This window comes from Phoca vitulina, unplaced genomic scaffold (genome assembly GCF_004348235.1).
Source record: "Phoca vitulina isolate PV1807 unplaced genomic scaffold, GSC_HSeal_1.0 scaffold16, whole genome shotgun sequence".
NCBI classification, from domain to species: domain Eukaryota; kingdom Metazoa; phylum Chordata; class Mammalia; order Carnivora; family Phocidae; genus Phoca; species Phoca vitulina.
In genome coordinates this window covers 30560821-30694780 of record NW_022589719.1, presented here as the reverse complement: position 1 = coordinate 30694780, position 133960 = coordinate 30560821, and the positions used below count along the sequence as shown (strand labels likewise).

At 57.4% G+C, this 133960-nt stretch overlaps 10 protein-coding genes across 17 annotated transcripts; 2 read left to right on the top strand and 8 right to left on the bottom strand.

Moving 5' to 3' along the window:
• Positions 1–35191: 35191 nt before the first annotated feature.
• Positions 35192–46189, bottom strand: RPS6KA4 (ribosomal protein S6 kinase A4). Its single transcript, XM_032414785.1, has 17 exons — positions 46054–46189; positions 45875–45946; positions 44964–45182; positions 44756–44871; positions 44099–44206; positions 43791–43871; positions 43598–43701; positions 43351–43501; positions 40909–41073; positions 38625–38756; positions 38343–38476; positions 38154–38247; positions 37493–37666; positions 37218–37412; positions 36698–36857; positions 36332–36495; positions 35192–36067 (listed from the first exon to the last, which is right to left on the bottom strand). Exons 1-17 carry the CDS (start codon positions 46106–46108, stop codon positions 35873–35875), a joined length of 2319 nt encoding a protein of 772 aa, XP_032270676.1. The 5' UTR covers positions 46109–46189; the 3' UTR covers positions 35192–35872.
• Positions 46190–47964: 1775 nt separating this feature from the next.
• Positions 47965–62772, bottom strand: CCDC88B (coiled-coil domain containing 88B). Its single transcript, XM_032414784.1, has 27 exons — positions 62670–62772; positions 62230–62372; positions 61972–62083; positions 61818–61887; positions 61683–61741; positions 61505–61588; positions 61264–61407; positions 60916–61061; positions 60709–60790; positions 60398–60556; positions 59695–59841; positions 59404–59512; positions 59070–59206; positions 57856–58986; positions 54858–54985; positions 54662–54779; positions 53781–53876; positions 53551–53691; positions 52747–53003; positions 52276–52419; positions 51888–52074; positions 51613–51758; positions 51252–51350; positions 50915–51081; positions 50059–50265; positions 49838–49906; positions 47965–48449 (listed from the first exon to the last, which is right to left on the bottom strand). The coding sequence occupies exons 1-27, from the start codon at positions 62727–62729 to the stop codon at positions 48394–48396; spliced, it is 4398 nt and encodes a 1465-aa protein (XP_032270675.1). The 5' UTR covers positions 62730–62772; the 3' UTR covers positions 47965–48393.
• Positions 62773–71813: 9041 nt separating this feature from the next.
• Positions 71814–75702, bottom strand: PRDX5 (peroxiredoxin 5). Its single transcript, XM_032413970.1, has 6 exons — positions 75402–75702; positions 73949–74083; positions 73125–73256; positions 73014–73052; positions 72797–72858; positions 71814–72036 (listed from the first exon to the last, which is right to left on the bottom strand). The coding sequence occupies exons 1-6, from the start codon at positions 75585–75587 to the stop codon at positions 71931–71933; spliced, it is 660 nt and encodes a 219-aa protein (XP_032269861.1). The 5' UTR covers positions 75588–75702; the 3' UTR covers positions 71814–71930.
• Positions 75703–76254: 552 nt separating this feature from the next.
• Positions 76255–77162, top strand: TRMT112 (tRNA methyltransferase subunit 11-2). The gene is made up of 4 exons (XM_032414867.1): positions 76255–76377; positions 76467–76568; positions 76705–76794; positions 76886–77162. The coding sequence occupies exons 1-4, from the start codon at positions 76300–76302 to the stop codon at positions 76991–76993; spliced, it is 378 nt and encodes a 125-aa protein (XP_032270758.1). The 5' UTR covers positions 76255–76299; the 3' UTR covers positions 76994–77162.
• Positions 77163–77552: 390 nt separating this feature from the next.
• Positions 77553–84885, bottom strand: ESRRA (estrogen related receptor alpha). 3 transcript variants are annotated; one of them, XM_032414864.1, is made up of 7 exons: positions 84742–84885; positions 82912–83248; positions 79792–79908; positions 79521–79649; positions 78943–79113; positions 78579–78848; positions 77553–78152 (listed from the first exon to the last, which is right to left on the bottom strand). In XM_032414864.1, exons 2-7 carry the CDS (start codon positions 83234–83236, stop codon positions 77893–77895), a joined length of 1272 nt encoding a protein of 423 aa, XP_032270755.1. In that variant the 5' UTR covers positions 83237–83248; positions 84742–84885; the 3' UTR covers positions 77553–77892. The 3 variants fall into 3 exon arrangements, with proteins under 3 accessions (XP_032270755.1, XP_032270757.1, XP_032270756.1); XM_032414866.1 differs by having other exon boundaries at positions 78943–79110; XM_032414865.1 differs by lacking the exon at positions 84742–84885 and adding an exon at positions 84113–84131.
• A 506-nt stretch (positions 84886–85391) lies between these two features.
• CATSPERZ (catsper channel auxiliary subunit zeta) lies at positions 85392–88711 on the bottom strand. Its single transcript, XM_032414808.1, has 5 exons — positions 88702–88711; positions 87921–88460; positions 86958–87037; positions 86684–86750; positions 85392–85924 (listed from the first exon to the last, which is right to left on the bottom strand). Exons 1-5 carry the CDS (start codon positions 88709–88711, stop codon positions 85815–85817), a joined length of 807 nt encoding a protein of 268 aa, XP_032270699.1. The 3' UTR covers positions 85392–85814.
• Positions 88362–96838, bottom strand: KCNK4 (potassium two pore domain channel subfamily K member 4). Of its 5 annotated transcripts, none has more exons than XM_032414951.1 (7): positions 96671–96838; positions 94920–95185; positions 91608–91731; positions 91320–91480; positions 90934–91120; positions 90274–90413; positions 88362–89580 (listed from the first exon to the last, which is right to left on the bottom strand). In XM_032414951.1, the coding sequence occupies exons 2-7, from the start codon at positions 95106–95108 to the stop codon at positions 89188–89190; spliced, it is 1194 nt and encodes a 397-aa protein (XP_032270842.1). In that variant the 5' UTR covers positions 95109–95185; positions 96671–96838; the 3' UTR covers positions 88362–89187. The 5 variants fall into 5 exon arrangements, with proteins under 5 accessions (XP_032270842.1, XP_032270840.1, XP_032270843.1 ...); XM_032414949.1 differs by lacking the exon at positions 96671–96838 and adding an exon at positions 96428–96464; XM_032414952.1 differs by lacking the exon at positions 96671–96838 and adding an exon at positions 96218–96289.
• A 1241-nt stretch (positions 96839–98079) lies between these two features.
• Positions 98080–103259, bottom strand: GPR137 (G protein-coupled receptor 137). 2 transcript variants are annotated; one of them, XM_032414813.1, is made up of 8 exons: positions 102650–103259; positions 101142–101513; positions 101010–101059; positions 99863–100088; positions 99594–99743; positions 99336–99464; positions 99103–99221; positions 98080–98786 (listed from the first exon to the last, which is right to left on the bottom strand). In XM_032414813.1, the coding sequence occupies exons 2-8, from the start codon at positions 101496–101498 to the stop codon at positions 98627–98629; spliced, it is 1191 nt and encodes a 396-aa protein (XP_032270704.1). In that variant the 5' UTR covers positions 101499–101513; positions 102650–103259; the 3' UTR covers positions 98080–98626. The 2 variants fall into 2 exon arrangements, with proteins under 2 accessions (XP_032270704.1, XP_032270703.1); XM_032414812.1 differs by having other exon boundaries at positions 98081–98786; positions 101142–101540.
• A 95-nt stretch (positions 103260–103354) lies between these two features.
• On the top strand, positions 103355–113864 carry BAD (BCL2 associated agonist of cell death). The gene is made up of 4 exons (XM_032414811.1): positions 103355–103433; positions 103715–103909; positions 112591–112784; positions 113325–113864. The coding sequence occupies exons 2-4, from the start codon at positions 103723–103725 to the stop codon at positions 113448–113450; spliced, it is 507 nt and encodes a 168-aa protein (XP_032270702.1). The 5' UTR covers positions 103355–103433; positions 103715–103722; the 3' UTR covers positions 113451–113864.
• Positions 113865–115987: 2123 nt separating this feature from the next.
• Positions 115988–131532, bottom strand: PLCB3 (phospholipase C beta 3). The gene is made up of 31 exons (XM_032415005.1): positions 131317–131532; positions 128770–128847; positions 128438–128506; positions 128209–128349; positions 127886–127965; positions 127751–127804; positions 127587–127662; positions 127380–127480; positions 126694–126860; positions 126457–126603; positions 125296–125536; positions 125028–125112; positions 124759–124945; positions 123764–123969; positions 122827–122923; positions 122654–122738; positions 122235–122359; positions 121626–121780; positions 121363–121524; positions 120628–120727; positions 120434–120538; positions 120148–120239; positions 118730–118883; positions 118579–118614; positions 118292–118484; positions 117689–117830; positions 117521–117597; positions 117316–117405; positions 117134–117191; positions 116669–116755; positions 115988–116583 (listed from the first exon to the last, which is right to left on the bottom strand). The coding sequence occupies exons 1-31, from the start codon at positions 131413–131415 to the stop codon at positions 116380–116382; spliced, it is 3693 nt and encodes a 1230-aa protein (XP_032270896.1). The 5' UTR covers positions 131416–131532; the 3' UTR covers positions 115988–116379.
• Between the last annotated feature and the right edge of the window lie 2428 nt (positions 131533–133960).

The following is a 133960-nucleotide window of genomic DNA, read 5'->3' as shown; positions in this document are numbered from 1 at the left end:
AGTGACTCCCGTATGCCTCCTTTTTTTGAATGGGGAATGTCTATGATGGTTAAGCCTCTCACACTATTGTATGCTGTGTGGGCAGGCGGGTGGTGGGACAGATAACCGTCTCTTCAGTTCATGCATCTTCAGACCACGGGGAACTGTGCCCAAAGAGAAATGCTTGTGGAATCCCACCCAGGAAGCCTCATCTGTTCCTGATTTAGATCATGACATTCTAAATTATGAGACTAAATATGAGACTTTGGGAGACCCTGGGAGGAGGCAAGAATATTCCCATATAGGGGGGACATGACTGACTGGGGACCAGAGGGCAGATTGTGGTAGATGGCCCCATATGATCTCCTCTCTTGGTGTTCACACTTCCTCCCATGTTGCATAGGAAGTCCTGTGTAACCAATAGGATATTGTAGAAATGATGGTATATGACTTCTGAGACTAGGTCATTAAAGGCATGGTGGCTTCTGCCTAGCTCCTTCTTGGATCGTTCACTCTGGAGGAATCTAGCCACCATGTAAGGACATGCAAGCAGCCCTCTGGGTGAGTCCACATGGTGGGGAACCGAGGCCTCCTACCAAAGTCAACCCCAGCTCACCGTCGACGTTAGTGACCCGTCCTGGGAGCAGGGCCCCTAGCCCAGTCAAGCCTATAGAGGACAACAGCCCTCACCAATATCTTGGCTACAACATAATGAGAAACTTTATATCTAAACCATTCAGTGAAGTCACTCCAGAATTCTTGACCCACAAAACTACATGAGATAATAAATGTTTATTATTGCATGGAGGCACTAAGTTTGCGAGTAATTTGTTATGCAGTAGTAGATAACTAATACAAATGGGCGTCCATGCTTTGCTTAAATCCTTCAAGGATCAGAGAATTCATTTATTCATTCATTCAACAGTTACTGAGCCTCTATATCTCCCCACCCCCACTAGTGACAGACTTGGTCATGTGACTTGCTTTGACCAATGAAGTTTGAACAGAAGTGATTACATGCCATGCTAAGCAGAGGTTTTAGCGCCATTTCATGGTTCTACAACCACACTTTCCCCCCCACCCCTACCCACCCCCTCAAATACAGCACTTTCCTAACTGATCCTTCAGCCTAAATACTGGAATGAAGAGGATGTGAAGCAGAGAACCACAGGCAACATGTACCACTATCGAGAATAAACCTTTGTTATTACAACCACTAAGTTTTGGTGGTTGTTATGCAGCATAACCCAGCAAAAGCTGACTGATACAGTCATACGGTGTCAATGCCTCATGGGATGCTGTACTCTGGGACCTCTGAATCCTGGCTCTCCTCCTCAGAATGCTTCCTGGCTCATCACTACTCCTCCCAGTGTTCAACACAGTGGACTCTGAGCAGCCCAGAGCATAGTGGCTTGTCCCTCCCAGAACCGGGGTCACACAATCACTCCACAGCTGCCTGAAACATGGGAAACTTTGCTGTCTGGCAACCTTACAGTCTGGAGCACAGAAACCTCCCACTTAGCTACAGAAGAATGTCTCTGGAGACCAAAAAGATGTCATGAGTCCACATTCTGAGGCTTGAGAACTTGACCCCTAGGACAGCCTTCTAACCTCCTCAGAGCCTAATTGAAAAATCTTAACCTAAGCCTAACACGTTTGGTGATACGGTTACCAAGCCCACAGCAGATTCAAAGGTGAAAACTTGAGGTAAATTGACATGCTAGGCAATGAGGCGGAATCCAGGAAAGAAACGATGGAAGGCTGGATGCCTGACCGAACTCACAACCACTCTGCAGGATCGGTATTAAGGTGCCCATTTTATAGGAGAGCAAACTGAGGCTCGGATAGGTTGGTAAACTGCCAAGTCACAAGCTTGTCAGTCAGGATTCAAGCAGGCATACAGTGGATACTCCATGAACAGTAGCTCCTGGTGCTGCTTTTGACCTGAGGAGGGGCAGAGAAGTACCCCCAAGCATTCCTTCACCCCATCCCCTTCAGGGAGGTGCAGTGGGGTTCACATCTCCCCTCAGAAGAAGTGATGCATGGCTCAACACGGCAGGTGACCCCAGCCTCCAGAGGAGGAGGCTGGGATCAAGCAGCATGCTCAGTCAGGAGACTCTGGCTAAGACCAGAACCACCCCCAGAGTTTTGGAAGCCTTGATGAACTCCTTCCTAGGGTTGACTTAAATTTTTTTTTAATTTTATTGTGGTAAAATATACCTAACATAAAATTCACCATTTTAGCTATTTTGAAGTGTACATTTCCACAGCATTAAGTACATTCCCATCCCCACCACCCATCTCCAGAACTTTTTCATCTTCCCAAATGGAAACTTCGTACCCATGAGACATTAACCCCCCACTCTCCCTTCCCCAGCCCCTGGTGACCACCATTCCACGTTCTGCCTTCTTTGACTTCTCTGGGGACTTCCTGTAAGTGGAATTACATAGTTTTGCCTTGTCGTGACGGACTTATTTCACCTAGTAAAGTATCTTCAAGGTTCATCCACATTATAACCGGTGTCAGAATCTCCTTCTTCTGAAGGCTGAAATTGATATTCCTTTGGATATATATGCCACATTTTGTTTATCTGCTGATGGGCACTTGGGTTGTTCTTACATTTTGGCTGTTGTGAATAGCCAAACATGGGTGTATGCATATCTCTTCAAGACACCTGCTTTCAGTTCTTTTGAGTATATAAACAGAAGTGGAATTCCAAGCCCATATGGTAATTCTATGTTTAATTTTTTGAGGAGCTGTAAACCACTTTCCACAGCGGCTGCACCATTTTACATTCCCACCAGCAGCGCACAAGGGGTCCAATTTCTCCACGTCCTTGCCAACAGGTATTACTTTTTTTAATAGTAGACAACCCAATGGGTATAAAGTCATATCTAATTGTGGTTTTGATTTGCATTTTCCTAATGATCAGATATTGAGCATCTTCTCATGTGCCGATTAGCTGTTTGTGTATCTTCTTCAGAGAAATGTCTGGTCAAGTTCTTTGCCCATTTTTTAATTGGGTCATTTGTTTTTTTGTTGCTGAGTTGTAGGAATTCTTTATATATTGTGGATATTAACCCCTTATCAGATCTATGGTTTGCAAACATTTTCTCCTATCCAATGAGTTTCCTTTCCGCTCTGTGGATAATGTCCTTTGATGACAAAAGTTTTTTACTTTGATGAAGATCCAATTTATCTATTTTTCCTTTTGTTGTCTGTGCTTTTGGTGTCACATCCAAGAAATCATTGCCAAATCCAGTGATGTGTAACTTTTCCCCTATGTTTCATCCTACAGCTTTCATAGTTACAGCTCCTACCTTTAGGTCTTGGATCCATTTTGAGTTAATTTTGTGTACGTTGCGGGGTAAGGGTCAAATTTCACCCTTTTGCATGTGGAGATCCAGTTTTCCCAGCACCGCTTGTTGGACAAATTATTTTTTGCATGGACAAACACAAAAGCTATGTTCCTAGTTCTCACAGAACTGGAAGCCAAAATGAATATACAAATTAAACACAAACAAAACAAATGAGCAGTAAAATTCTAACAGCACTAAATGAACATAGAAGAGGATGTTATTTTGTTAAAACTAAATCACCTACTGCTCGGCGGTAGCAAAGCAGGTTCCATGGGTTGTGTTCCCACGGTTCTCCACCAGAACAACTGCCTGGATACACCTGCCCCTTATTAATCTCCCTTTGTTCTGTTCCCATCAGCCAAGACATTTAATACTCCACTGTGATCACACACACACACACACACACACAGTGAGCGTGAAAACGCATGACAATGTGCACATGTGGTCATCCAGGTGGGGCAGAATGGAGTGTTTAAGTTGTTATTGACATTTAAGAATTCTTGTAAAGATGGGCGCCTGGGTGGCTCAGTTGGTTAGGTGACTGCCTTCGGCTCAGGTCATGATCCTGGAGTCTCTGGATCTAGTCCCGCATCGGGCTCCCTGCTCAGCAAGGAGCCTGCTTCTCCCTCTGACCCTCCCCCTTCTCATGTGCTCTCTCTCTCTCTCTCCTTCTCTCTGTCTCAAATAAATAAATAAAATCTTTAAAAAAAAAAAAGAATTCTTGTAAAGAACTCGTGAATCTTGAAAATATGTCTGAGGACTCCAAGGAGTCATGGACACCAAGTCAGAGACCCTTAGTTTTGCAAAGACATGGAAGGAGCTAGAGAGTATTATGCTAAATGAAATAAGTTGGTCAGAGAAAGACAAATACCATAGGATTTCACTCATATGTAGAATTTAAGAAACAAAACAAGCAAAGGGGGAAAAAAGAGAGAAGGAGAAAGACAAGTCAAGAAACAGACTCTAAGGGACATCTGGGTGGCTCAGTCCTTAAACGTCTGCCTTCGGCTCAGGTCATAACCCCAGGGTCCTGGGACTGAGTCCCACATCGGGCTCCCTGCTCAGCAGGGAGCCTGCTTCTCCCTCTCCCTCTGCTGCTCCCTCTGCTTGTGCGCGCTCTCTCTCTCTGTCAAATAAATAAAATTTAAAAAAAAAAGAAAGAAAGAAAGAAAGACTCTTAACTATACAGAATAAACTGAGGGTTACCAGAGGGGAGGTGGGGGGTGGCAGGTGAAACAGGAGATGGGAACTAAGGAGGCCCCTTGTGATGATGAGCCCCCAGTGATGTATGGACTTGGTGAATCCCTATATTGTACACCTGAAACTAATATAACACTGAATGTTAACTCTACTGGAATTAAAATAAAAACTTTAAAAAGAGAGAGAGAGAGAAATGCTGAGTTTGGTAGATGTAGCACAAAAGCCTAGACTAGATTAGATGGGTTAACAGGGGCTTTAATAAGGAGTTAAAGGGTTCAGTTTGCAAATGTGAGCAATTGACTTCGTGGGGGCAGGGCTGCATGTCTGTAGTTGATGCTTGCTTAAGACAAATGTGTCTTTTCTAGCTCTGGATTCCTAGGCTAACCTCAAGCAGGCCTCACCCCCACCCTCATCCCACCCCACCCCACCCCTCACCGCCCCCGCGCCCCCCCCCCCCGGGGACACCTGCCCTTCTCCCCAGCCTCTACAACATCACACCCCTCCTTCCTCCTCCCTCTCAGCTGTTGTCCTCGTTCCCTTTTGTTCCAAGAACTTCCTCAACCCCCTAGCACACCTGCCCCGAGCCTTCTCTCCTGATCCTGGAGGATCTGTCCTGGCTTCTTCCAGAGCCGCCCCTCCAGGCCGCACAGAGCCCTGCCTCTCAGGCTCAAGGGCGTGTGTCCTTCTGGTAAGTCTCCCCTCCTCCTGCATCCTGGTGTTCTTCCTCTGTGCTCAGGCATTCCCATCAGCTCTTCATTCTCCTACCTGGAACTTCAGAAACTCAATCTTGATCTCTCTCCCCCCTTCAAATGCCACCTTATTTCTCTCTTTCCCTTTGGGGCAAAACCCTTCGCAGCCCCTCGGAAGGGTGGCCCCCACCCTCTCCGCTTTCACTCCCATTGGCTCAGAAACCCACTCCAGGCAGGCTTGCAAACGAAACTGCTCTTGTCAAAGGTCGCCTGGATCCAGGATGCGGGTTAGCAAGTCCACGGTCAGGTCAGCCCCGAGTGCTTCAACACCAGCCGCTCGGGACACAAGCCTCTCCCCCTTCCCGGAGCCCTCCCTCCACTGGGCCTGCCCAGCCTGGTTTTCCTCCTCCCTCACTGGCTGTCCCTCCCAAGTCTCCTTCCTGGTGGCCCCAGCCTCTGCCCCAAGCCGACCAGCACTCCTTGCACCTGGTGGGTTTAAATGTCACCTATGCTGATGACATCCAAGTGAACACCTTCGCCCAGGCCTCCCTCTGCACCCCTGACTCACAGCCAACTGCCAGTTCCATGTCTGTACCTGGGGGAGGGGGCCAAAAGTGTGTCAAACAAAGCCCCTCTCCCACCACCTTCCCCCAGTCATCTAAGGACAGCTCCAGCCTCTGGTTGCTCGGACCAAATGCCTAGAGGCTCACCCAGGGCAAACCAGCATATGAAAAGATGCTCAAACACCATTACTCATCAGGGAAATGCACATCAAGACCACGATGAGATACCACTCTACATCCACGAGGGTGGCTCTCGTTTAAAAAAAAAAAATACAGACATAACCAGGGTGGGCAAGGTTGTGGAGAAAGAGGACCCCCTCCCGCTTTGCTGCTGGGAACGCAGGGTGCGGTCACTGAGGAAAACCATTTTGGCAATTCCGCAAAAAGTTGAACATAGAACTAGCCTAAGACCCAGCAAATCCACTCCTAGGCATGTCCCCCGAAGAACTGAAAACAGGTGTCCAAAGACCTGTACATATGTATTCATAGCAGCCCTATTTACAATAGTGGAAACAGCCAAAATGCCCATCACCAGAAGAGGATACACAACATGTGGTCTGTCCAGACAATGGGGCAGATATGAAAAAACCCAACATATTGGTTCCATTTATATGAAACATCCAGAACAGGTCAATCCACAGAGGCAGAAAGTAGATTAGCAGTTGTTGGGGTCTGAGGGGAGGGGAGATGGAAAGTGAGAGCTTACTGCATATGAGGTTTTCCTTTTGGGGTGATGAAAATGTTTCAGAACTAGAGAGATCTGGGGGATGGTTGCTCAATAATGTGAATGTACTAAAGGCCACTGGTTTGTATGCTTTAAAATGGTTAATTTTAGGGACGCCTGGGTGGCTCAGTCATTAAGCGTCTGCCTTCGGCTCAGGTCATGATCCCGGGGTCCTGGGATCAAGCTCCGCATGGGGCTCCCTGCTCTGCGGGAAACCTGCTTCTCCCTCTCCCTCTCCCCTTGCTTGTGTTCCCTCTCTCGCTGTGTCTCTCTCTGTCAAATAAATTTAAAAAAAAAAAACTTTAAAAAAAATAAAATAAAATGGTTAATTTTATAGTATATGAAATCTACCTCAATAAATAAACCCACCAACCTTCCCTCCTTTCCTCCTCCTGCACCCCATATCCTGCTGATCAGCCGATCCAATCAGCTCTGCCATCAAAATCTGTCATTGACTACCCCCTCGCTGCCACCACCCTGGTCCTAACCACTGTCACCTCCGCCCAGAGCCTCCTAAAGGGTCTCCAGGCTTCTATCCTTGCCTGGCTAAGCCAGAGGGATCCTACTGAAACACAAGTCAGATCACATCTGCCTCTGCTCTAACCCCTCCCACGACCTGCATTGCGCTCAGAGTCAAAGCCAAAGTCCTTGCCAGGACCCACGTGGCCATTGTAGCTTCCTGCCCCCTTCCTGCCTCATCCCTGCTACTCCTCAGCCACACTAGCCTGCTGTGGTCCTCCAGCAGGCCAGCTGCCTCGGTCCCCAGCTCTCCGCTCTCCCCCTGGAAAACTCCTCCTGCTCTCTGCACAGCTCACCCCTCCCTTCCCTCAGGTCTTCAGGCTTTCCTTGGCGGTCCCTTCCTAAAATCTCAGCCCCTCGCCCAGCACCCCCGACTGCCTTCCCCAATGTAGTTTTATTTCTATCACTCACTATGGTTCACCTACTAGATAGTTGATCTCTTCACTTTGTATGCAGTCTGTCCCCCCCACTAAAACTGAAGCTCCGCGAGGGTAGGATTTTTCCCTCTTTAGTTCCCTGCTAGACCCTCAACACGAGGGACCGTGCTCGGCACAGAGAACACAATAAACATTTGTCAAATGAATGAATGGATTGGCTTGGAGTGTCAGGTACAGGGTGGTGCTCAGAAGCAAAGATCTCAGACTCAGGGAACATTCCATGCCAGTCACATTTGCTTCCAGCGTCTGCCTGGAAGGGAGGAGATGTTCTCACTGCCGTCAGAGACAGAGCTTGAGCAAGGAGGTGAGGGCCTCCATCTAGGGGGAGGCCCCATGGAGGTGAGGGACACCTCACTTGCCTCACCCCAGCCCCAGCCCTATGGTCCAAAGCTCCCTTTTGGCCAGTCCCCAGTGAGCCAGGCCTGTGAGCCAAGCTCAGGGGTCAATCTTGCATCAAAACCACAGCATGAGTCCCCAGAGAAGATGACTTTGGGGAGAGAAACATCACGGCAGCCATTTGAGAAGGCTCAGCTGGTCCCCCTCTCCCCCTGAAGCCCGCGGAGATCAGGGCATGAGTGGACCGGACAGTCTGAGCCTGTTTGAGGACATGCGCAACGGATCTCTTGTATCAAACCCCGTGGTCAGAGGGCGGTGTATCTGGCCCCATCCCACCTCACTCCAGATGGGATTTGAGTGGCTTAAAAAGGATATATAAAACACAACAAGATGACATTAGTTGGACAAAGGTGGGAGAGGGAGAGATAAATGGAAACTAAGTGGAATGATCAAGAGAAGGGGTGAGGGTATAAGAGCAGAGAGAGGGACATCAAACTAGCCTGGATGTGGAGAGGGCTTCCCAGAGGATGTGGTCAATGACCTATTTGGTCTTATCAATGAGCAGATAAAGAGGAACGGAGGGCTGTGTTGGGGGTCTGCAGGGCTCCCTTTGGGTTTGATGATTTGACGGAAGGACTCACAGAATTCAGAAATGCTGCTATACTCACAGTCATGGCAAATTCCAGGAAAAATAAAGATACAGATTAAAATCAGCAAAGGGAAAAGGTGCAGCAGGTGGGGTCGAAGAGAGACCAGGCGTGAGTTTCCAGTTGTCCTCTCGCCCTGGAGTCCGGTGGACGGTGTTTGTTCTCTCAGAGATAACACGAACACCCCCAAGCCTGGGTGTAGGGGGTTGTGCTGGGGGTCAGGCTTGAAGGCATGGGGCACTCACATGACTGATCTTAATGGCTCAGTCTCCAGCCTCCTTAGAGGCTCAGCCTCCAGCCTCCCTAGAGGTCAGACGGACTGAGGCAGAGAGGCCAGAGCCCCAGGTGAACAAAAACAGGTGTTCACCGTAAGTCCCACTGCTAGCGTACACCAGACTCCAGGTGCACCAAGACTCTACCAGGCAGGATATTCCGAGGGCCCAGAGGTTAGCTCCCAGGAGCCGGTCAAGGCCTGTGCAGAATTGGAGCAGCCCAGTTAACCCTCTCCTGCTGAGTTCACCCCGGACTGCACAGGGCCCCTGCGGTGTAGGTGGCTCCATGAAGTCACATTCCCAGTGTAAGGCTAAATCGCATGTAATTGGTTACCCTTGGAAATCCTTCTGGAAGATTCTATTTTGGAGCCCTCATCCCAGGGAGTCCAGCACAGCCAGCTTCCTTCCAGGGCTGTAGCTGGCTTACACGGAGGCCACGCTGTGTGGAAATGCGGGTCTGCAGCCCTAGACTGGCCCTTGGCTGGTGTGTCCCTGGCACCTGGGCAGCTGCGTCCGCCGGGGTGGGGGCCTCTCATTCCCACCCAGGGCTCGTGCCCATGGAGGGGATCTGCCTCCGATGGGACCCCAGCAATATGTAAATTCTTCTTTCTCTTTTTGCCAAGTACATTTAATACAATACGTATTTTATTATGTATTTACGTATACAAATACGTAAATGCGTATTTGATTCAACTCCCCTCCAAGGGCTGAAGTATAAAACAGTAATAACAGTTAACACTTGATGGGCGCTTACTCAGTGCCAGGCACCCTTCTTTGCCTTACACGTATTAGCCTTTTGGGTTCTCACACTACACCTCGGAGAACTGGGTAAGATGCTACCTGCATTTACAGATGGGGAAACTGAGTCACGGAGAACTTTGGTCGTGCCCAAGGTCACACGGCTAGCTGTGGAAGGGGCCGTGGCTTCAACCTGGGCTGTCCGGCTCCAAGGTCTGCCTCCTACCACTGCCCTCTACTGTCTCTCACAAGGCAAACTGATGGAATCCTTCTAAACCCCAAAGCCAAGAAGGCCAAGTAAGAGCCGCTCCCGCAGGATTCGGTTGCTAGCGGTGAGGACTCACTCAAGGAGAAAGGGAACGGGCTCAGAAACAGCTCTCACAGCCAGACCAGGGCTGGGACAGAGAGACAGGAAGATAGAGAAATGCACCCCAGCTGAACCAGAGGAGGAAGGGGTGTCCCCGGGAGAAAAGTGAAGGCTCCTACAAAAGGGGACGGTGCTCTCCACCGTTCCGAGTGCTCTGATGGGTGGGACAAGACGAGGCACGGCTTGTAGTGTCTCCAGATATGGGAGGGGACTTAGAGATTAGAAGCCCGACCAGGGCAAACTCCAAAGGCGATCAGAGTGGCCTGCCCGGGAGAGCCAGGGTGGGGCACCATGCAGTTTCTCTCTTCCCGAAGCTGCAGTTAGGAAGCCCGCCTGTCAGGAGCTGGAGGACCCATGGATGGTTGACAGGTCTCAGGGGAAGCCAGGAAAATGGGCACAGAAGGATGGGGCTGGACTTCTGAGGGTTGTTCCTGAGTTTCACGGTGACCCTGTCATGGCAGGTGAGGGGACAGGCATGGCCTGAGCCCCAGGGCAATGTCCTTGGAGGTGGGGTCCAGAGGCAAGCAGGGCCGCAGTGGATGGATTCACCACAGGCTCTGACGGTGGGCCAAGGCCAATGGGGGCTTGTTGGGACAGCTGACCCTGGTGATTTCAGATGGCTCACTGTGGGAAATCCACGAGGCACAGTCTACAGTGTCCCGGGTCTGTACCCGGCAGGGTCCCATCAGGAGACAGAACCCACATGTTGCTTTAGCAGAGGAGATTTCATATAAAGAATTATGAATCACAGACCTATACCTCTGAAACAAATAATACATTATATGTTTAAAAAAAAAAAGATAGTAGGAAGGGAAAAAGGAAGGGGGGAAATTGGAGGGGGAGACGAACCACGAGAGACTATGGACTCTGAGAAACAAACTGAGGGTTCCAGAGGGGAGGGGGGTGGGGGGATGGGTTAGCCTGGTGATGGGTATTAAGGAGGGCACGTTCTGCATGGAGCACTGGGTGTTATATGCAAACAATGAATCATGGAACACTACATCAAAAACTAATGATGTAATGTACGGTGATTAACATAACATAATTAAAAAAAGTGAAAAAAACTAATGATGTAATGTATGGTGACTAACATAACATAATAAAATAAAATTTAAAAAAAAAGAATCATGAACTAGGCATCGAAGAACTGGAAAGGCAGAAAGGAGAGCTCTAAGGTGTCAGGGAGTCCGCGGTTCAGGGAGCAGACCCAGCCCTCGGCTGAGGGACAATACGGGACTGGAACGATTAAACCCAGAAGCTGGGCGGAGGGCCCAGGGGGCCTGGAAAGCAGACCTCAGAAGAGCAGCCACTGCGGCTGGTGCTGGTGACTCCAAGGGGGCCCAGTGGGGCTAGTTCTGCCTGCTGAACTGGGCCCAGGGGCCACCGCCAGGATGATGGGGTTTTGTGGGCATGATGCTCACAGGGGCAGGAAGGGGCAAGACACCTTGTATTCCTCCAGCCTCGAAGTCGCCCCCTCTCACACCCCCTGTTGTCAGACCCCAGCAGGAAGCAGAAATACCCCGCCTCCGGCGTCACAACGTAGGATAGTGTGCAAGAATGGACTGGAAGCTGAAAGACAGTAATTGGATAACGGTCCACCCTTTGCCTACTCTGCATCCATCCACACCTTCTACACAGATTTGAACTTCTGCACAACCACAGAAAGAACTCCGCTAACATAACAAGATGAAACCATCCTTCGTACAAAGACTCTCACCTTCTCCCCAAAAGGAGAAGATACAAAGCCCCAATGGTCGTGGCATCCATCCTGGGAGGCAAGCAGCCCACCCATCCCCGGGATATGTGAGTGACTCCCCAAATTCAGTTACCACCCATCTGAAACTTCCGCTACCTAGGTTGTAAAGTTCACCTCCAGCTTGCATAAAATAATAAAATGATAAGATAGGGAAAGAGGGAGAGAGAAAATGGAAGAAAATGTGCATGCCAGAGCAGGAAGTCCATTTCCCTTGATAACTGGTATCAGTAACTCCAGCAATGAGTAACCCCCTTCTTTGCCTGTGGGAACTAAAACCTCCAAACCAGTGGAGTCCAAAGCTGCTGGGAGGAGAAGAAGAAACTCTGTGAGTTGGGTATCCTGTACCATAGACCTCCATCCTTTCAAGGTGCTGCCTCCCAACTAGCATCCTAAGTAAGCCTTCGGTAGACCGTTCCACCATTCTGTTGGGTCAGCTGCTTGTGGCTAGTGAGGTATTTAGTAAGACCAGAGAATGGCAATGAGCAAAGGTCACCACCATACTTCTTTTGCCGTGAAATGAATTCCTTGATCGGAAGCAATGTGGAACCTCGCCAGTGAATAAGGCACCCAGGGTCCACAGATAATGGTGCCTGGTCCCTGGCGGTACTCTGCTGATGGAAGGAAGAACACTCTGCTTCCTTTGCCCCTAGATAACCTCCATCTCAGCCACAATGGCCGCTTTAAACATGGACTCATTGAGCAAGCGCTGGGCTGGCTGGGCTTGCTGCAGAAAGAAGCCAGCTGACATTCACAGAGAAATTCCTTTCCTTCACACCCTTGTCATTTTGTCCACCTGACTATTAAGAGCCTCCTCCGCCGTGGGGTTGCCCTTTGGGGAGCACTCACATCAGAAACGAGCGTCTTCACAGTGTATGTCTGTTCTGAGAACGCCCACCACTGATGTCTTTACTCACACCGCTTTACCACCTCTGCCTCCCACTTACCAATACTGTTCTTTCCAAATCTCTGACCATTCAGCTAAGCGAGGGGTCAGCAGACTTTTTCTACCGAGTTTATAAATACGTTCGCCTTTGTGAGCCGTGTGTCCGCTGTCACACCTCTCTGTCACATCTCTCTGTCACGTGTGTCATTCAACATGAAAGCAGCATAGAGAGTAAGCAAACGGATGGGTATGGTTGTATTCCGAGAAAACTCAATTTACAAAATCAGACTGCGGCCAGATTTGACCTGGGGGCTCTCCTTTGCCGACCCCTGAGCAAAATCGTGAGGAACTGCCCGTGAATTACTGTCGATCCCGAGCTCTGGTCTTCCCGTCAGTCCAAACAAAGCAGAAAGCCCAATGGTGTGTTTGAACGTTTGCCCACCGAAGGGTTTCCCTACACCAGTGACCTCCCGGGCAGCCCTGGAAAGGGCCGGCAGGCTGCAGCCATCGCTTCCAGTCAAGGCCAGGAAACTGTGCCGAAGCACCTGTGGGTCAGGCCCACGATGTCTTCTCCCCCATCAGGTATGCACAGGGCTAGGTGTGCACCAGGGGAGACTGCCCGGGGGTCAGGGTCAAAGCGACTTGAGCCATCTGCTCATGCACCTCCTCGTGCCCCGGCACATTCCCATCAATGACAGATGCTACCTCCACTTCCGGGGGGCTCCGATAACACCCAATTTCTGATTGGATGCTATGGAGGACCCTGAGGTGTTCAGTGAGGTACCCGCCTGCAGGGCTGAAACCCTCCTTCCCGGGTGCTGGGAGGGGGCCTGTGATGGCTCACCGCGGAGGAGTCACTCTGGGACTGGCCCTCAGCAGGGAGCTGCCCCGCCCCCCAGGATGTAACCCCGCCCCCGCCAGACGAAGCCCGCAGCCAATTCGGGAGCTGTCCGGAGCCGCCCTGGGATTGGCGGAGGCCTCTGCAGTTGCAGTTCATCCCTCCACCCAGTTCCATCCCTTTCTCTCCCCTACAGAAGTGATCCCCACGGGCAGTCCCCCAAGAAAACTCCTGCCCACAAATCCCCACCCCAGAGTCTGTTTCCGGGCCACCCGGCCCTGAGACAGGAGCTCAGACTGCAGGGTCATTGGTGCCCAGGCTTCAGTCTCTACCAGGCCCACAGCCAGCCAGGGGCTGCTTCTCAGAGACGCTCCGCGCAGCATTTGATCTGCACACACCCCGGAGAATCATTGGTCGGCTGAGTCTCAAGGCCCAAAGGAGGAGCCCCTAGCAAGGCAGTCCGGGCTGGTTGGACCTGATCCGATCCCCACTCAAAACTGGCATCTTCCAGGGGCACCTGGGGGGTTCAGTCAGTTGAGCATCCGACTCTTGGTTTTGGCTCCGGTGGTGATCTCATGGGTCGTGGGCTCGGGACCCACATCGGGCTCCATGCTCAGCAGGGAGTCTGCTTGAGATTCTCTCCCTCTGCCCCTCCCCCAACTCTCTCTCTCTCTCTCCCTCTTTTTCTCATAAGTAAATAAATCTTAAGGAAAAAAAGCTGACACCTTCCTACTACTCAGTAAGTGGACTGGCATAACCGACTCAAATGTAGAGTATGTGGCTCCAGATTTAAGAAGGGAACTCACCATCCTTGTTGCGGTAGCTGGTCCAAGGTAGAGCGTCCTGTCTTTCACCTGGTGGAATACCCTGACGTGCTCCAGATCATTGGACCCCCAGAAATTTCACTGAGGCAACAGGACCCTGAATTTTTATGGGGTCAAATCCCTCCTCTCACTTGCACACACCTTACTAATGCACCAAAAAAGTACTCACTTGTAACTCAATCAGCACCCTGCCGTGTAGGCAGGAGGCCGGTAGGATATTCTGAGGTGGACAGAGGCTGTGACCACACTGTGGCAGAAAGCAGGAGGGCTGATATATGTGGTCCTGAGGCAAGACTGGGAAGGCGACAGGTAAAAGCAAACTGCTGCTAGTGGTCCTGGGAACTCGGTACCAGCAGAAGCATCGGGCAGTCTCTCTCCCAAAAAGAAATCCTAAGAAGCAGAGTAGGTGGCAATAGCTTTAAAAGGAAAGGTGGGTCTCCCAGGCTTGGGGGGTGGGGGAGGGATGGGGGGAACAGGGGGGCTGGCCAGGGCCTGAGTGGCACAGGACCGGGGGTGCACATGAGCCCTGGGACCCAACAGACCTGGCTTTGAGCCCCAGCCCTACCCCAGGCTGCAAGAGAAGAAGTCTCCCTGTTCCCAGTTTTCTCATCTGTAAATGCGGACTCCAGAGACCCACCACAGGCTCGAAGAGGACACCTGTGAGGTGCTTAACGCGTAGTAGGTGCTCCTATTGCTCTTTGCCCACAGGTCATCATGAGTTCCCAGAAGAAAGAGATGTAGGAAAATCTTGCCACAAAGAGCCTGTTTAGCTACTGCCTGGCTGGGAAAAAAACAGACTTTCTAAAGAATATCCACCCCTTTCTCCTCCTTGGGCTTCCCCAGTGAACTTCCAAGCCATTGCTGGCCTCCACATTTAATTCCCCACTGGGAGGGACCACCTCCGGCAAATTGCTGCCATGGATCGATTAGGCAGGCAGATACGGCTTTCCTGCAAATTAATGAATTGGCTCTCCAGCTCATAAATCACCTCCTGTAACAAGCCTGGCCCGTCTCCAAGAGAATGTCCAGCCTCAGAGTGGGCAGCGTCCGGTGCAGTTTCCCAAACCACATTCCAGGGAATCCTGGTACTCCGCAGGTATTCAAAGGCGTGCAGCGGGAAACCCTGAGTCAAACAGGCATTGTGCTGCAGGACTTCTCAGAGCCTTTAATGTACGAGTGGGCTTTATGACTTTCCAAAAGGCAGGAAAGAAGACAGCCGATCACAAAATCTTTTTACAAAGCATCTATTATACCTTACAAACACTTTCAGCTCCAAGGAACACAGTTTACAAAATGCTCATTTAGGGCAGTTCCCTACTACTCTCCAGTTGAGGACATTGAGTTCCCACCTCCTACTGCTAGAGCCGTAGGGAGCTAGCCTGTTCCCCCCAACCTGGGCTCTCAGCAGCGGCATGGACTTTCTGAGGCCTCTGAGCAAAACTCCGACCTGCCTTGTGAAGTGGCTGAGCCTCTAGCCTCCTCCCCAGGGGCCCCAGACCTTCACTCCCTTGCTGCAAGGCACAGAGCCCCAGGCTCCAGGGCCACCCACCAACATCCCTTCTCCTCCCAAGGAAGTCCACCCTCCCATCCTTGCCTTGCCCCCTGCAGGTCACAGGAAGGCCCTCCAGCAGCACCCACTGAAGGCTGGAAAATGAAGAACCTCAGTCCCCTCCCACGTCCCAGCACCTTCCTCCAGACCTGCTCCTCCCACCTAAGGAGGGCTGGGCACAATGGAAGTGCAGCCCGGCTCAGGCCGTCAGCGGTCTGCTGGAGCTCTCCGTCTGGGCCTCTAACCAGCTGGGGCCTGAATCCCGCCCCGCTGCTGGGCCAGGCTTCCTTGGAAACTGGGCCATCACTGAGCGCCCTCCCTCTGCCAGTGCCACGCACCGGCCCACACAGGGCTTGCTGTTAATTGATGTAACACTGCGGGCAATAGACAACAAGGGGATTATGTGGAAACAAGGCAGGGTGCACCCCACACATTCCAGCGACTTTGGCCAAGGTGTGCTAGAATGTGCTTGGGCTGTGGATCTGCACACCCCGGAGAATCATTGGTCGGCTGAGTCTTAAGGCCCAAAGGAGGAGCCCCTAGCAAGGCAGTCCGGGCTGGTTGGACCTGATCCGATCCCCACTCAAAACTGGCATCTTCCAGGGGCGCCTGGGGGGTTCAGTCAGTTGAGCATCCGACCCAGAGTGGATGCCTACCAAGAAAATCTGGGTGACTCAGTCGGTCTGCCTTGGGTTCAGGTCATGATCTCAAGGTCCTGGGATGGAGCCCTGCTCAGTGGGGGAGTCTGCTTCTCCCTCAGCCCCTCCCCCTGCTCATGCTCATCCGCTCTCTTGCTCTCTCTCAAACAAATCTTAAAAAAAAAAAAAAAGGAAAGCAAGAAAATCCAGTGTTTTTAAGAAGGTATAAGTGGGAGGGAAGGATGCTAGTTTGTGCACATTAAGTGAAATCACATAGGGAAGGCTCTTGGCTCTCGGCCAGGCTCAGAGTTGATAGTTGCATATCGGCTAGCACTTTTTTCCTTTTAAACAAATATTTTGGCTAATAAATGGGTCCATCTTCCTTCGATACTAATAGCTTGGAACGTGGTATGACAACATTAAAAGAACCTGGATCCTCCACCAATTACTGTCCACGTCACTGCAAATAAGACCTTCCTTCTGATTCTCCATCTGCAAAATGAAGGTTAAAAATCTCTCTCCACCGGGCGCCTGGGTGGCTCAGTTGGTTAAGCAACTGCCTTCGGCTCAGGTCATGATCCTGGAGTCCCTGGATCGAGTCCCGCATCGGGCTCCCTGCTCAGCGAGGAGCCTGCTTCTCCCTCTGACCCTCCCCCCTCTCATGTACTCTCTCTCATTCTCGCTCTCTCAAATAAATAAATAAATCTTTAAAAAAAAAAAAATCTCTCTCCACCTAATCCCGAGCAGCTATGCTTTACAAACTGCAGACACGTTGGCCATTATGCTTCTGATCCTTGCTACATGTTTCTGATCATTATTATGGGCATCAATTGGCAAAACGATGTTTCTTTTTCTTTTCTTTTCTTTTCTTTTTTTTTCCTTTGGCAAAGGAATATTTCTGAGAATGAAGTCTTTGGGCAGATGGTTGCAGACAGAGCTGTTTAGACAGAGGTAGTTTTTATTTTTTAAAAAAAGTTGTATATGCCTTCAAATCCATCTGGCTGAATTGCTGACTCAATAAGCAAATACTGAACAGACAGAAAATTTAGGGTGAGCTCCAGGACAGCAAAGAGGACGGTGAACTTCAAGATTGTTTATGGAGCAGTTGTTGAAACCAGGTCTGTGAAGGGGTAAGTCTCCACCAGGTCAGGAGAAGGCTACGGCGCTGGGAGCCCAGCAGGAGTTATGATGTTAATTAAGTTCATCAGATTCCACCTCCCTGGATAACCTGCTCGGCTTCCTGGGGCTACAGGTGAGGTCTCTCCACATCCACATCTACATTGCCAAGCTTCTCAGCGCCCAGTGACACACCCATAGGGCCTCGGCCCATCTCAGCACTCTCTGGAGTGTTGCACGCATGCTCAGGTACAAGCCCAAACCTGTCTTCCACCCCGGCCTTGTCTTATTTGCATCCCCTGCTTCTGCTGGCCTGCCCTTCAGGAAAACAGCACCCCACTCCCACCCCCATCTCACCTCCACCCCCAGCCATCAGGGCCGCCCCTGGTGGTCCCAGACTGCTGGTCCTACACAGTCACTATCAGGCCGGGATCGGAGCGGAAATGCAAGGCTCTGTGACCACCCATAGTTGTGCTGTCCTGTGTCACCTAGACCCCAAAGGGACACAGCCAGAGGCTCACCACCTCTCACAGAAACAGCTCACAAGTCTCAGCCCCAACACCCTCTCCTCTCCACTGTTCCTGCCTTCCCTTCCTCTCCCGGGGCACCTCCGCACCAAACACTTCCATCCTCGTCCTCCAGTCCTAAGAGATGAAATCACCGTGTGTGTCCATTCCTGCAAAGAGGACCAGGCCAACACAAGGCCCCTGGCCTGCAAACCGCAGGCCCCGCCTCCTCGTCTGGTTACGCAGCAACACCCTGGGACATCCACACCAAACTCTTCGTTACCCGTGAACAGAGGTGGGAAGGATGCGTTGGTTGTGCTCAAAGCCTTTGGTGTCAGTTAAGAACTGCACCTGACTACAAGTAACAAAGAACCAAAATCACGGTGGCTAGAGTAAGATGGAGGTTAAATTTTCCTCTCACGTAAAGAGAATTCTAGCCCGGGGTGAAAACAGAAGCTCAATAGCCATCAGTGACCCAGGCTCCTCTACCCTGTTCTCTGCCATCATTAACATGAGGCTTCCATCCTTGAGGTCACCTCATGATCCCAAAATGGTTACTTCAGCTCCAGATATCACATCCATATTCCAGGCAGCAGAAAGTAGAAAGGGGCAAGGGTGAAAGGACATGCCTCCCTGCTGAGTCAGCCTCCTTTGAAGAGCTTTCCCCAGAAACCCTACCCAGGAACTTTTGCTTCCATATTATTGATCTCTTTCTGAAAGCCAATGAATGTGGTATTATAAAAACCCCATTGACAGGCCTGGCCGTGGGGATCCTACACCGCCGGTGAGTGACAGCCTCGCGCGCTGCGGACGGGGCACAGACTCGCAGACCGGTAGCGTCGGGAAAGGACTTTAGGGCAGCCTCCGGGGCGGAAAACCAGACCGGCGGGGTCGCGCGCACGCGAACTGCAGCCTCCGAGACGGAAACCCGGTGCGCCGGGGTCGAGCCGGTGAACTGCAATCCCCGGGACGGAACCCCAAGCGGCGGAGTCGCGCGCACGGGAACTGGGAGCGGCTGGCGGTTTTAGAAGCACAAAGGGCAGAGACGTGCCCTGACCAGGAGGCAGGACTGGGAGCGCTGCGGAGGGGCGCACAACCCAGGCCGCTGCAGTTTATAGCAGCACGGACAGAAACGGAGATGGTGTGGCCTGGAGAGCTCACTGAAGAACAGACCGCGGTCTCTCTGCTCTGAGGCAGAGGGTTGGAAACGGTCTCTTCTGCTCTGACTCGCGGAAGAGACGCGGAAAGCCACCAGGGAAAGGCGCCAGAGAACAAAAGCCCCAAAGACTGATTCCCACTGAGCCCATCCCCCACCACAGGGGCGCAGGGCAACTCCGCCCAAACAGGGTTGCCTGAGTAACAGTGTGGCAGGCCCCTCCCGCAGAAGACAGGCTGGGAAAACAAGAGGCCAGCAACCCTAAGGTCCCAAGAAAACAGGTGCATCTTGCTTGGGTTCTGGTCAATAATTTGGACTCTATACATTCCCTCAAACACCCATCAACAGAATGACTAGGAGGAGGAGCCCCCAAAACAGAAAAGACTCAGAGATTATGACTTATGCTGCAGATTTACAAATGGATGCAGACATAACCAAGATGTCAGAGATGGAATTCAGGCTAGCAATTGTGAAGACAATGGCTAGAATGGAGAAATCAATTAATGGCAACATAGAGTCTCTAAGGGCAGAAATAAAAGGTGAATTGGCAGAACTTAAAAATGCTATCAATGAGATCCAATCCAATCTAGATAATCTAACAGCTAGGGTAACTGAGACAAAAGAGAGAATAAGCGATCTGGAAGACAGTATAATAGATAAAAAGGGAAAAGAGGAGGCCAGGGAAAAACAACTCAGAATCCATGAAAATAGAATCAGAGAAATAAGTGACACCATGAGGCGTTCCAATGTCAGAATCATTGGAATCCCGGATGGAGTGGAGAGAGAGAGAGAGGGCTAGAAGATGTATTTGAGCAAATCGTAGCTGAGAACTTCCCTAATCTGGGGAATGAAACAAACATTCGAGTCCTAGAGGCAGAGAGGACCCCTCCTAAGATCAAGGAAAACAGGCCAACACCCCGGCATGTAATAGTAAAACTTGCAAATCTTAGAACCAAGGAAACCATCTTAAGGGCAGTTAGGGGGAAGAGATTCCTTACATACAGAGGGAGGAACATCAGAATAACGTCAGACCTATCCACAGAGACCTGGCAAGCCAGAAAGGCCTGGCAAGACATATTCAGGGTACTAAATGAGAAGAACACACAGCCAAGAATACTTTATCCAGCAAGGCTCTCATTTAGAATGGATGGAGAGATGCAGAGCTTCCACGACCGGCAGAAGTTGAAAGAATATGTGACCACTAAGCCGGCCCTGCAAGAAATATTAAGGGGGGTTCTATAAAAGGAGAAAGACCCCAAAAGTGATCTACAACAGAAATTTACAGGGACAATCTATAAAAACAATGTCTTCACAGGCAACATGATGACAATTAATTCATATCTTTCAATAATCACTCTCAACGTGAATGGCCTAAACGCTCCCATAAAACGGCACAGGGTTGCAGATTGGATAAAAAGACAGGACCCATCCATATGCTGTCTACAAGAGACTCATTTTGAACCTAAAGATACATCCAGACTGAAAGTGAAGGGATGGAGATCCATCTTCCATGCCAGCGGACCTCAAAAGAAAGCTGGGGTAGCAATTATTATATCAGACAAATTAGATTTTAAACTAAAGTCTGTAATAAGAGACACAGAAGGACACTATATCATTCTTAAAGGGTCTATCCAACAAGAAGATCTAACAATTGTAAATATCTATGCCCCCAACATGGGAGCAACCATCTACATAAGCCAACTGTTAACCAAAATAAAGAGTCATATTGATAACAATATGTTAATTGTAGGAGACCTCAATACTCCACTCTCAGCAATGGACAGATCATCGAAGCAGAAAATCAACAAGGAAACAAGAGCTTTGAATGATACATTGGACCAGATGGACCTCATAGATATCTACAGAACATTCCACCCTAAAACAACAGAATACTCATTCTTCTCGAGCACACATGGAACTTTCTCCAGAATAGACCATATACTGGGTCACAAATCAGGTCTCAACCGATACCAAAAGATTGAGATTATTCCCTGCATATTCTCAGACCACAATGCTCTAAAACTGGAACTCAATCACAAGAAAAAAATTGGCAGAAATTCAAACACTTGGAAGCTAAAGACCACTCTGCTCAAGAATGTTTGGGTCAACCAAGAAATCAAAGAAGATCTTAAACAATTCATGGAAATCAATGAGAACGAAAACACATCGGTCCAAAACCTATGGGATACTGCAAAGGCGGTCCTAAGGGGGAAATATATAGCCATCCAAGCCTCACTCAAAAAAATAGAAAAATCCCGAATTCACCAACTAACTCTACACCTTAAAGAACTAGAGAAAAAGCAACAAACGACGCCTAAGCCACGCATTAGAAGAGAAATAATTAAAATTAGAGCAGAAATCAATGAATTAGAAACCAGAAACACAGTAGATCAGATCAATGAAACTAGAAGTTGGTTCTTTGAAAGAATTAATAAGATTGATAAACTACTGGCCAGACTTATCCAAAAGAAGAGAGAAAGGACCCAAATTAATAAAATAATGAATGAAAGGGGAGAGATCACGACTAACACCAAGGAAATAGAAACAATTATTAGAAATTATTATCAACAACTATATGCCAATAAACTGAGCAATCTGGATGAAATGGAGGCCTTCCTGGAAACCTATAAGCTGCCAAGACTGAAACAGGAAGAAATTGACAACCTGAATAGGCCAGTAACCAGTAACGAGATTGAAGCAGTGATCAAAAACCTCCCAAAAAACAAGAGTCCAGGGCCTGATGGATTCCCTGGGGAATTCTACCAAACATTCAAAGAAGAAATAATACCTATTCTACTGAAGCTGTTTCAAAAAATAGAAACAGAAGGAAAACTTCCAAACTCATTCTATGAGGCCAGCATTGCCTTAATCCCCAAACCAGGCAAAGACCCCATCAAAAAGGAGAATTTCAGACCGATATCCCTGATGAATATGGATTCCAAAATCCTCAACAAAATCCTAGCTAATAGGATCCAACAATACATTAAAAGGATCATCCACCACGACCAAGTGGGATTTATCCCTGGGATGCAAGGGTGGTTCAACATTCGCAAATCAATCAATGTGATAGAACACATTAATAAGAGGAGGGAGAAGAACCATATGGTCCTCTCAATTGATGCAGAAAAAGCATTTGACAAAATACAACATCCTTTCCTGATTAAAACTCTCCAGAGTATAGGGATAGAGGGAACATTCCTCAAGCTCATAAAATCCATCTATGAAAAACCCACAGCGAATATCATCCTCAATGGGGAAAAGCTGAGAGCCTTTCCCTTAAGATCAGGAACACGTCAAGGGTGCCCACTCTCACCACTGTTGTTCAACATAGTACTAGAAGTCCTAGCAACAGCAATCAGACAACAAAAAGAAATAAAAGGTATTCAAATTGGCAAAGAAGAAGTCAAACTCTCTCTTTTCGCAGACGACATGATACTTTATGTGGAAAACCCAAAAGACTCCACCCCCAAACTACTAGAACTCATCCAGCAATTCAGCAATGTGGCAGGATACAAAATCAATGCACAGAAATCAGTTGCTTTCTTATACACTAACAACGCAACTGTAGAAAGAGAAATTAAAGAAACGATTCCATTTACAATAGCACCAAAAACCATAAGATACCTCGGAATAAACCTAACCAAAGAGGTAAAGGATCTATACTCTGGGAACTACAAAACACTCATGAAAGAAATTGAAGAAGACACAAAAAGATGGAAAAATATTCCATGCTCATGGATCGGAAGAATAAACATTGTTAAAATGTCTATGCTACCCAGAGCAATCTATACCTTCAATGCCATCCCGATCAAAATTCCAATGACATTTTTCAAAGTGCTGGAACAAACAATCCTAAAATTTGTATGGAATCAGAAAAGACCCCGAATCGCCAAGGAGATGTTGAAAAAGAAAAACAAAGCTGGGGGCATCACGTTGCCCGATTTCAAGCTATATTACAAATCAGTGATCACCAAGACAGCATGGTACTGGCACAAAAACAGACATATAGACCAATGGAGCAGAATAGAGAACCCAGATATGGACCCTCAACTCGATGGTCAAATAATCTTTGACAAAGCAGGAAAAAACATGCAATGGAAAAAAGACAGTCTCTTCAATAAATGGTGCTGGGAAAATCGGACAGCCACATGCAGAAGAATGAAACTCGACCATTCTCTAACACCACTCACAAAGATAAACTCAAAGTGGATGAAAGACCTCAATGTGAGACAGGAATCCATCAAAATCCTAGAGGAGAACATAGGCAGTAACCTCTTTGACATCGGCCACAGCAACTTCTTTCAAGATACATCTCCAAAAGCTAGTGAAACAAAAGCAAAAATGAACTTTTGGGACTTCATCAAGATAAAAAGCTTCTGCACAGCAAAGGAAACAGTCAACAAAACAAAGAGGCAACCCACAGAATGGGAGAAGATATTTGCAAATGACACTACAGATAAAGGGCTGGTATCCAAGATCTATAAAGAACTTCTCAAACTCAACACCCAAAAAACAAATAAGTCAAAAAGTGGGCAGAAGAGATGAACAGACACTTCTCTGAAGACATACAAATGGCTAACAGACACATGAAAAAATGTTCATCATCATTAGCCATCAGGGAAATCCAAATCAAAACCACACTGAGATACCACCTTACACCAGTTAGAATGGCCAAAATGGACAGGGAAAGAAACAACAAATGTTGGAGAGGTTGTGGAGAAAGGGGAACCCTCTTACACTGTTGGTGGGAATGCAGGTTGGTACAGCCACTTTGGAAAACAGTGTGGAGGTTCCTCAAAAATTTAAAAATAGAGCTACCCTATGACCCAGCAATTGCACTACTGGGTATTTACCCCAAAGACACAGATGTAGTGAAAAGAAGGGCCAGATGCACCCCAATGTTCATAGCAGCAATGTCCGCAATAGCCAAACTGTGGAAAGAGCCGAGATGCCCTTCAACAGATGAATGGATAAAGAAGATGCGGGCCATATATACATTGGAATATTACTCAGCCATCAGAAAAGATGAATACCCAACTTTTACATCAACATGGATGGGACTGGAGGAGATTATGCTAAGTGAAATAAGTCAAGCAGAGAAAGTCAATTATCATATGGTTTCACTTATTTGTGGAACATAAGGAATAACATGGAGGACATTAGGAGAAGGAAGGGAAAAATGGGGGGGCGGAATTGGAGGGAGAGATGAACCATGAGAGACTATGGACCTGAGAAACAAACAGGGTTCTAGAGGGGAGGGGGGAGGGGGGATTGGTTAGCCTGCTGATGGGTATTAAGGAGGGCACGTACTGCATGGAGCACTGGGTGTTATACGAAAATAATGGATCGTGGATCACTACATCAAAAACTAATGATGTATTGTGTGGTGACTAACATAATATAATAAAATTAAAAACTACAAAAAAAAAAAACAACCCATTGACACTCCCAACACCATAGGCCTTCTGTTGCTGTTGTCAAAGGAAGACAGGGGTGTGGCTATGGGGTAAGCAAATACAGCCTTGGACGCACTTTCTTGTGAGCTGAAGAAAGTAAGGGAATACAGGGGCGCCTGGGCGTCTGCCTTCGGCTCAGATCATGGTCCCAGGGTCCTGGGATCAAGTCCCACATCGGGCTCCCTGCTCCGCGGGAAGCCTGCTTCTCCCTCTCCCTCTGATCCTTCTCCCCATTTGTGCTCTCTCTCTGTCTCAAATAAATAAATAAAATCTTAAAAAAGAAAGAAAGAAAGAGGGGCGCCTGGGTGGCTCAGTTGGTTAAGCGACTGCCTTCGGCTCGGGTCATGATCCTGGAGTCCCAGGATCGAGTCCCACATCGGGCTCCCTGCTCAGCGGGGAGTCTGCTTCTCCCTCTGACCCTCCCCCATCTCATGTGCTCTCTCTCATTCTCTCTCTCAAATAAATAAATAAAATCTTTAAAAAAAAAAAAAGAAAGAAAGAAGAAAGAAAGAAAGAAAGAAAGTAAGGGAATACAGCCTTAAACTAATTTCTCACCTGGTTTCTTGGGGGGTGGGGAGAGGGGACACAGATAAGAATGACACAGGTGCTTTAACAATGATTATGGCAGCAAAAAAAAAAAAAAAAAAAAAAGAGGCAGAGTGTCAAGTGTTCTCAGCCCATTCCGCCCCTGAGATGTGATACTGTGTTGTGGTGTTCCCCTTAACAAGACCACTATCATATGCCACTGCTAAGTGGTATTTAAAATAGCAGCCAATTGACTAATGCTCAGCTGGTGGTCTACTGGGACCTCAGGGTCTTTGTCTCCTGAGCCATGCAGACTTTGTTTCTCCTCATCCATCTTTTGTTCGTGTTGTTTGTTTTCCTCCTTGGAACAGTTTACTCTGTAACCCTGTTTTTAGTCTTTCTGGGTCAGAGTCTTCACGTTGTGGTACTAAGCTGTTGATCAGAATGGAGAGCCGAGCTGAGATGGGGGACACCGCAACGCCACATGATGACCGACAGAATTTATTTCCAAAAAGGCCACTGGCATGTCTGCCTCCCATAAAGAAAGCCCAGAGCCAGTATTTATGGTGCTTCGAGCTCTGCAAGCTGAGGCAAGCTCCGGACCCTCGGCGCAAAGAAAGCTAACACATACAGCAGAGGAAAGCAAGTAACCCACAGCTGCTAGGGAGAAATGTGTTAAAGGGGGGCCATAAGATGGTGATTAAGAGCCCAGGGTCTAGAGGGGAGAGACCTGGGTTCCTGGGCTGGCATCCCCGGATGCCATCGTGTGACCTTGGACCACTGACGTCTATGAGCCTCACTTTCCTTATCCATAAAATGGAACAATAATGGATAATAAAAATAATGTAGAACCTATTCGTGAAATGAAATCACCCACAGACAGTGCTTGGCCCGGCACCTGGCTCCTGGCACAGGGCAAGTGCCCAATAACACTAGCAATTACTAGTTTGATCAAGCGACAACAGTACTGAGCACGGGGCCTCGTGCATGAGACTGGATAGATGGGTGCGACATCATTATTATTATTATCATTATTATTCTTGTTGCTGTTGAGGGAAATCTCAACATAGGCAACTAAAGACACTTGCTCTGGATCTGGCTCCCTCCCATGAGAACCCTCTGCTGTGAGCCTCCAAGCCTCAGCCACGGGAGAAGCAGACAAGGGAGCCCCTGGAAAAGCAGAGTCGGCTTGGCACCCTTGACCGCCTGGGGCGGTGGCGGGGGGAATGTCTCCGCTCATGCTGACCCGTCAGTGCCCACCCGGGTTCCCTGGGCTCAGAGACACCTTCTCCGCCTTCTTGTCTGTGTCCAGCAATTTCCCGGCAGTCCACCTTGTGACAGGTCTGCAGAGACATCTGTTGGCAAGCGGTCCCTGCCAGGCACCTGTCGGCCCCCGCTGGGCAGGAAAGGAACATGCGGAGGATCTGGGCATGGGGCAGGGGGCACAGCAACCCCCCCATACCAAAGAATACCCTCCTTCCAGTAAAGTGGCGATATGGCCTGAATTTCTGGCAGAAGACGCCAATTTTTGAAATCTACCATAAAACTGGATCTGGGTCCCTGTAGAAAATTCCACATTATAGAAAGCGTGGCCCAATGAGGAGGAAAACTCCAGCTGGGAGCATCAGGAGGCCTGGCCTTACCATTCTGAAGCCCTGTGACTGTGGGTAAGTCCCTTCCCCTCTGTGAGCCTCAGCTTCCCCCCATCAGGAAAGTTTGGGAAGTCGATGGATCCATGGCTGTAAATGCTGAGCGTGCATCAGGGAAGTTTGCGACAAAGGCAGATTCCAAGCTCCACCCCAGAAATTCGGATTCAGCTAGACACACAGGGCCCAGGGAGCCACCCACACCTCCCCCCCAGGAAGAGGCGCCCCTGGGCTGCCACTTGGCCAGGGCTTTCGGCCATCCCACAGTCTCACTCGAAGCATGAGTGTCTCCTGGACCCCAGGGAGAGTCAGAGGGACGGGGGGTCCAAGAGGGGAGCAGGAGAGAGGCAGTGGGCCCCAGGGGCCCTGGCCTGGTGGCTGCACACCTCCCTCAGGGAAACCCACTCAGCCCAGCTGGGTACCAGCCGCCCACCTTCCCCATCAGCAGCAAGACAGCTGCCAAACGCAAGGCTGCTGGGACGTGGACCTTATGGAGTCAGTCTCCTCGTTTCTCCTGCTGAAAAGTCCTTTTACCTTGGAGGTTTTCAGAAATCTGAAAAGAATTGCTGTCTGGACTCCATACGCCCTATCAGCAAGGAAGGGAGGGTTTTCTTTCCATAAAGATGCGGTCATGTGGGAGCCGGCCTGGGTCCGCCCGTTAGATGGCAGTGACCCCCTGCCTCACCCCCAGGGACCCTTCCACCCCCTGCCACCTCCTCAACTGCCACTCTGCTCCATCACCAGCATTTGGTGACACCTGGCCCATGTTCCAAGTGCTCGGCATGTTTTACTCCATCTATCTCTCACAACAACCCCAGGAGGTAGCAAGTAGAATTCTCCCCATTTCACAGATAACGTTACTGAGGCACAGAGAGGCTCAGTAATTTGCCCGAGGTGACCCAGCTAAGAATTGGTGCAGAGGGCTTTGGACCCTGGCAGGCAGGCTCCCAGAGGCTGAGCTCTGAGCCCCACTTCATCTTCTCGCTCACGTCTGCAGCCCAAGGCGTGCCTGGCCCCACCGGGGCCCGGAGTCCATCCATCCTGGTCCCAATCTGAATCCCACAAATCCCCATGGTTAGTAAGGCGCAGCCCGCAGGGATAAACTGAAAGAATAAAGTATTTGCTGCAAAGCTTTTACCGTGGGCTCTGTGCCTCCCTCAGAGTGCCCAGTAAGAGCACGCACACATGCACACGCACACCCACATTCATACACGCATGCTCTCACTCACATACACTCACACTCAACGCATACTTTGCTCACACACTCAAACACACAAACTCACACACACCTGCACACTCACACATTCAGGACACACAACACACTCACATACACCCAAACATCTGTGCTGACACACTTATACACATCTGCAAGCTCAGTGCATACACATCCTCACACTCACACTTACACACTCATATATTCACACACACCCTCACACGTGTGCCCTCACACGTTCATGTGCTCTCACACGGTCACACACTCGTGTGCTCACACGCACACTCACACTCATATACTCGCGTGCTTACACATTTGTGCGCTCACATGCACGAGGGTGTGTTCCCACCACCGCCCACTCCCAGCTGGTTGGTTTGTTCTCAAGTTTCTGACACCACATCAAGTCAGGAGAGCTGACAGACGACTCCCAGCCCGATGCAGGGAGCTGCAGGGGAGGGGTGCCCGTGTGGGCCTCACACCACAGGGAGGGGACAACATCGTCAGCTGAGGCACAAGCTGGAGGGGGCCCCTGCGGGCTCCCAGGCAGGGAGTTACAGATCACTAGAGGATGGGCAGAACATTCCTGATGTCTTGCCTGGACATGGGTCCCTGTCGATGGCATGCCTGAGCCGATTCTGATTTTCTCTGGGTTCTCTTCATTTCCCTTTTTCAATTTAACCTGCGTTTGTGGAGAGCTCATGGTATGCCGGGCACCTTGCCACTACCCTACTGGACACCCTCCAGCTGTCCCAGGTGGGTACTGCTTTATCCCCATTTCACTGGAGAGGCAAAGCAGACCCAGGCCCCTTTGTTCCCAGGTGTTCCCACTGGTACTTCACCTGCTCTCACTGCATGCCAACTCCCTGGTGGGTGCTCCCTGGGGCTCACCCTTCACCTTCTCCATACAGACCCCCCAACCCATCCCCGCATAGAAGGGAGAGAGGAAGGGGCTTCCCATCACTCTGCTCATGGGCCACATTCCGCCCCCCAACCATCACAGCCCAGCCAGACTCCAGGCAGGGGAAAAAGGGGTCCCCGGGCAGCCTCCAGGACCTCTGCCAACACAAACATGGACGACCCGGCAAGGACACACAGGGCTGGGGAGATGCGTCGTTTCATTTTCAAGGAGACAGCGTATCTTGGATCTTGCCCATGCTGCTGCGAGTCATATAAAATGATAGGATCTTTCTTTTTTTTTTTTCAAAGATTTTATTTATTTATCCAAGAGAGAGAATGAGAGAGAGAGAGAGCACATGAGAGGGGGGAGGGTCAGAGGGAGAAGCAGACTCCCCACTGAGCAAGGAGTCCGATGCGGGACTCAATCCTGGAACTCCAGGATCATGATCTGAGCTGAAGGCAGTCGCTTAACCCACTGAGCCACCCAGGCGCCCTGATAGGATCTTTCTGAAGGGCAGTATGATCATATATACCAAAAGCCTTTAAAATGTGCATGCATGAGCACATCCTTTAGCACATTAATTCACCTCTAGGAAATGTATCCTAAGGAAATATTTGGATAGGTGAGCAAAGATGTAGGCACAAGAATGCCCATTGCAGGGCGCCTGGGTGGCTCAGTTGGTTAAGCGACTGCCTTCGGCTCAGGTCATGAGCCCGGAGTCCTGGGATCGAGTCCCACATCGGGCTCCCAGCTCGACAGGGAGCCTGCTTCTCCCTCTGACCCTATCCCCTCTCATGCTGTTTCTCTCTCTCTCTCTCTCTCTCAAATAAATAAATAAATAAAATCTTAAAAAAAAAAAAAGAATGCCCATTGCAGCACTGTTTAAAATAGCAAGAAACTGAAAACAGCCCAAGTAGCCAAAAATAGAGAAAAATCTAAATAAATCATAATATCCCCCCAAAATTTTTTTTTAAGATTTTATTTTTAAGTAATCTCCAGACCCAAGGTGGAGCTCGAACTCACAACCCAGAGATGAAGAGTCGCACACTCCACCGACTGAGCTGGCCAGGCACGGCCCCCCCTACAAAAATTTTTTAATATAATTCTTGGCATAGATATTCAAATCTATTTAAAACAGGTTATAGTAACTTATTTACATTTTGGTGCCAAATCCATTGAAAATCACTATCAATAAGGAAAAATCTAAGGGCACCTTGACCGGCTCAGTCTGTGGAGCGAGCAACTCTTGATCTTGGCGTCATAGGCTCGAGCCCCACTTTGGGTGTGGAGATTACTTAAAAATAAAATCTTTAAAAAATAAAAATATAGGGGCACCTGGGTGGCTCAGTCGTTAAGCATCTGCCTTCGGCTCAGGTCATGGTCCCAGGGTCCTGGTATCGAGCCCCGCATCGGGCTCCCTGCTCAGTGCAGACCCTGCTTCTCCCTCTCCCTCCACCTGCTGCTTCCCCTGCTTGTGCTCTCTCTCTGTCAAAAATAAATAAAATCTTAAAAAATAAAAATAAATATAAAATATAAAGAAAGAAGATAAAGAAAAATCTGGATGTGAATGCATCAAAATGTTAACTAACAAGATTATCTCTGAGTAATGCCACCAAAGGTTTTTCATTTTTTCTTTTTTTCCTTTTGTATTTCCTGATTTTTTTTTCTAAAATTAACATTTAATGGGGGCCACCTGGGTGGCTCAGTCAGCTAAGCGTCTGCCTTCGGCCCAGGTCAACATCCCAGGGTCCTGGGATCAAGCCCCACATCGGGCTCCCTGCTCAGTGGGGAGCCTGCTTCTCCCTCTGTCTCTGCTCCTCACCCCTGCTTGTGCTCTCTCTCTCTCCCTCAAATAAATAAATAAATATTTTAAAAAAATAAATAAATAGGAGCATCTGGGTGGCTCAGTGGGTTGGGCATCTGCCTTTGGCTCAGGTCATGATCTCCAGGTCCTGGGATCAGGCTTGTGGTGGGGGGGTCCTTGCTCAGCAGGGAGCCTGCTTCTCCCTCTGCCTCTCCAGCCCTCCCTTGTGCTCTGTCTCTCTCTCTCTCTCAAATGAATAAATGAAATTTTTAAATAAATAAATAAATAAATTCTATTTAAATAAAATTAATATTCAATGAAGGGGAACTTTTCTTGATCACCTATACATTATTTTTTTAAAGATTTTATTTATTTATTTATTTAATTGACAGAGAGACAGCGAGAGAGGGAACACAAGCAGGGGGAGTGGGAGAGGGAGAAGCAGGCTTCCCACGGAGCAGGGAGCCCGATGCGGGGCTCGATCCCAGGACCCTGGGATCATGACTTGAGCCAAAGGCAGACGCTTAACCGACTGAGCCACCCAGGCGCCCCCACCTATACATTATATGTTAGTCTGACAGACATGAAATATGCCCACACAGGATTACAGAAGAGCTGGTTAACATCAGCACCTCTGGTAACGCAGGGCGTGTGGAAGGAAATTTTTTTCACTGTGTGCTTTATTGTAGCCTTTGAATTTTGAATCATGAGTTTATATCTCTTCACAAATGTAAACTAAATTTAAATTTTGAAACAAACAAATAAAGATTTAAGGAGCCTCATTGCCCTTCACAAACCCCATTTTTGTGCAGCAGTGAATGTGGAAGGAGACTAGTTATACCAGAGTTGCAAACCCAAATACCTAGAAAGGCCAAGGAGATAAATGAGCGACAGAGCTGGTGTGAGCGATAGGGAGTGGTGGGGACTGTGGCAAACTAGAAAGCAGAGGCCCTCTCTGTGGTGGCAACACGATTCTGCACTGGCTGGTCAGGCCGTGCAGGAAGACTGCCCCGGGGAGCCCTTCCAGTTTTCAATAAAAGTCAAACATCCAGACTTTCATATGCATTTTCTCATTTTAAAACATGTGCTACACCCCCCACCAGAAAAACAAGTCTCTACCTGTGCCTGCAGTTCACCAGTTTGCAATCCCTGCTCCATTACTGTGGATTTTTTTTTTTTTTTTTAGATTTTATTTATTTATTTGACAGAGAGAGACAGCGAGAGAGGGAACACAAGCAGGGGGAGTGGGAGAGGGAGAAGCAGGCTTCCCGCTGAGCACAGAGCCCAACTCAATCCGAGGACCCTGGGATCATGATCTGAGCTGAAGGCAGACGCTTAACTGAATGAGCCACCCAGGCGCCCCTCTGTGGAATATTCTTATTGAGAGCCCCAGGGAACATTAGGGAGGGGCAACTTGCCCAGAGTCAAACAGTGCTTGCACAGGGCAAGGATGAAAAACTGGCACCCTGACTTCAGTTGCAACGGTGGTTAGTTAACAGTGACTTGTGGGGAGGTGAATGCATAGGGGGGCTGTCAGGCCCTCTCGGGGACATCAGCATATTAACAAAGCCAGGGGCACGAGCCTGCTCTCTGAGGCCATTTTTTTTTTTAAAGATTTATTTATTTGAAAGAGAGAGAGAGCACCAGCGGGAGGGGCAGAGGGAGAGGGAGAGAGAATCTCAAGCAGACTCCATACTGAGCGTGGAGCCCGATGCGGGGCTGGATCTCACAACCCTGAGATCATGACCTGAGCTGAAACCAAGAGTCGTGTGCTTAACCAACTGAACCACCCAGATGCCCCTCTCTGAGGCCATTTTCCGAGGGGGATAGAGGCCCAGTGCAGAAGGATGAGCCCCTTCCACTCTCCTGATTCCACAACCACATAAGGCTGGCCTTGTGAGAGGCCAACGTCAAGGTGTAGAAGCAGGCTGCCAGACGGCAGGTTCTGATCGCTTGCCTCTGGCCTCCCCACCTCCCCGCCTGTGGCCAGCCCCTCCCCGCCCATTCTGTTGGTCCACACCTGGCCCAGCCTACAACCCAAGTCACAGCTGTCTCCCCTAATGTGTGTCAGGCCACACAGGGCAGAGGAAGGATTCAGCTCAAGGCTGGCTCATTGCCCTGAACCGCAGCCCTTTCCTCCCCCAACAGGCTTCCCCCCCGAGGCCCATCCTCTGAGCCCCAGTTCCTTCACCCATGAAATGAAGCCAAGAAGACCTCTTTCTTAGGGTGAGTTACATAGGATAAAAGGGTAAGGAGACTGAAGATGAGAGACTTTTAGCCATCAAATTAGCAAAGGTTTTTAAATGACAATGTTCGGTGCATAGAATGAAATGGGCCATTTTCATATCCTGCTTCTGAGACTATATGCCAGTACAATATTTATGAAAGGTTATTTGAAAGTATATTTCAAAATATATATCAAAGTATGCCCGGCAAACCATAGAGACAGGACTCAGATGAGTGGTTGCCTTGGGCTGGAGAGTTGAGGGGCAATGGGGCGTGACTGCCAATGGGTAGAGTTGCCCATGGAAGTGAAAAGTGTTCTAAAATTAGACCGTGGTCATGGCTGCACAACTCTGAATATACTAAAAATCACTGAATTGTACTTTAAATGGGCTCTTAAATAATACGTTATATGAGTCTTATCTCAATTGAGCTACTTTTAAATGCACAGATTTGTGTACAAACCTGTTTGTCTCAGCATCATTTATGATAGAAACAAAGTTTTCAACAATCGAAACATCCAGCATTGGGGTAAAATTAAAGCCCGTCTTGGGGCGCCTGGGTGGCTCAGTCCGTTAAGCGGCTGCCTTCGGCTCAGGTCATGATCCTGGGGTCTTGGGATTGAGCCCCACATCCGGCTCCCTGCTCAGCGGAGAGGTTGCTTCTCCCTCTCCATCTGCCTGCCACTCTGCCTACTTGTGCTCTCTCTCTCTCTCTCTCTCTGTCAAATAAATAAATAAAATCTTAAAAAAAAAAAAAATTAAAGCCCATCTTTACAGTGGAACTCCTGGGGTTGAAGGAATTCTGGAATCAGCCCACCGGGGTCAAATGCACTTCTAGCTGAGTGACCTCGAGCAAGGTGCTGACCTTCACTGAGGCTCACCTTTCTCATCTCTGAAATGAAGATGATGCTTTTCTCATAAACTAATTGTGAGGAGTCAGGGAGCTAATCCACGTAGAGTGCTCAGGCCCGTCCCTGAGCATCAGAAGACCTCAGTAAATCTCAGTAAATCCTTCATGACTGAATGACCACAATGTCACATCTGTTCATTCACCAGTTCATCTTAACAGTCATGTGACCCCCTTTAAAAAAAATAAAATGGGGAAGCCTGCGGCTGTTTGGTAAGCTGCTCATGCCACAGTTGTAACACAAGACTCAGAATTCCAGATGCTTTCCCCTTCTCCTCTTCTCCTGGGGACCTGCTCCTAGGCCCTTCCCTCCTCTCTCACACCTTCAGGATGGGACACAGTTGGATGTGCCCCACGGGACCCCACCTGCCCCTGGGGCCTGCCTGCCTTTGCCCGGACTTCAGCATCTCTAGGTTCATGTCTTCCGGGTACCTCCCCCAGTAAGAGGCAAACCTCAAGATAGGAAGGTCCACCATGAGATGCCCCCACGGGGTAATATGGGAAGAGAAGGCCTAGAGACAGACACCTAGAGTGGTACTATCCAGGCAATCCTGGGGGAGGGTTCTCTGCACTATACAAATAGCTCTGACCCGGGTGCCCACAAAGATGCTGGGGCCACAGTGGCCCTGTGGCCCCAACCACCTAGCTGGGATCGCAGAGCTGGAGCGGGGCCACACTGATCACTCTGAGCAGCACGAATATGGGCGGCTCCCCTCACTCGGTCCCTCGCAGACAGGCACCGAGCTCTGCCCAACTGGCCTCTCTCTAAGCGCCCGGCCCTCCTCCTGCTCTTCGCCCGACGAGCTTCCAGAGGGGAGGCCGTGATCCAGAGCTAAGGCATCCCTGGACACAGCGATTGGTCCACCGTGGACACATGACCTCAGTGCATCCAATCAGAGTACATCTTCGCATTTCCCTCGGGAATGCTACAACAAAGACTCTCTTCATCACCCTATTTCAGTCCGTAGCCCCCGAAGCACCCTGTACCCACCCTGGGGCCAAAAGGAAAATCCTCCAGGATACAACCCCAAGAAAACAGAATAAAAAGTTCAGACTGAGAAACTGCGTCCTGATCATGTGTTTGTGTACAGATCAGACCTTGCCTGGGTCTCCCCTGCAAAGTATAGTTGTAAGGGCCTAAAAGTCCCACTCTGCTGAAGTAAGTTTAGGTTCTGTTACTTACAACCAAGAGAATTCTAAAGGCTACATGGCAGAGCTGTGCGAATACACAGCTGGGATGATTGTTTGACCCCCCTGCTGCTCAGGCTAAAAGTCAAGGACAAAGGGCATGGTCTTCCCCAGAAGGGTCTGCCCTGCCCCTCCTCTCTGAGGCCCCAGGCCCCCTCGGCTGAGGATTTGCCCCAAGCCCTCTGCCCCGCACACCCTCCTCACACACACAGATGACACACACAGCACTAGATGGACTTTTATTTTAAAGTCAAAGGCACAGCCTGGGTGGGCTGAGGCAGTGACTACGGATGCCCAGCCCAGCCCCTCAAGGCCCTGCCCCCAGCCAGAGGCAGCTGTGCCAAGGGGGGTTGGGAGGGGGGGAGAAGGGGCCTCCCCTTTTAGGGGTCGCCTACTTCCTTCCTTCGCCCCAAACAGGGGAGAAGCAGGTGACATAAAGTGAGGCAGAAATGCTTCAGAGACCTCTCCTTGAACACCCCCCCCCCCAGCACAGGTCTTTGGTGGACGTAATTGCACAGACAGTCCATAAAGTGACAGCTAGAGGGGCGCTCCCTCCCAAGAGCAGGGCCTCAGGGGAGGGCAGGGGAGAGGTCCCAGTTTCTCCCCGTGGCAACTCAGTGCGGAGAATGGAGAAACGGGGGAGGAGCCCTTCGGGTGGAGCAGCCCCCTGGGGGAGAAGTGCCTTCGGCCAGAGGAGGCACGGTCTTGGCAGAGGCCCCTCCCTCCCTGCATCTCTAACTCTATCTGGTAAGACATAAAAAATTCTCTGCTTATAAAAATACTTCTGCTCTGTCTGGGAGTGGGGTGGGGGGAAGGGGAGGGAAGGGCAATCCCTGGGGATGGGGCGGGGCCGATACCGAGGCTCCCAGGTCACAGCCCCTATGGGGGGAAGGAGGGGTCGCTGTGGCGGGGGCTAGGAGGGCGGCAGGGGGCCGTTGGCTCGTCTGGGGGCTCCCTTGGCGGCGGGGGCCCTGCCCGGGGCGGCGGGCGCGGGGGAGACGCGGCGGGAGGTGGCGGCGCTCCGCAGCTTCTGTTTCCGCCGCTTGGCCAGCGGCGCGTTCTCCACGCTCTTCAGGAAGAAGCCCTCGCGCTTGCCCCGGTTGAAGGCCTGCACGAGAGTAGGAGGTGAGGGCCCCACCACCACCCGCCGGGCCTCGACTTCCAGATCCTAGCTTTAACCCCATCCCGGATCCTCCCTCCCATCCCACTAGGTCAAGGCCAACAGGTCGTTGGCCTCCAGACTCCCCAAAGGTCAGGGTGGCCACCGACCAGAGGCCAGGACTCAGTCACCTCACCTTTATGGGCTCGGAGGGCGTCGCCTCCCGGAGGCCCCGCCTCCCCAGCCCCGCCTCCCACGGGCCCCGCCCCTCACCATGAAAGTGGCGTTGAGCCCGGAGCGCACAGCTGGCCCCGAGGACTCCAGCACGTCGGGTGTCCGGAGTGGGGGCGAGGAGCGGGCGCTGCCGTCCTGCAGCCATGAGCTGCCCCGCAGCCCCTCGAGCTTCAGCCGCTTGGCGGGGTCCACCGTCAGGAGCCCTGGAGGCAGGGCAGGGAAGGGTTGAGGAGGGGCCAAGCGTGGAGGCTGCGCCCCAGAGAGATCCCAACAGCCCCGCTCTCCTCCCTGACCAGTCCCCCAGACCAAACACCTAACCCACTGACGACCCCTGCCCCACCTTGACCCCATGGCCGCCCCCCTTGGTGACACCTCCCACCCCATCCCACCCCCCCCACTCCGCACCTCGGACCAGCTCCTTGGCTTCCTCAGACACGCCCTGCCAGGCCTCCCCGTCAAGAGAGAAGCGCCCCTCGCGGATCTTGCACATGATCTCTGCCGCCTGGCTCTGCCCACCCTGGCCTGAGGCCCCCTGGAAGGGGACCTGCCCCGACAGCATCATGTACTGGGGAGGCGGGGGGGAAAGTGAGAACGGTCCAGGCTGCAGGGCCAAGACAGGCCAGGAGGCTGACTTAGCCCACCCACAGAACCATTCACCCTCTCCACGAGGGTAACTCCTGAGGTCCATGCGTGATGATGTTGACCTCCAACCCCTAATACTCGGGGGCCCTGACCCCAGCACCTAAGCAACCCTGCCTCTGTATTAGGACGACCCCTAAACCCAGCCTCAGAGCAAACCCTGCCACCCCCACCAAGATGACCCCTGTCCTCTGCCTCGGGGGTTGTCCCTGCTGGCCCGCATCAGGAAACCCTCTGGCCCCAGGCTGGAGGCACCCCGAACCGTCCCGGGGACCCCGTCTCATACCAGAATGACACCGAGGCTCCAGAGGTCGCAGGACTCGTCGTAGCCCTGCTGCGCCAACAGCTCGGGAGCTGCGTACTGCAGCGTGAAGCAGGGCGTCTGCATGGGCCCCGCGGGGCTCTGCGGGCGCAGCCGCGCGAACCCAAAGTCGATGATCTTCACGGGGGCTCCGGGCGTGTCATCGGCGTACAGAATGTTCTGTGAGGACGGCAGGGCGGCCGTCAGAGACTAGCCCGCCGCGCCTCAGCCCTCCCCGGCTGCCCAAGCCCCACGCCCACCTCGGGCTTGAGGTCCCGATGCACCACGCCCGCCTCCTCGTGCATGAAGCTCACTGCCGACACGAGGCTGCGCAGGATCTGGCTCGCTTCGGACTCGCTGAAGTGCCGCTTCTTGCGGATGTGCTCCAGCAGCTCCCCGCCCCGCAGCAGCTCCAGAACCAGGTACGTGTGCAACTGCGGGGCGGAGCGGCAGGCCTCGGTCACCACCTGGGTCAAGGTCCGACCTACCTACCGACCTCCCCGGTCCAATCCACACCGGGCCCCTCCCACTGACCAGGCCCCGCCCCTAGCCTCAGTCCCCGCCTCTATTCGAGCCCGGAACTCAAGACCACCCGAAAACCACCCTTAGGCCCCACGTCCTTCTGGGCCTCCGCCCCTTTGCCACCTTAAATCCTAGCCCCCTCCACGTCTTCCTCAAATTCTGTTCCCTTGGCCATCCTCAGCTCCGCCTTCCGATCCTCCTGCCCTACTCCACTCAAATCCCACCTCTCTGGCCTGCCACATCCCTCAGCGCCCCCACCCACCCAGTCCTCAGGCCCCTCCTCCTGCCTGCCTCCCCGCCCACCACACCCCCATCCCCCACCCCCACCCCCCGGCCCGCCGCCCTCCAAGAGCAGCCTCCTGAGTCCCTGCGTTGTGCCCCAGCCCAAGAAAGGGTCACCTGGTCGTGATGCATGTCATGCAACTTCACCACGTTTGGGTGCGACTGGCAAAGCCGTAGGGCGGCCACTTCTCGCTGCGTGTTCTCCTCCAGCCTGCGGGCAAGGCAGGTGCGGTCAGTTGGGCCGACCTCCGGCCCCGCCTCCCGGAGCCGTCTTCGCCCAGCCCCGCCCAGCCCGGGCCCGCCCACCTGCGGCTGAGGATCTTGACCGCGAACTCCTGGCCACTCTGGCGCTGGCGACAGCGGCGACACACGGAGAAGCTGCCCTGGCCGAGCGCGGGCTCCCGCAGGTCCAGCTCATACTGCTGGAAGAAGGGAGAGTCCTGGCGGCGAAGGGGGTGCATCAGAGATCCCACCAGGGAGCCCCTCCAAACCTCACCGCGGTCACACCATGGGCGCCTGCTGAAGCCAGGTCTGGAATCCGCAAGCCCAGACACCCCAGAATCAACTCCCCACCCAGGCCCCACCCACCTGCATCATGGCGCTCCTGGCCACCGCTGCCCGGCCAGGCCGGTCTCCAGCGCCAGATGCTTCCAGCACATCCGTCATCATCACCGCGTTGTTATGGTCAAACAGGATGGAGGGCGCCACGAAGGAGTATCCCTGCGGGGTGGAGGGGGGTGGAGGGGGCTTATGGGCATAGGGGCTGCAGGTGCATATGGAGTCCCTGCAGGTGCATATGGAGTGAGTCCCTGGAAGGCCCAGGCCCAGTGAGGGGCAGGGCTCAGAGGAAGACCCTGGACCAGAGTGGGTGGGGGAGGACGTTGCTTTGGTATGCTGGTGCACACAGGTGGGTGGACATTTCATTCCACCTTGTTCTATGATCACTTGGGTTCATGTCCCCCCACCAGTCTGCGACTCCACCGTTCTCAGCACAGTAAACCCCCCACCCTGAGTGCCAAGGGCATCATTTAGCACAGTGCAGTGACCCAGAAAACGATGGACCCAAGGCATGAAAGGGCCGTGGCCTGGCATCACACACACTTAGCTTATGAGAATTCAAATCCACCCACTGAATACAAAAAGTCTTTATGCCTTCATCTCAAACCAAACATTGGCCTCCTCTGCAAGGGGGGGCTACTGAGGAAAGACAAAGAGGCAATTCAAGGGATTCTTAAGGGTAAGTTTAACGACGAATTGTTTTCTCCTAAAAACACAGCCCCACTGTGCACAAGAACGCAGACTCCACACTTGTCTGTTAGGTTCATCGATCCGTCCCTGGGGCCCAGATCCGTGCCGGGCACATTGTAGTCACTCAACACATATTCTTGAATCATTAAATGAATGAATGAGGGGCGCCTGGGTAGCTCAGTCAGTTGGGAGTCCAATTTTTGGTTTCAGCTCAGGTCATGATCTCGGGGTGGTGGGATCCAAGCCCTACATCAGGCTCCAGGCTCAGTGGGGAGTCTGCTGGAGATTTTCTCTCCCTCTCCCTCTTCCCCCCACCCCCAGGCTTGTGCACTCTCTCTCTCTAAAATAAGTCTTTTTAAAAAATAATAAAATAGTTAAATAAAAATTAAAATAAAAAAAATAAATGAATGAATGAAAGTAACCACTGATTCACAAGAAAGAACTTTCTCAGAACTGTGAGATAATGGGGGCACCTGGGTGGTGCAGTCAGTAAAGCATCGGACTCTTGGTTTCAGCTCAGGTCATGATCTCGGGGTGGTAGGATCGAGCCCTGCATCAGGCTCCACGGTCAGCATGGAGTCTGCTTTAGACTCCCTCCCTCTGCCTCTGCCCCTCCCCCCACCCACTCTCTCGCTCTCTAAAATAAATTAATAAATCAGTGGAGGGCTGTTCCAACACAGCCATCACTTGGGAGAGCCTCACAGGGGGGCTGACCCATCTACACTTGCTATTGGCCTGTTCTTGTTTCATATTTATGGACCATGTCCTACAGGCCAGGCCCCCACACTGGGCATTTAAACGTAGTCCCTGCCTTCTGGGAGCTTCCAGACCAGGGGAGGCAGTCCCAGTAAGGCAGTTAGGATACAACCTGACACGGTGCTTAGAAGGAGGTGCCACCTCCAGAGGACCAGTGCACAAGGAGAGGGCAATCCAGGACCAGAGCGGCGGGGAGGAATTCACACAGGAGCAGCATCGCACAAGGAGGTTCACTTGAAAGGTGAGTGGGAGTGCCAGGTGGGCAGCTATGGGGAAGGTCCTCCAGGTGGAGGGAACTGCATGTGCAAAGGCACAGATGTGTGCTCTGGAACCTCTGAGCTGTTCGTAGGTGGTAGAGTACCAAGTGGGACAACAGTGAGCACTGAGGCTAGGGCACTGAGCGAGGACCGCATCACGCAGGACCCTGAATGCCAAGCAGTTTGACCTTGCCCAACAAGCCTAAGCTTCTAAAACTGAGTGGAGGAGGCCTGTGCTTCCACACATGTGATATGGTTTGCCAAGGGACACGCAAAGCCACAGTATAAACATGGCATCTCTTTCTAGTTATCCACTTAAGCAACTGGATAGTTAAAACAGTATCTTTACATTACAGTAAAGATATATGGAGTAGAAGGGAAGTTATCATGAAATTTAAAGATAAACCATGTAATTCAAAGACGAGCCCTGCCGTGGCAGTCTGTGTGACTGACAACTCCAGGTACCCCACCAGTGGACAGGGTCTGGGGGGGATGCTGAGTCCTGATCAGAACACAGGGCCTATGCAGGGCCATGAGTCAGCCCCAGTCCAGGGTGGCAGCAGCATCATCCTGTCTCCATGGCACCTGCAGTTCGGTGAGCTCTCACTCACCTGGAAGATGCGAGGGTCCCCAGGCGGGGGGCTGCCAGGGGGTGAGTAGACAGGCTCCAGCCGAGTAAATTCTTCTGCAAAGTTGCCCACATCCAGCTCTGAGCGGATCTGGGGTCGGAATGGGGCTGGAATTTTCCTGGCAGCCAGAGCAGCCCAATCCAGACCCTGGAGAAATGGAATGAGAGATTGGGGGTGAAGGGCAGGAAGTGAAAACCCCTGTCCCCTCAGGCCACCCTGACTGGGCAGCTCCTCCTCAGTGAGGCAAGGGTCTCTCTGGCATTTGGCTGGAAAGCTGTTCTCCCTGCCTCCCTGGCTTCTGTTTTTCTCCCTTTGATAAGAGAATCCCTATTTCCCTTAGAGAATCATCTCTCCACCACACTCAGTCAATTCTGGGACTTTTGTTAGCATTGGCATGCAAAACAAATCTTTCTCCAACTGCACTTAAATCTGGAAGGACATGGGCCTGGAACTGCTGGGGACCCCCTCGGGGTCTAATGATGAAGTCCCCATGGAGAACACCCAAGAGAAAAAGAAAGAAATTCTTAAAAACATAAATCCAACACCTGGATGCAGCCTTGCCTGAGGGCAGACCACTCTTCCTTGGACTTTTCACATACGGGAACTAACACATGCCTTTTTAAGTTTAAGCTAGGATGGCAGAGCCTGTTTGTTGCCTGCCCAACTTCCATATTCCCTGTCTTCCTTAGTACCATAGCCCCAGTGTTATCATAGGAAGCAATCAATGTACACAACTAAAAGCCAGTATTTAACAAACTTCCTTGCACTTAGGGGCGACCCATAACCTGTAAGTAAAAATTGTGAGAATCCAGAGAAAGAACCTCAAGAGGAGGGTGAACAGTTGGCATGTGTCCATTTTGCCCTTCCCCTCCTTTCTCCTCCTGATTTCTGCCTAGATGACAGCCTAAATGGCAAGCGCTCCAGCAGCCATTTTGGACCACGAGGCAACCCTGGGGCTGGAGGCCACATGCTAAGAATGGAGGAGAGTTAAAAAAAAAAACGAAGAAAGGAGCTTGTATTCATGAAAACACCACAGCAGCCCTGGCCCGCCAACCTTTTATATGAGAACAGAAATAAAAAAATAAACCTCTATCTTGTTTAGACCACTGTTCACTCCGCTCTCTCTTCTTAGCAGCCAATCTCTCTATACCAGGGACATCACCATTTTGAGTAGGACTTTTTGTCACTTGCAGCCAAGATGCCTGATTTGGTCTCAAAGGCCCCGGGTCTGGTACCAGGACCTCAGCATTGCTATCACCAAAGGGGCTGTCTTGAGAGCAGGGGGACTGCAGGGAACACCCCTTCTGAGCATCAGGCCTCGAAGACCTTAGGGACTCTCCAGTATGACTGCCGGTCAACCGACTCCCAGAACCCAGGGCCTGGCATGCACGCAGGGTGGGTTTGAGGAATCCGCTTAAGGAAAGGGACACTGCCCAGCCCCTTCCCCCACCAAGGGACAACTTCACCACAAAGACTTAGATTCCTGTCTCAGAAAGCATCTCCAAGGGACCGTGGTGGGAAGATTGGAGATAGCACTCATAGCAAGAGTAACCGAGTGCCTGGCCCACAATAAGTACTCATAAATGGGCACTTCCGTGACAATGTCAGACAAGTGGCTAATCTGATGCCCACAAGTAAACAGAACACAGCAGTGAAGTGCACAGGCTTCAAATCATCCAGACCTGGGCTTGGATCTGAGCCCCATCACGTCCTGGCTGTGTGACCTTGGGCAAATGACTTAACCTCTCTGAACTTCAGTTTCCCCATCAGAATGCTTCTGCAGGTTACATGAAATGATGCAAGCAAAGAGCCAACACACAGCAGGCGTTCACTGGTACAGGGTCCCGCGAGGCAACGACACTGGCCACGCACAGCGCCCGAGCCAGCGAGCTCTCGCAAGGAAACAGAATTCACCCTGCACCGCACTCTAATCCGTGCGTGCTCTTAACAACTGAACAAAACCCAAGCGACCAACCAACTGTCCATCTGAATGGCAGGCACACAGAGAATGCTGGAACAAAGAACAAAATGCCTGGGTGGGTGCGGAGAGCCCTAAGTGTGACTTTTAGTACTGATGTGAGCCAACAGGAGACCTGCAATCTATCCCCAGCTCTACACCATTTCCTGTGCCATCTGGAGCAGGTCGCCTCCCTTCTCTGAACCTGTCCCGTAAAAGGACCAACGAAGGCATTCTCAAGTCCCTGCCAGCCCTGACAGTCAGTGAACCTACAATTCTTTCCCCCAGGAACACTCCTTCCAAGTTGCACCAGAGATGGAGAAGACAAACCCGCTTTATCTGGCGGTTTTTCTAAGTCAGGTGAAATCAGCTGGTCTCAGATCATCCCTCCAGGGTCCCCCAACCCAGAGCAGCAGCCCGGTCTGGGTAGCGTGCGGAGAGCTGTGGGGGGGAGTCAGGAACCTCACCTGGAAGAAGGGGTGGTTCTTGACTTCCTGCGCCCCCTGGGGCCCCGCGCCCAGCCGCTTCTTGGGGTCCTTGCAAAGTAGCCGCCGCAGCAGGTCCTGTGCCACAGGCCCGATCCGGGGGGGGAAGGGAGGGGAGCACTTCAGGATCCGTCTGGGAGGATTGGGGGGGCGTCAGGGGCAGCGAGCCCCCTCCCCGACCCTGCCCAGGCCCCTCCCTGCCCCCCCCTTCTTGTCCAGCCCCGCTCACCGGGACACCTCTGCCTGCGTGTTCCTCTCGCCCTCCAGTGTGAAGGGCGAGGCCCCGGTCAGCAGTTCGAAGAGCAGGATGCCCAGGCTCCACCAGTCCACCGCCTGCCGGGGCAGAGCCAGGGTGAGGGCCTGTGGCCACCCCTACCTCACCCCACCGCCACTCCCCACCCACTCCCCCCCCGCGAACCCACCTTGCCATGCCCCGACTTGCTGCGGATAATTTCGGGGGCCATGTACTCGATAGTGCCACAGAAGGAGAAGGTTCGTTCTTTCTGGGAGGGCAAGAGGACCCATTTGGACACCCAGCAGTCCCCAAGGCTCAGAGTAGGACTCGCTGGACTTGTGAGGGTTGGAACAGGGGGGCAGCGCCTCCTGAAGGCAGGGCCCGGACCTGTTTACCTCTGCGCGGCCAAAACGCAGAGCCAGGCACGGAGCAGGAGACAGGAAGGCGGAGGCTTGCATGGGGGTGCAGGAGGCAGGGAGAGTGCCCCTCGCTCACCTCCTCCGTCAGGAACTCCTTGCTAAGCCCGAAGTCTGTGAGGACGATGTGGCCCTCGGAGTCAAGCAGCACGTTCTCCAGCTTCAGATCTCGGTAGATGATACCCAGCTGGTGGGAGCGAGAGCAGTGCTGAGGCTTCCTCCCCGACACCCCCACCTCCTACGGCTCGTGCCCAGGCACCAAGACCCAGCTCGGGATAAGGGGAGCCCCCTAGAGAAGGGGTCTCCGGTGCAGCAGTGGGCCCAGGCACCGGGCCATCAGATGGCAAAAGCCATTTCCGATGTAAAAGCAAGGAAGGAGGACAGCATGGGAACAGGCCCCAAGGCCCCAGAGGGAAGGAGAGCCTGTGTGAAGAGCCCCATTGCAAGAAGGCCTTGGGAGCCAAGGCATGAGGTCTCCATTTGAGGAAGTTCTGCGAGCGTGGCCCCGGGAGGCAGCCCCGAGTTCCCTGTCGGAGGAAAGCCCCTCTGAGGAGGTGCCACAGGGGGGCTGGGAGGGGGGGGAGACCCCTCCCCAGGCAGCGCTAAGGCCTTCCTTCCAGATGCGTCCAGGCCCGGCCCCCACCAAGACCACCCAAGAGAGAGCGCTTCAAGGCTGCCATGTTTGGAGGCCCCTCAGTGCCCGTGGCAAGAGCCCGGAGGCCGGGTCCTCACCCACCTTGTGCAGGTGCTCCAGGGCCAGCACGATCTCGCCCCCGTACACGCGCACCTCGGCCTCTTTGAAGTGCTGGCGCTGGTAGAGGTGGGTGAACATCTCGCCTCCACTCACATAGTCTGGGGGGTGGAATGGGGGTTGGGACGCAACGCCGACCGAGCGGCCCCACCTGCCTCCGTGGCCCCCAAGACCGGTAGGTGCCCGCCCTTACCCAGGATGAGGTGCAGCTTGGCGTCCGTCTGGAAGGCGTAGTGCAGCGTAACCAGGAAGGGTGCCTGGCGCACCAGCTCCAGCACGGAGCGCTCGGTGCGTGTGTGTTCCTGCGTCTTGGCGCGCTGCACCAGGGCTGCCTTACGCAGCACCTTCATAGCATACAGCTTCCCTGCATCGTGCCCGACTGCTTTCCGCACCAGGAACACCTTCCCGTAGGCTGTGGGAGCAGTGAGCGAGCGGAGGGGTAGACCGTGAGCGGAAGGGTGGTGCGGACTGGTGGGGGCGGGGGCGGGGGCGATGCCAACCCAGAGGGTGTGCACACTGGGGGAAGGAGCTGGAGTGAGAGGCAAGGGTGCAAAAGGCTGACACAGCCTTCTCAGGAAAAGGTGTACACAGCCCCGGAGGGTCCACAAAAGCAGGGAGGAGATGTGCAAACCAGGCTGGAAGACGTGCAACTCCTGGAGGCTTGCCATGCAGGGTGGGGGCAGAACATGGGCAGAGCTGGGGCAGATCAGACAGATGCAGGGGGATGCAAAGTGGACGGGGGAGGGATGTGCAAACCCAGGCCGGGGACCTTGCAAAGCTGGGAGTGAGCAAAGCAGGAGACCAGGCTCGCATATGGAGGTGTGCAAATCCCTCGGGAGGGCTGCAAGCCCTGGAGGGTGTTGGCAAATCCCGGAGGACCTTGCAGGGAGGAGCAACAGAATGTGGAGCAGTGCTAGGAGTAGGCATGTCCCTGGGAGTGGGCATGCAAACCCTGGCAGGGCAGGGCGGGGCAGGCAAGGCGGGCCGTGCTGGGAAAGGGTGGGGGGCATCGCCAGAGGCCTGGCCCAGGCCCAGGCGGGTGCGCCGCCGGGAGGCCCAGGGCACCAGGCTCGGGACACCTGCCCTGGGGGTGGGGGTCCTCACCTCCCGTGCCCAGCACCTTGAGCAGCTCGAAGTTCTCGACGCTCACCTTCTCCTCGTGCCCGGTCAGGTTGGCTGCGGGCACAGGAGGCGAATGAGCCCGGCCAGTGCATGCCCCCCTCCCGGCCCAGCCCCGGCGGCCCTCACCCGGCCCCGCGCCCCCTGGCCGCCCCCCGCCCCACCTTCGGTGATCCGCAGCTCCACGGCGCAGCCCTCGTCCTCGTCCTCGTCCCCCATGGCGTGCGGGTCGCCGGGGGCCCGCGCGGCTCTGCTCCCGGGCGGCGCCGGTTACATGGCGGCTCCGGCCGGGGCGGGCGCTTCCTGGTGCCGCCTCCGGGGGCCGAGGCGGGCGCCGGCGCCGCCTCCCGCTCCCCGCCCCGCGCGGCCTGAGTCAGGCGGCTGGAACGTGACAGCGCCGGGCGGCGGGTGGGCGCGTGGGGGCGGCCCGGCTCCCTCGGGCGCGCGGGGCCGGCGGCAGGGCTGTGCGCTCCGGGACCCCGTGCGACCCTCCTGGGGACCTGGGAACACCCTTTGGGAGCCGCATCTGGGGTCCGGGGAGAACCTGGAGCCTCTACTGGGTGGCCACTCCCGAGCCAGGTGTCTGCCCGGGTGCCCGCTGAAGCCCGCGGAAGCCAAGGGGGCTGGGGGGGGCACCGAGGAGCTTTGGAGCCGCCCCCTCCAGGGTGCCAGGCCGAAGGGCAGCCATGCATCTCTGTCCAATTCTTAGCCGCCAGCCAAAGTGAGGGATTTCACAGAGATCTCAATTCACTCACTCAGTTTTGATCACTCCTTGACCAGGACAAAGAGGGGGAGGGGATGTGCAGGTTCCCTTGACAGCCTGAAGCCTCAGGGCTACCCTTGTCCAGGTGCTGCCCTGGAAGCCTCGGCCCAGCACCTCTCACTCAAGTGTGGACTTGCCTGTGCAGCGGAGGGCCTGGGGGCTCAGGGGCCCTGACCACCCTGTCTCTGGGCAGCGCCTGCCCAGGGAGCACCTGCAGGGGGCGCTGAGAGGGTACTGGAGCCAAGCCCAACTCTGTGACAGGAGGGGTGGCTGATTTTCTGACCAATCTCTTCAGAGTGGACCTGTGGAAGCACGGCAGCCCCCAGCCACCCTTCGCAGCCCAACCAGTGCCACGCACCTCTCACGTGGTTCTGTCCCGTCGTCCCCAAGCCCAGCACAGAGCCCAAAGTAACCTCACAGGGGGCCTCCTCTCACGGTCCGGCCCAGGGCCCCTGGCTGGCCTGTCCTCCAGAGCCTCCCTGACGACTGACAGGAGCCACCAACAGAGCAGGGTGGCCATCAGAGCCCCCAGGCTGAGGCCTATGGGGAGGGGCTTTCAGCTCCTCAGCCCTGCTGGAGGCCGGGGGTCCACTCCCACCTCACCACACTCTGAAGCTTGGGCTGAGAGGAGAGCAGAGCCGTCAGTTATCCCCAAGGGGGGCTGTGGAAACCCCATGAGTCAGGCTGCTGCCGGTCACCCTGGGGAGGCTGGCCTGGCCACCCCTCCCAGCTCTGCCCACCCCCAGATTCAGGCTGCCTCACCTCAGCCCTGGCAGCCCCACCCTACCCTGGGCGGCCCTGGGTGCCTTGACTCACGTCCTGCCACCTAGCCTAATTGCCCCTTTCCTGGGCGTCGTTCTGGAAGCGCTGGTCAGAGACCAGTGTCCTTCCCACCTCTTTATCCCTCCATGAAAGCCCGTGACACTAGGTGACATCCCACTGGGCTGAGAACCCATTGGGGAGGAGCTCAACCCTAGAGGGGTGGAGAAAGAGGATGAGGCAAGAAGTAAAAGGAGGGAAGAGGGAGGGGGCGGAGCATCTGGGGCTTCACTGGAGCCCAGACCCCACCTTCTAAGCAAAGGCGGAGCCCAGACTTGGGCTACCCAGAACCCCACCTCCCCACCCCACTGGGACATCCAAGTGAGCCCGACTAGCCCGTCCCTCGAAGAAAGCCCTTTGCCGCCCTGGGCAGGGTGAGGAAGCCAATGGGCACGGACCCCAGCCCACACAGACTTCGGTTGTGTACATGGTGGGTGCCTTGGGACTCCTGGATACCACCACTAGACACAGAGCACAAATTCAGGTGGTCGTACCTCAGCTTTATTCTCAGGTCCCTCACAAACCAGATACAGCTCAGAGATGGGCCCAGGTCACCCTCCCCAATGAATGGTCCTTGGCTCCCCGCCCAGACCAGGCAGCGAGCTCTCTTGCCCACTTCTGCCTGTCTCCTTCAGCTGGGGGGTCACCCGGAGCCGGCCTCCGCAGCGAGGGCCGCAAGGCAGAGCCGGTGCCCTGGCGAGGAGCTGCTCCTGGGGACCAGCCGTCCCCTCTGTCCACAGGCTTATCCCAGCTCCATCTCAGGGCCCCAGGGTAGGCCTTAGAGGAGCTGGGGGCCCAGGCCTCCTTGTCCAAGGACTGGCTCCAGGCGGCCTGGATCCCCGAATTCTTGGGCTGTTGGAGACCCCCGCCGGGACTCTGGTGCTGAAAGGACTGCACTCCCAAGCCCCCCGTCCACATGGTGTCACTGGCTGAGGGAAGGGGCAAGAGGGCGTTTCTCCGGCTCCTGCACCTCGAGGCCTGAAGAGGAAGGCTCAGCTCAGGCCACTCCCTCGGGAGCTCCCAGCATTCGAGGAGGCCCCCAGGGCCCCCCACCTTCTGCCCCCCCCCACTGCCCCTTGCAGCTCCCCTCAGCTCCCCCCTCCTCACTCAAGCTGCACTGGCCACCTTGCCCGTCCTTGAACTTGCCAGGCCTTTGCTTCGGCTGTTCCCTCTGCCTGGAATGCTTGTCCCCAGGGATGTTGACAGGAAACTCTCACCTCCAAGTCTTTGCTCCCACTTCACCTCCTCTCTGAGGACTACCCTGAGCACTGTAGTCAAACTCACAACCTGTCCCACCCAGCGCTCCTGATCTCCTCCCCCCTGTGCTCTCTCTTCCCAGAGCATTGCCACCCACTACCATTCTGGGGCTGAGCCGCCCAGTGCAGAACCGAGCCCCTGAGATGCGGCCCATCTGAACTTCCATGTGCTGGAGTGTAAAACAGCCGCTGGACTCAAGGACGTAGCAGGAAAAAATTATATAAACTATCTCATTAATAAAAATTAATTAATTAACTAAATAAATAAATATCTCATTAATGACTTTCCACACTGACTACAGGTTGAAATGGTAACCGTTCTGGTATAATGGGATAAATAAAATGTTATTAAAACTAATTTTACCTGAATAAATAAGACCTTAAAAAATAAAGGGGGGAGGGGCACTGGGTGGCTCAGTCAGTAAAGCGTCTGCCTTCGGCTCAGGTCATGATCCCGGGGTCCTGGGATCGAGTCCCGCATCGGACTCCCTGCTCAGTGGGAAGCCTGCTTCTCCCTCTCCCCCTGCTCCTGCTCTCTCTTGCTATCTCTGTCTCTCTCTCTCTCCAATAAATAAATAAAATCTTTTTTAAAAAATTAAATTAATGGGGCGCCTGGGTGGCTCAGTCGTTAAGCATCTGCCTTCGGCTCAGGTCGTGATCCCAGGGTCCTGGGATCGAGCCCCGCATCGGTCTCCCTGATCTGCGGGAAGCCTGCTTCTCCCTCTCCCACTCCCCCTGCTTGTGTTCCCTCTCTCGCTGTGTCTCTCTCTGTCAAATAAATAAATAAAATCTTTAAAAAATAAATAAATAAATAAATAAATAAATAAATAAATATTAAAAATTAAATTAATTTTACCGGTCTCTCTTTACTTTTCTGATGAGGCTACTGGAAAATTTTAAATTACACATGTAGCTCACATCATATTTCTACTGGACAGGGCCGTTGTAGATAATTATTATTTTAATGCACGTTGTTTACTATCTCTCTCCTGTACCAGAATGTTCTCTGCTGTATCCCTAGCACATCCCCTGGCACTCAGTGAAGGCTCATTGTCAAGTAGATGACTGGATGAACCAGGGGCCCCAGGCAGGCCAAATATCCCCACTCACCCTCTCCGTTAGCATCTGCTTTGTGTTCCGACAGGGTCTCGATGGAGCCATCCCATCCCACGCCAGGTCCTGGGGGTGCACAAGGCAGCCAATGGGCCATGGGGACCACAGCAGAGGCGGGCAGGGCTTGTGGGGAGACCCAAGGGACAGGAGAAAGCCAAGGGGTTAGTGGGTCCAAGGGAGCTGGGGAGCAAATGGGAGCAGAGACCCTCATCTCTCACCTTTGCCATGGGAGGTGGGCGCGCCCAGGGGGCCCGGCCTGCGCTGTCGGAATCGCTGCCTGGGGGTGTCCCCGGGGCTGAATGACTCAGAGCTTCGCCCCACAGGGAATCGTGAGCTGAGTTTCCGCCGCTGCCCCCCTGCCAGGGTCTCATCCCGCAGGCAGAGGGAGCTCTGGGCCCGGCGCATGGGTGCCGGGGAAGGGGACCCTGCAAGAGGCATAGGCAGGGAGGGTGTGGAGCAATGCAGGAAAGGGCTGGGCAGAGTGGAGGGGCCGGTGGGGTGACGCTGCAAAGGAGCAAGGAGAGGAGGCTGCAGAGGCAGGGGTAAGGTCTGGGTGAGGGAGGGTGGTGACAGGAGGCTGGCCTGGGCCGGCTCTGACACTAGCTGACTGTGTGACCTGGGGCAAGGCACATCCCCTCCCCGGGCCTCGGCTTCCTCATCTGCCCCCCACACCCAGCAGCAGCGCCTGCGCCTCCTACAGGCTCACTGCAGTTCTCTCTCCTCCTCCAGGAAGCCTTCCCTGATATGACCCAGCCTGAGTCCACTGTGCTTCCTGGACTCCCACAGCTCCCTGCACAGTCCTGACCTCTCACTAAAGTCCCCTGCCGCTCTGAGGTCCTAGACACCGCTGCGGATGGGTAGGACAGGGTGCGCGGCAGCGCCGGCAGGAGGGAGGTGCCGGCTGAAGGGGTTGTGGCAGGGACGCAGGGTGGGGTTGCGGCAGGGAAGGCCAGCGGGGGTACACGTGCAAGCCACACCAGATGAAGGGAGAGACGAGGGGCGCTGGCAAGCACCAGGGTGGGGGTAGGAGACATGGGGTAGGGACCATCCTGGTCACCCGGCCCCCAGACCCACCTGTCCCATCTGCCTCCCTGCCCTCGGAGAGCTCCGTCTCTGGGGGGCCCCCCAGGCTCTCGGTGCTGCCAGCCCCATCGGCCCCCAGGCGTGGCCCCCCATGGAGGCCCCCCTCCCGCCGGGGCCGCATCAGCCTCTTCACCTTGTCTGCCAACCAGCTGCCCTTCCTGGGGGCAAGAGGGCACAAGAGGGGGTAAGGCCAGGGAGGAAGGAGGGACAAGAGGGCCACGCTGGGGATGGCAAAGGCCAGGCAAACCCTCATCGGGGCCTGGAGAGGGCAGGGCAGGGGCAGAGGGTGGGAGGATCCCCAGCTCCAGGGGGTGGAGGGGCCCCTCACTTGGTCCGGGGCAGGGGTCCAGGCTCCAGCACTCGGTACTGGTCCATGATCTTCTCCACCAGCTTCTGCTTCTCACGGCGCAACGCATTGAGCTGGTCCCTGCGAGCATGAGGAGGGAGGAGGCGGGCGTGAGGCCGGGCAGGAACGCGGCTCAGGACCCACCGCCACGAGCCTGCCTGCTGCTCGCACACCGCGCTCTGGTGCTGGCAAACTGCTACTGTCCTGAGCCCCGGGCGGTCAGCCCCGGCCCTTTCCCCAGGACCCCCCGGGCATCCGCCCATGAGCAGCCACAGGGGTCTCCGGGACCCGCTCCCGATCCCGCTCCCGGCAGCGGATCTGGGCCCGCCCACGGCCTGCTCACAGGTACTCGCGCTGCTCGCGGTGCAGGTGGTCCCTGCTCTCCAGGCTGCGCTCCAGGAGCTCCCGGTTCTCCCGGCTCAGCGCCTGCACCTCGGCCAGCAGCTGCCGGTTCTCCTCTTCCTGGGCGCTCCGAAGCTCTGTCAACAGCTGGGGGCGGGGGGGGGGGGGAAGCAGGCGGTAGGGCAGGTGGGGGATTTAACGGGGCTCAGGGTGGCCACCTTCCACCCCCCCCAACTCTCCAGCCCCCAGCCGGCCACCGCCCATCCCTCACCACACCTCGCACTGCGTGGTCAGCCGGCAGGCACTCAGGTCCAGCTGCTGGTTGGACTCACGCAGTCGCTGGCTCTGCGCCTCCAGCTGGGCCCGCTCCAGTTCCAGCCGCGCCAGCCGGCCCCGCAGCTCCCCACGTTCACCCTGCAGCTCACCGCGCTCCCGAGACACCTCTGCCAACAGCTTCTGAGCCCTGCAGAGTCCAGAAGAGACGCTCTCCGAGGGCACTCAACCCCCTCCCAGGCCCCCCCCATAGGGGCCAGAAGGCCACGCTGGGCAAGAGAGGCAAAGCGGGACCCCACAGGGACAGTGACTAACTCACCACCAACCCACTTTGCAGACGGGAACACTGAGACCTGGCCCGAGAGGGGCGGGGCTGTGCTAGGGCTGGTACCTGTCATGCTCACTCTGCAGCCTCCGCAGCTCCTCCTCCAGGCCGCGCTGCCGATGCCCGTCCTGCATCAGGCGTTCTCGCTCCGCCAGCAAGGCCATCTCCTGCGCCTCCACGCTGGCCCTCTGGGCCTGCAGCTGCTCATGCCTGGGATGCACAGGGACGGAGAGGGCTGCAGAGACCTGGCGCCGGGGCGAGTGTGCGGCTGGACTATCCGGACCTAGGGGTCTGCCCTCTCCTAAGCACCGGCCCCCAAACAAAGCGAGGGGGCAGAATGCCCGGCGAGGTGCCCACCACTCCCCATGATGAACGAGCCTCAGGGTGAGCTCACCCCGGGGCCCAGCCACACGTGAGACCACGGCAGCAGAGGGGGCTGTGTTGAGTGGTGGTCCTTGGGGAGGGGGCCGGGGGCGGTCAGAGCCACGCAGGCCAGGGGTGCTGGGGAGAGAAGCCGGGAGTCTGGGGGAGGCTCACCGGCCCTGCAGCTCCCGGTGGGCCAGCTCCAGCGCCCGCATGTTAGCCTTGAGGTCACGGTGCCGGACCAGCAGTCCCTCTAGCTCGGCCTCCTGCCGCCGCTGCAGCTGGGCCAGGGCCTCATGATCCCGCAGCAGAGCCTGCTGCTGCCCCCGGGTCTCCTCCTGGGACTGCCGCGCCATCCGCACCTCCTCCTCCAGGACCCCCAGCTTCTTATGCAGCTCCTGGCCCTGCATCTCCAGGACAGACTTTTCAGCCTAGACAGAGGAGGGGGTGCAATCCCAGTTCCGAAAGGGGGTAAGGGACCGGGGGCAAAAGGCAAGGGGCAGGACAGAGAATACAGAGAGAACTATGGAGGAGGCCGAGTGCTAGAGCGGAGGTGACAGGGAACAGAAAGCAGAGGCGGGGGTGAGTGGGCAAGGAGAGGGGAGCGGTATCATGGAGATGGGCGCTGGTGCCAGGCTGCGGAGGGGAGGGCAAGAGGCACAAGGCAGGGGTGGGACAGATGAGGCCGGGGTAGGAGCAGGGAAAGAGGAAGGGACTAAGGGCTGGCTGTTGAGAGGGATGGAGCTGAGCCAAAAAACAGCACAGAGGTGAGGGGAAGGGGGAAGGCTCAAGGGGAAGGAGCAAGTAGAAGTGAGCAGGAGCGGGGTTAGAGGGGTGCAGAATGGGGTAGTTCAGAGGTCAGGGACTAGGGAACAGGTAGGGCAGCCAGCTGGGAGCTAGGGCAGAGAAGAGGGCAGGCAGCAGTGGAAAGGGGGCCTGAGATTGGGCAGGGGGCGGGGCGCCCAGGCCGCCACCCACCTGCAGGCGGCTGCTGTACTCCTGGGCTCGCTGACTCTGCAGCAGGAGCTCCTGGGCTCGCCCCTGCAGGCTCCCCAGCTGCCCCTCCAGGTGCTGCAGCTGTCCTTGCAGAGCCACCTTCTCGGCCACCAGTGTTGCATTCTGCACGTTGCATTTGGAAGGGAGGGGGGTTAGCGGGGGCCAGGCCACCGGGGCAACCCCCTCCCCGTGCCTGCCACGGTCACACTCACACTGCGCTCCACCTCGATGAGCCGCCCACTCTGGGCCCCCGGGGTCTTCAGCTCAGCGTGCCCCTCGGACCCCAGCCCCTCGGGGCCCTGGCGCAGCTGCAAGGAGAGGCCCCGGGAGGTCACACGGGGGCGTGGAGGAGGCCGGAGGATCGTGCAGGGACCTAGCCCAGGGGACCCTCACCCCTTGGGCAGCACCGCTGCCCCATCCCTCCGTCACGGGGTCCCCCACCCCCCGCGCTCCTGGCTCCCACAGGTCCATCTGTCACTCTCTGTCTGCCCTGCTCCACGTCGCTCAGTTCTGCAGCAGGGCCTGGCCTCTGCCTGGGCCACTTCTCTCTTCACCCTGCCCTTCCTCCGGGCCCCAGTTTCAACACCACTTTCCCCCGACCAAGCTTATGTGTACGCGTTAGGGGCTCTGCTGGGTGCCCGCTGTCCCCTGACACCCCGTGTTATGGTGGCCCGTGTCCTTGCCTGGTCTTGGGCCCCACCACAACGCGGAGCTGAGCCCTGAGCTGGGAGCCTCAGAAACAATGGCCAGCCAAGAACAAGGGCAGTAACTGAGCTCACTCGGGAGTGGTGAGGCCCCAGAGAGACAGCCAGCACCTCAGAGCAGAGCCACTGGGGTCTGTCCGTTGGAGGAATGAGGGCAACAAGGCCCCCCAGAAGACTACAAGGCCTGGGCAGAGTCCGCCTGACCCCCAGCACGGGGCGCTCTCCAATAGGCCCCCAGATGGGGCACAAGGCAAGCAAGTGGCCCAAAATCAAGGGGCAAGACCAGCGCGGGGCTGGAGGGACTGAGCGCACGCAGCCGCGGCTGTCCGCAGGCAGGATGGAGGGCGGGGTGGGACGAGGCTCCCAGCACCCGGGGCCGCAGGCCTCACCTGGACCAGCTCCTCTTCCAGCTGCAGAGCCCTGGTCTTGAGCTCCCTCAGGGCCTCCTCCTTGCTGGTGGCTGCCGCCTGCAGCTCTGCTTCCAGCCGCTGCTCTAGGCCCTGGTACCTGCCAGGAGAAGCCGTGGCACCAACCCCTCCCCAAGCCCTAGCTGCCCCCTCTCTGCCCCTGGGGCGACACCCTCACCTCTGGTGCTGGAACTCTTGCTCTCGCAGAAATTCCTGGCGCTCTAGAGCCGCCTGTTCCAGCTCACTCTGCAGGTGCTCCAGCCGCGCTCCCAGCTCCCGGCCCCGCACCACGGCCTTCTCTAGCTCCTGAGGGCAGGCACAGCGGGCTCAGGGCCGGGAGGGAAGACCACCAGACTCACCCGGGGAGGGGGGAGCAGGGGGGCCACATTCCAAGGCCTGAGCGTCTGGAGGCCTAGCTTTCTGTCCTTCCTCTGTCACCCTGGGCAAATATCTTTTTTGTTTTGTTTTGTTTTTGTTTTTAAGTGGGCTCTCACGACCCTGAGATCAAGAGTCACATGCTCTACTGATGGAGTGAGCCAGGTGCCCCACCCTGGGCCAAGATCTTTACCCCTTTGGGCTTCCACTCCCCGACGGGGAGCAAAGCCTGGCCGCCTTGCGGAGTGACTACGGAAGACTGGGATCGTAAGCCTGGCAGCGGGTGAGGGAGGCCCCTGGTCCGGGACTCAGAGACACTCGCCGGGCAAGTGTCTTTACCTCTCTGAGCCCACGGTTCCTCGTGCGCCCAGTGGCAGCTAGACGTGTCCTACGTGCTGAGGCCATGTGGGCCACGTGAGGGAAAGAGGGGCTTGGAGGAGGCAGATCTGAAGAGCGCTCTGGGCCACAGGGGGAGGGCGACAGAGGACAGGAACTTGGTGAAGGTCGGGCTCAACCACAGTGGGGGCTGGCGGGTGGGGAGAGTCTGCGGGCCAGGCCAGGCCAGGCATCCTGTGGCGGTTGGGCCACACCATTGCGGAAGGGGGCAGAGTGGGCCGCAGAGGGACATAGGCCAAACCATTCTGAGGGTTTGGGGGCCCTGGCAGGATGAAACCACAAGGAAGGGCCGACTCGGACCAGCTGCCTACCAAAGCCTTACTCTGGACACTGAGTCTACAGCGTCTGCTCTGATCTTCCCGGTTTTGCAACCCCACCAAGCCTCCCCCGGGGCCACTGCCTCTCAATGAAAAACTACAAGTGCCCCTGCTCCCTGTTGGCCCACCTCCACAAGAGCCCAAGGGCTAAGGGGTAGAAAGAACAGTGGAACCGATGAAGAGACTTGAACCTCGGGCCAGACCGCGGAACTGGCCCCCTCCAGGCCCTGGCCACGGCCCTCAGCGCCCCGCCCCCTGCACTTGCAGCCGACAGGGACGCCACCTGCCCCCGGTTCCCCCCCCCCCCCCCCCCCCCCCCCCCCCCCCCCCCCCCCCCCCCCCCGCCGGGGCTAGCCAACTCCTCCTACACCACACCCAGTCATCACCAGGAACTGCCTGCCCAGGAAATCTCACAAAATTCCCCTTTGTCCTCAGGCTCTTCCACGGGCTCAGTCCTCGGAGCACACCCTCCCCTCCCCTGCACCTCCCCCTACCCTCACCTGCCCGGCCCACCTGCCGGCCTGGCCACTCCACAGCTGCCCCCAGCTCTCTACAGCGTCTTACGGTCTTATGGGATCCTGTAAGGCAGGTCATTTGTATTCCAGTTTTCCGGGAGACAGACAGGTTAAGGAGCTCACCCCTAACCACACAGCCAGTAGGCAGGGGATCTGGGCTAGGAGCCAGGTCTGCCTGGCAGCATCTCTCAGTCACATCCTACACAGTGAACCCCAGAGACTCCCTCTCGGCCTTACCTTCCCACCCACAGCCCCATGATCCCACTCCCCAAGCCTGCCCTGCCCTACGCCTAACCCCGGTCAACCCAACACTGTGTTCCCCGCTCCTCTCCGCCGCCCGAGGGGTCTCTCAGCAAATTACGCCTCCTCTCTGAATCTCAGTGACCTCGTCCGGACAATAGGGATGAGACTGGAAACTGCTCAGCTGGAAGATTCGATTCCTCGTCCGCAGCACACTGTCCCCCAGCAGCACGGGGGCCCCCTGGCCTGAACATCCTTCCCATTGCCTCCCAGTCTCCTCGGCTTCCCCCGAGGGGCCTTGCAACATGAGTACCTGACGACTCTGCTCCCTTCAATGCTCCACTGGGTTTAAAGGTTATTGCCCTCATGTGAAGGTCACGGAGGTCATTTCCTTCCCAAGAACAACCACAACTCCTTCCTTAGCTTGAAAGGAAGATGAGGCCCTGCCCAGTAGGAACCTGCTAGTGAATCCTCTGCCTAGCCTCCCTCCACTTCCCACCTCACACCCCCCACACCCAGCAGCAGCACCTGGGCCTCCTACGGGCTCACTGCAGTTCTCTCTCCTCCTCCAGGAAGCCTTCCCTGACATGACCCAGCCTGAGTCCACTGTGCTTCCTGGACTCCCACAGCTCCCTGCACAGTCCTGTCTCCACCCCAGACCCTGAGAGCCTCCCCCAGTACGGGCATTAGGCTGCCTGGTACAGCCCCTGGCGCCAAGGAGATCCCTGTCAACATGCGTGAGCCCATGAATGAAGGGGTTTCCAGGTCTCTCTCCTCCATCCCCCATCCCAGCCCCAGGCGGCCTCACCTGCCTCCTGATGGCCGCAGGCTCCCCTGCACACCAAGGGGACCCTCCTCAAACCCAGCCTCACACAGGTTTGCCCACACCCTTGGGTGGCTTTCCCTGCCTGGGGACGGAATACTGCCACCAGCAAGGCTGGCCCAGCACGTCTCTCCGGCCCTGTTCCTGCACCTGCCAGGTCCCTAAGCAGCGTTAATGCCTTCAGGTCTCTGCACATGCCGTTCCCTCTGAATGAAATGGCCTTCCTAGTGGAAGGTAGTGAGTCAGCTACCACAGTCAGAGATCCAGGATTGGCACCCAGGCAGTCTGGCTCCATAGCCATACTCTTATCCCCTCCTACAGCCCACCCCACCAGAGGTAGGGGACATCAGGCCAAGCACCTTTCGGAAGGCAGGGGTGGACTTCACCTTTCGCTCTCCAGCCCCAGCTAGGTGCCGAGCACTCCAGGGCCACGGATGGAATGAATAACCCAAACCCCAGCAACTGACCCAGAACCGCGCTTCCGATCCCAGGCTGTGAGCCCCAACATACCTCCTTGAGGGCCTGCCTCTCCCTCTCAGCCTCCTTCAGGTGCTGGCGGCCCTCGTTCTCCAGCACCTGCAGCCGCTCCTCAGCTGCCTCAGCCCGGGCCCTCAGTCTGGGCGCCTCGCGCTCCCACTGCCTCCGCTCTCGGCCTGTGGCTGCCAGGGCCTCTGTCAGCGCCTCCCGTTCCCTCGATGCGGCCTCCAGCTCCCGGCCGGCTGCCTCCACGGCCTCCCGCAGCCGAGCCTGCTCCCGGGCCTGGGCCTCCACCTCCCCCTGGGCCTCGGTCTCTGCCTTCCGTGCCTGAGCCAGCTCCTCGGAGAGGCGGGCAGCCTCCGTGCCTCGGGCCTCCAGCCTCCGGGCCTGGGCCTCTAGCTCCGCTCGAAGGGCCTCAGCCTCTTTCCTGAGCTGCACCACCTCCTCCCTCAGGGCCTCCTGCTCTGGGACACCACCAGCCAGCATCTCCCCTGGGATCGGCCCTTCCCAGGTCTGGGCCTCTGGCGCCCCTTCCGACTTCTGCTGTGGATTTTGCTGGCCTGGGTCCCCAACCATCCCCTCCAGCTTCTGTTCATGCTCTCTGGCCTCTCTCTGCCCTTGGGGTAGGTCCAGCCCTTGGCCTGGGGTCTCCTGCTCCTCCAGCTGCCCACGGAGGCTGAGCTCTGAGGGTCCAGGCTTGCTTGCGAGGCCCTCTTGCCTCAGTACCTGGGCTTTGGGCCCTGGCTCTCCAGTCTCTCCTCCCAACAGCTCAGCCTGAATTTCCACCCCTGGAACTTGAGGCGAGACCACAGCGCTGGGGGTCTGGAGAAGGGCTCCGTGGCCAGCCTCCTCCAGGGACTCCTGTGTTGCTACCACACGGCCTGATTCCTGGACGGTCAAGTCTGAGGTCTGGGGGGCCGCGGCAGCCACCTGGAGGGGTCTCTCTATCACCTGTGGGTCTGAGTCAGAAGCCTGGGGAGGCACAGCTACTCTCTCAAGGGCCGAGTCTGATACCGGGGGAGCCGGGTCCAAGGCCTGGGTGCCTTCATCCCCCACCTGGCCGGCCAAACCCTGGGGGCCCAGGTCTGAGGCCAGGCAAGTCTGGGGAGTCACATCCAGCTCTGGAACCAAGGAGTCCTCGCTCTGCTCCTCCAGCAGGGGGTGCTGAGGGTACATGAGAGGAAGGGTTAAGCCCCCAGGAGGAGGCAAGGAAGGACCTGCTAGGAAGGTTGGGGGAGGGGACTCACCTGGCCCCCAGGCTGCCCCCGGAGCACCTGCAGAAGGGCCCGAAGCTCCCGATTCTCCCTCTCCAGGGTCTGCAGCCGCCCGGCCTCTGCCTCTCTCACTTCATCATGAAGGGAGGGGGCTGCTCCTGGCACGGGTGCTGGGACATGTGAGATGAGGTTAGGACCCCTCCCTACACTTTGCCATGATCCCTGGTTCCTCCCACACACCCATAGACCCTCCCCCCGCCACAACACCTTGGGAAGAGAATGAAGTCAGAAGCCATCCCCACTAGAGTTGCAGGAAAAGAGGCAGCCAGCCCCACAACCGCAGCCCCTCTACCGGGGCCCTACTCACCCTCCCCGGGAGAGCCCAGGGGCGGCTCCAGGCTCCGCTGAAGCTCCAGCTCCAGCTCCACATTCTCCTCTGCCAGGCGCTCCACCTGATGCCGCAGAGTGTCCAGCTCCTGGGGGAAGGGCAGGGTCAGACAAGCCTTCCCCACCACGGCCAGGCCAATGTGTGGGCTAGATCACTAGGGGAAACAAGGAGTCAGGGGTCACAGGGCGCTCTAGAGAACTCTGAGGGACCACTGGGGCCACCAGGGGTCACAGATGACAGCGTGACTGGGGGTCACTCGGGCAATCTCACCGCATGGGCCTCGCCCAGACGGGTCCGCAGCAGCAGATTCTCACGCTGAGTCTCATGCAACCTAGCACAGCGCTCTTGAGCAACCTCCAGCTGCTCCTCCAGTAGTGCCTTGGAGGCTTCCAGAGTCCCGGAGAGAACCCGTTCCTCCTGGTGGGGAGCAGAGACACCGGGATGTGATGCTGCCCCCAAGCACTCCAGGGCCACAGACGCTGCCTTCCCTCCCTCATCTGACCCTGCACCCCTATGCTCTCCAGGCCCCGCCTCCCCCTCCCACCTGCCCCTCCCTCTCCAGGGTCTATCCAGGTACCATTTCCCCAGCGCCTGGCCCCGCCCCCTCCTGTGTAGGCCCCGCCCCTTCTCCCCAAGAACTCCCTCCCAAGGCGGCATCCCTCTAGGCTCCACCGCGAAGGGCTCTCTCCAGACAGTTCCTCCCCTGCACTCGGCCCCACCCTCCTCTCCAGGACCTACCCTTACCTACGGCCCCCACCTCTCCCCTCCAACCGCCCCATTCTCCAGAGGGCCTTTCCCCCAGACACCACCTCACCCATTTCTCCTGGTCGCGACTGTTCTATCCATTTGACGTCGCCCTCTCTTCTCCAGGCCCAAATTCGCCCCCCGTCCTGGCCCACCCTATCCCCGGCAGGCCCCGCCTCCCGGCCCCGCCCCGCGCCCCGCCCTCCCCAGGCCCCGCCTCCCGTCTCACCTCCAGCTGGCTTTTGCAAGCCTCGGCCACCTGTAGCCGCTCGCGACAGCGTCGCAGCTCCTCCTGCAGGCGGGGCAGGCGACCGGCCCGCTCCCGCAGCGCCTCTACCTCCTCGCGGTACAATTCGGCCCGCTTGGCCTGTCCCGACAGCGCCTGGGCCTGAGCCAGACGGTGCGGAGCTGGGGTCGGCCAGCCGCGGGCCAGAGGGATTAGGGAGGGGAAGGAGCCCGGGTGGCGGCAGGCGATGGGACAGAGGAGGCGTGGGGAGAGGGCTAGGGAATGCGGCAGCGGCGGGGAGCATCTGAGCGCACCTCCTGGCGGAGCCGTCGGATCTCGGCCTCCAAGCCCTGCACCTCCGCCTGGGAGTCTAGCAGCAGCTCGACCTTCTCCTCCCTGAAGAAAAGGGACGCTGGAGGGGTGTGGGGACCCAGAACCCCCAGGCCTGATCCCACCCGTTTCCATCCACGTCTAATCTGCCCCTCTCCCTCCAGGCCCACTTCCCAGACGGGGGTACTCACAGCTCCTGCCTCAGGCGCCGCAGCTGGGCCTTGGTGTTAGCCAGCTGCAGGGCCAGGTGGTGTGAGGGGCCCTCTGGGGGAGTCCTGGCAGGAGCCTCTGGCAACAAGGGGGCCGGCTGTCTCTCCAGCAGCAGTTCAGCCAGCCGCTGTGGGAAGTCGAGGGTCAGAAGCCAGAAGTAACGTATCCCATGCGCCCCAGTCAACACAAGCCACATCTGGCTCTTGAAGCTCTGCTGGTCCAAGACCCTCATCCCCAACCCCACATCTGGGCCCCAACCTCCATCCCCCCCCCATATCTGGGTCCCTGCAGTCCTCCCATTCCTCCACCTGGGTCACAAAGCCCCCTACCTGGGCCCCCATATCACGCTCCCTTGCTAGCCTTAACAAAGTCCCCAGGAGGCTCCGGGACAGCATCTCCAGTTCCGGAGGCTCCAGCTCCCCAGGCTCGGGCCCAGCCAGTGCCAGCACCACACCAGCCCCAGGCTGCGTCACCTGGGCGGGTAGGGAGAGCAGTTCAGCGGAGGAAGGTGAGGGGCAGGGTGCCCCCAGCTGGCAGTGCCAGTCCCAGGCTATCGACCAGCCCAAGTACCTCCTGGATGGCAGCAGCCAGCTCACTCTGGACCTCAAGACTGAGGCCCTGGATGTGTCGGATGAAGAGTTCCCGGTGCTCACACTGCAGGGAGACCGGGTGGAAATGCCGGCACAGGAATCCCCCACGTCTTCGTCTTCCGCGGAGGCTGAACCCTACCCTTCCCTCCCCTGCTCACCTGCACTGACGCCCCCAGCAGCAGCCGAAGGATGCCTTCCAACTCCTCCACCGCCTCCTCTGCAGGGCACAAGCCACGAAAAGTTACGGGTGGGGTGAGGGGATAGAAGCAGGAAGGGGTAGTAGGAGAGAGCACCTGAGAAGGGGTCAAACCCCAACGTCTGGAGGTCTGGGGGTGGCGACAGGATCAGCAGCTGCAGCTCCTCCTGGGGGCAGAGGAGACAGGACCTAAGAGAGGGGCCTTCCCACAGGGGCCTCCCAGGCTCAGCCTCCCCTTCCCAGCCCCTCACCTGGTAGAAGTCCCTCAGCCGGCCCCACAGGTGGTTCAGGTTCCGCACCCGCCAGGATGAAGGAGCATCACGGCCGGCGACCACCCGAGGTCCCCCTCGAGAACTAGGAGCTCTGTGGGCACAGGGAGCTAGGTGGGGGGCTCCATCAAGGCCCCACCTCCCCCAGTCAGGCTCCACCCACCAGCCCTCAAGCTCCTCCCAGTAGCCTGTGGGGGGAGGCGCCACCTCAGACGCCTAGGCCGGCCTGTGGCTTCTTACATGATGCCCAGCACCCGGAGGAGCAGGGCCCCATCGCTGAGATGCAAGAACTTCTTCTCCGGGCAAAGGGGCCCCTCTCCTTCCTCCTCCTCTTCCCCCTCCGGCTCCTCCGCCTCTCCCACCAGGCCGGCCAGTCCCAGGGCCTGTGGGGAGCAGAGACAAGTCAGCCGGGCCGGTTAGGAACTCCCCTCCCAGCAGAGTGACTCCCAGCCCCTTGGACCTGCCTCCTGAGCCCACGCAGCCTCCTCCTCACCTCTTCCCCAAATGCCCCTGACCCCTGCCCCATGGCTCCCTCGACTTCTCCAGCCCCACATCTGTGCCCACCCCTGCCCTCAGCACCTCCCCGCCCCCCACTCTCCCGGACCCTCCTCCAAACCCAGCACCAGCCCCTCCCTGCTGCTCACTTCCCTTTCCCAGCCGCCTCCCACCTGCCCCCTCACCCAGGTGGCCAGGCTCCCACTCAGGAAGTCTTTGAGTCTGGGCCCCTTGCCCCCATCCATGACAGGGCCAGGGTGTTGGTCCGGCTGTGGCAGCTACACCTGCCCTGAGAGGAAGAGGAAGTTCCCCTGGTCGGGGATCCCGGGGCCCAGCCACAGACACCCTGTGCAGCTTCCTCCTTCCGGGAGCAGGCGGGCCTCTGCACCCCCAGAGTCCTGCCTCAGCCCCCACCTCGCCACCCCACATCCTCCCGGCATCTCCGCAGGGCCACAGAGCTGGCACGGAGGTTAGCTGGGGAAGGTGGGGTCAGGGCCACCCGGGAGGGACGGCCGCAGCTCTCCTGGCGCAGGGGACCATGGCGGGTGAGTCCGCCACGCCTCTGGAAACTTGAAACTAGAGATGGGGACCTCGGCCTCGCATCTTCCAGGGCCTCTGCAAGGACTCTGGGCCTCGTGTGGTGAGTCTGGGCGTCCACACCTGCCTCTTCTGATTTGCCCAGCTTCGCTTTCCCCTCCATGTTTCTCAAACTCACCCAAGCTCCGCTCCCAAACTGGGAAGCCTGGGTCAGATGCCGCTGCCCCGGCAAATCTCCTCCGAACCCCAGCCAGGAGTGAGCCCCCCTCCTCTGCCCCACCCTCCCCCATCTCTCTGCACACCGGACTGACACAGGAGGTCTGGGCCATGGACATGTGACCTCACAGGCCTCAATTTCCCGTCCGTACAAGAAGAGGCTTGGTCTCCGGCCTCTGAGGGAAGCGGTGTAGCGCAAAGACCGGCAGCCTGTCTCCTGCTCACCCCCGGCCCTGCAGTGCAGAGGCCTGCAGCATGTCTCGTAGACAGGCCAGGAGGACCTCCCAGGCCCCCCACTGCGCACTATGGGGCCTCCATTCATTCTTTCATCCACCAGCGCCTTGCCAGACACAGCTAGATACTGGGATGTGGTGAAAGTCACCTAGTCCCTGCACCCACAAGCCTCGGGACACCGGGGAGATGGCTGCCCCCCAAAATCACACACGCACTCAAAATGTAACATTGCAGCTATACTATGTGCATGAACAGTGAAGGGACTGACTCCCGGGGATGGTCAAGGAAGGCATCCTGGCGAGGGGCTACGCGAGGAAGCTGAGATGGGGAATGATTGGGTGAAGAAGGCAAAGAGGGGAGGAAGGAAGAGAGCAGAAACAGAACGTGCAAGGGCTCTGCGGTGGCTGGAAGCCCTGCCCAGTGCAAAGTTCAGAGATTATTCATGTGTCGTGGATTCCAAGACCCTTTCTTGCTCCCCCTTAAATCTCCTAACCGGCTTAAATGGTAGAGTTGCTTTCTGGCTGGCTGCAGTCCTGACATAGTTGTCATTGCTTGCTCGTGCCCACACTTCAGAAGCAGCAAACCCGCAGACAGAAAGGGCGTCAGCAGCTTGGAAGGAAGGCCCAGAGGCAAGAGCTGAGTGAGCACTCCCTTAACCCCAGGGAATTAAAGGGTGCGAGCCCCCAGGGAAGAGAACCAGACTTGTCAGCACACTCCCCAAGCAGAAATCTATCCCGAAGCTGGCTTGCAACAGCTCCTGCTGCTGTCGGTTTCAGGGTTGTCAAGGTTGTCTTTTTTTTTTTTTTAAGATTTTATTTATTTATTTATTTGACAGAGACACAGCGAGAGAGAGAGCACAAGCAGGGGAAGCGGGATAGGGAGAAGCAGGCTTCCCACCGAGCAGGGAGCCCGATGTGGGGCTCGATCCCAGGACCCTGAGATCATGACCTGAGCCGAAGGCAGATGCTTAACGACTGAGCCACCCAGGCGCCCCAGTTTCAGGGTTGTCTTATGAATAGTTGGGGGGCTGGGGGGCTGTGCTCCAGCACTCACCATGACTCACTGGAGGAGGTGGTGGTGAAACCCAGACATCACGCCTCCGTCTCCGTCGGACTCTAAATGGGAAGGAGTTTTCCGAACACCATAAAACAACTTATTTTGCTTCCAGTTTCCTTTTCGTGTGTGCCTCCAAATTATATATGATGAGAATCTCCGTCTAAGTCAAAAAGAGCTCCTTCGGGAAGTATAAAATAAAGGTCTAGTGATGAAAGAGACTTGGGACGTAGTCAACTGGCAGCATTCTTGTCTTCCCTGAGTGGCATCTTTTACAATGGATGACATCTTAGATTTGATGAAATATGGGGTAATAACAACCATGGCAAACAGGCTTACCAAGAGCCAGTCATGGTTACAAGAACTTCACGCTTGGGACGCCTGGGTGGCTCAGTCGGCTGAGCGTCAGACTCTTGGTTTCTGCTCAGGTCATGATCTCGGGGTCATGAGATCGTGCCCCGCGTCAGGTTCTGCGCTCAGCATGGAGTCTGCTTGAGATTCTCTCTCTCCCTCTCTCTCCCTCTCTCTAAAATAAATAAATAAAATCTTTAAAAAAAAAAAAAAAAGGTAAGGGGCACCTGGGAGGCTCAGTTAAGCGTCTGCTTCAACTCAGATCATGATCCCAGAGTCCTGGGATCCAGCCCCACATTGGGCTCCCTGCTCCTCAGGGAGTCTGCTTCTCCCTCTGTCTGCCACTCCCCCTGCTTGTTCTTCTCTCTCTCTCTGTTAAATGAATAAATAAAATCTTTTTTTAAAAAAGTACTTTAGGCTTATTGACTTATTTGTGTTGGACTAATAATACGTGACCTAAGGACTAAGGGTCTCTAATTCACAGAGGGGGAAACTGAGACTCAGAGAGGTTACTAACCTGCCCAAAGTCACACAGCTATTAAGTGGTAGAACCAACCAAAGGAAGGCAGTGGGGCCACTGTGTAAAGAGCAAGGAGCTCACGGCCATGGCGAGCCAGGTCTCACCAGGCAGTGGGAAGGTGTGCAAGGCAGAAGAGCACAGCCATTGTTCATCCCTGCTGAGAAGCATCTGGAAATGCAGATAATCCTCTCAGAGGGTTGTTATGAGGATTCCATGAGCTGGGGCCCAGCTGAAACATTCATTAAATGGTCCCCGGTGTGGTTGTTATCTTTAGTATTAATAATATCAAGGGTCCATCCAGATTTGACCCTCCGTGGATCTTAACTTCTATTTGCACCCCCTCCCCCGAGGATTCCAGCCCAGGAAGTCCTCCCAGAGAGCCTGCTTGGGGTTAGCCAAGCGCGGTGACTGAGCCTCATCCCTTGGCTGCCGAGGGCCCCTGCCTTGCTCAACATCTCCCAGGCACACCCTTCCTCAAGCCTCGGAGGCAGGCGCTGGGTCAACGATGGCTTTCACATCCGTCCCTCCACACACGCCTGGCTGCCCCTCAACCCTCTTCTCTGACTCGCTCCAGCTGAGTCAGGCCCAGGGAGGCTTCGGGGAGAGGGGAAGGGAGGGACGGGCCTCTTTAAAAAATAAAAAAATTAAAAAAAATAAACTGTGTCTTGTTGACAAATATTTTATTTTATTTTTTTTTATTTTTATTTTTTATGTTTTAAAGAGTTTATTTGACAGAGAGAGACAGTGAGAGAGGGAACACAAGCAGGGGGAGTGGGAGAGGGAGAAGCAGGCCCTCCGCTGAGCAAAGAGCCTGACGCGGGGCTCGATCCCAGGACCCTGGGATCATGACCTGAGCCGAAGGCAGACGCCCAACCGACTGAGCCACCCAGGCGCCCCTGTTGACAAATATTTTAAATGTTTGCAGTGCTATAGTGTCTGCCCTTCTCAGATATCTTTGTCTGGCAGGTTGTTTTTTTTTTTTTATTTTATCTATTTATCTATTTTGAGAGAGAGAAAGAGAGAGCTGACTGAGATCATGACCTGAGCCTAAATCAAGAGCCTGATGCTTCACCAACTGAGCCCCCCAGGTGACCCTCTGGCAGTTTTTAAGGGAGTTCAGCTCCCACTACTGACAGCATGGGGATCCAGGAGGCAGGCAAGAAGCAGAGAAAGACAGACAGACAAATGGACAACTTAATCAACAGCAATCTCCTCCCTCGGGGCTCAGCTTCCCCATCTTCACAGGGTAGGAGTGGGAGGGATGCCATCTCCCAGTTCCCTTCTGGTTTTGAATTCTCTAGATAGCCCTGGTCCGACCCCAGAGGCCAGAGGCAGGAGGGCCCTGGGGTTTGAGGAAGCAGAGCCCAGGGCGGTCAGGACAAGTGGTGGTCAGGGCCAACCAGAGCCTGGGACCAACCAGGGCTGAGTCAGAGGGCCACTTTCGTCCCTTGCCTGCAGCAGGCCCAGAGCCCCACAGGGCACCCCTCTGGCCTGGCCAGGACCCAGTCCCGTAACCAGAAAGTTCAGGGCCCCAAGCTCAAGAATTAAAAACAAAACAAAAAAAAACAGTCTCCAGGGCCTTCTGGGCACCTGGGCTTCTGGTGTTGGGTCTGAGGAACTCCCTCCTCCCCACCCAAGTGCTAAGAAGGGGTGGTTTTCCTACCCACCATTTAGGGTAGAAATAATGGAGCCAGAGTGGGCCAGGAGCAGAAACGCCCAGTGGGGTGGCCTGAACCAGCTGCCCGATGGAAGGAGGCAGGGGGAAGCCAGAGTCAGGGAGCGCGGGACCCAGGGCCACCTGCCCAGGGCCGGGCCAAGTCCCCAGGGACTCAGGGGGCCACCTGCAAGATGTGAACCCCAGCAGCTGAAGAGAGCATGACACCGCACAGCCCCCACCACCTGACACTTGGCTTGCTCTCCCCAGTGCGTCCCCACACTCCTAGGGGGCATCCACCCTGCCTCACCCTGAGACTCTTACCAAGGCGGACGTCAGCACCTGTCCTCCTCCGCGTGGCCTCCACCCAGAGCCCAAAGAGTCTTTTGGAAATACTGGCTCATGAACCTTTCCTGCTTAAAACCTTCCAGTGGCTTCTCCCTGTGCTTTAAATCAAGTTCTAACCTCTTACCACGACCTTCGAGACCCGAGGCTCTGCTGAGTGGGCCCAGCTGTCCACCCAAGCTCATCCCTGGCTCCTCCCCCCTCCTCTGCCGCCGGGCCCTCCCTGCTTCCTCAGACTTCCACCCTGGACCCCTTGAAATTTGCTGTTCCTCCAAACTGAAACCACCCCCCACACACACACCCTCCCTCTGCCCTCGGCTGGTTCCTTCTCACTCTGCTGCTCTCGCTGGATGTCCTGTTTCTCGGAAAAGATTTTCCCTTCCTAAAGCAGACCCCAGTCCTTTTCCCTCCTAGCCTTACTCCGCTCTGCTGTGCATCTTCCCACGTTCTCACGGTGCCGAGCCATGGAGACCAGGACGATGAAGAAACTGACACACAGAGAGGTTAAGTCACTTGCTTAAGGCCACAGAGCCAGGAAGAGGTAGAGCCAAAATACAGAAGGCAGCCAAAGTCATGTTTTTTGAGCAAATGAATTCCTATGTCAGGGATAAGGAGAGTGAGGCTCAGAGGGGCGCAGGGGTCAGTAAAGTTAAGGGTAAACCCAAAAGCTGCATCACCTCCCTTGCTGCCTGCTGCCTTGTCACTGGCCGGTGGGAGAGCGAGGCTGGAGCCCAGCGCCCGGTTAGCGAGCTCAGGGAGAGCGGTGCCAAGCCCCACGGTTGCCAGCCTCCCTCGTAATTAAAGACACACTCATGAAAGACCGTGCCAAGATACCATTAAATGCCCATTAAGCTAGCAAAAATACATCCAGGAGGTAAAGCCCAGATTGGCACGTGGTGAGGAGAGACGCGGCCGCACACATCACTGGTGGCTGTCAAAATGGCCTCAGAGTTTCCAGAGACCATTAAAACCGCCAGAGCCCTGTGACCCAACACTCCAGCATTGGGGAACACGCCCCGAGGAAGGAGCCCAGGAGGAAACAAAAATAGAATGTCTCCCTCCGAAGCCGCCCTAAGCCAAATACCGGAGACACCGGATGTTCACCAAGAGAAGCCAACTAAGCTGTGGCTTGTGGACAAAACCCCTAAATCTCTGCTTGCCCGGACCTTGCTCCCCTTGCTCACCTTTAGGCTTTGGCGAGGCTGTTCCTGCCACCTAGAACACCCTTCCCACCTCTGTTCACCTGGCCGTCGTCTATTCATCTTCCAGCCCCCACGACTAGAAGTCATTCCCCTTCCCGTACCTGGTGGCGGGGTGGGCTAGTGGCCAGAGTCCTTCTGTCATACCCCAGACACCCCAACCTGGGCTGCCCTGTCACAGCTCCCCCGCATGGACTGCAAGCGCTCATCCGGGGGCTGGCACCCCTGTGGGACGGTGGGCATGTCGAGGCAGGGACCAGAGCACTGCCAGCTCGCTCGGACAGGAGCTCGGAGCCTGGAGTCCCACCTGGTGGTGGTGTCTGCAGGGCCCGAGCCTGGAGCGCTCACCACCATGTCCCCGGAGCCCAGCCTGGGGCCTGGCGCCCAGATGACTCTCGGCAAACAGCTGCTGGGTGCAAGACACCTGATGTGACCGCAGGGGCACGTGGGGGCGAGCAGAACCCCCTAGAAGTCGGAACACGCCTTTTGTAACTAGGATGGGCACATGTGCGTCGCTCAGAAGAGACAAGCGACTTCATCTTGGGAGAAGTCGTGGAGATTCAAGATCTGTCTTCGTGGCGGTGACGGTCGTCCAAGTTGGTGAGTAGACGAAACACCACTCAACTGTGCACGTTTAAAGAGTAAATGTTATGATATGTGAATTATATGTCAAAACCCCCCTCCATCCTTGATGAAGCTGAGGGTGTGGCCCACGTGGATCGTTCAAGCAAGGGACAGGAGGGGACAGTGGTCCTCAGCAAACGGGACCGACCTGGGACCTCAAAGGGTAGAGCGCTTTGGGCAGGGGTAGGGAAGGGAGGGGCATCCCAGGTGATGAACATTGTCAGGAGATGCTGAAGAGGCTGGAGGACCCACAAGCTGGGGAATCGGGGTGACTGTGGAGACCAAGGTTTGCAGGGAGCAGGAGAGAGGCTGGAGAGGGGTCATTGGGGATATGAGGTGACCACACAGGGACCTGGGACAGCTTAGGATTTGTCCCTGCCAAGGCTGATGGGAGCAGCAGCGGGTGCCACCATCCTTTGGGAGGCCATGGAGCCCCCAAAAGTCCCTGTGCTCAGACAGGACACACACACACACCCCCGCCCCGTGTAGCCCACACTGCTTGTTTCTTCCCAATCTCCTTTTTCCCTTTCTGCTTTAGTAATAGAACCCCTGGTCTTTTAGTTAGACACATAGCAGCCCAGAATAAAGTGGACATTTCCCAGCTCTTCTTGCAGCAGTGTGACCATGCAACTAAGCTTTGGCCAGTGAGATTTAAGTGGAAATGATATGTGAGAGCTTCCAGAAAACCTTCCTAAAAGAGAGCTGGCATGGACCTTTTAACGCCTGTTCCCCATTTCCGCCTTTTTGCTGGCTGGACTACAGCTGTGGTGGCTGGAACTCAAGCAGCCGCGTTGGATTGTGAGGTAGAAGGCAGATGTTTAAAATGGCAGAGCGCAAGACAGGAGGAGCATGGGTCCCTTGTAATCATGGAGCTGCTGTACTAGCCCTAGACTGTCAACCTTCCTACTGCATATCTGTGAGCTAAGCCTCTGTCTCAAATCACTGCAATTGTTATCACCCTCAAGCAAATCTAGTTCTAATTCAGACCTGCTTGGTCAAACTTATGCTGAAACAATGGGAACCAATATCCAGGAAGCTGGAGAAAGGATAGCTTTCTCTCTCTCTCTCCCATCCTTCACGTCTTTACTGTTTCCCAAAATGCACCCTGAGCAGGGCACCTTACCTGTGTTCAGTAAAAAAAACAAACAAACTTCCAGCTCAAGCAGGGAGAATCAATGCAAATATTCATAACATGGCGGATTGATATGCATGTTTATTAGCACCAAAAATCTATGCATTCACACAGATGTTATCCAAACTTCTCCAGGAGTTGTATAAACACACGTGCGCGTACACACACACGCACACACACACACAATCTCTCTCCACTGCGACTCCTCAACATCCGCGTGGCCAAACCCCAAGCATGACCAGCAAGGTGGGTTCCCTCTGGGTCAATATCCTCCTGATCATGGTGCCTGCAGAACTACAGCCCCAGGTCTGGGCCAGGAATGCCAGCACCCCTCCGACCCTCTCCTTCTCTCAGAAGCTCGGGTCTGACTCCCTAGGGCCCAGCCAGGACTCTCCCCGGCGATGCTTTCCCAGCTCCTTAACCTGTGAGGCTTCAGGTGCCAGACAATGTATGGAGAATCCTGAAGAGGCAGCTCTAAGTGTCTGCCCTCCTTAAGACTATGAACTCCTAAACACAACAGGGGCCTAGTAATCGCTGCCTGATGCCAAGTGCAAGGCTTCCCAGGGGCAAAAGCCAGAGGCCCAAGGGCAGGGCCTGCAGACAGCACTGGCCTGCAGCCCTGACCCTGCTGGCCTCCCTGCCCCCCAGCCCCTCATAGTACACCCAGCACTGGTCACGCCTCACTGGCATCTTCTCCCCTGGAACAGCTCACCCAGACTCCTCTCCCAGGAAGCTCTCCTGGACTAAACCAGTACTGCCTCCACTGATGGAGCCCTTTCTACCAGTTGGTCGGCCTCAAGGTGCCAGGAGCCCTTCCTGGGATGAGGGTGCTCCTGGGAGGGGTTCGATAGAGTCTAAAAGAATGGTGGGGCTAAAGCTTAGCCCAGGTGGGGGGTGCCTAGCACCAAAGCTCAACCCTGAGGTTTATGGTCCACATGAGGTCAGCCAAGACCCAGAGAACCAAGGCAAAAGGTCATGGATGCCAGCCAAGCTCACGTCTGCCTAGGGCCTACTCCCTCAGCACAGACTGCTCCTTCCCTTGCTCTTCAGACCACTGGTCCTTTCCCAACCTGTATATTGATGCTTCATTAACACTTCATTCAAAGGCTCGCCCTCATGAAGAATGAAATCAGGATCCCCCATTAGTACCCCTTCAGCCCCTGCCCACTACTCTCACAGTTGTGACTGTCCCAAGGCCTGGCCCTCAGCAAATCAGCAACTCAAAATCAAGGAGTAGGGGCCCCTGGATGGCTCAGTCAGTTAAACGTCTCACTCTTGATTTCAACTCAGGTCACGATCTCAGGTTCATGAGATCAAGCCCTAAGTCCTGGCTCCAAGCTCGACAGCAAGTCTGCTTTCTCTCCCTCTGCCCGTCCCCAACCCCCCGACCCCCAATGCACGTGCACACTCTCTCTCAAATAGTAAATAAATCTTAAAAAAGAAAAGAAAAGAAAACTCAAGGACTAATTGTGAACCAGAAATGTTTATTGCAGATATTTGGTCACAATTCCCACTTGGTGGCCCCCATTGAGGCTGGACTGGTGGAACAGGAAAGGGCGGAAGGAGTAGGGGCCCGGGGCCTCAGAGCTGTGAGAGGATGCTGGAAGCCAGGCTGCAGGTAAGGCCTGTACCATCTGGCTCCACATTCAAGGATTTCACTATGCCATCCTCTACCACCATGGAGAACCTGCCGGAAAGAGAGGATGGGCCAGGGGCGCCCGGGGGGTGCAGTCGGGTTAAGCGTCCGACTCTTGGTTTCCCCTCAGGTCGTGGTCTCAGGGTCGTGAGATCTAGCCCCACGTCGGGCTCTGCGCTCAGCGTGGAGTCTGCTTAAGACTCTCTCTCCCTCGGGGCACCTGGGTGGCTCAGTCGGTTAAGCATCTGCCTTGGGCTCAGGTCATGATCCCAGAGTCCTGGGATCGAGTCCCGTGTCAGGCTCCCTGCTCAGAGGGGAGCCTGCTTCTCCCTCTGCCTCTGCCCCTCCCCCTGCTTGTGCTCTATCAAATAAATAAATGAAATCTTAAAAAAAAAAAAGACTCTCTCTCCCTTTCCCTCTGCACGCTCACTCTCTCTCTAAAATAAATAAGTAAGGGGCGCCTGGGTGGCTCAGATGGTTGGGCGTCTGCCTTCAGCTCAGGTCATGATTCCAGGGTCCTGGGATCGAGCCCCGCGTCGGGCTTTCTGCTCAGCGGGGAGCCTGCTTCTCCCTCTCCCTCTGTCTCCCCCCTGCTCATGCTCTCTCTCTCTCCGTATCTCTGTGTCTCAAATGAATAAATAAAATCTTTAAAAAAAATAAAAAAATAAAAAAATAAAATAAAATAAATAAGTAAATCTTTAAAAAGAGAGAGAGAGACACTGAGCCAATTACAAAAGCCTGGGCCTGGAGGCTGGGAATGGAAATTGAAGGGATGGCAGGGGAACCCCACAGAGGACCCTCCCACTTTTACCTCTTGAGCCGATGATTTCCAAACAGGGACACCAATGAATCATCTAGTAGCAAATCTGTCTCCTAAAAGGAAAAGCAGAGACAAGGCTTAGAAACTACCAGAAGAGACCAAGCCCTGCCCCCACCAGCTGCTTCCCACATTAGCCATGTCCCTCCATGCATCCAAGGCCTGGCACAAGGACCACCCTATAGGGTAGGGGTTGCAGGGATGCACTCACCTTCCCAAAGGCCCCAGTGGGGTCAGCCAAGAGCCTAACCTAAGGAGAAAGTAAAGGTCAAAGAAAAATCCCCCGCCTGGCCCCTGATCCCCTGCAGGACCCATACCTCACCTTGCCTTCCGAGTTGTGAGCTCGTCCCCACTCTTCAGTCACAAAGACATCATTAACACACAGACAGGCTACCACCTGGACCCCCTTGGCCTTCAGAGCCTCAGCCTGCTGCACAAATCCTGGCAGGTGGGTCTAGGAGGGGACATAAAGGGTCAGCAAAGGGATAACTGCCTCTGCTCTGCGGCGTACCCTTTATCTCCAGGCCCTTCTCGCTTCCCTCTTGAATATCTTTGATCAATTAGAAATGTGTCAGCCACAGTTCCTTTTTGCCTTGGCGGCAAGAAGCTCGGATCCAAACTTGAGTGCTCGGTGGTCACCGTGAACTTCCCTTGGACGTGACTATACTTTACCCGAGTATCTTCCACATCGCCAATCACCAGCAAGATCAATAACAGATGTTGGATTTAATTACAATACCCTTTTCTCCTACGTTCCTGGTGCCACGACCTTTTCACGGCCTCCGCTTTTTTCTGAACGCTCTGATAGGCTTTGTTTTTTGCGTTTTTTTTTTTAAAGATTTTCTTTCTTTGACAGGGAGAGTGAGAGAGCACAAACAGGGAGAGCAGCAGCAGAGGGAGAGGGAGAAGCGGGCTCCCCACCCAGCAGGGAGCCCGATGCAGGACTGGATCCCAGGACCCCGGGATCATGACCTGAGCTGAAGGCAGACGCTTAACTGACTGAGCCACCCAGGCGCCCCGCTCTGATAGGCCTTGTAACTGTCACTGCCACTACATACTCTCGTTGCAAGCTGCCCTAGAACTTAGGAAAAATACAGACATGGACACGAGATTCCAACCGCTGAGTCCCAGAAGGGCAGGTCTCACCTTGGAACAGCCAGGGGTAAAAGCCCCAGGGACTCCAAACAGCACCCCCTTCTTGCCCTTGAACAGCTCTGCCAGGTTCACCTTGTTCCCAGGCTGCCCTTCAAAAACCACCACGGAAGGGATGGCATCTCCCACCTAGAGGGAATGACTTGGTAAGGAGTTACTTGGTTACTTTGTATATGAGCAAAGACAACTAGAGACTGACTGACTAGATAAGGAGATAAGCAGTTGGGGAATGAGGGAGTGGGTAGGAGAAGCCAAGAGAAAGGCATTAAACCAGACCAGGCAGTTGCTCCTAGTAGAGCAGAGTTGACAGAGCTGTATGTAATGTCCTAAGCTGTCAAAGTTTCCAGAGGTCCCTCCCAGCCGCCCTCCCCTCTCCCCGCCACCGCCTGGTTCCTCCACATCCTCCGGGTTTCAAGGTGGCCCCTATTCCTTTTACCAGCCTGCGGGTGACAAAAGAAAATGGGAGAGGAGGCCTCTCTGGGTGTCGCAAGGGGTTGAGTAAACAAGGAGTCTGTTTCTTACCGGAAACAAGTGGGAAAAATGGGCAGGGAAGGAGTGCAGGGAATCTACTGGGGGGTGAGGAGGAGACCCTGACAACAGGGAGGGAGAGGACCCTGGCCAGGTCTGAGTGTCCAGCCCTCAGGAAGAGAAAAAGGGAGAGCAGCAGAAGATGGAAAAGTTGGGGGGAGGGTAATAAAATAAAAAGGCATCTCTCAAAGGGGATGGGTTAGTCTGCCTGGGAGTGTGTGAGGGTTTCATGGAGCCAGAGGAGGTACATGAAAGGAGGGCAAATCAGGGATTGGGAGTAAGATTAAGCAGGAGGAGGAGGAGGTCTCAGAAGAGGGTGGAAGGGTAAGGGAGGTGGTTCCCAGGAGCAGGGGATCGTTCCAGGTGAGGGGATGAAAGATTCAGCAGAAGAGTGGGAATGAGCACGGGAGAAATGGAACGGGAGAGACACAATAGGGGCTTTAAGAGAAAACCCTTGTTTCAGACGATGGGGTGAAGAATGATGCCCAGGAATATAACAAAAACGTACAAGAGAGTATGGGGGTAGGGGCATGTATGGAGGTTGAAAAGGGGCCCTGTGGCAAAGGAGATGGTTCCAGAAGGCGGAGGAGACCATGGTATTCAATCGCCTAAAATGGTGGAGACACATCACAGGGTGTCGCATAGTGGAAGTGAAAAGGGGACGAGGGGAAGGCTCGAGAGCCTTGGGGGCTGTCCAGGAGATGGGGTACGAGTCCCCAGAACTGGCGAGAATTGGGGGAGGGGAGCAGCCACGGGGTGTTGCTGAGGGGAGAAGGAGAACTGCGGGAGGAGCGTCCGGCGGAGCGCGCAGGGGTCCGGAGGGCAGGAAGGAGGGTGATTCTCCCCCAGACAAGCGGCACGGAGAGCACTGGGAAGACTGGCGGGAGGGGAGTTCAGGCCGGTCCCGGCCAGCGGTCACCTTGATTGGGGCCATGGCTGAGGCGGCGCTTCTGAAACCGTAGACCCCGCCAAGCGTCCACTCCCTGCCTGGTCGCCGGCACCCGCCTGCTCTCGACGGCGCCGATGCTGCAGACTCGACGGCAGCTGCCCGGACGAGAACCGAGCGTGCCCCACCACTCAGGACGCGTAGCTGAACGAATGGCATGCCCAAACCAGAGCGCACTGCCCCTCCGCCCTCGCGTCGGAGCCCCGGCAAGAGGCGGTGCCTGGTGGGCTGTGCCCAGGCGGGTCCCCTCCGCGAGAGGCGGAGCCCCGGCCGTGCCCGCCCCCGGAGAGGCTCCTCCACTGCGCAGGCCTAGGAGCGCGTGCAGGGGCGGAGCTTCTGGGGCGCTCGGCTTATTTGCATTTGGGGCTGGACCACCGGCGCAGTTACGAATGGGCGGGGCTTTCGGCAGCCGCGCAACTTATTTGCAGTGAAGGATAGGGTGTAGCTGTTGTGATGGGCCTAGTTTACGGATTCCTGCAGTGTTTCCTTTCCTTAACCGGAAGCGAGGGGCGGGAGACGATGGTGTCAGGCGCTGGTGTAGGAGAAAAACATGTTTATTTGGCATTCAACGAAGGCCACTGCATTGCGGCTGCTTTACATATGAAGTACACTGTGCATAATTCGTAGGGAATGGAAACCACTGGGCCTGCGCCGTAGTCATCTCCCATCGGGACGCTTCCGGTAGGAGCGCGTGATCCGACCAAGCTTTTCCAAATACCTCTACTTCGCTAGCACGAGAAGTTCCAGCATGTTCGCCACTTCCGCTCCTCCGAGCCATCCAATAGGACGGAGAATGGAGCGGCCCCGGAAGTGACGCAGTGAGTTTCTGCCTTCTTCCGGTTCCGGCTTGTTGAGAGCGCGCTGAGGCGACATGAAGCTGCTAACGCACAACCTGCTGAGCTCGCATGTGCGGGGGGTGGGGCCCCGTGGCTTCCCACTGCGCCTCCAGGTATCGGCCCGGGGCAATCTCGCGCCGGTCTCCTGGGCGGAGTAGGGGAGCCAGGCTCCTGTCCCTAACAAAACTCCTCCGCCCCGCAGGCCACCGAGGTCCGCATCAACCCCGTGGAGTTCAACCCCGACTTCGTGGCGCGTATGATACCCAAGGTGGAGTGGGCGGCGCTTCTGGAGGCGGCGGATACCGTGAGGACCCTCCCCCACGCCCGTGCTCACCCTGGGGTGGGGTGGTCTCACCGCAGGCCCTTGCCCCCAGGCCGGGGAACCTGGCCTCAAAGCAAGGGGCGGGATGCCCAGAGCTGATTTAGGCCTTCGCCCACAGCTGCATCTGGTCGAGGTGCCCAAAGGGCCGATTGAAGGGTATGAGCACGATGAGAAATTCCTGAGGCAGATGCACCACGTGCTGCTGGAGGTGAGAACCGACTCATCGGTTGCTTTCCTGGCCAGTCACAGCCGCAGGAGGCTGCCAGTGCTCAGCTCTGTTCCCTCCCCCTTCCCCACAGGTGGATGTGCTGGAGGGCACCTTGCAGTGCCCAGAGTCTGGACGTCTGTTCCCCATCAGTCGCGGGATCCCCAACATGCTGCTGAGTGATGAGGAAACCGAGACTTAATCGTGCCAGGCGCTAGTTTTTCAGTCTGTAACCAGGAATGTTTTTGTTGATGTATATCCTGTTTGCTAGGTCTGTCGTGTATCCCCAAACCTGGACCCAGTGACACACGAAACACAGTGTTCTTGAGCTCGATATATTTCTTTTTCTCATTAAAGGTTCAAAACCAAAAGCGGTTTCTCTTTGCAGCAAATATACATTAAAATAGAGTCTCTGTACAGCCAAAGGCTCTGGGCCCTGGCTTGCCCTATGTCCCTGCACCTCCCTGGCCAAACCCAAAAATAAATATAGTGTTATTGCTCTGCAGGGCATAGAGGCAGTGCTCTCCCTACCCCCCGAGGAGGCTGGGTGGGAGCTGATGGGGGGCCCTGGCCACCCCAGGGGTCCAGGGGCTGGAGCCTGCTTGGAGTTATTGCTTCAAGGGGGGGCAGTAATGCCCAATGCAAATGATGAGGAGAGGAGCGAAGGGAGCAGGGGCCTTTGCTCTCCAAATCCCCCTCTGCTCTGGAGAGGGGGTTGGATTAAGCAGCAGCAAAAGCATCACCCACTGGGAGACTGTGGCCTCCACTCCCTTCCCTCCCTGAGATCAGGCTTCTGCCCCGCCCCCCCCACGTCCCCTGCAGCCCCCTATGGCTTCCGCAAGGCCCCCTACACTATGGGGGCATGTTATGGCTTGCAAGGGGCAGCACTGTGCCCAGAGCCTGGGCGCGCACATTCCCAGCTTCTAAGACCCCCTGGGAGGGGGGAGGGGAGGGCGTAAGGCCTGCTCCCAGGGGCTGATGGTATTGCCCTGGCCCTGCCAGCAGGCTGTGGCACTGCCCAGACCCCAGCTCTGCCCCCTTGGGGCTGACCCCATACTGGGCGGGTCCTGCCAGCACCCCCACCCATGCCCACCCCTTGCCTCAGTCCATCATGGCCTCGAGCATCTCCAAGAACAGCTTGTGCATGGGCACCTTGCCCTCCAGCTTCACGCCATAGAAATGGGCCAGCACCTTGCCCGCTGTCTGGCGAAGGAGCGGTAGTGTGAGCAGCAGCCTGCCCGCCCGCCGCCGCTCAGCACCCCCTCCGGGGCCCGCCCGGCCTGCTTCATACTCGAGCAGGGCCTCGTGTAGAGCTTCTCGCAGCTGCTCCACAGCCTCGGCATCCTCAATGTGCACAGAGTCTGCAAGGAGAGGAGAGGACGCTGTGGACGCGGACCGTCTCCAGAAAGGGCAGAGCCCACACCTGCTTGAGCACTGTTGGATGGGGCCCGAGGAGGAGCCAGACGTGGATCTGAGGGCTGCCTGAGGCACCACTCACCGCTCCTGCGCATGAGCCAGGGCCCCCCCCTTCCTCAATTGTGGCCACCTTTGGTCCCCTCCCCCCCTTCCCACTAGATGGTTCGCTTTCTATGTAAGGATAGCCCTAGAGCTCGAAATCCTACGTGCGGCTCCTAGGCCTGCCCTTGCCTTCTTTGGGACTTTCAACAAGTCACTGTTCTCCCCTAAGCTCCAATTTTCCTTGTCTGCCAGATGAGACCGTGCCACCGTCGGGGTTACGAAGTGGAGGGCCTCACGGAGACTCCCGTCGATGCCCGCCCCGGACTCACCTGAATTGGCAAGGGCCAGGGCCTTCAGCAGGACGTACTCCTCACGCTCCAGCCTCAGGGCCTGCAGTCGCCTCACCAGCTGCAGCAGCGCAGCCCCTAGCTCCCCCAAGCCGGCGGCACGCGCCCCCTCTTCATCCAGGACCAGGTCCTCGGCGAAGGCCAGCTCATCCTGCAGTGGCAGTGAGCGCTGGGCCACACCCAACACCAACACCTCCATCCACACGCTCTGCAGGACTGACATCTGGTCAGACAGTGACAGTGACGAGAAGCCTGGAGGACAGTGGGAAGCAGACCTGGCTGAACGAGTTCACCAGAGCCAGGCCCGGCCCGCAGAGGGAAGCCCCGGATCACCTGAGCCCGTTACCTGGGATGCTCTTGGCCCAGCTGATGGTGACCACAATCTCTCGGTCAAAGAGGTCACAGAGGGTAGCCACAGCCGGGAGGTGTCCGTCAGGGCCCGCCGGGTCGGGCATGGCATATAGCTTCTCGGGCTCAACCACCAGCAGGTGGGACACCAGTGCGTTTACAGGAGCTGCTGGGACAGTTGGAAGAGGCACTCGAATTCATCACCTTGCAGGCCCCTTTGGGGTCAGGCATCTGCCCCAAATTAGCTACCCCGCCCCCCATGGCCTTCCTAATAGCCACTGGCCAGCCAGGCTTGGACACTTCTCTCCAGGAAGGCCTCCCACTCTCTCCCAGGGAAAGCAAGTCCATGGACAGGTTCTGAACGTGAGAAAAGTCTTTCCCTGGTCCCAGGTGTACTACTCAGGGACTGATAAGGGTATTTTCAAAAATACTCCTTCAGGGAAACATGAACAGATGAAGGGCAAACCGGGATCCCGATGCCCACGCTATCCATTCTGGGTGACTGACACCTAACAGGCCTCTCGTGTCCCAGCCCCATCCCAGCCCTAGGGCTCCCAGGACCCACAGCACGCTCACCGGGTTTCCGAGGGCCTCCAGCTACCGCCAGGGGTCCAGCAGGGAAGGAGCCTGGGAAGGGCAGCGGGTCCACCTCTGGCCGCCGCTTGTACTTCTGCCGCCCGCCTCGGACACGGTCCAGACGTACGCCTTGAATTTCGGGACAAGGCTGTGTCCGTGGGGCTGGGGGTGGCTTGCTCTGCAGAGCCCTCCCGCCCCGTCTCTTCCCGCAGAACGCCCCAAGCCTAGCCCACCCCCGCCCCACACACCAGGGCCCCTGCCCAGCGCTCACCCTCCTTGAGCATGCCCACCCGCAGGCACTTGGTGAAACGACAGGCCTGGCAGGCCTTGCGTCTCCGCTTGGTGATCTCGCACTCGTTGGAGGCCGGACAGCTGTACTCGATGCTCCCTGCCAGGAAGACGCAGGGCTCCAGTGGCGGCCTCCCAGAGCCCGGAGGGGGCCCAGAAGACAGGAGAGCCCTGACGTGCCCTGGGCAAGTGCAGGTCTGGGGAGAGCGGGAGTGCCCTGAGTGGGACAGGGAAGCCCGGGACAGTGAGGGGAATGGCCTCTGGGCTGGGGGCTCCTGACGAGGCCAGAGAAACCTGGGACCCAGGGAGTCAGGCTGATCTCTGCCCCAGGTCTCTTGTCAAGCCACGTCTCTGGGCTCTACTAACCCCATCTGTTCTCATCAAGGGCCACAGCAGCTTCTATGTTACTACATCCAGTGGTCCATTCTTGTCCTCATCTTACTTGGCCTAAAGGAGCATCTAATGCCATGGATCACGTCCTGCTCCCACAAACACTTGGACACTTGTCGTCCTTTGCCTCTAGGACACCACCTCCTTCCAGCTCACTGGCCACTTTGTCATTTCTGTGCATCCCCACACACACCTTCCATCGAAGGACCGACCCCAGGGCTGCCCTTGGACCTCCCAACTCACTCCCACGGTGAGCTCACCAGTCGTGGGCCTTCACGTTTCTATCAGTAGAGCTTCGTGAACTCTAGACTCGTTTTCCACTGCCTCAGCATCTTGCAGGTCTAGAAGGCGTGGCAAACTTCACCTGTCCTAAATGGAGCCCACGACCTACCACTCCAAACCCTACAACCCCATTTGTCCAGTGGCTCAAGCAGAAATCCAGAAAACATCTTTGATTCTTCTCTTACACCCAAATCCAACCCATCAGCGGGGCCTGGCGAGCTTTACCTCCTCCTATGTCCAGAAGCCGACCCATTGTGCCCCATGCCTGCTCCCGGAGCCCCTGTCCCGAGTCACCATCACCCCACCTTCTCGCTGGCCTCCTCCTCCGTCGCTTTCTCCTTCAGTTAATGTCAACACAATGGGCCAGGACAATCCATTCAACCCAAGTCAGATCCTGTCCCTCCCCTGCTCCAAAGCCTCCAGTGATGTCCCTTCTCAGAATAAAAGCCCAAGTGCTCCTGAGGCCGGTGAGGCCTCCAGCCCTTGGCTTTTCAACCTTTCTAGCCTCATCCCCCTCATACTCTGTTCCTCCCACAGACCCCAGGCTCAGGGCCCACTGCTCCCTTACCTCCTTCTTAGCTCTACTCCCAGTCACCTCAGGGAGGCCCTCCCTGGCCCCGCTGTGAGAATGTCGGGGGCCCCTCTGCAGGCTTCTCCTGCCACCTGCCCTGCCTGATAGCTTCTCGTCAGCTCTCAGCACCCTCTGAGTCGCCACACAAGTACTTATTCATCTTATTATCTGTCTTTACCCCTTTAGCATCTGCTCCGTGAAGGCCAGGATGGCCAAGCACTAGGAAAAGGGCCTGGTATGTAATGGCAGCTTCTGACTGGCTGACTAACACATGGTGGCCCTCCCAGCCTCACAGGGGTACCGCCAGGACTGAATGACACAACCAGCCAACATGCCCTTGGCACATTCCTCCTACACCCTATATTCAGGCCTGCGCCTCAAGACACCTCCTCCGAGAAGACCTCCAGAGCCTCCAACCTAGCCGGGTTCCTTGGCACACATCCTATATTCCTCCCCCTCCAGCACTTACAGTAGCTGTACTACAACAGTTTTGTGCAATTCACTGTTTTCTCTCTTCCCTCTGCTAGAATATAAATGGCTTAGTCCCAGCTATGTCCGCAGGCCTGGAACAGTTGTCGGGACAGCAAAGCACAGGGAAGTAAAAGGGCTCCGAAGGCTGCCTGGGATCCATCCTGACACTACCTCTTAACAACCGTGTGACCTTGGGCAAGTCCCATACCTAAGCCCCCAACCCCTCAGTTTTCCCATCTATAAAACTGGGATAAAAACAGGAGTTCCTACAAAGACGGCTAGTAAGAATGAAAGGGAATGTCGAGGTAACATGTTCAGCATGGTTCACAGTGCCCAAATGCTCAATAAATGATTACAATCTATGGCTAGGGCTCAGTAAACATTTGTCAACAGAGTCAACAGAGAATGAAGGGGTCCAACGTGGGCAGGAGACGCCTGGGCCTGGGCCCCTTAGTTCACTGGCCTTCGAATCCATTAGAGAGCACAAACGGTTTTAGAGCAGTGGGTGTTGGCCAAATCAAAACCCACTTGCAATGTCACAATGTCCGAAGTTCAGTTATAAGTAATAAGCAGAGGCAGCAGTCAGCTCTGGACCTAAATCAACCCAAGTTCAAATCCTGCTTCTGCCATTTTCTACCTGTGGGACTTGAACAAAGTTTTAAAAATCTTCCTGGGCCTCAAGTACGGTCACAGCGCTGGCACCTTATGGGCTGCTCGGGGAGTAAGAGGTCACGAACACAGAGGGCACCGGGCCTGACACAGGGTAAGCACTCAAGAAATGTTCTCCAAAAGGACACGTTATTGCCCCAAAGTAAGCAGTGTTTCCTATAAAAATATAAGTAACAGGCACATCCCAAGTAAAGCTTATTACATCGCATCTTGCTCATGTTTTGATATGTGTTCCTGAGTGAGAAAAACTCAGTAATAGTCTTTTTAAAGTCAGGTGCTGAAATACAGTGTAGCCCCTCTCAGTTACCCACGAAAACCTGCCCTATGCTCATGCTGCTTTGGGGAAATCCACCAAAGGGGGGGGGACGGGGGGTTCTATGCTGCTGAGAGCTCAGCAGCTGCCAGAAGCAAGAACAAAGTTTAGAAGCAGAAAGAGGCTGTCTCAAATTTTTCAGAACCACTGTGGAAGGTGCTAGGCCTCTAGTACCCAGAAACCTAGGCTTCCTGAGCCCTCTCTCACATCCCACATCCAAGCCATCAACACATCCTGGTGGGTTTATTTAACTTTTCAGGGAAACGGCACTTCCAGGACGGAAGAGGAACTTGGGAACCCCAAGTGGTACCACAGCAGTCTGGGGGCCTAAGGCCACGTGGCAGTGCACCCACTGGGTAGCGCTAGGCCCAGAGGGCAAAGGGCACAGGAGTGTGGTGGGGGCTCACCCTGGATGGTCCTCTTGAAGAAGGCTTTGCAGGCCTCACAGGACGCCACACCATAGTGGTAGCCGGAGGCCACATCCCCACAGACCAGGCAGAGGCGTTTGGGTAGGGAGCTGAGCACCAGCTTCCCACCACCCTGCTCACCAGGCCCAGCCCCCTCCCCATCCTCCTCTTCCTTGTGGCCTGGGAGGCAGCGGGTGGGAGCTGGGCCAGGGGCCAGGGCCACGGGGGGCTCGGTCTCGGTCTCCGAGGAACCCTTTGGACTGTCAGGGCTGGCTGGCTCTGCCTTGATGTAGAGAGGCTCAATGCCCACCACCTGGCTGGACATGGCGCTGGTCACCTGCAGGGAGAGACCTGTCGGGTCACAGGGAGACACTGGGATGGGGGACGGAGACACAGTGCCACCCTGGTTGCCCAACCCCGGGCCTAGGGCCAGGCTTCCAGGCTCATCGAGGGGGAGGGAAGGGGGGCAGAGTCCAGGGAAGGGCTGCCCATGAAGAGGGCCCCCCCAGCTGTTGCCATGGGAACAGAGTCTCCAAAGCCTCCAGGGCCAGTAACTGACAGCAAGGTCTCCCACTTGGGAACCTGGGGGAGGCCTGGAAACTCCCTACTCCCATCCGGGCCAGGGAGCAGGGTTAACCTTAGTCCCCAGGTGACCTTCAACCCCATCTGGAATCCCCAGCCAGTAGCAAGATACCTCTCAATTTTCTCCAAATGTTGGGGATCTCGATGATTTCCCCCTCACCTGGGCATCCTCCATTTAAAAGCACAAACCAGGCACACAAGGGCAGTGGTGGGTTCACACACTCGCACTCACCTGGGTCCTCAGGTGTCCTCACATGCTCACACATGCTCACTCTCTCCTGGGCACTTCCATGCTCTCACACATGGCTTTCCCCAAGCCCCGGCTCTCACACATGCTCCCGGTTTGTCTTCACACACTCCACCCGAAGTGCACAAACCATAAACAAAGTCACACTCAAGGCTCACAATCACACACACTCACTCCCAAACACACTCACCATGCCCCCACACTGACACACACAGGCATAGACCCTTGTGGAAATACACTCAGAGCCTTTCACACCTGACATACCGCCCCTCCTGCCCCAGCATGCCAATCCCATGCCCACCGGAGAACGCGGCTCCACCTCCTTACACCCCACCTCACCCCCCCAAACCCCGCCAGCACAATCACTCTTACACTCCAGCTGCCGCAGAATCCTCCACCTCAGGAGCGCCCCGCCCCCCCAACCTGCGCACACCTACGGAAAGTTGCCTAAAGTTGCTGCGCCTCCCCTTCCCCTCCGCCCGCGGGGACCTCTATCAGGTTATCAGGAAGTAAATGGGGAGCGCCAAGGAGGAGGAAGTTCTCCCCTGCCGGTGCGATGACCTTTGACCCAGAGAGGAGGGTGGCTCAAGGCCCCTTCGAGCGCCCCCACGTGGTCTTCAAAGCCCCTTCTCCGACAGGGAACCCTCCCTATCTTCCACCCAGGCCCGCCCCTGGGACTTCGACTTGCTCCAGGTGCCGGATTGAACCCTGCCCCAAGACTGGATCCGAGGCCCAAGCCTTGACCCTGGCCAGGACGTGAAGCCCGAGCCAGGACCGGCCCCTGTCCCAGGCCGACGCATTAAGACCTCAACACGGGATCCCGCCCAGACCCTAACCCCGTCTGGCCCTGGACCCGGTCCCAACCGTGACCCGGGCTGGTCCTGGAGCCGGACCCCGCCCGGAGCCCGCCCCCCGCCGCCCGCCTCCCAGCCGCGCTCGCACATGGCCCCCGCGCCCCGCCCGTCCACCCCCCCCAGCGGCGCTCCCCTCCGCCCCCGGACCTGGGGCTCCGGCAGGGCGGGCGGGCAGGCATGGGGGCCGAGCGGCCCGGAGCGCCGGGGTGAGCCTGGGGCCGCGAACGGCCCCTCCTCCGCCGCCTCCTTGGGCCGCACCGCCCCGCCGCGCCGCGTCCCCTCACTCGGCGGCGCCGCCGGCGGCTTGTAGGACACAAAAGGACATCGCGGCCGCTTCCTACTCTGCTTCCTCCAGCTGACAGCGGGGGTGGGGCCGGCCGTGCGCATGCAAAGCAGGGGGCGGGTCTCGGCGCCCTATGCTAATCAGACAAGAGGGGCGGGCAGCGCCTGCGTGCCCGGACCAGTCGGGGCGGAGCCGGCAAAGCCAGGGGGCGGTCCTTCATGAAGGTCCCGCCCACCGCCGCCGACCCGGAGCGGCGCACTTGTGAAGGCGGTGGCCGAGGGGGCGGGGCCAGAGGAGACGCGGAGAGGCTCCGGGAGGGGGTTGGAACCAAGAGCGCTCTTACGTAACGAAGGAGGCGGAGCGCGCTGTGCGCGAGAGAAGTGGGCGAGGTGGCTCGGTGGCCGCAATTGCGGGGCAGGGAGAAGACTTACATATGTAAATGAGAGGGCGGGACGAGCGGAGAGGTTAGTGTAACTGCATATGCATGAGGGGCGGGGCCTAGCATGCCCAAACTAGAGGGGAGGCGCTGCCCCTTTACCTTCTCGCCCTTCCCCCAAGATTACACCATCGGGGCACTTGGACCGCAGATCCAATATCCCCACACAGCTGCTGGACCCGGGATGGGAGAAGCAGGCATAAAACATGCAAGAAGTCCTGGATTTCGAGTCCCGGGAAGGCGGAGCCAATAGGGCCTGGACGGAGAACGCTCAAGGTCACTGCGGTGACCGAGTGAAGGTCACGGGGAAAGGCGGGGCCATGTGCGTCCTCCTCACGCGGGCAGCCACGCACTGACTCACCGACCGTGCACAGAGTCTTTTATTTCTCTAGGACTCAAATTCCACGTGGACAGGGTCGGGCTTGGGTCTGGGGACGGGACAGGGGCCGGGGACTGGAGTCGGGCTGTCTGTCACTCGAGCCCGAGCCCGAGGCGGTGCTCTCAGTGCACCAAGAGGTGCAGCCTCTTGCTCCGGCGCCTCTTGAGCCCCTCGATGTATCGCTGCAGCTGCTTGGTCAGGAAGTGGTCCCGGCCAATACCTGACCGGTAGCCTGGAGGGCATAGCTCGGCTCAGGGCAGTGAGCAGGAGCATGGCCTCCCCAGCAGCGGTGCTGCACCTGAGATTTGAGGAACCGCGGGTGATCTGGGGTAGCAGGAGCGCTTGGCACTCGGGTCTGTGTTAGTCTGGGAAACTTTGGATCTCCAAGGTGCTGGCCCTGACAGTTTTTTTTTTTTAAAGGTCAAGTCATACACCTGTACTCCAAACAGATGGGGGATGTGGAGGAGGATGAGAGAGTCAGGTGGAGCATGGGTGAGGGCAAGGTTAGAGTGTTGCAGGCCTGAACCAGGACAGTGGTAGCAGGCAGCTCTGTGGACACCTCCTGGACCACCCACTCTAAGCCATTAGCCAGCATCCCTGCCTTATATTATAAGCAGGGCAAATGAGGGGGCTTTCACCCAAATAATCCACTGTCCAGAGGTTCCTCAGAGCACTGAGGGAGAGGGCCAAGTCCACACACAGACTGTCATCCTCTTTGGGGAGTGGAGAAACCGCTTTAGAAAAGCCACATCAGCTAGAGAGGGGCTGTGCTAAGGCTGGCGCCCAGGCCCCTGAGGGTCACCTCATGCTCTCCCCACTGGGTGTCCCTGTGCCCAGTCCCCCAATTTTTTACTTTTGGTAGGGCTCCTGGAATACTGGTGGGTGGTAAGGGAATCTGACAAGGCAGACACGTCCTGAAACCCCACTCCCAGAGGCCCAAGCCCTGCAAAATCCCCCAGGGTCTCTTGTGGGAGCTGGGGAAGGGGCTCACTCCGGAGGGCTTTGGTGAGGATTTCCAGAGCTTCACTCTCCATGAGTTCCATCAGAGGCAGTGGCAGCTGGAGAAGCAGCAAGAGGCTCAGATGTCCCAGAGACCCCAGCCCTGCCCTGAGCTGAAATGCCTCACCTGCCCCCTCTAACCCCAAGGCCCCCCAACCAACCTGCCTGCCCTCTGCTCTACAAACCACCCTCACCCCTTCACCTCTGCAACCCCCACCTTGCCCATCTCCACCCCACTAAAATCCCCAGTTTCTCTGGGTGCTAACCCTGTTCTGCTGCTCCATCCAGTAGGCTCGATGGGGTGTGTGCTTCGAGATATTAAGCGATGACTCTGAGGAAGACATTTCTGGGAGAAGAGAAAAAGAGAGATCAGTCATCTGCAGACCGCTGGGTCTTCCCTGGAGCAGAGGAAACGAAACACATGGGCAGGCTTGTGGTGGCAGGGGAGTGGCCTTCAGAGACCAGCTCCAGGTGCCACCTTATTGGGAAACAGTATGGGACAGTCGGTTACTACCCTGGGCTTTATTGTTCCACCCACCAAGGTGCCAGTTCTGACTACCCCATTAGGTGAGGCTTACAAGCAGTGACTGAAAATTTCTGACCCTCAAGTTCTTCATTTGTCAAATGGGGTAATAAGAATAGAGCCCCTTATGGAGGTTGTGAAGTTTAAGGTGATCATGCAAAGGAAGCCCAGTGCCTGGCACACAGCAAGCGCTCAATAGATGGCATTACAATATTGTTATGCGTTTTAATCCCCCGATGTAGGGGCGGGGGGGGGGGGGAGGGGGAGTCCCAGACAGTGCCCAGCAAGAAGTAGGTACTTAAAATTGTAGCCAACAACTGAGTGAATGAAAGACAGGCACCTCCTCAACGACAGCAAATCCATACACAAGGAAATAACTCCCTCCTCTCAACCATCCCAGTGATTCCATTAAAAGCACGGGTCCTACGGCGCTGCCTTTGCGCATTTTCCGCAGGTGTCTCTCGGACCTGGCGTGCCATGGCCGCAGGACCTTGTACGACGCCTGCCCGGTAGGGGGCGCTCCAAGAATGTCTGGTTGATTTAAAGCGTAAAAGATAAACGAGGGCGCCGGTCCGGGGAAAGGGAACCCTGGAAACGGATCCTACAGCTTCTCCCCTCCCCGCCCCCATTTCACAGCAACAGATACTGAGGTCCTGGCCAGCCCCCTGCCCTGTGGATACCCACAGCCCTGTGAGGCCACACTGACCGGTGTCGGTCTTGGAATCGACGTCCTCCCCTAAACGGCTTCCCAGGGAGCTGGCCCGACGCAGCTCCAGCTCCAACAAGGAGGACTCGTCCAGATCCTCCTGTCTGAAACTGTCCTTGTCCTCTCCGTCATCCCATTCTTCCCAACCACCGTCCGAGTCGCGGCCGGCCTTCAGGTTGTACCACCGGCGGGACTTGCTGCCGATGCCGCTGCCCTCCATGTCTGAGTCCTCGCCGACACTGGACCGCGGCACATTCAGCTTCGGCTGCGACAGCGTGGCCCTGGTCCACAGATTCCGGATGTCGTTGTCTGGGCTCGACTTGTCTGAGCCATGGCTGCCCAAAGACGCCTGTGGGCCACATACAACGAGGGAAGCCAAGGGCCGCGGGGAGTTGGGAAGGAGAGGAAGAGCAGGCTGGAGTCGTCGGCTCGGGGCTCGTTGGGAGCTGCCCCGGGGCCAAGGCTGAGGGAGAGAATAGCCAGGGATCCAGGCTGGACCCAGGCTGGGGGCTCCCAGGGGGAAGGGGCCTGGGAAGAGGTCTTACTTTGAAAGGCTTTTCCTCCATGGTTCTGCCCCAACGGACCCAGTCGCCACAGGCCTCGGGGCGAGGAGCAAGGGGTCACGCTCCAGGAGCGGGGAGGGGCAGGATCCCGTTCCCGAATGGTGCTGCGGGTCTCGCGGGGGAGAGTTCAATCTACAGCCCCCCACGCTAGATGACATTCTCTCTCCCCCGTCCCCACCGCCCCATATCTGGGCTGAGGTTGGAGCCGCGCAGAACACCTTGGCACATTCCGATTCCGGACCCTACCCGGTAGCCTCCCGGCAGAGACACGAGCCCAAGCGTGGCCCTTTCGGTGCAGGCGTGGGGAGGAGGGGCTCGGCCCGGGGGTCACAGGAGCCTGGCTTGCCCCGGAGGTGGCCCGACGCAAGCACTCACTCCCACACCCGCTCGCGTCCCCGGAGCGCGCACGCCCGCAGCGGTGCAAACTGTTTCCGTTTATTGATGCAGGCTTTTGAGGCACAGTCGTGAGGTGTGGTGAGGGACGGGCCCGGCCGGGACAGCGAGACAGAAAGCCTTGGGGGGGTGGGGGGGGGGGTCTGCAAATGGATAAAGTGAGGAGAGGGCCAGGAGCAGGGGTGGCAACCCGTAGCCTCCTCCGCAGGCCTCGGTCCGGTCGAGAGGCCTCTTTGGTCGAACAAGCAGAGCATGCCGGGGAGGGCGCAAGAACGAAACCCTTTGAGAGGCCCGGGCCCGGGGTCCCGCCCCTACACCGGCACGCCTTTTTCCCGCGGGCGCCCGGGGCCCCGCGGCCGCGCGGGCTTCCGGGGAGGGTTAGGGGGCCGGCGGCGACCCCGTGGCGCGCGGGGCAGCGCGCAGCCGCGCTCGCTCTGCGTGTCAGAGGACTCGTCGATGAAGGCCAGGTTCTCGCTGGGGTAATCCAGCGCCGAGGCCGTGGGCGGGGAGGACGGGGAGGGCGGCTCGGCCTTCACGGGGAGCGGGGACGGGGGCCTGCCGGCGGGCTGCGCCGGACACGACGGCGGAGGCAGGAGTGGCCGCTCCTTCTCCAGCGGCGGTGGTGCCGTGGGCCCGACTCGCTGGGTCACCCGCGCCGTCACCGTGCCGGTCCAGCTGGCGGCCTGCGCCGTGAGGCCGCCCATCTGCGCGAGGAGTAAAGGCAGTCCTCGGCCGCGGGTCCTCGACCGCCTCGGCCACCCCGGGAACCTACCCCTTCGCCAATCAGGCACGTCCCCCCTTTTCCTCCTGGTCCTCCGGTCTCAGCCCGCCAGAGCCGGGAAAGGCTCATCAACCAGCCACACACTCTCCTCTCCTCCGAACCTAAGAGTCCTCTTCTCTAGGAGCTTTTCTAGAAAGCCCCGGTTTTATTTCAGCTATCCTTCCTGTGCCCCCTGGAGACCTTTGCGCCCCTCTCGAGCTCCTCGGCCGGCGCGACCAGTAAGGTGACACAACGCAGGTCGCCCAGTTAAATGTGAATTTCAGATAAACGACAAATACAATTTTAATATATGCATCTCCCTCCCCTGCAACATTTGGGACATACTTACACTAAAATAATATTTGCTATTTATCTGAAAGTCACATTTAACTGGGCTTCCTGCTTTTTGTTTTGTTTTGTTTTTCTCTAAATCTCGAAGCCCTATCCATGAGAGCAGAGATGGAGTCATCAGCAAACCGGTCCAAGTTTAACCCTTTGTCCCCGGGGCAGGTGCACACGGGGGGGGGGGCACTCCGTCCCTGCCTTGAGAAGCCCACACTCTGGAAGGGAGGCAGGCTGATCAACTCGCTGCTAGGGTAGAGTCTGTAAAGCGCAGCGCTGACCCAGGGGCGCCTACCTCTGCCCGAGTGCGGCGGGACACTACTCGCAGCCAGTTCCCGATGGTGGTGAGTACTGAGGCGAAGTAGGCCAGGCCGAGCAGGATCCAGAACCACACCAGCGGCTGGTAGGCTGCATTGCTCTGGTTGGGGCTGGCGCCTGGGATACCACCGGGGAGGCCAGAAAGACGTTGATTGTGGAGCAGGCTTTAAGCCTGTGAGCTCCTGGTTCATTGCCCCTCTTCTCAGCTCAGTGAGAGGATCCGCCTCCCCAGGGCAATCAAAGGATGTGTGCTAGAGTGTGTGTGAATGCATGCTAGATGAGTGTGCATGACTTGAAGGTGTGCCGATAAAAATATGCACGTGAGTGTGCTCACGCGCAAAAATGTGAGCATATGGGAGGGGTGCACATATATAAGAATGTGACACGTGTGAGGGGTGCACTTAATCTATGTGTGAGCATGCATCGGGGTGCAGGCATGCAAGAATGTAAGGGCACATGAGGTGTTGCATCCGTGCAAAAACGTGAAGGTGCATTCCGTGAGGGCATGTAGGGATTGGAGCAAGTGCCTGTGAGCGCACACACACCACAAGGAATTTGGAGGGAGACGCAAGAGTGCAGGGCCACTGGGCATGAAAAAAGTGGATAGGGAAGTGCAGCGCAAGAAAGGTGGCCTCACCAGCCACATAGTCCCCGAAGCCCACCGTGGTGAGCGTCACTACGACGAAGTAGATGGCCTCCAGCTTGCTCCAGCCCTCCACGTAGCAGAACACGAACGTGGGCGTGAGGACAAAGAGCAGGCAGCCGATCAGAAGGAAGAGCACCGCCGATAGTATTCGCACCAGCCCCGGTGGCACATGCCACTTCTGCAGGGAGGGGCAATGGGCAGAAGGACCCAAGGCGTCGCCAAAACCTCCAGTCACACCCCCCCACACACCGCCTCCTCCGGGATCCGGTGCGGGAGGCTCCCGCGACCTCGAGGTCCGCGCTCTCGTGCGGGGCGGGGACGTAGGGAAGGGTAACCCGAGCTCAAGGCGAGGGCGCGCAGGGCAAGGAGCAGCTCACCAGGAAGATGGCTTCGATGTGACCGATGCCGCGGCGCAGAGAGGAGCCCAGCCGGTCCCCGACCCCTGCCAGCAGGATCCCGAACAGCGGGATCCCCACCAGCGCATAAAAGATGCAGAAGAGGCGCCCGGCATCTGTGCGCAGGGCCGCGTTGCCGTAGCCTGGGCAGAGGGGCCGTGCAGGAAGTCTAGGGGCTGCCTGGCCCCCACTTCCTCCCTCTGCACCTTCCCCCAGGAGAAAGCCCAGCGGCCCCTTGCCCCCCTCCACGTGCCCAGTCCCCTCCCCCACCGATGGTGGTGATGATGGTGCCTGAGAAAAAGAAGGCGCTGCCCAGGTCCCAGGCTGAGTGGTTGCTGTTACTGGTTGAGTTGATGTCAGGGTCCGCACCCCCTCCCAGGGCATCAGCCACATCCTGCAGGACAAGGCGCAGAAGGAGGAACCTCAGCGCTTCCCTACTGTCCCCGCCAAGCCCCTGGCCCTCCAGTCTCCAGAGTGGTATCCTCCCTCCCCTTCCCAGTGCTCCCCCTCTCTCCAGTCTTCCTGAGGGCTGTCCCTCAGAGTAGACATTGCAAATTGGGTGGCCCGATTTTGTTTGACCTCCACATTGTTTTAGAAACATTTTAGTTGGGACGTCTGGGTGGCTCAGCCGGTTAAATGTGTGACCCTTGATTTCGGCTCAGGTCAGGATCTCAGGGTCCTGAGACTGAGCCCCCGGTTGAGCTCACGCTCAGCGGGGGAGTCTGCTTGGGATTCTCTCTCTTCCACTCCCTCTGCCCCTTTCCCCCACCACCCTCCTCTTGGCGAGTGTGTGTGCTAGAGCGCTCTTTCTTTAAATCAATAAATCAATAAATCTTAAAAAAAAAAAAAAAAGATTTTAGTTATTTGCCCCTTAATTTCACACAAAAGATTTCAAGTTTACAGAGGTCAGGAGCACAGACCTGGACCAGACTGCCTGGGTTCAAATCTCGGTGCTGTGTGACCCTGGGGCAAGTTAACTCTCTGTGCCTCAGTTTCTGCCTCTATCAGGTGTGGATGATGATGCTAACACCTACCTCAGACAGTTGTGCAGAGTTAAAGTAAGCCCTGTGTGTTAAGTTAGTCCAAGGAGTGATCATGCCCAGTGATTTCCAGCTTTCCACAGACCCCACCACTCCCATTGGCCCTAGGAAAGCTGAGTTTTGAGTTCCTTGCCTTAGAAAATCTGATGGAAGTTAGGGACCCTTTCTCCAGGAAGGTTCATATACCATCAAATTTTGTACCCAATATCGGAAGGCTGGTAGACACGCAAACCCCCGCCCACCCTGTTGAAGTCCAAGCCGAACCCTGTGCTACAGAGTAGGTGCTCAAGAAATAGGATTAAATTAATGAAATGGCCATGTGTCTGCCCCTCTTGCCACCTTGCAGTCCTTTCAAGACACAGTCTGTGTTTTGAGAGTGTCTGCCTTAAGTGACAGAGGTCAGAGCATAATGAGGGGGGCAGAGGGGCCCTTCCCCAAGGAGCACAGAGCCAAGGCACAAAGGCAGTGGGGGAGATCAAAACCACATTCTTTCTCTCTGAATGCAATCCTCATTAGCAAGACCCATTCCAAATTAATCTTCCTAAAGTGACTGCCCCAAATCCTCCATAGCTCCCTGCTGTCACAGCATAGAGTCCAAACTCGCAGCCCAGCATCTCAGCCCCTTTTCAATCTAGTCCCCACCTCCCTTTCCCCAGCCTTCTCTCCTGGGACCCCCATTTGAAATCCAAGTTGCAGTGACCTTACCCCCAGATTTTCTGAGATGATCCCATTTCCTGTAATAGTAATTCTTAAATGAAGCCAAGAAGTGAAATGTATGATTAAGGTGATTTAAATTTTATTTTGCAAGACTTTTCCAATAAATTCACTACTTAGGGGGAAAAAAAAATCTCTTGTCATCCTGTGTGTTCTAATTTTTGCTTCGAATGACTACGCATCTGCTAAATCCGAGTTCTGCAAAACACTCTGAGCTTTCCAACTTCCACGCCTTTGCCCATGCTGTTCCTCTGCCTGCAGGTCTCTTGCAAACCAATCACACATCTCTAAATTCTACATGGCTCACCTGCCTCATTTCAATTACCTGCTCCTCCCAGAGGCCCCCCCCCATCTCCCTCCTTGCCCCCAGCACCTAGCTCAGGGCCCAGCATACAACAGGTGTTTAACAAAGAAGGAAACAAGGAAAGCTCCCTTTCCACGGAATCCTACAGTGATCTGTCCATGGATCTGTCTCCTCATCCCAAAGTGACAGCCTCTAGGGTAGAGCCTGCCTCTGTTCCACCCCCATAGCAATTTCCCTGCTTACCCTACAGTGTATTAGCACAGCACCCAGCACATAGTAGGTGCATAATTACTGCAGGACTGCCTAGTTGTGGAAGAGAAAGCAGCTGTCGCCCACACTTCTAATTTCTGCCCTTCCTTTTCTTCTTTTTTTATCCAGGAAAAAAGCATTTACATCGTGAAGATAAAATAGGTCAGATTCCCTCCCTCCCCTGCTCTGCCCTGTGGTCTGGCCAGACACATTCTCCTGCCCAGGCCTCTCTGAGGCTCACGGGGATTCTGGAAGTGTCAGAGCCAATGTCAAGCCGCCTGTGTCCCGGCCCCACCCCATCCTCATCTCTGCTCCTGGTCCTGCCACCTTGGGAATCAGCTGGAACACTGAGGCCTCCATGCCCATGGCTCCTCCCTCCAAAAGAACAGGCAGGGAAGGAGGGGTACTCTTCAATAAAGTAATAAACATCAATTTATTAAAGTTAATCCTTGGGGTTTTATATGATAGTGACTCAGAAATCACAGAAGCAACGAAGGTGCTTACCTGATAGTACCCCCAGGAGGCTGAAGCCCAGCACTTTCTTTAGTCACTGAACCAAAGTTGAACCCACCCCTTCCTCTGGCCTCTTCATCATAAGCATGTGTCCTGAGGAGAAGGGCTGCTTAGCCTGGTATCCATGGTGGCAGGCTTAGGGGATCCTGGAACCCTCTGAATGTGTCCCTCTGACACCCTCTGAAACCACCAGGATGTAAGTGCATTTTTCCAGGGGGTAGGGGAGTGTTCACAGTGTTCTTGGGCATCTCCAAGGCATCTGTGACTCCAAAGAAGTAGAGAAACCAGGGTAGGGTTGCCAGTTTCAGTAAATAAAAATACTGCATGGGACATATTTATTTTTTAAAAGTATTCATTGTTTAGTGGCTAAAATTCACAATTATCCAGGCATCCTGGATTTCATCCAGCAACCCGGAACCAGTGCGTTATGCCTGCGAAATGTAACATATTTCATGTGCTCCAGCCATGTATTCATTTCTTCCTTCACTCGTTCCTTCACTCAACCACCATCACACTGAAGGAGACAGCCCAGGAGCTCAGTGCAAGCCCAGGAAAAGCAAGGCAGACAAATGCCCCCAAGGTCGCCATATTGAAAACACAGAGACCTGGATCCCAGCCTCTGCCCTGCACCCCTCAGCTGCACCCTGCCCTCCGGGTGCCCGTCTGGAGGCAGCAACCCAGCGCAGGGCCCCACTGGCATGCAGCTACTTTTGGGGGGGGGTCACCGGCGACTGTTGAAGGGGCTCCTGCCCACCCACGCACCTTGATGAAGAGCCCCAGGTCCTGGTCGCTCACGCATGGATGGGCCCTCAGGAACTTCTCTCGGACCTCCCCCAGCTCCCTCTGGGCCTGCTGCTCGTGGGGCTGCTCCAGGGCCTGGAACACCAGGGCACCGGACACCAGGTAGAGCAGGACCAGTGCCAGCAGGGCCAGTAGGGTGGTGCTGCGCATGGCGCGCCCAGGGGCCCGGCCGATTCCGCTGCCCGCCTGGGGAGGCCGGGCAGGGGGCTCCTGGGGAGCTGCGGTCACTGTGGGTAGAACCAGGGATGCTGGGATCAATAACTTAGCCTGCCACCCCTCCACCCTCCTCCTCCAACCCCCATACACCCAAAGGTCCTTGGAGCCCCCAGCCCTATAGCCCATAGATGTCCTCTCTTCACATCCCTCTGCCAGGACACTTGGTACCAGGGCACACCCAGTCCCCCGACTTCGGCCCTCCCCCTTACCTCCATTGCCCGACCCTCAGTCCCTGTCCGGGGACTCCAGGACAGGAGAAGAGAAGAGGGCACCGGGAAGGGAAAGGAAGGAGAGTGGAAGGGGGAAAGAGAGACTGAGCTTGCTGAGGGACCGGCAGGGCGAGCGAGAAAACGCCGGGGGCCTGGAGGGGGCGTGAGGAACCGGCTTCCAAGCAGGAGGCTGAGGGGGCGCTGAGGCGCGCGAAGGGGAAGCGGGAGGAGAGGCCGAACCGCGCAGGGCGGGGACGGGGATGGCGGGTCCCGGCTCCTCCGCTGCGGCTGCGGCAGCATCTTCGCGCTTCTCTCCCCCGCTCCCGCCTCTCCCCGCTCTGCCGCGACCCGCGAGGGGCCGGGCGGGGAGCGTCCTGGGTCTCCCAGCGCCCCGCCGGGCTTTCGAGGAACCCAGGGGCGGGCCCCGGTCGCCGCGCAGAGGCGAGGCCGGGCTGGGGGGTGGGGAGGGTGCCCGGTTCCGGGAAGAAACGGGGCGGGAGCAACCAGGGCCGGCCCCGGGGCAGCATCCTCCCGGACAGCCGTCAGCACCCCCCGGGGACAGCGGGCGGCGGCGTCCACGCGCACACACGCGGGCACAAAGACCCGCGCGCCCACGCTCCGCCCTGCGGCTCCCGCCCGCCCCGCTGCCCAGGCTGCACGCACACACTCCACCTGCACACTCCCCAGACTCGCGGGCACACCCGGACCCCCGGGGGCGTGCGCGCCGGGCCGAGGCACCCCCGAGGTCCACGCGCACGTGTGCACACACTCCCGTCCACACACCCAGGCCGCCGGGCCACCGCGCAGCGCCCGCCACCCAGACACACTGCACACCCGCCGTTCGCTCCCACCGCCTCCCGAGAGTCTTCAACGCGGACGCCTGGGAGCGTGCGGGCGGCGGGACGCGCGGCCGCACGGCTCCCGGAGGCGCCCACGCGCGGGGAGGTGAGCGCCCCGCCCGGCCGGTCGCCCCCTGCGCACCCCTCCCTGCCAGGGAGTCCCGCCCGCGCCCCGCACTCCCTCCCGCGTCAGCCCCGCACTCACTGTCGGCCCCGCTGCGGCTGCGGCTGCGGCTGCGGCTGCGGCCCGGGCTCCCGCGCGGCCTCGCCGGTGCCGGCTGGGCCGCGGAGGCGGCGGCGGCGGCAGGGGCGGAGCGGGCGGCCGCCGGGGCTGGGACCCCCCTCCCGCCGCCAGAAGCCCCCCTCCTTCCAAGCTTAACCCCTCCAGCGCCGCGCCTCCCTCCGTGCCGCGCCCTCGCCGCCGGCGCCGTGCCCCGCAGCCCCTTACCTGCGGCCGCCCAGCCCCCCAATTCCGGCCGGTCTCGGCAGGTGAGGGGCAGAGGAGCCCGAGACGGGTCGCCGTTGGGTCCGGCCTGGAGTCTCAGACTGGAGTCCTGGTACTGCCCCGCCGGCCATCCAGTGTGGCCAGCGGCACGGCCCTGGCCTGGACATCTGCCGGCTCACCTCTCCGGACAGGCGCCACGTTAATCTCCCAGCATCTCCCAGGCCCACTACGGATCGGAAGGGCCCTCAACTCCCCGCCCCTGGGGACAGCCTGGCCCATGGGCTCAGCACTCCTGAGGGAGGCGGCCCCGCGGGACAAAGGGGTGAGCGATCCACTGAAACAAGCTGAAACTGGCTGAGGTAGGGTTGGGACCCAGTTCTGGAAAGTCATGCCGGGGCACCTCCTGCCCCTACTCCCGCCCGATCCCTTGGCCCTTACCCCCGTGGCCATCCCAGCATGGAACGCGAGCCAGCACTCCCCCACAGCTTGAGCAGCCGGGGCTCTGGCAGGTCTTGGAGCTGCTCCCCTCTGTGTGCCCACCCACTTCTTTAAACCCTGATCTCTCCAAAAATCCTCTGGCCTGGGGTCTTCAGCCCTCACAGTGGGTGGCTTTAAGCCTGGGCTCTAAGGCTGACCACCCCCTACCAGTAGGGGGCGCAGATGTGTTATCAAGCTCTCCAGCCTCCCAGTCCCTACTTAGAGAAAAGGGATGATTAATTATCACCTCGGAGTGCTGTTCTGAGCATTAAGGAGGTCAGTATTTGTAAATGCTCAAAACGGAGGCTGGCACACACAATAAAGTGCCCTACAAACGTTAGCAATTTTCCTTTCAACAAAGAGTGACTGTTCAGCTTCAAGCTGATTCTCAGTCTCAGATGCCCTCTCTTGGGAGGCCCTGAAGGCCTGGTGCCCAGGAGCATCCCAAGTGAAGAGTTTCAAGGCAGGATCAGTGGTAGGCCCCAGGAACTCCAAGGAGCTGTGATGTCCGGGTACATGGACAGGAGAGAGACCCTCTGATAAATGACTCCCACCCACAGGACAGATGACAGCCCTACCAAGGCCGTGGCAGCAGCCAGGCAGTGACTGCAGCTTTAGGGACAGCCAGAGAAGGGGCCCTCAGGGCCACCAGGCAGACTATGTGGGGGCAGCCCAACTATCTGGCCAAATCCACACCTGGTGGGGAGGTGGGGGCTCCTCAGTCACAGGCCAACTCCTCCACGGCCCTGGACTAACCCCTGGCCCAGAATGCCAGGTTGGGAAGGATGACAGGGGAACAGGGTTTCCAGAAATCCCAACCTGGCAAGGGGAACAGGCATAAGAGACCCAAAATCACGGTGCCACAGGACCCCGGAGGGGGGACATGGCTCCCTGACCTGGAGATGAACGGCTTCATAAAGGAGGTGACATTTGAAGCAGGTTTTGAGGAGAGAGTAGACATTTTTCAAGTGAGGAGGGGACTGGGGTGGAAACAGACTTTTCTGGCCTCCTTGCCCCTCAGGCTGCAGGCTCCCTCCCTCTCCCGGCCCATCAGCCTGGGTCAGGTAGGTGACCCCTGCCCAGCCCAGCCACGCCTTTGGAGGACCTGGGTCTGGCCAGCTCTCAGCTGTATAGGCCATGATGCAGGGAACACAAAGCCGACAACTGACAGACAGTGAACTGATGAGGGGCGCAGAGACTGTTTATTGAGGGGCAGGTGCAGGAGAGGTAGCCAGCTCCGGTGCAAAAGTGGAGGCGGCAGGTCATGCCAAGGTGCTGCAGGCATCTGGCAGCCAGGGCCATGCCCCCCATCCTAGGGGACAGCACAAGCTCACTATGACAGGAGTAGCAAGGAGCCAGCCAGGGGAAGAGGCGGCCACAGCCTCCCATGATCCTGGGCAAGAAGCGGCAAATGTACTTGGCACAGGGGCCTAGGATGGGAGGACTGGGGTCTGGGTGTTCAAGGGGGAGAATGGGAGGGGATCACGTCTGTGGAGTGGAGTAGAGACTGTGGTGGTGGCCACCTGGTCCCAGCACCTGGGAGAAGAGCAGAGGAGTGGTCCGTGTCTGGCTGCCCCCGCACCAGCCTGGCTCCCGCCCGATGGCGCCGTACCAGCTGCCAGAGCCTAGGCTGCCCGACATGCTGCAGGCAGAGAAACAAGGATCGGTCCCAAGGCAGGGACCAGGGCCACATCCACAAGAGTCAGGGCAGGGAGAGAGGCTTAGCACAAGGCCCAGTGCCCCAGCTTTCCAGCCCCCAGGTCCTGAACCCTCTAGACTGTGGCAAACTGCATCTTGGGGTGGAAACCAGAGGGGACCTCACCTCGTACAGAGAGGAAACAGGGGCAGGGCAGGGGCGGGGCCAAGGGGGAAAGTGGTAGGACCAGGATCTAGATCCCCAGGGTTCAATGGAGCGAGCTGGGAGCCCGGAGGACCTGAGGCAGGGCCAGGGCTCCTACCTGGTGCTCTCGCTACGGCCGTGCTCCCAGGAGCAGCCCTCGTCCTCACAGTGCCCGGCCCGGTCAAAGAAGTAGGAACGGGAGCCAAAGACCTGCCCATTGAGGATGCGGCTGGTGCTCTGGGGGAGGAAACCACCATCGTGCTTTCTCCCGCCCCACCATTGGCTTCCCACAGCCCTGCCAGACCCCGGCCCAGGGATTCCCAGTGTCCACCCGTCTCCGCTGGCCCTCACCAGGTCCTGTGGGGGCCGGTGCACCCGGAAGAAGCCCACCAGCAGGGTGGTGGGCAGCAGCTCCCACACAAACAGGATGAGGCCAAACACCAGGTAGCCTTTGTTCCCCAGGTCATTCACCAGGTCCGCCTGTGGGAAGGCAGGGTTTGTATAATCCACAACTGTGCCGGGGGCGGGGGGGACCCAGACAGAGTCGAGGCCAACTGGGGGCCAAGAGCCATGGCTACTAAGGAGGCAGCCGAGGTGCTGAATGCCCACCTGGTCAGAGACGTTGTACCAGTCATAATCGAAGGCATCCAGCCGGCTCCGGGGGGCCAAGGCCAGGGCCGCCAGGTTGTAGCAGGCCCGGCTGGCGTAGAGCAGGACCATGGCGCCACCCATCGCAGCTGCCTGGCACACACTGGTCCCCTGGCACAGATGACAGTAGAGGACCCTCAGGGAGGGGAAGCTCCAACTCCCTCTCTACCCGGAAGATCACTGCCCAGAGACCCCAAGGGACACCCGGGGACCAGGGCTTGTGGCCCTACCTTGGCCTCCAGGTAGATGCTGGTGGAGGGCGCCCGCCGGGCGACCAGGCAGAGGCAGGCAGCAAGAGAGAGCGCGCAGATAACAAAGAGGGAGTCGCTCACCAGGACTCGCACCAGCAGGAGGGCCCACGGCTGTGCCCGGCGCCGGCGGGACAGCACAGCGCACAGCACGTTCACCAGCAGAAAGAGCAGCGAGGCCCCCACGAAGGCCCCTCGGACAGCCAGCCTGCAGCCCACAGCACAGTCAGCCCCAGACAACCATCGCTGGCACTCACTGACCCCCCAAACTCCCCCAGGAGACCCCAATGTCAGTCAGAACCAATCCAGACCAATCCAGTCTGAACCCCGGCTCTCCAGTTTCACAGATGGGGAAGGCGAGGCCCACAGAGGTCAGATGGTGACTGACAGCTATAATACAGTGGAAAGAACACAAGACTGAGAGTCAGAGACCTGGGGTCAGGGGCGCCTGGGTGGCTCAGTTGGTTGAGTGTCTGCCTTTGGCTGGAGTCATGATCCCAGGCTCCCTGCTCAGCAGGGAGTCTGCTTCTCCCTCTTTCTCTGCCCCTCCTCCCCACTTGTGCGCGCTCTCTCTCTCTCTCTCATAAATAAAATCTTGAAAGAAAGAAAGAAAGAAAAAGAAAGAAAGAGACCTGGGTGTAAGCCCTAGCTCTGCCTTCTGCCAGATCTATGACCTTGAACATGTGGCTTTACCTTGCTGGGCCTCAGTTTCTTCATCTCTCAGATGGGGATAATAACAGCCTCACAGGTAAGTTGTAAAAATGTTTGTGAAAGCTCTTAATAAACTGTAAGACGTTATACAAATGACAAGCTTATCACCACCCAAGGTCAGCCAGAAGAGCAGTCTGGGGCTTCCGAGGGCTGGGCCCTCCAGCTCCTCTTCCATCGTGGATGACGCTGGAACCCCTTCCCTTCACACTAGCATGGCTGTTTCCAGCAACGCCGCCCTTCACCGGCGCAGCGCCTTTGCTGAGCCGTCTGCACCACGTGCCTAACTTTTCATGGCCCTTTCACAAACATTTGCAAAGTTGTCCCCGCCTTGGCACTGCACAGGGTTGGCAAGAAATGGACACCAGGCGGCTCCCTGCCCCTGGCCTGGGGGATATGCCCATATGTCCCGTGTACTTACAAGCCTCGGCTCATCTCCGGCCGGCGCTTCGCCTTGGCCTTGAACACAACCTGGGAGCAGAGATGCCCATCATTCCTTTGGGCCTCTGGGATTGCCACCCCATAGCCCACCCCCACCCGTTACCATGGTTACCTGGGCAAAGTAGAGGTTCATAAGTGTCAGTGTGAAGAACTGCAGGCAGACAGGGCAGCAGTAGAGAAGCCAAAAGGGCAGGGGTCCCAGACGGTTGGCTCGGGGGGTATCTCGGAAGTAGAAGGAGAAGAGGGTGGTGCGCAAGGCAGCCCAGAGCAGACAGAGTGCCAGGAACACTGTCTGATAGCTGAGACGCTTGTGCCCATATAGGAGCACCAGCCAGAGTTGGGCATATACCGAGAAGAAGAGCAGGGCATACAGAGTGGTGTAGGCCGCAGTCAGCCCCAGGGTCACGGCAGGAGGCAGCGCAGGGACCAGCCCAGCAGCAGGCACCAGGCCAGACAGGTTACTCTCCATGTCAGGAAAGGAGGCCTGAATCCCAGAGAAAGAGATGGAGGGCTGGCAGGGGGCCAGGGAAATAAATATGGAGAGGTGGGAGTTGCAGGGTGCAGCGACAGAGATGGGGAGCTCAGGAGGGAAGAAGCTGCAGCTGGCCAGGCCCTTCCCCCTCAACAGAGGGACCCTGCCCTTGCAGCGGGACACAGGCAGCCTGGGGCCTGGGCCCCTCACTCTGGGGCGTGGAAGGACAGACCCTGTGGAGGGCAGAGGCGGGAAGTGGGCAGGGTCTCCTCCCTGGGCCAGCCCCAGAGCCAGGGCGAGGGGGTGCAGAGGATGAAGGACAGGGGTCCCTGGCCTTGCTCGTTCGAGTCGTCCCGGCTGGAGGGGGAGAGCCGGCAGATACCCTTCCGCTGAAGGCAGCGGCCGCTGCCGGGGACGCTCAACGCCCAGCTCTCCCCCTCCCCAAACTGGGGGTCTCTCTCCCCTCCAATAATCCGAATTGGGGATGGCCTCTGCCTTCTGTCCTCGGAATTCGGACGCTGCCCCCACCCCACCCCCCACTGCATCCACTCTCCAGCCTCGGGGGGTGCGGGAGGAGGCCGACGCCGGGTCCTCAGGACGCCGCTGGGGGAGCCGGCTCTGGTCGCTGGGACCCGGGGCTCCGGCTCCCCAGCTCCCCGGCTCCCGCTGCTCCGCCCCCTCCTGCGCCTGCGCCTGCGCGGGCGCCGTTCGCTACGCTAAATGCGCAGGATCTGGCCCCACCAGCTCCGCAGCCCCGCGCCGCACGGTCTCCGGCGCGGAGCCGTTCGAGAATTGGCGCGGGGTGCGCCGCCGGCGGGTGCTAGGGGTTACTAGAGGCAGCGGGAGGCCGAGACGCTGGGGCGGAACAGCTCCGGCGGGCGCCCGGGTGGGCCGTGCCCGGAGCCACCTGCCCTCGTTTGTTTGGGAGGCCGCCAGTTCCCGTGCTTTTCTTCCCTATGCCCAAATTGAGATCGCGGCGCCCGCCCGGGGGGCGGCAACAACTTCCCCTCACCGGCTCTCCGAAGGAAACTTCCGCCCACAGCCAAGATGGCCCCCGGGCCCCGCCCCCTGGGCTTAACCCGCAGGGCGCCGCAGTCCCGGCGAGGCACGCCCGCCCCACTCCCTGGCGGGCCGCGGTTCCCGCTCACCTGGCCGGCAGCCTGCTCGGCGCGAAGCCTCAGCGAGTCCTACGGCCACCCTCAACGGGGCCCCCTCTCCTGCGCCGGGGCAGTCATCCTGCCGGGGAGGAGGCTCCCTTGCTTATCTCGAGCGCTCCTGAGCTGGCGCGGAGAGTAGTGCCCCCGAGGCGGGCGGTGCGAGGTTTCCACTGTGGGGAAGAGGGAGCGGGACTTCCCGACCCGGCTACCCAGTCCACACGGAGCCGTGACAACAGCAGCAACACTTGCATCCAGATGAAGCAGTGACAACAGCAACAACACCTGCATCGACGGCTGAGCTTCAACTGAAGCTTTGCAAAGTGCTTTCACCCACAGTAATCACCACTCGGTTTACAAAGTTCACTGGCTTCTAAGGGAGGTGTCATTATCTTCATTTTACAGGAGTGGAGACTAAGGCCCAGAGGGGCTGAAGGGCTTGTCAGCAGAAGCTGGTCTCCAGGTTCCAAGTGAGGACCCCAGAGAATCCCTCATCTGCTCCCACACATGTCCCAGGCACAAGGAAGTCGGGAACTGAGCGGCGGGAGGCGAGGAAGGGACCCAGGACGACGGCGGCGGGCCGGGAGCAGGTCCGCCGGCGGGGGCGGAGCCTGGGCCGGGAGCGGCCACGCCCCCCTGGCCAGCCCTAGTGACATTTCAAGAGCTGATTGGGCCGGGTCGGTGACAGTTCCCGTTGCCCGGGCAACTAGGGCCGGGCTCCCTCAGTCCTAGAGGGAGGCGGCAGGCCCGGGTCAGGGGCCTCGAGATCGGGCTTGGGGTAAGATTCGTGTGCCGTCACCGAGGGCAGGGTGGGCCGGGGCCTAAGTAGGAGCCTGGGACTGCTTCACTAGCACCAGGGCTCCAAAAGAGATTTAGGTCCTGGGTGGACAGGCTGAACGACCTGCCCAGCTAGAGTCAGTGGACAAATCCGGGCCTGGGAGGCAGGGTGAACTTGGGGTTCTAAGGTGCGAGAGGGAGCTAGAGGCATCTGCTGCCCCCCTTCACTGGCCACCATTTGCCCCAGCTGTGCCCTAACTACCTACCATGTTGCCCCCACAGCCCAGAGCATGTTCCAGATCCCAGAGTTTGAGCCCAGTGAGCAGGAAGACTCCAGCCCTGCAGATAGGGGCCTGGGCCCCAGCCCCACAGGGGACCGGCCCCCAGGCCCTGGTAAGCACCGGCAGACGGCCCCAGGCCTCCTAGGGGAAGCTGGTCACCAGCAGGGGCAGCCGGCCAGCAGCAACCACCATGGAGGTAGGTACCCACCCCCCAACCACCTGTCTATCCACCTTGCCCCCAGCCCAGTAACTCCCCCCATCCCAGCTGCATCCCCACTCACTGGCTGGCTTCAAGTAAGTGCCTAACCTCTCTGCACCTCAGTTTCCTCTTTTGTGAAACAGAGCAATTAATCACCACCATTGTAGGGCTGTTGGGATGATTAGCAGAAATATATAGGAAGCACTTAATTATAGTGCCAGGGCATAGTAAATGCTCAAAGAATGTAGCTGTTAGCGTAGGACCAGGACAGAGATCACCTAGAGAGAGCCCGTGAGCCATATGGGGGAAGGGACTTGCCTAAGGTCCCACTTTGGCATTGCCTTTGGTAGGAAGCGGCCCTGGAAGACTCCAAGGTGCCCCACCCCAGGCTTTGCACTGGACCTTAGCCCCCAGGTGTGTGCTTTCCTGCCCTGTGGCACACACCCACACTGGGGTCATCCTTGCCAGTTGCCAGGGGCAAGTGACCCCAAGGGGTCTGTGCACACTCAGCGAGGGGACCCAGTGCTGAGATGGAAGGATGGGCACTGAAGAACAGCGGCTATTTCTCCCCAGTGCCCACCACCCAGTGCCCGCCCCAGGTGTGGGCTCCTGGAACAACCACAGCGATCTTCTGTAAACAGAACTCCTATCCCTAATGTCACGAAGCCGAAATGACCCCATCCCCACGTTCAGGAACAAGAAGGCTTACGAAGTCCTGCTTCCCAGCCCGCACACACACACTTTGTCAGACTGAACTCCACAGGCTTTCTTTAACTCCTTTACCGTCCGGATCTTTGCGCTTGCTGCTCACAGCTTTCCACCCCCCACCTCGCTGTTCCTCTTCATCCTCCCTATCAAGCGCTTAATTTGTGCCACGTGTGGCCCCAGCCGCCAGGGGTGCATCAGTGAACAAAAGAGATAAAAGTCCTTGCCCTTTGTGGTGCCTCCATTCTAGTTGAATGGAAAGAGACAGGCTGTCAACAAACAAACAAACAAATGGTATGATGCGTAATGGCAGCGCCAGAAACATTCTTTACTTTCTCTTTGGAATCCAGAGTGTGTGGGGGGAGGGCTGGGGGAGTGACCCTAACTGAGGTGATCAGGGTCAGCCTTGGTTAGAAGCAACATTTGAGCCAAGGTTGGAAGTGGTCAGAGGTGAGCCCTGCCCCTATCTGCAGAAAAACTGATGCTGGCTGGAAAAACAGATCCTGGCCGAGGGAAGGGCAAATGCAAAGGCCCTGAGGGCAGGACACAGTCTGGGCCCCTGAGGGGAGGAGAGGTAGAGACGCAGCGAGGGATTAATGGCGGGGAGGGGCATCTGGGCAGGGCCTGGAAGGCCTGTGTCGGGACGTTGGCTTTCACTTTGAGTGAAAACACACGGGAGGGCTTTGAGCAGAGGCAGGGCGGTCTGATTTGGGATCAAGAATACCACCAGGGGCTCCGTGTTGAGACTAGCCTGCAGTGGGCAAAAGCAGCCCGGGGAGGGGGGGTGGCGTGCGGAGGAGGCTGCTGCGAGAGTCCCGGTGAGGGAGGATATGATGGCTTGGGCCCGGTGGTGGCAGAGGAGATGGTACATAGCTGGGCTCTGGGTTTATTTTGAAGGTAGAACTGGCAGGATTTGCCAACACACTGGGTGTGGGGTGTGTGGGGAAGAGAGGAGTCGGGGTGGCAGCAAGGAATCTGGCCTGGGCACTTGGAAGGACGGAGCTGCTCTTAACTCTGATGGAACTGCGGCCAAATCAGGAGCCTGGTTTGGGCCAGGTGAGGGTAGAGGGGCCTTTTGGGCAGCCAGGTGGACGTTTCCAGTAGGGATAGGTCCAGGCGGGATTTATACACGTGGGAGGTGGGAGTTGTCAATCACTGAGGTCGTGTTCTCTGAGGCCCGGGGAGCCAGTGTAGACAGGCAGAGGCCTGGGCTGAGCCTGGGGCTTTGGCCTTCAGAGGGCAGCAGCAGAGAAGGAGCCCGAAGTGGGGACCTGGAAGGAATTAGCAGCAGTATGGGAGGGAAACCGGGAGCAGGCAGGGCCCACGCAGCAAGGGGATGCTTCTGGCTAGAGGAGGGCTGGGCGTGGAGCGCTGGAGTTGCCAACGGGGGGCCCTTGCAGTTTTGGTGGGGAGGTGGGGGGGGGGGGGGAGCTGAGCTCAGTTCTGTGGGGACGGATAACGGGAAGAGAGGTGGAGATAGAAAGGAGAGCCCACTCTTGGCAGTTGTGCTCCAGGAAGGGGAGCAGAGAAGGCCCAAGGAGGATCAAGGAAGGGTTGTTTTGTTGTTGTTGTTGGTTTTGTTTTTTTTTAAAGGGAAAGACAATAGCCTGATGGGAGTAATCCAGGAGCCAGGAGACTGCCAGATGAGGCAGGAGAGAAGGGAGGCTAGCTAAAGAGATGTCCTTGAGTAGGAGAGAGGGGTCTGGCTCCTGGGGAGGCCTGGCTCAGCTAAACGCGGGGCAGCGGACATGGGTGCGTGTTCGTGGGTAGATACTTCATGGGAAGTAGTAGAAGTTTCTCTTGTGGGTGCTGCCAGTTTCTCCAAGAAAAGGTTGAGGAGAGAGGATTAGGTTGGAAGTGGCCGTCCGTCCTCAAGCATAGAGCATGCAAGTGGGGCTGGGCAATGTCAAAGGTGCCACTGGGTTTTATGGCCACGAATTTTTTTAATTATAAACTATTTTTTTTATAAAGATTTTATTTATTTATTTGAGAGTGAGAGAGAGAGAGAGAGAGAGAGAGAGAGAGCATGAGTGGGCAGAAAGAGCAGAGGCAGAGGGAGAAGCAGACTCCCTGCTCGGCAGGGAGCCCGATGTGGGGCTTGATCCCAGGACCCTGGGATCATGACCAGAGCCGAAGGCAGATGCTTAACCAACTGAGCCACCCAGGCGCCCATGGCCATGAGCCGAAACAGAGGCGGCATGGCTGTGCTTTTTTCCAGCCACACTGGCTGCTGGGGGCCCCGGGAGAGTTGGAGTTTAACCAGAGCTGTGCCTGTCTCAGCCCAGCTGGGAAGGGGTGCTTGAGGCTACCTGCGAGGGGAGGGAATGGTTGGTGTGGCGGGTAAGCTTGCTCTGGGAGTTCTGGCGTCACTCGAGTGGGCTTCCAAGGGAGGGAGCCAGCCAGGTAGGAGCTGCGAGGCTTGGGACAGAGTTACTGAAGGTTCTGACCAGGACTGAGAGCCAGACAGGGCTGGAGAAGGAAGGGCAGGGAAGGAGAGGCTGGAAAGCAGAAGGGCAACTTGGGTCCTGGGAATGAATAAAGACAGGGCTGGAGGGGTGTGCGGCCTGGGGGCGGGGGCGCCTTCCCCAGCTCCAGACCCTTCCAGGAGGAGGGGCGCAGGGGTGAAAATAGCTATCACATGTAAGGACTGACAGGAGTTCTTAAACTTTGACTTAGTTTTTTTTAAATTTAAATTTAATTAATTAACATATAGTGTATTAGTTTTAGAGGTGGAGGTCAGTGATTCATCAGTTGCATGTAACACCAAGTGCTCATTCCATCACGTGCCCTCCTTAATGCCCATCACCCAGTGACCCCATCCCTCCATCCCCCCTTGACTTAGTTTTCTTTTTTTTTAAGATTTTATTTATTTATTTGACAGAGAGAGAGAGCAAGAGAGGGAACACAAGCAGGAGGAGCCGGGGAGGGAGAAGCAGGCTTCCCGCTGAGCAGGGAGCCCGATGTGGGACTTGATCCCAGGACTCCAGCATCATGACCTGAGCCAAAGGCAGACGCCCAACCGACTGAGCCACCCAGGCACCCCAGTTTTCTTTTCTTTCTTTTTTTTTTTAAGATTTTATTTATTTATTTGACGGAGCGAGAGAGAGTGGCAGGCAGAGGGAGAGGGAGAAGCAGACTCCCCGCTGAGCAGAGAGCCCAACACGGGGCTGGATCCCAGGACCCCGGGATCATGACCTGAGCTGAAGGCAGACGCTTAACCGACTGAGCCACCCAGGTGCCCCTTGACTTAGTTTTCAATACCTAAGAAGCAAGTGATTTTCCCATAAAAGATCGGCAAGTGCTGATGGCCTGCCGGAGCCACAGAGCCCTGCCCCCTCCAGGTGGGCAGAGTCCCGTCACTCTTCATAGTCCCTGCCCCCTGGGCCCTGTGGGACTGGACTGTCTGTGTCCCCAGGGCAGAGACTGGGCCACCTTTTGTGCTGTGACGGCCGCAGGGCGTAGCCCAGTGCCCGGGACAGGTAGGTGCAAGGTGAGCTGTGGGGGTGTGTGTGGATGGTGGAGAGGGAAGGGGAACCACCCAGTGGGCCAGACCACAGGGTTCAAACGCAGCTCCACCCTCTATTAGCAGGTTGAACTTGAGCAGGATAGTTAACTCTGTCGGCCTCAGTTTTCTTATCTGTAAAATGAGAATAGAACTCGTCCTCCCTTCTTGTAGGGAGGATCTGATCAGTTAATATAGGAAAAGTGCTTAGAAACAGTGCCTGGCCCAGAGGAACGTTTGCTGTTCTTACTCTTTTTTTTTTTTTTTAAAGATTTTATTTATTTATTTGACAGAGACAGCGAGAGAGGGAACACAAGCAGGGGGAGTGGGAGAGGGAGAAGCAGGCTTCCTGCTGAGCAGGGAACCCGATGCGGGGCTCGATCCCAGGATGCTGGGATCATGACCTGAGCCGAAGGCAGACGCTTAACAACTGAGCCACCCAGGTGCCCCTGCTGTTCTTACTCTTACTGTAGTTGTTGCTGTTATTGTTACTGTGAGTTGGCCCAGGCTCTGAGCAGAGCTGAAGACTGCTGTTCATTCGGTGGAGTAGACATGAATAACCCCCATGCCCTCCTGAAAATGGACAAGTAAAGTTTAAGTTAGAACCAGAATGTAAAGGCCTTGAAAGCCACGCTAAGGAGTTTGGACTTTACCTCCTTGGCAATGGGGAGCCATCAAAGGTTTTAGGCAGAGGACAGACACAGTTGGGTTTAAAGCAGGGGTTGGAAAACCACTAAATCCCTATTTTTTTTGTCAGCCCATGAGCTAAGAATAGTTTTGACATTTTTAAAATTTTAGTGGAATACAGCAACACAATTATATATTGTTTATGGGTTCTTTCAAGCAGTGACCACAAAACTGAGTAGTTGTAACAGACTGCGTGGCCTGCAGTGCCCAAACATTTACTCTCTGGCCCTTTACCAAAAACATTTGCTGGCCTCTGCTTTAGAGTTTTCTGATTTAGCAGCTCTGAGCAAGATGGGATATGTTCTTTGCAGGCCAGTAAGGGATTTCTTTACCCCAAATGGCTTTAGGGTAGACAGGGAGTCTGGGCTTCCTGCAGGTACCGGAAGCTGATGGGCCTCACGTGCCTGCTCAGTTTGGGGTGCCACATTGGAGGGGGGCAAGCAGTATGTGAGCACCTGCATGCAGGAGATCAGGATTCAAACCCAGTGCTGCCTGATGGCAAAGCTTCACTCCCTCAAGGTGCCTGGATTACCACCGTTTTAAGTGTGTAAGGATGCTCTCAGAAGCGTGAACTTGGATGTGTCCGGCCCTACCGCTTACCCAGAAGCCCCACAGTAAAGAACTTAAAGCTTTGCTGGGCCTTGGGGCACCTCCAGCCAGAGGCCCCTCCCGCTCCCCCCCCCCCCCCAGCACCAGGCGGGCTGAGAGGATGGTGGGAGTGGGCAAGCCTGAGCACACACCCAGGCTCACACCCAGGCAGGAGCCACGCCCTCTCCCTCCCATTAACTTCCCCAGAGTTGGGAGAGGCCACCCCTGCCCTGCCCAGGGATGTGTAGGGGCGAGAGCTGATTTGAGGGTGGGAGCATTCAGAGCGAGCATGTCCACTCCCCCAGGGAGTTCACAGAAAATTCCTCAGGTTTTTTCCCAGTAAAGAGAAGGACACTTTTAAAAGCTCAGTTTATGCAAATGCTCGTCATTCTGATGGTGGCTGGCTTGGCATTGCTAAATCCATGGCTTTGGTGAAAATAGCCTGCCCCTGAGGATAGGCTCCTGGTAGGGCTGGCACTCACAGAAGGCCCAGAGGTGCCTTCCCCAAGCGGCACCCCCAAGGTGGCCCATGGGCTGATGTTGGGAACCTGGAGCACGAGCATTAAGCACACAGGCCCTGGAGTCAGACTGGTTGGGTTTGGATCCCAGCTCCACCACCTACTAGCTGTGTGACATTGGGGAAGTGACTTACCCTCTCTGTGCCTTAGTTTTTTCTCCTCTGTAAAATAGGGACAGTGAGGAACCTTCCTCATAGGGTGCGGTGGGGACCTAATGAATCAATTCAGGTGAAGCGCTTCCAACCTGACACGGCAAGTGCTCTTCTGCTTGTTCTGATTTTTGGGCGAGGGGGCAGCGTGAGCAAGTCACTCACTTTCCAACTCTTGGGACTAGCGTCTGTCAGGTGTGGTGGTTGTGTGCATTCTTAAAAGCTAGTAACGGAGAATAGCCGACGTTCCTTGAGCCCTTAAGTGGCCAGGAGGGTGTGCCCACTGCAGGACCTCTGGCAAGTTCCTAACCTCTAGGTGCCTCCCCTTCTTCATCTGTAATATAGGGGGAACTTACCGGCCACCTCACTGGGAAGCTGGGAGGCTTCAGGATGTAAAGGGGGCAGAATCTGGTGCTCTCCTTATCTCATCTGTTGTCGGGGTGGTCCTGGGAGATGGGGACTGCCCCCATTTCTTTTATTTTTTATTTTTTAAGATTTTATTTATTTGAGAGAGAAAGAGCATGAGCGGGGGGAGAGGGAAAAGCAAGCTCCCCTTAGAGCAGGGAGCCCAACGAGGGGCTCGATCCCAAGACCCCAGGATCATGACCTGAGATCCCAGGACCCTGGGATCATGACCCAAGCTGAAGGCAGACACCCAAACAACCAAGCCACCTAGGTACCCCTGCCCCCATTTCATAGAGGAAGATACTGAGGCCCCAACAAGTTAGAAAAGGGCCCAAGGTGGGGCATCTGGATGGCTCAGTTGGTTGGGCGTCCGCCTTTGGCTCAGGTTGTGATCCCAGGGTCCTGGGATTGAGCCCTGCATCTCCTTGGGCTCCGTGCTCAGCGGGGAGTCAGCTTCTCCCTCTCCCTCTGCCCCACCCCTCTGTCCAGGAGCATGCACTCTCTTCCTCTCTCTCTCTAATAAATAAATAGAATCTTAAAAAAAAAAAAAAAAGGGCCCAAGATCACAATGCAGGAATCTGGTTGAGGTGTGGCTCCTGCCTCTGCCCACACCCCCACGCTCCACAGAACTGGAAAGTGCTCTGTAGGTGGGCCTGTCCTTATCAAGGGTCTTTCTATTCCTGTCTTTTCCATCCTTATTTCTGATTTAGCTGCCTGTTCCCACTTCCACCTCACTCCTCAGAGGCTTGATGGTGTTCCTGCTTAACCTCAGGCCTGGACTTTGGTGAAGCTCAGAACAGCCAGGAGCTCTGACCACCCTCTTAGCCTAAGCCTTTCTGGATCCAGCACCCTCTTCCCTCCTGAGCTTTCTTAGCCACGTCTCTGGAGCTGGGCCCCTTGGAGGCCCTGCAGCCCCCGAAAGTGACCCACAGGGCTTTGCGTAAGGTCCTTTGGGAGAGGATGAGACACTGTTATCCCCTGGCTTCAGAGCCTAAATCTTACTTCCACCAAAATGCCTTCCCTGACAGATGGGCCTTGTCAGGGCCCCTGAACACCTTCCCCTGCTCTTGTTTTCATACTGGCTTTCACGCTACTAGGTAGCTCTGGGTTTTTGCTCCTGGGACTGGTTCTAGGTCTTTGTTGGTCTAGATTTTGGGGGTGGGGTTGGCAGGAGTGGAGGGATGGCACAAGGTACACAGGTCAGACAGACTCAGAACACAGGAGAGGTGACCGTGAATGACAACCTGTCGTTTACTTTCAGCTTTCAGAGCACTTTCACACTGTTTTATGTGACCTTTCCACGCCACTGCTAGTAGGGGATAGATCTGTCCCCACACAGAGGTGAGCACACTGGCTCAGAGTTGAAGGGTGGTCTGATAAGGGAAGAGGTGTAGCTCAGTGGTTGATCACTGGACTCTGGAGTCCAAGAAACCTCAAGAGACTTCCAACCTGAGAGCTTCATACTGTGTGACCATCGACAAGTCTCTGCCCTCTAAGCCTCTGTCTTCTTGTCTGTAAAATGGAGGCAGTGTTATGACTCACTTCTTAGGAGATTAGGAGCATAATGAGGGAATTCCCAGGGCTGGCACATAGCGCTCCATAATCATTACCTTCAAAAGTCAACAGACCCTTCCGACTCTTTCTCCAAAGCAGGTGCTTTGGGAGGTCCAGACATGCTGCTGACAGGTCCTTGCTCTCCAGGGGCCCAAGGTCTCCCTAGGCCACAACAGTGAAACAAATGGGCACCAGCAGATCACTAGCAAAGCTGGAGTTCAGCCCTGCCTAGGGCAGGAAACCTCATCCAGGTGATTGATTTCCTCCAAGGAGTGCCCTGAGGCCCCATGGTCTTGCGCTGATAACTATACTACTTTCGTTCTTGTTTTATGGCAGGCACAGAGGCAGAGGTCATTCAGTACATTAAGGGCCTGGCCCATTATTGGGGCTCAATTAAGATTTGTGGGATTAATGAGAAGTTAATTCGAACCTTCACAAAAGCCCCAGGAGCTTCCCTCGCTTTACATATGAAGGAACCGAACTGTGCACACAGACATCAGCGGGCGAGGGCTTTGGCAAGGCTGGGGGCGCAGAGGAGTGGAGACTCATGTCGCCCCCGTCCCTGTGCAGGCGCTGGGGCTGTGGAGACCCGGAGTCGCCACAGCTCGTACCCCGCGGGGACCGAGGAGGATGAAGGGGTGGAGGAGGAAGAGCTCAGCCCTTTCCGGGGGCGCTCGAGCTCAGCGCCCCCCAACCTCTGTGCTGCACTGCGCTATGGCCGCGAGCTCCGGAGGATGAGCGACGAGTTCCAGGGCTCCTTCAAGGTGAGCGCCGGCCCCAAAGCGTGTCGGGATCTGTAGTTCCGGGACCCCCTCCTCTCCCTCTGGCCTGACCCTTCCTGCGTCCCAGGGCCTGCCGGTATCTGTAGTCCAGACCGTGCGTCAGAAGGCTAAAGCGCCTGAGTTCCCCAAATCCTCGGGGCGCGAGGCATGCTGGTATTTGTGCTCGCGGTCGGCCCCTTTCCGATATCCGGGTTCTTTGGCCTCAACTTCAGAATTACTTAGGTCTTGAATTGCCGTCCCGGCTTCGCGGCTAGGTCTCGGTCTCTGGGGCTTACAGAGTCTTAGGCGTTCTCTCCCCGCGTCCCTGGCACGGTACGTCTGGGATCGTTATAACCAGTGCCATTTCTAAGGGCCCAAGCGATCCTTCCACCTTCCTCCCCTCGGTACAGGGCATGCCGGGAGCTATGGTCTTTAGGTCCGCCGGCATCTCACTTAGCTGTGGGATTCCGGAGGTGGAGGGCTCCGACTCGGGCTGCCAGGACAAGCTAACTCATTTAACCCTTTCCTCCTCCCACCCCGAAGGGACTTCCTCGCCCGAAGAGCGCGGGCACAGCGACGCAGATGCGACAAAGCCCCAGCTGGACGCGCGTCATCCAGTCCTGGTGGGATCGGAACTTGGGGAGAGGAGGCTCCGCCCCCTCCCAATGACCAGTCCCACAGCCCGAAACTCTCCCCCCTTCCCGGCGCCGCCGGCGGCCATCTTGGGTGTGGGCGGAAGTCTTTTCCGCAGGCTTTATGCAAGAAAGAGGATCAGTTCTTTCCTTTTCGGAGGAGGCGATCTGACCCAAAGGCCGAATTCCCTTCCGGTGTGTACGAGGAGTACGGAGGGGTTTGGCCCCGTCGGAAGTTTTGAAGTTTAGCCGCCCTTAGCCGCCGGAAGTGGCCCCGTGACCCCGCCCCCGGCGCTGGGCTACCCCTAGCGTCTGCGCCAAGTTGGAAGCCGGAAAAGCCCTAACTTCACCAGAGCCCTTTCCTCCGCGGTATCGCTGCGGGCCATCGCTCGCAACGAAATGTGCTAATAAAGCCTGCGTTTGTGCCTCCGAGTCTCCTCGCTCCGTCGCTTGGGGCTTCGCAGGCTGGGGAAGCGCTAGGTAGCACTGACAGTTTCAAAAGATGCCCTCGCTTTACACGGTTCTTTCTGAGTGACTTAACCTGGAAGCGGGACCAGGAAGGGGTCCAGGCGGCGACCAGAGCCAGGGCTGCTTGGCCTCCGGAAAGCGGAGCGCAGCCGGGCCTCGGGCACCTCCAGGTCCTTATCTCTAATATGCTAATTGGGAGCTGCAGGCCGGCCGGCCGCCGGAATTCCGCACTCTGCAAACCGTGCCGCCGTTCCCCAGGGAGGGTTATTTGTTCCTATTTGGGTCAGTCCTTTCAAATAGCTACTGTGTGGCCGGCCTGGAGCCAGCTCTGTCCAGGGAACTGGCAGGACGCGCGGAGCAGGGGAGGGGGCGACGGAAGGCTGGGCCCAGGGCTGTGACTGGACTGATCACTAGGGAACTGAGAATCTTCCCCAGGACCTGGGAGCAGAGCTCGGAGCTCAATTCCAGAAAGATTTATTGGCGCCCCCTATAGACCAGCCAGCACTTGGGACCGGTATACAGAGATGAATTACGCCACAGCTCTGCCATCAGAAGCTTCCTGGCGGCCGGGGGAGAACCAGCCTCTTAGAGTGGAGTTACCGCCAGCTAAGTGCTGTAACAGGGACTCAGAACCGGGGTGAGGGCGGCTCCCTCCGGCAAGGGGAAGTCCGGGAGGGCTTCAGGGAGGAGGTGAGTTAGCGCTGGGCCTTGAAGAGAGAGCTGGAGGAGGGAGTGGTCATTCCCTGTAGAGAAAGGAGTGGACCCATGGAAGGATGGGGGGTGGGCAGCAGAGGCCAGGATTCTGAGGGGGCTGGAATGTCATCCCCGGGCGTTTGGAGTTTAGCCGGGCCTTTGAGGACCCAGGGACTGACATGGAGTGTTTCTGTAGGTAGAGACAAGGCAAATCAGGAAGATAGGCCTTGGTGGCTGAGGGGCCTGGCCACGGAATACAGTAGGCCAGGCCTACTCTAGGGGACAGGACCAGGCCTGACCACAGACGCAGGGAGGGTTTGGACAATGGTATTAACCCTGAGGGAGCAGGGCAAAGGGGAGAGGCCCCCAGCCCTGGGAAGGGCCAGCTCTGGAAGCCCTTGCTCTATCGCCTCCCCACCCTGTTTGCCTGAGGCTGCAGCAAAAACAAAGAACAAAAACACTCAATTGGCAGGAGATAAGCCCAGATAAGAGGCTGCCTTCCTCTGGAGGAGGGAGGCAGTCAGCCCGGGAAGCCCCAGGAAGCTGGGAGAGGCCTTGAAGAAGTGCCAGCCTGACCCTGCAGCAGAACCTAGCCGCACCCTCGCTGCGGGGTCTCTGCCACTCCACGCTGTCCCGAGGCGGAAGACAGTCTGTCATAGCGGGTCCAGGCCCACCCTGCCTCCGGGTCAGGACATCTTGACTTAGCTGTGGCCTGGCACATGTGACTTCTGCTCTGGGCCTCAGTTTCCTCATATGTAAAACAGGCATAACGTCTCCCTCACAGGGATGAGGGGGATGCTGGGTCTCCTGGTCCCTGTGAGCGTCTGTGACGGTCAGCTTCCCTTCTCCCAGGGGTCACTACCAGCCCCCCCCCCATTTGTATCACTGAGAGCCCGGGGCCCCTGATGGTGGACAGGTTCTGAGCGGACCAGGTCCATCCCCGATTAGAGTCAACTGCCTGCGAGGGGCCCAGAGCAGCCTCGGCGGAAGATGCTGGGCGCTTGGGTCATTATCAGGCGACAGGAAGGGGGGGCAGGGAAGGCTTCCTGACGCAGAGGCCTGAGCCTCTGTGAAGGGAGGACAAGAGCCCATGAGGGAGAAAAGAAATGGGAGTTGGCGGGGGGGGCAGAAGCGATGGGTCGGGGACAGAGGGCATAAAGGCGGGAAAGCCTGGGGGAGGCCACTGGATGTCAGGTCATTGTGAAGATCTGCAAGGACCCAGGCAAGGAGGTCTCAAGGTTGAAACCCAGCAGCCCTCCGCTGGGGGCCTGACCTCAACCCCACAACGCCCACCAGCCCACTTTATAGATGAGGAAACCAAAGCCCCAGGAGAGCAGCGGAGCCAGGCCCAGGGCCCAGGGTCCTCTCCAGAACTGCCCCCCACCCCAAACCACACTGCACACAGGGTCCCTGAAATCCACTTTTATTCATGTAAAAAAAAATTCCCAAAGAATAGAGAAAGCATGTGACCCCCTACTTCCCAGAGCTCAAAGTCTCTGCCAGTGTTCCCCGGGGAAGTGAGGGAGACAGCTCCCACTCTGGGGCGCGGGTATCATGGGAGGGCGAAACCCTTGCGGCCCACAGTGACCCAGCACCTTCCTTAGGACTGAAGGCAGGAAGGAGGGGCTGGGGACGAATGGGGCCCCAGGAGGGTGAAAGAAGGGAGTTAGTGTGGGGTGCTTGCCCCAGTTTAAAAAAATAAAATTTCTAAAGATAAAAAGTTAAAAAAAAAAAAAAAAAGCATTAGTGTCTTAGCTTCCTGCCCTCCCAGCACCCGTGCGGCGGCCACCTCTTGCTCAGCCAGTTCAGAGCTTGGTGTTCTCCTCTTGGCTCTCCGAGTCAGCGCCAGACAGGTGCCCACCGCTCCCAGGTGCGTGCCCGTTGCTGGCACAGGCCACCAGATGCCCGTCCCCCAGCGCCTCCGGCGTCTCGCCCAGCAGGCTCCGGCGGATCTCCTGGGGCAGCCTCGCCCGCTGCTCCTGACACTCCCGGGCCAGCTGGGCCAGCAGCTGAGGGAGGAGGAGGGAATGACACAGGCGAGGCCCGGCCACCCGGCGCTCTGCCCGCCCGCTGCCCGCCTCCCCCAGGCCTCACCTTGGGCTCCTCTTCCACCAGCTGCTGTAGGGCCTGCTGCTGCCCAGCCGCGAGGCGCTCATGCCGCTGCTTCTGGGCCTCCTCCAGCTGCAGGGGGGCGGGGGTGAGGGCTGGGCTCGGCCGAGGGTCTCTGAGGGAGGGGCGGGGAGGGCCCTCGGGCTCTGGCTGCGCACAGAGGTCAGGCAGGGGCAGGCTCCCAGGACTGGGGGGGGGGGAGCAGGGGCTGAGGTGACCCTTATAGCAAAGGTTCCGGACCCAGAGACTCCAAAGCCATGGGACACTGTTGTAGACGGTTAGCTCTGGATACATCAGGGCCAGAGAGGGCCCAGAGGAAAAGGCTCTAGAAGTCCCTCTAGGGCAACGTAGCCACACACAGGCAGGCCAGGCACTGAGGAGACAAGTTCCTCATGACTGAAGGAAGAGAGGGGTGGGCTGGGGCCAGGGTGGCACCTGAGCCTCACTCACCCGACGGATGGAGTTGACCGACTCGGTGATGTGCCGACGGTTAATCTCTGTCAGTTCCCTGCAGGGAGAGAGGAAGAGGGGGCTCGGTGCCTGGCCCCCAGCCCTGCCTGCCCAGCCCCCAACGGCCCCCTGCCCCCAGCAGCTGCCAGCCCTCCAGCGGCTCCCGGCCCCAGGGCCCTTACGCCTCCTTCTTATGTTTCTCCCTTGTCTTGGCCTCTGAGATACTGTTGTGGCGCTTCCTGTCCAGAATCTTCTGCAGTTCCTTCTTCTCCCTGGAAGGGCCAAGTGGGGGCGGAGAAAGGGTCAATGGCAGGTCCGGGGGCTCTCCTCTCCTCCGAGCACCAGGGAGTCCCCTGCCCCACCCCCCACAAGATCTCCTGCCTTCACCTCTCGTTCATCTCCTTCAGCCTCTTGAACTGAGTTGTGTGAGCATCCAGGACAATCTCCCTGAGCCGCTGCTGAGCCTGCGGACACAGGTGGCCAACAGGTGACCCAGGCTGGTGCCAGCTCTGTCCGGGAGGCAGGCTGTCCCTCGCTGCCACACGCCCACCTCACCTGTCTCAGGTGCTCCAGCCTCCGCTCAGCCTCTGTATCCGCCTGGGCCTCCCTCAGCTCCAGCAGACTCTGCACCTGTCTCTTCTGGAATTCTTGATACCGCTTCATCTCTTCCTCCTCCTCCTTCTCGTTCTCCCCGCCTCTGTAGGAAGAATCCCTCTGGGTGATCCTCAGGTTGTCACCTGGACTTGGGCTGGGAGGGCAGTGGTGGACAAGGCAGATCCCAATAGGCAATGGCAGAAACCAGCCCGGGGGCGGGGGGGGCGGGGGCAGGGTCTGTGATGCCAACAACCAGGCCCATTAGCTCCGGGGGAACGAACTCTGGGAGCCTGTAGGGGCAACAGTCTCTGGGAAGACAGGCTACTCCTGGGGGAATTCAGCCGAGGCGCGGCTCCCTGGCAGAGGATGGGGCCCATGTGGAAGGTTCCTCGATCTTCCTTACACCAAACCTTGACTCCCCGGGGGGTCAAGGGGCAGCCCCTGGCCATCCCGCCGTGCCCACCCCACCCCCGGCCCCCAGTGAAAACCCCCACAGGCGCACACACCCTCGTAGTCACCCCAGGACACGCCGCCCACGGGCGTGCGGGCAGGTGGGACACTCACAGGACGCCCGGCCGCTGGTGACATTTGCTCTCCGCCCGGGCCTGGGCCAGGCCGTCGAGCAGCCGGCGCGTGAGGGCCACGGCCTTCCGCTGGTGCTTCTTGTGCAGCTCCCGCAGCTCTCGCTCCTGCCGGCTCCGGAGCTTCACCAGCGCCTTGTGGCCTCGGAGCTCGTCCAGCGGGACCGGGGCCACCTCTGAGCAACAGAGCAAAGGTGGGCTGGGTGGGGGCGGGCGCAGGCCGGCCCGCAGGAGCACCCCACTCCCCTCCGGGACAGCCCCGCCCCGCACCTGAGAGGAGACTGGCGATGAGGTCGTCCCGCTGCCCTGCAGAGAGAAGGCAGGGCTGTGAGGGGTGGGGGAAGCACAGCGGAGCTACCCCCACACCCCCCCATCCCCCAACCCGCCCCCCATCCTCCAACCCGCCCTGGCCGCCCCTTACCTGGGCTGCTGAGGGAAGAGCTGGTAGGGGACGTGGCAGGGCCTGGGGGCCGGCGCGGGGAGGTGTCCAGCGGGCTGGGTGTGGGATTTGGGGTCAGCTGGGACCCAAGCTGCTGAGGCTGAGTCTCCTGGCAGGTCTCTGGGCCAGCCTGAGCCTGACGGGGAGAGAGCAGAAGGCTCTTTCCAGAAATGCTGTTCTAACCTCCCAGGGCTCCCCAGTGCCCCCGGTCAGCTTCCCCTCAGCCCGTCTGGCCTGGGCTCCTCGTCTATCATATGGGGCTGTTGGAACAACTACGAGAGAAATAAGAGATCTCAAATTTCAAAACCCCTTTTCCACGCGGGGTGTGGAAAGGTAACATGAGATCGTGTCTCTCGGATGCCAGGCCCCATTGCGTGTGCTCGGGAAACTTCCAGATTGTTCAGGAAAGCCTTGGCCCCACCCCAAATTTCCTCCCTCTCCAAGTCCCCCCCTCCAACCTTGCCCACAGCTGCTCATCTTCCTCGTTGCTTGGCTCCTGATTAAATCAACGAAGGAAGTGACCGCAGAGTGGGCACTAGCCTCTCCCGCTAACAGCTCCAAGCAGCCTCTCTCTCCGCCTGCCACAGGCCCCGTGGGACTGGGTCTGGACGTGCGGGCAAGGCTCTGCTCCCAACCCCTCCCCACAGAAGCCACTGCCCGGCTCCTGGCTCCCAGGACCCCGGGTTTTAAAAGCTTCTGTGGCTTCCAACTGCTTCGGGGAAGCAGCCGAACCCTGCACTTCAACTTTGACCCTGCTGCCATTGGAGGAATGCCAGCCTAGGTCTGTCCTGAAAGCCTCTCACAGGCAAAAGGGGTAGTTCCCACATCCTTAACGTGTGGACAGTAACCCTGGGCTGCTGAGCCCACTGAGTCAGAGAGACCAGAAGCCCCACATCATGCCGGTGTCGGAGCAGAGCTGAGGGTTGAAGGCCCAGCTGGAGAGCCTCAGCGTTCCCGTGTCTACACTGGGGTGGCAGGACCAAACTCAGGTGGTGCGGGGAGGATTATATGAGTCGAGTGGGTGAAAAGAGCTCCCACCTGGCCAGGCAGAGATCTGGCGCGCGGCACTCACTTGGCTTTATTATGTGGTCTGGATGAGAGAAGCCAGAAAGGGGAACCAGCCCTCCCAGCAGAGAGTGTGGGTAAATGCATCAGGTTGGCATCTGCAGTAAGGCAGTGAACAGCCCGACTCATGGGGAGAGGGCCCGGAGCCCCAGCTGGGACTGGGATGGGGCAGTGCAGGCAGAGGAGAGTGGGGAAGGCTGCAGGGTGCTTTACAGGACCTGGCCCGGGGATCAGCCCTCACCGCACCCCCCCACCCCCACCCCCCCAGCAGCCCCCAGGGTCCAGGTCAGCCTGAGCCTGCTCCCCCGATCTGCCCCTGACCTGCCCTGGCTCACCTCGCTCTCCCCAATGAGGGCGGCCAACTGCTTGGCCCTCTGGTCCATCAGGCTAACGTGCTTGATGGGGTTGATCAGGGCCTCAGCGTAGTCTGGGTGGGGGCGGAGGGCAAGGGTTTCAGAGACACAAGCCCCAAGGCCACACCATCCCCGCCGTTCTGGTTCCGTGGAAGGACCACAGAACCCACCCTCAGGTCTGTTCACCCCCCACAACGGCTGTCCTGGTTGGCGCCCCCGCCCCCCCCCCCCCCCGGCCCGTGGCCCCCCCCCCCCCCCCCCCGCTCACCCTGGTGGTCGTCGGGAATGTAGTCGGAGGCCTCGGTGTAAATGAGCAGGGCTGGCAGGCAAAGCGGCTGGTTGGCCTCGTTCCGCAGACAGATGTAGTGGTACCCTGCGAGGATGGGGCGGCAAAGCGGCTGGGCCCCACCAGCCCCCGCCCCCCCACTGCCCCTGCGCTTCCCAGAGCCCAGACGGCCTCACCTGAGCGGATAGCCGAGACAGGCAGAATCCGATGCCCCACGAACTTGCCGCCCTCCTCGAAGGCCGCGACGCGCAGCGAAGCTAGTGTGGGCAGCACCACCTGAGGGCCCAGACCGGCGCTGAGCCTCACTGCCGCCCCGTGGCCGCCCCATGGCCGCCCCGTGTCCGCCGTGTCCGCTGAGCCACGACGGACGGCTGCCACTGAGGCCGGCGCTCCGAACGGACCCTCCGACCAGCTGAGCCAATGACCGCCCGTCCGTCAGCACTGCCGCTCAGCCGGCCGTGAGGAGAACGGGCAGACCCCTCCAGGCACCACTCTTGACGGGACAGGTTCAGGCCTCGCCAGCTTAGGAACTGGACTGGGAGCCCTGGGTCTGGGGCACAGAGGTCCAGTCCATTCGGGAGGCCAGGACGAGCCGGTGTGAGCTTGCGCCTGTGAGCGCAGACCGGTCCTTCCTGCCTGGGCGATGGGGCAGGCTACACCCACTCCTCACAGGGGGCTGCGGGCCCTCCTGCTGTCTCACCTTGCTGTCCTCTTCTCGAAGCCTCCAGAGGGCAAGGAGCCCGAGCCCGACCCTGGCACACGCAGGGTCTACATGGGGCCTGGAGGTGACAGGCCCAGGCTCGAGGTCCCTCGGCACCCTGCCTTCCGACCCCTGAGCACTACCCGCGTGCCTGCTTGCTGCTCCCCCCGCCAAGAGAGGCTGGCAGGGCAGGCACGGGCGCCAGGCTCACCTTGGGGAAGTCAAAGGGCTCCTCGTCCCACACGGGATTGAAGGAGTTCCCTTGAGAGGTCCGAGTGCGGTACTTGCGCCGCGTGTCCACGGGGAGGCCGAACATGTCCACCTCCACGTAGATGCCCACCTTCCTGTCGGAAAGGAACTGCCCCGAGATCACCTGGGGGGGGGGGGGGGGCGGAAGGCAGGACAGTGAGGCAACTGCCCAGAGTCCCACCCCCAGGACAGCCCGCCAGAGCCGTCACTGCTCCCTGGCTCCACCTTGACCCGCAAGGCATTGGCCACGATGCCGTCCACGATGACCTCGGTGAAGGGATCGAAGGACTTGTCTGGCCGCCGCATGAACTCGGGCTTGAGCAGGTAGCCACTGCGCCCGTTGTACTCGAACACGCCTGCGTTGAGCTGCATCGCCACGTCTGGGGGTGACAGGGGGAGGCCGAGGGCCAGCAAGGCCAATAGGGTGAGGAGGCAGGAAGGACAAGTTCAATGTAGAGGGAGGATCAGGGGGCATTAGGGTCAGATCAAATGGGATCAGGGGTCCAGACTCAGGAAAGATCAGACAGGGGGAAAGTCTAGGGTCAGCCAAGGTCAGGAGGTGGGGTTTGCCCAGGCCTTGGTTTTCCTGTCCCGGTTCCACCTCAGCTGCTCTTGTCCCGAGAGCTGGTCTGGAGGGTCAGCGTCCCCCCACCCCCACCCCATCCCATGTCAGAGGCTGCCAGGAGGAACATGTCAACACTTGAGGTGCCTGACGGTGGAACGGGCTACTCTGGGATTAGAGAGTCAGAGGTCCCTTCAGACAACACGGGCAGGGTCACCGAGCAGAAGTCAGTGAGGCTGGACGCCAGGGAGTCGAGGCAGGCTAGTGCTCACCCAGGGTCTGGAAGTTGAGCGCAACAAGCTGGCAGCCGACGTTCCAGAAGAGCTGGGGCATGTAGTTGGACGAGTCCACGCGGGTGCCCTTGGGGTAGATGCGGCTGAGCTGCTGTTTGTTGTATCTGAGGTTGGCGGTCAGGGGCCACGCCGTGTACTGGCCCCCGCCTCCTGGCCGGCTCGCCAGGCCCATGCTCCGCTCCTGTGAACCCACTTCCCGGCCTTTGCTCTAGCTGCCCCTCTAGCCCCCTGCCTCTCGGCCCCGCCCCTGAGCAGTTTCCCAGGCTAGCCCCAAGCCCAGACCAGGGTGCTCGAGGGTCAGGACCCTGTGCGGGTGGCGGAAGTGGGGTCAGAACATCTGGGCCAGCCTCTGAGCACCCCCATCCTGGTCGGCCAGCCCTGGCAGTGTGGAAGGATACTCCACAAACTCCATGGGGCTCTTGGTCAGTTGCTCCATGGCCTTGGTTTCCACGAAGGATGACATCTCGAAGCATTTGTTCCTTTCTGGGGGGCGGGGGGGGAGGAGTGGGAGGGGGTCAGGCCTGGAAAGGCTGGGCTGGCTCCTGTTCCCACCGTCTCCTACCCCACTCACTTCGAGCAGCCTCAAATGACTTGAACTTGACGGGCTCGATGTAGTTGACGAGTGTTGACATTTCCTCGGTGGCATTGACCTCACTGCTGGCAGTGCCCTGCGGCCCCCAGACGAAGGGTCAGCAGTGCCATGCCCCCAACCCTCAGCTGGAAGTTCCCTCACCTGCCCCCTGTCAGGAACGAGGTGCTGACCCTCTGCCCGCCTCTGCAATCACACTGCCCAGTGGCTCTCAGCAAGGGCCCCAGTCCCTCCGGCCTGTCAGTCCTGGTCCCATCCCCTCTGGGGCCTTGCCCTGGACCCTACCTTCCTCCTTTGCCTCCTGCCTCCCTGATCCTTGGAAGCTGGAACTCCTCACCCAACCCCAGGGACTCAATGATTCCCATGCAGATGAGCCATTATTTCTAACCACCATGCTGCTATCTCCTCTCGGTGGCCCACCAAGAGCCCTGACCTCAACACCCGCAATGCTGAACTTGGCCACCCCTGCTCACACCCTTCCTCACTCCAGGCCCCTCCCAAACCTGACCTCATGGATCCACCTTTTCCGTCACCTCCACTCCTCAGAACTCAGCACTCCCTTGTCTTACACTGCCCCTTCCTGTACTCTCCAGTCCTGCCACAGGGTCTTTGCATATGGTGTCCCTCTGGCTCAGGTCCAATTGCCCAACCTCCCTGCCCAGTCAGTCTCCCCTACTTCCCCCCAATTCTACACCCTAACTTGCCCCTCCCCAGCCCAGTCACGAGCATAATTTCACTTGCTTCCATGCCTGTTTACCTCAGACCCCTTCTCCCCCCTCCATACATACACCCCCTGTGGACTCCAGGAGAACAGGGCTAGCATCTGATCATGGCCAGACCCAGCACACAGTGGGTGCTCAGCAAACGCCTGGGTAATTAAGCCATGCTCCCTCTCCCTCTTCCTGCCTACAGGGCTGACCTCATCCGTGGTCGGCTTTTTAGGATCTGTCTGTTCTTCCTCTTCCTCATCTTCCTCCTCATCCTCACGGTCAGCAGATCCAAGAGCATCAGGGCCCCGCTGTAGCCCATCCTCGCCCAGAGACTTCCGAGGCTCCAGGTTGGGCTTCTCCAGACCCACCTCTTCCCCATTGCTCAGGCCTGGGCAGCTGTCAGAGCTGGGGGACCCTGCAGATGATGGGGCCACAGGGGGTCAGGACAAACACAGACACTCGGGAGCCAGGAGGGGTTGTGGAGGTGACTCAGTGGGGACGTCGAGGGGTCATCTCAGGGCAGGGTGGCTCGGGGAGAGAGCAGAGGTCACGAGTTGGATGGTATTAAACCCAGTAGTAGTGCACAGGGGTCATGGGTCAAAGGTCAAGGTCCAGAGTTATATCCATCAAAGAGGCAGGCAGCGTGGCTCAGAAGGGTGAGAAGCCAGGATCTGGGGTCCAACTGCCTTGGCAGTGGGGGTAAAGGATGACACAGAGGGGTTGCAAGTCAGGGGTCAATCAGAGCCACACCCAATGAGGAGGCTTAGTGGGGTGAGCGGTCAGGGGTCAGATATATAGGGGACTTCAATAAGGTGAGAGATCGAGGGTTAGCTAAAATTATAACCAGTTGGGTAGAGAGGCTCAGAGGGGGTCACAGGACAAGGGTCAGAGGTCTGAGGGTCACAGCCAAAGCATGAGGATGTAGTTCACGGAGGCCAGGGGTCAGAATTCAGTCATAATCTGGTCGTGAGGTGGGAAGCTGAGGTTGGGGGATCAGGAATTGGATGGAACCCAATCCAGTCGGGGTGTAGTTTAGTGAGGTCAGTGCCTGGGGTCAGGGGTCAGAGGTCCCCTCCTCAGCTGAGAGGCTTGGTGAGGAGGGAGGGCAGGTTGGGAGCAGAAGGAGGGTCGCCAGGGTGGCGGGGCTCAGTGACGTGAGAGCTCAGGGTCGGGATCAGGGTCGAAGGCTGGGCCAGGGCCGTACCGAGCTGAGGTGAGGAGGGCTCAGTGGTGGCAGAGCCCTCGCTCAGGGCCGAGTTGCTCTGCTCCAGCGGCCGCTTGCGCACAGAGCTGTTGGGGACAGCGGTGCTGGGCCGGTGTCGCTTCTTGTTCTTTACCAGGATGCGGCCCATCAGGTCCTGGGGGCTGGGCAGGGGGACGCCTGCGGCCAGCTGGTGGGCACAGACAGGTCAGGGCCCGCCGGGGTGCCCTCACCCCCCCACCCCACCCTGCCACAGCTCCAAGCCCTCCTACCGGGTACTTGTCCAGCGGGTCGATGAGCAGCGCGTCCCCAAAGATGGAACGGCAGTACTCGGCCATCTTGGCCTGCTGCTTTGCCCTGTGGGGCCAAGGTCAAAGGTCAGAGAGGGGGGTCGGTAAGGCTGATGTCCCCAGGGTAGATCAAAGGCCCTCAGGGTCAGAGGTCACAGGAACAGTCGGACAGTGCCATGGTGGGATGGCTGCCTCTGGGCCGATGGGGTGGGGGTTGGGGTGGGGTCCCCCAGGTCAGGGGCCCACTCACGAGTCCACGTGGTTCTCGAAGGAGAGGATGACGGGGTAGGGCGAGGTCTTGAAGGCGGTCTCGGCGATGGCCTCGAGCACATCCCGCAGCGGCACCTCCGTGGTCATGGTGAAGCCGTGGGTGATGAAGGGCTCCTCCTCGGGCGGCCGCCCTTTCCACACGTCCAGCTCCACGCAGCGGCAGCCCCACAGCAGCGCCTGCCGGTACATCTCCACCGACGAGGTCCCGGCCAGCTGCCCCGCTGGGTACAGTGACCCTCAGACCTCAGACATCACCACAGCCGCCCGGCCAGCCTGGCTCCTCGCCCTCCTCCCCAGGCCTGTGCTGAAACCAGCCACGCTGGAGACGCAGAGGCCCCTGTGGCGGCCCAGCCCGGCCCTGGCACGCTGTCTGGCCAGCCCTCGATCACTCCTTAATTCACTGTGGAACCAGCATCATCTCTCCTGCAATCCCCCAAGGCCGGGCCCCGGGCCTGCCACCCAGCCCTTGGCATGCGTCCAAGCTGGGCAGAGTCAGCATCCAGCGGCGCTGGCTGATGACTGGTTCCTCCTCCAGGACTCACCCTCTCGCGGATAAACACCTGCTGCCCCCCGCCCCCCCAGCTACTGGCCTGAAGGGGGGAGTTGTCCCCAACGTCCCCATGGCCCCTCATTTCCCTCTCCTCCTCCCACCGCCTGCCGCTGCCCCGCACCGGCCTCCATCACCTCCTGCCTGGGGACGGTAGGCCCTTCCCTGCCTCCCATCCAATCTCCGCAGAGCTTGTCACTCTTCCCAAAACATACCAGGTCTCATCACCTCCCCTCCAGAAAGCCTTTCCTGCCCACTTAGGATAAATCCAAATTCCTTCCACGCCCTGGTCTAGCCCTGCCTCCTTTTCTCACTCCCTCTCACCTCTACCTGCCCCAGCACCCACCCTGCCTCCGGCCTCCTTCCCGCTGAAGAGCACCAAGGAGTCTCCTGCTCCCGGTCTTCAGTGCTCCTTCCAGACCACCCAGGAAAGGCGCCCGTGCAGAGAAGCCCCGCTCCTCCCCGAGGTAGACTGCCTGTTCCTCGCCTGCATGCCTAGCACTGGCCACCCCCAAAGGAGGGAAGCTATGGAAGAGGCAAAGGGCAGAGGGCACGGAGGCCACCACCCCAGCTGCCCGAGGGGGGCTCGCTCACCTGTGAGATAGGTGTTGTGTGAGGAGTTGATGAAGTAGGCGCTCAGCGGCTGGGTCATGTCTGCGCTCAGATCCAGGGCCTCCAGGGGCAGGATGCCATTCTCCTCACCTCCCAGGTAGCGGCTGAAGCCCTCCATGGACATCTGGTCTGGGGGACGGGTGGGGTCAGCAAGCTCAGCTGGGGCTCCTCCCGCTGCCACCCCCCACCCCCGCTCTGACGGGATCCCCACGGGCTCACCTCGCTCCAGGAACTGCTGGTTGGGCTCATACTTCTCAATGAGCAGCCGGGCCTGGGAGGGGCGCAAGGGTGGGTACAGCACTTCGTTGAGCCTCGGGTCCCGTTGCTTCTGGTTGATGAAGTCCATGAGCTGCTCCAGCGTCAGGTATGGCTTGCCCTTGGCGCCTCTAGACCAGGCAGGAAGCTGGGTCAGGCTGGAGCCTCACCAGCCCCTGCTCCACGCCCTCACCCTGGGAGCGGGAGTCGGGAGGTTGGTGCCTGGCTCTAGCACCTGCTCACTGGGACTTGGGCAAATGGCTGTCCACTCTGGGCCTCAGTTTTCCCATCCCCTTTCCTAACCACGAGGTGCTGGCATTGGCATTAACAAGGGCTTTGGAAACCCCCAAGGGTTTGGCCTGCTAGGCCTGCTTCCGGACCCTGGACCCAAACTCAGCTCCAGCGGTCACTTGCTCTGTGAGCTCAGGCAAGTCCCATAGCACATCCAGCCGCCCGGTCCCCTGCCCGGCGTAGGCTGATACAAGTAACCCCAGCAAAGGGCCAGCACAGAGCAGTTCATAGCACGGCCCCAGTCCCGGCCCCCCGGGACCCCCAGAAGCTCTGCTTCCCCTCACTGTGCTGGAAGGGAATGCCCGCAGAGGCCACACATAGAGCACTGGGGGCTAGGAGGGGGGCCCAGCCCTGCTCACATCTCCAGCAGGATCTTGTCAATGTCTGGCCGCAGACACAACTTATTCAGGAACCGCTCGAAGATTTCCAAGGAAAACTCATCGGGCCGGATGGACTCACTCTGGGGGGGGAGGGCAGAAGCATGGGGTGAGAACCCAGGGGCAGTCAGCCCCAAAAGACCAGGCCCCCACCTTGATGCCCTCCCTATGTTGCCCCTGCCTCCTCACCCGGTTGAAATTGAGGCCACAGGATTCCAGTGCAGTCTCTACTCGCTTTTTATCTGCTGAAAACATCTTGAGGATACTGAGCAAGTGAGAGGGGTCAGAGTCATGGGGGCGAAGGTCACCCAGGTAGGGGCAGGAGAGAAGGTGCTGAGGGAAAGGGTACTCACTTCTTCACCGGGATCCGTCCATCCTGGTTCACCTGCAGCTTCAGCTTTGTGTATCTGGGGAGGCAGGCCAAAGGGTCACATGCTGGGCATGGCCACCCGAGCCCCCGACAGCCCGCAGGTAGGCCCGGGACTCACGCTTTTCGCAGGAAGGTGTTCCGGGAGGCGTTCTGAGCCAGGATGTTCATGGCCAGCTTGAACAGCTCCTCGGTCCAGACCTGAGGGGTCGGGAGACGGGGTGAGGGTGGGAGGGGGTGAACGGGGAACAGAGGAGTTGGCCCAGCCCCAGACCACACTCAGAATCAGGTATGATCCACAGTTAAGTGCTTAAATACTGCTTTGTCAGAGGATGATTAGAAATAGGGGCAGAGAACAGCCTAGTGCGCGACAGACGCTAAGTGACAGCTGACTCGGCAAGTGAGGCGGTGGCTCCCATGGCCGACCCTTAGGCGCCAGCCCACCTTGGCTGTGTCATCCTGCACGGCCATGAAGTTCAAGTATGTCGTATTCACCGGGTCTGGCCCAGCCACCACCGTCATTAACTTCTCCTCCAGCCGGGCGTCAGGGCCCCCAAAGCCCAGCACCTCCCGGATCTTGGGGTCCTGAGGAGTTGAAAGCCAAGGGTAAAGAGGGGTGTCCCCATCCCCCAAGGCCTCACTCCCATTCTTAGTTCGGGACCCCACCACTCACCTTGGGCAGGCGGGCATAACGCCCCGTCCGCGTGTCCCTGATGGAACTGATGTCCAGTGTGTCCACCTCCTGGGGAAACCAGATGCCAGGGTAGGTCGGAGAGGCTATGGGGCAAGAACCAAGGGCCCCCAAGATCTCCACCCAGGCCAGGGAGTGGCCACCCCCTGCTGTAGCCCCAGCCTCAGCCCCCGCCCTTAGCACTTCCTGTCCAGGGAGCCGTGGGAGAGGTCAGCCAGCAGCGGGGCCCCACCCTCCTGGGCGGGTGGGAGGGGTTCGAGGGTCTGGGCCAGGGGCCCTAGACCTGAGCAAGCTGTACCACTGCCCCCCCTCACCATGTTGGGTCCGGTCCAGTACAGAAAGAAGCCATTGGAGTCCACACGCAGGGTTACCAGGTTCCGACTGGAGGCCTCCTGGGGACAGGATAGGACGGCAGGGGTCAGTGAATGAGGGCTGTGGGCCAGGCTTGGGCCCTGGGCTCCCTCAGGCCATCCACCCCAGTGTTCCTGCCAGTGAGTGAAGATGAAGCCTCATCTAGCCCACAGGTCCTTTGGGGTTCCCCTACGGTCCTCAGGATGAAGCTCACACAATTGTCCCTGTCATGACATTTGGGGACCCAATGCCCCTCCTGGCTTCACCCGTATCTGACCCTAAGGCTCAGTCACATGGACCACTATCTTTCCCCTCCTCCGGCTTTTGCATTGTTGTTCCTTTGCTAGGATATCCTTTCTTTCCTTCCTTCTCGACCCATGAAATCTGACCCACCTCCTTGGGGAGGCCTCCCCAGAGTCGGAGCACCCTGAAACCCCCTTGAGAATATTTACAGCATGAAAGCAGAGGGTTCGGAAGTCTGACTTCTACAGCTCATGTGTCCCTCAGGGCCCCATGACAACCAGTCAGCCCGGACATCGGCCTCAAAGCCCATGACCTCCCCACCCCGCACTGCACCCAACGGGAGCCTCAGTCTTGCGGCTCACCCCATCTAACAGAATATAGACTGAATCCTGCCAGAAGGGGACTCACCCGGCCCTTGGGACTGGACAGTTAATTCTGTCCTCCCTCAAACAGCCCTGCGGCTGGCAGGAGGGCAGGGAAGGGTATGCCAGCCCTATTTTCTGAGGAGGATCTGGTTGCTGGCACACTCCCAGGGCCACCCCTGTGTGACTCAGGACCAGCAGCCAAAGGGGGGGGGGTCATCAGGGCCAGTGGCCCTCTAGGAGCTCACTCAGTTCTCCTAACATTCTTATGAAGTATATGCTATTGTTCTTCCCATCTAACAGATGAGGAGCCTGAGGCACAGGGAGGCTGTGTGGCTTGCTTAAGGTCAAGAGGAGGCCCTAGAATTTGCTCACAGGCAGTATGGCTCCAGAGTCCAGAGGCCTGGGAAGGAGGGAAGCAGGACCCCTACTAGGCTCCCAGCTCCTGGCCTTAGCTGTAACTCCACTGTGGGGACTGGGATTAGTCTCCATTTTCCAGACTCAGTTTCCTTTTTTGGAGAACCGGGGCCTGCACCAGCCCCGCCCATCTCTTTCTTTATAAAGGCCAGGAGGCCTTGGAACTTTGGGGGTGCCTGGGCCTCCCCACTTCACTGTGCTGACACCAATCCTCAGCCCCTCCCTGGGATTCCCAACCCTGCGCTGTGGCTCAGGTCCCCCAGTAGTGTGAGGAGAGGGGAGTTCTGTGGGTACTGACCCCAAGGCCTTCCCCTGCCCCTCCCCCAGTGTCTGGCCTTCAAAAACAGCCCAGGCCCCCTGCTCTTCAGCCCTAAGTCCCGGTCAGCAACCCCCACCCCACCCCCAGGGCCCTCTCCCAGTTCCCACTTCCTTATTTGGGTTTATCACACTGGAAGGAAAAGGAGAAACTTTTCCCTGCACGCAGGACTGGGGGGGAGGGGTCTCCCCTGGTCCCTGGAGCTCCCAGGCACCCCTCTAAGGCACACCTGCTACCTCAGGCCACGCCCCCAGCCCCTCCCCCCAGCTCCCACGCCTACCCGCCCCACCCAGCCGGAAAGGAACCCAGAGTCTTCCAGGCCTCCGGCCTGACTGGGAAGAAGCAGCGGGGTGGCTCAGGCAGGCCGGGTGGAGGCCCTGGGGAAGGAGGGGCCCAGGGGGCAGAGGAGGGGGCGGTCTGAAAATGGGGGTGGGGCGGAGGACCGGTCGGAGAGCCGCAGGTGGGGGCCGGGGCATCTGGGAAGCGGCAGGGCAGGTAGAAAGGGGGGGGCCAAGGATTTATTGGGGTTCAAAGTCCCTGATGCTAAGAAGTGGAGAGCAAAGTTCCCCAGGGCTGGAGGAACCTGGGGGGCAAAGACTCCACTAGGGGGTGACTTGGTGCTCCCTCCTGAGCAGAGAGCTGGGATGGGCTCCTGAAGCAGGGCAAAGGGGTGCAGCAAGAATAGGGTGAAAAAGTGATGAATGGAGAACAATGTTCAGGCTAGGGCACTAGGAAGAATGGGGGTGCGCTGAGCCCGATTGGGAGCCAGGGTCCTCCAGCCAGATCCAGTGCCAGGCAATGGTCTGAGGACCAGGCCAGGGTTGGGGGAACCAGAATTAGACCGGCAGGCAGGGAGGGGTGGAAAGGGCGAGTGAAAAGACGTGTGTGTGTGTGTGGGGGGGGAACGGGATTCATTGGGGTTCGAAATCTCCGGGCCAAAGAGTGGAAAGCCAAATTTTACACAGCTGAATGGACTGGGGTTGGGGGTGGGGGACAAAGTCTTCATTACGGGCACGACTGGGGACTCAAGTTTCCGGAGCACAGCCAAGAGTGGCTTCGGGGTGGGGGGGCGCCGTGGCCAGGCCAGGCTCGGGTGGGGGTCCCCGGCGTCTGACTGAGCTTGAACGAGGGAGTCCCAGGAACTGGGTAGAACGGTGGGCCCCCGCGCTTACCTCGTCCCATTTGATGAACTTACTCCCGCGCCTCAGGGTCTCTACCACGGTGGGCGGCTCCAGCTGCAGCGCGTGGACGCCGGGCCTGGCGCCCGCCATGGCCCGGCCGAGAACGAGTCGGGCACCCTCGGAGCCCCGACGAGGACCGACGGCGCCGCTGCTCCCTCCGCGCGCTCCCGCGCGGCCCGCTCCGGCCCCGCGGCGTCAGCGCCCGCCCGCCCGCCAGTCTGTCCCGGACAGACCAGAGAATCGGCGGGGCCCGGGCGGGGCGGGGCGGGGGCGGGGCCGCAGGGGCACCGCCCCCTCCCACCCGCGTCGGGCCCGCCCGCCCCGTGTCGGCGGCTCCCCCTGGCGGCCGGGGCGGCGACTGCAGCCCGAGGGGGGATGGGGCAGGGGCATAACAGGGCCCCCGGCGCTTCGCTGGGGGTGCTCATCCGGACTTGCCTGGGGTTGGAGGACAGAGCTTGGGGCCAGGGTGGTTGTTAGGGTGCAGCCAGAGGGACTGGGTGTAGAGGGCGTTGCTGAAGACTGGGAGGGGGTCAGCCGGCTTAGGTTTCGGAGGGGCGGGGGCGAGGGTACTACCGGAGGGCCAGGCTAGGGCCGGGGGCGCAGAGCCTTGCCCCCACCACACTCCAGCAACACTGAGCTGAGTGCAGGAAAAGCCACTCCCACCCCCCCTCTCTGCCCTCACTTCGCCTCACCCCCTCCTGCCGCAGCTCGGTTCCCTTCCCCCCCCTCCCTGGGAGCACTTAGCCAGCTAATGGGCCTCCTGCCGGCAGGCGCCCCTCCCCCGTCCCTAGCCCGGGGAGGCCGGGCGCCTGCTGCCTCCTTTAAGGACCTAAGCATCCTGGTCTTCCAGAGTAAGCCCTAGAACAGCCCCCTTCTTGTTCTGTAGACCCCCATGACTGAACCTGGACCCTGTCCCTGTGGGGCTTCCTACTGAACCCTGCGACGGAGACAACTGCTCTGCTCGTTTGCCCAGAGGGTTCAGAAGCCTCGCGGGTGTCCGCGGACAAGGGGGGTTGAGGAGGGGCTCTGCGGTGCCTGGCCTACAGCAGGTGCCCTGAAATCGGCGCTCCAGGGATGGGAGGGGGAAGGCGCATGGGCACTGGGATAGGTGGGGGCTGCAGCCCCTCCCGCAGGGCTTGGCTGGGGGGGAGGGCTCCTGCCTGGGGGCCCCTGTGGGAGCCCCCCCAATACAGAGGCAGTAGCAGCAGTAGGTTTAAAGTAGAACTCATCCAGAGGGGCCAGCCAAGTCACCTAGAAACCCAGAAAGAGACTAGAGCTGGTTCTGGGGGAGGAGGGGTCAGCCAAGGAGGAGCGGGCCCTGCAGGCCCCTTCGCCCCAGGCTCTCAGACCCCTAAGGGGAGGCCCTGCCTGGCACCGGCCATCCTCAAAATCCCCACCTTGTGGGACACCAGCTCTAACCTAAGGAATCTCCTTGCCTTTGGCAGAGACCCTGTGGGGTGGGATTACTATTTACACTTGAGGCCCAGAGAGGGGAAGGGACTTGCCCAAGGTCACGCAACTTTGTAGGAGGATTTTAGCCCTCTGACTTGAAGGCTGGCTCATCCTGCCTCCACTCCTTGCCCTTGAGGAGACAGAGAAAGGGGGGCAGGACGTGTGATCCCCTCATCCTCTCTCAAAAGAAGAGCAGAGCCATACCCTTGAGGGATCCAGAGACCACCGGGTCTCACTGGGCAGAGCCATGCAGGGTGGAGAGTGGCGGCCTCTGCTCCCCCAGGCATGGGTTCAAGTCTACAGCAGAACCCAGCCCCTCTGTGCCTCAGTCACCTTGTCCAGAAGCTGGAGATTGCGGGGGCATGAAAGAAGCAAATGGGTACAAGATGACCCCTAGCTGCAGGCAGCTGGACATATGATGAGTGGCTAGCAGACTGGGAGGCATCAGGGAGGAAGAGGAAAGGGCACAGATCCGCTCTGGGGCAGAGGGCCTGCCAGCCAGTGCCGGGGCTAGCAGGCCAGAGCCAGGGTTCTAGGCCTTGGACAGGGATACTTCAGAGATATGCTGGGCAGCAGCTCCTTGGCAAACAGGATGGGAGCCTGTTTCCTGAGCCTGAGCCTCTCCCTGCCCCCCCCACCCCATGTCTCCCAAGGCCAGGGTAGCCCCTATTAAAGGGCTCCTTCCTCCTCGGACACTTTCTTCCAGGCTTGATAATGGTGATAGGGTTTCTTGGCAAGCAGTAATGGTGGAAGGAAGGCAGCCTTTCCACCTCTACCCTCGATTAAGGGAGCGGTCTTGGCCCACGGGACCCTCCCTCTCCAGGGCCTCTGCTTCAAAGAGGTGCTGAAAGCAGCCTTAGCTGCACTCTGGTGGAGAGGGGGCTGGGACCTCAGGTGGGGTGGAGCTGGGGAGCCACAGTCTGAGGCCTGCAAGATGAGGCGCGGTGGCGGCCGCATACTCCAGTCCCAGGAGGGTTTAGGCAGGAGAGCAAGGGCTGGGATGTAGGCCCTCAGCACCGAGCTCTCGGCCCCCAGCCACCGGAGCTTGGTAGAATCAGCCCCCTGGAAGAGGCTCAGAGCAGGTAAGCGACTTGCTCACGGCCTCCCAACGGGCTGGGCAGAGCGAGGATTTGAACCCAGTTCTTCCATTCTGAGGGTCTGTGCAGGGCAGCCCAGCCTCCCA

What these genes read in the sequence shown, in the direction of transcription:
- CATSPERZ (XM_032414808.1), bottom strand. An exon ending in CGATTCCAAGACCGACACCG is followed by an intron (nt 87,038 to 87,920) that starts GTCAGTGTGGCC and finishes CTCTTCTCCCAG; the next exon opens with AAATGTCTTCCTCAGAGTCA. An exon ending in CCTCACCAAAGCCCTCCGGA is followed by an intron (nt 85,925 to 86,683) that starts GTGAGCCCCTTC and finishes TATGCCCTCCAG; the next exon opens with GCTACCGGTCAGGTATTGGC.
- PLCB3 (XM_032415005.1), bottom strand. Translation starts at nt 131,415, where the DNA reads ATGGCGGGCGCCAGGCCCGGCGTCCACGCGCTGCAGCTGGAGCCGCCC. An exon ending in CCCTCATTGGGGAGAGCGAG is followed by an intron (nt 118,884 to 120,147) that starts GTGAGCCAGGGC and finishes TCTCCCCGTCAG; the next exon opens with GCTCAGGCTGGCCCAGAGAC. An exon ending in CATCGCCAGTCTCCTCTCAG is followed by an intron (nt 118,485 to 118,578) that starts GTGCGGGGCGGG and finishes TCTGTTGCTCAG; the next exon opens with AGGTGGCCCCGGTCCCGCTG.
- RPS6KA4 (XM_032414785.1), bottom strand. Translation starts at nt 46,108, where the DNA reads ATGGGGGACGAGGACGAGGACGAGGGCTGCGCCGTGGAGCTGCGGATC. An exon ending in AGAACCACCCCTTCTTCCAG is followed by an intron (nt 41,074 to 43,350) that starts GTGAGGTTCCTG and finishes CCATTTCTCCAG; the next exon opens with GGTCTGGATTGGGCTGCTCT. An exon ending in CCAGGAGCGCCATGATGCAG is followed by an intron (nt 38,477 to 38,624) that starts GTGGGTGGGGCC and finishes CTTCGCCGCCAG; the next exon opens with GACTCTCCCTTCTTCCAGCA.
- TRMT112 (XM_032414867.1), top strand. Translation starts at nt 76,300, where the DNA reads ATGAAGCTGCTAACGCACAACCTGCTGAGCTCGCATGTGCGGGGGGTG. An exon ending in GCTTCCCACTGCGCCTCCAG is followed by an intron (nt 76,378 to 76,466) that starts GTATCGGCCCGG and finishes TCCGCCCCGCAG; the next exon opens with GCCACCGAGGTCCGCATCAA. An exon ending in TGCACCACGTGCTGCTGGAG is followed by an intron (nt 76,795 to 76,885) that starts GTGAGAACCGAC and finishes CCTTCCCCACAG; the next exon opens with GTGGATGTGCTGGAGGGCAC.
- ESRRA (XM_032414864.1), bottom strand. Translation starts at nt 83,236, where the DNA reads ATGTCCAGCCAGGTGGTGGGCATTGAGCCTCTCTACATCAAGGCAGAG. An exon ending in CTTCAAGAGGACCATCCAGG is followed by an intron (nt 79,909 to 82,911) that starts GTGAGCCCCCAC and finishes TCTTCCTGGCAG; the next exon opens with GGAGCATCGAGTACAGCTGT. An exon ending in CTGGGCCAAGAGCATCCCAG is followed by an intron (nt 78,849 to 78,942) that starts GTAACGGGCTCA and finishes ACTGTCCTCCAG; the next exon opens with GCTTCTCGTCACTGTCACTG.
- GPR137 (XM_032414813.1), bottom strand. Translation starts at nt 101,498, where the DNA reads ATGGAGAGTAACCTGTCTGGCCTGGTGCCTGCTGCTGGGCTGGTCCCT. An exon ending in CCGGAGATGAGCCGAGGCTT is followed by an intron (nt 100,089 to 101,009) that starts GTAAGTACACGG and finishes TGTGGGCTGCAG; the next exon opens with GCTGGCTGTCCGAGGGGCCT. An exon ending in GGCCGTAGCGAGAGCACCAG is followed by an intron (nt 98,787 to 99,102) that starts GTAGGAGCCCTG and finishes CTCTGCCTGCAG; the next exon opens with CATGTCGGGCAGCCTAGGCT.
- KCNK4 (XM_032414948.1), bottom strand. Translation starts at nt 95,300, where the DNA reads ATGGGCTATAGGGCTGGGGGCTCCAAGGACCTTTGGGTGTATGGGGGT. An exon ending in CACCATCATCACCACCATCG is followed by an intron (nt 91,481 to 91,607) that starts GTGGGGGAGGGG and finishes CCCTCTGCCCAG; the next exon opens with GCTACGGCAACGCGGCCCTG. An exon ending in CCCGCCGCACTCGGGCAGAG is followed by an intron (nt 89,581 to 90,273) that starts GTAGGCGCCCCT and finishes CTCCTCGCGCAG; the next exon opens with ATGGGCGGCCTCACGGCGCA.
- PRDX5 (XM_032413970.1), bottom strand. Translation starts at nt 75,587, where the DNA reads ATGCCATTCGTTCAGCTACGCGTCCTGAGTGGTGGGGCACGCTCGGTT. An exon ending in CAGCCATGGCCCCAATCAAG is followed by an intron (nt 74,084 to 75,401) that starts GTGACCGCTGGC and finishes CATTCCCTCTAG; the next exon opens with GTGGGAGATGCCATCCCTTC. An exon ending in CCACTGGGGCCTTTGGGAAG is followed by an intron (nt 72,859 to 73,013) that starts GTGAGTGCATCC and finishes TTTTCCTTTTAG; the next exon opens with GAGACAGATTTGCTACTAGA.
- BAD (XM_032414811.1), top strand. Translation starts at nt 103,723, where the DNA reads ATGTTCCAGATCCCAGAGTTTGAGCCCAGTGAGCAGGAAGACTCCAGC. An exon ending in CAGCAGCAACCACCATGGAG is followed by an intron (nt 103,910 to 112,590) that starts GTAGGTACCCAC and finishes GTCCCTGTGCAG; the next exon opens with GCGCTGGGGCTGTGGAGACC. An exon ending in AGTTCCAGGGCTCCTTCAAG is followed by an intron (nt 112,785 to 113,324) that starts GTGAGCGCCGGC and finishes CCCACCCCGAAG; the next exon opens with GGACTTCCTCGCCCGAAGAG.
- CCDC88B (XM_032414784.1), bottom strand. Translation starts at nt 62,729, where the DNA reads ATGGATGGGGGCAAGGGGCCCAGACTCAAAGACTTCCTGAGTGGGAGC. An exon ending in GGGGTTTGACCCCTTCTCAG is followed by an intron (nt 61,742 to 61,817) that starts GTGCTCTCTCCT and finishes TGTGCCCTGCAG; the next exon opens with AGGAGGCGGTGGAGGAGTTG. An exon ending in AGTACAGCAGCCGCCTGCAG is followed by an intron (nt 53,004 to 53,550) that starts GTGGGTGGCGGC and finishes TCCTCTGTCTAG; the next exon opens with GCTGAAAAGTCTGTCCTGGA.